Source organism: Bidens hawaiensis, unplaced genomic scaffold (genome assembly GCF_021521415.1).
Source record: "Bidens hawaiensis isolate Kalapana, Puna unplaced genomic scaffold, B.hawaiensis_p1.1 tig00002307_1, whole genome shotgun sequence".
Classification (NCBI taxonomy): Eukaryota; Viridiplantae; Streptophyta; class Magnoliopsida; order Asterales; family Asteraceae; genus Bidens; species Bidens hawaiensis.
The window spans coordinates 2,251,497-2,395,675 of record NW_027491124.1 but is presented as its reverse complement, the minus strand read 5'-3'; the positions used below and the strand labels follow the sequence as shown (position 1 = coordinate 2,395,675).

Genomic DNA, 144,179 nt, shown 5'->3' with positions numbered 1-144,179 from the left:
GGCCATCAGGTGAACAAGGGATCGGCTCGTCGTATTACTACCTTAATAATCACAAAACCGGAATGGTATGAAGCAGAGGGTAAACTCAAACTGGAAGATCAACTTGGATCCTACTCTTCAACCAAGCTGAGTGGAGCTGTTGGTGGTTTTGGGCAGGCCATGTTTGATCAATGACTGGGGAAAATCTAATCACACTACACAACTCTATACAATACATATATTCTTTAATAACGTATATTGTTTTATTTGGTTTCAAGAGGTGGCTTTCAATGGAATGGGCAAGTGATGCTTAACCACACAGTTACAAACAAGATGGTGATAGTAAGCCCTTTTTAATGGTACAGTTTCATCAAATTGTTTTGTGAAACTAATTTTACTAGATCATTATTGTATATCATTTTTGGTTAAACAGACAGTCAAGGAAAGATAGGTTTGTGACGTAGGCTGTCGCGGTCTACTCAAAAACAATTATTTAAAGAATTAAATACCTACAATAAGTACGGGTAAGTAAGGTCGTCTCCACAGGAACTCAAGGAAAGTGCTAATTTAATATTACTAAATTAATTAAAAAACTAAGCCGGGCAGACGATCTCAAGAAATTTTGAGAAAAAGATTTAATTAAAACTAAATGATTACTTAAAAAGGTTTATAAATAATATTAATAAAAAGCATTCATTCTAGGTTTGGGTAATGTGACATTCAGCTTAATTCCAGATTTACTTGTCTTGATTGCGCAGTAATTACTAGACCTATTAGTTTAATTGTGATGACAAACGATACCCTAACCGAACTGTTGACACAATTAAACTTGATCTACACAATTACCAATTAAGTAACATTGATCAATGATTATTAGTTCAATGACACAAGAGCCTAACCCTAAGTGTTGATGAACAAAACCAAACAAGTGATGTACTAATCAATAATTGCAAATATAAATTTAAACAATCAAGCACTCAATTGAACTAGATAAAAGCAATAACTCAAATCAAGTTCATAACATTAAGCATAGTAAATCTGGTCTTAAGAGGAATTACACAAAACCAAGCCTAGAACGAACAAAGGACTTAGCCGAACATCGACATATCGATTAAATGACTTATCTTTGATGACATGCAAACCCAAGATGAACCGGAAGCTTTGGAATGGTGAAAAGTCGCCCTAAGCAGCCCCTTTTGCCTCTGGAAGTCGTGATAATCCGAATAGGGTCTAAAAATCGTTTATATAGTGCAAACCCTAATTTTTGCCGACTTTAAGCATCTTCGTGTATCGCGAAGATGCATGTCCAGCATCTTGGCGTATCGCGAAGATGCAACTGACTACATATTCAGATTTGTCTCGTTGAGAAACATGAAATTCATATATTATGGGTCCCGTAAATCATTTTCTAGGCCGAGATATGCCCTATTTACTAAAAGACACTTTCCTGGTAACCCATCTTGTTCAGTTTTCACTTCGGCTTCAAGTCTCTCATCCAATCCTTTCCTGAATCCTTCTTAACCATCCATATATCTTTCCCTATGCTTTCATCTTCTCGAGGCTTGCTTAATCTTTATCTGAATGGCTCAGAATTAGCTCGTTTAAGCTCCTTAACTTCCAATGTCCTGAAAGCAAATAACAATGCTTGAAGTACCAATGTTCATTCATTTATTTACCTAAATATAACTAATTAATATATAATAATAACTAAATTTTACCAAACCATCACATCCCCACACTTATCTTTTATCGTGCCAAAAAAGACTTTGCAATAGAATCAGAATCAGAATCATTCTCAAAAAACTTCATAGATTATATTAATTAAGCACAAGGAACACAAAAACTGTGATTGCCGATATTGTTGTCCACTTAAAACCATGCCTCAATACTTACCAGGAAAAATAAGATGTGATAGTTTTATTAGTTCATATGATTAAAATGGAACCCACACCTCAAAGCCCTGAAGCCGCCTTACCATGCTTCATTATAGTTTTACCAAATCAGACCACCCCAACTTGAGTTAAACCTTAAAATTAGACGATCAAAATTTTGCACATGTGTACAACTTTTAAGCCCATATGTAATAGCTAAAACAATCTTGGATATTTTATCGAAACCAACCTCTAAACTTAAGCATCAAAGTCTACCAAAATGGCCATTAGATACGATTAAGGTGCAGTTAGATAACCAACTAGTAAATAGCCCCCACTACATGACATACCCCCGTTATCAAGCAATACCCCGAAGTCCATCACCATACGTGAGTAGGCACCAATTCATCTGTAGGGCTTACATGTGACGTGTCCCGTGTGGTCCGTTTCTTAATGGTAATGAGACGCGAGCACGGGGACCCCACATGACTAACAGCGTGGATGATCAAGTCAGTAGTGAATTTGTACTATTAAAGCACTTTTTGTGATCATGTTTAGTGACTTATGAATTGACAGATAAACTGTAGGTTTGCTCTTTTTAATCTTATTTATTATACATAAATCCACTTAGGATTTACGCATACCCAGATGATAAACCGCATACCGACCCATGGTCTTCGAACCCTAGGGCGTCCCACCAATACATGATTTAAGACCATAAAACCATACGCCTATGAAGTGTTAGCCACTTAAACTAGCAGTATTTTCATTTATGTTTATATCACAAGCCATCTAGCATACTCTAATATTAAGCCTATCCAACCATTGTACTATAGACTATTCATATTAAAATATATTTTTGGTGATCAAATCTAATAGAAAGGCTTGAGTATGGCCTAATCTTTCATTCCATTCCTTACACAGGCTTAGCTAAACAAACAAAACCCTGAAGGCGTTTCCCACTAAAAATCAAGTATTTGAAAGTTCAATTAAGTCTACAACCAAATTATCCTTTCATTCTCAAGGCTGAGCCTACCGGCACATCCCAAATTAAGTGCGTTCCCGTTTTTATTATCTCATATTAGATAATAATTTTGAAAAATAACCCCCGATTTTTCTATCATTTTCCATTATTGTGCAAAAATTCTTAATTCAAGGAACATTAAACTTTTCAATTTTCAATTTCTCCCCCCCCCCCCCCCCAACACTTGAGGCAAACATTGTCCTCAATGTTTAAAATTTAAGACATAAAATAGAGACGAGGTTAAAATTCACTTTGACAATTTTCAAACCGGGCCTAATGTAATGGTGGTTTTATTATTATACATTTATACAATTACACTTTTAACACAAAAACTAATAAAACAAATAAGGTTATGAAAACGAAATCAACTGATAGAAAATAAAACTCTCATGTGCAACTCTCATGCCCTCGGTGATGCTCTCGGTGAACTTACCCCTTCAACTCTCAAAATAAAATCTGCAAACTCTCAAACATGTAGAAGCAAGCTTCTCACAAGTGTTAAAAATTTAGGCCTTTTAAACCGTTTGCAAAACCGTTAATTTTAAATTACCAACCGAGCTTAATAAATTCATAACCAAATTTGTTAAATGAGTAAAAATTGTTAAAAAAAACCTAACTCACTTTTGTAGGAATCACAATTGCATTTAGCGTATGCAGCAAGCCCTTTAAACCCCCCGGTAGCCCGGGTAGACGAGTATGGTCTCGTGAGGGTTTATAGTGAACTACACCCACAAAGTTCAAATACAAAATATACACGTACATGAATACAAGGCCGGGTTTCCTCCCGGTTAGCGCTGAGTTTTTGTTAAGGTCTTCAGCAGGACCGTTACCTGATTTGGCGGTTATGGTGGTCTAATGGAGTGCTTACCTTCCTCCACCTCATTCTTCTTACTCCTCCAACATTGTGGTACACTGTCCATGACACACCATCTTGGCCCGAAGCATGCCAATCTTCTTTGTTCATCTTCAAACCCCGGTGGCTTCCTCACCATCTTCTTCTTTGGCGATTTCTCCTAACTTTTCTTACACGTCTCATCATGAACCACCTTTTTTCTTGCATGTTTGAAATCATCAGTTGACTTTGCCACCTCTGCAACACGTATCACTACCGCATTTAGCTCCTCTTTTTCTTTCTCCCACTTCGACCTATCAAACACAAAAGTTTATTCTTTGGTTTCATCCTCACTTATATGAGGAAGACACATGTTAGTAGCACCTGACCTAAGAGATTTAATTTCACACGAATAATCAAATGAATTTGAAAAGATATGCAAAACTAACTTACTGTTGCCAAAGGTCATGCACACTGTTTTGTCTCGGCAATTGATTTGAGCATTTGATGTTGCCAAAAACGGTCTTCCCAATATCCCTCTCGGCTCTTCTTCATTCTCTACCGGCTCATAATCTAGAACAAGCAAATCTTCGGGACAGTAAAAATCACCAACCTTTACTGCAACTCCAACCAACTTCCCTCGGGGCCATCTTCGAGTGAAATCAGCTAACACCAATGTGGTGTCAACTTTTTGTAATGGTCCAAAGTCCAACCGGTCATAAACACTCCCAGTAAAACACATACACTCGCACCATAATCAACTAGTGCCTTGGTGGTCTTGAACTCTCCAATCTGAATGGGAATAAGTGGTGCCCCTATTTGAAATTCTTCAACCGTGTGGTTCACCCCATAATCTTCAATAGTGATTGCACTCACGTGTACGTTTTTACCATTTGATGTACTACTACTCTGATGGCTCAGATTTTTCAATGTGTCACTCGGTAACTTTTTCGGATCTTTCTTCAAGGTGGCCATTTCTTCCGCCAATTGACTCATTTGCTTATCTCTTGCGGCATTCGCTTTTTCTTGAATCTCCATTCTTCTGCCCAAGTCTTTTAATAGTGTTAGGATTTCCGAATCTTGCGAAGAACTTTGACCTTGAGTCACCCCTTGACTTTGCTGACCCTACTAATAACTCTTGTTATAACCCCCCGACTCCTTTTGATTGTACCAACTATGATCGTTACCCCTCTCATTCCCATACTGCCTCTGATTTGACTGATAACCTGCCTTTTGGAAATTACCTTGAAAATTCGGGTTTTGTTGTTTGTTCGGGTTTCCATAGCTGAAATTGGGGTGGTTTCGAAGGCCCAGTATTTGAATTCATGTTACCATTGTTGTTGTACCTCTTATCACCCTTAACAAAGTTCACCTCTTCTTCTTCCTCTTCTTCTTCGTCTTCCATCACAACTCCACACGTCGCCACTACATGGCCTATTCCACCACAACCCTCACAAACTGGATATGCCTTTCCTGACTTGCCTTTCTCCTTCATACCCACACTCATCAACTGATCCAACTTTCTCTCCAACCTAGCCATACGATCATCCGACTCATCACTATCCACGGCTTTCACAACCACCCTTTTTACCATGTGATTTGACTGAGTTTGCCTTTTCAAATTCATTGCATGCCGCTCTAAGTGTTGCCAATCTTCATTTTCATCATTAGTCAAAAATGACCCATTTGTGGTCGACTGAAGATCACGCACATTGTCACTCGACAACTCGTCATGAAACGCTTTGATCAACTCCCACAATGCAATCCCATGATGCGAGCAAGTTCTCAACAACCTCTTGAATCTCGTAAACGCTTCATGAAAAGTCTCACCCGACCCTTGCTGAAAATTTCTGATTGAGGTTCGGGCCTCGGACATTCTTTGTGGTGTGTAGTACTCGTACAAAAACTGCTGAGCCAGATCTTGCCACATGTAAATACTTGCTGACGGTAGAGATAAAAACCACTGTTTTGCTAGATCTTTGAGACTGAACTGAAAAACCACTAGCTTGACTTCATCGGCAGTTAACCCTTGACTTGAGATGGTGGCACAAATCGCATTAAACTCGCTCAAGTGTAGGTATGGCTCTTCTGATGCTTTCCCATGAAAAGTAGGCATCCCGGTCAAGTTGCTTTGTCTCACTGAAAACGTTCTTCCTTCTCTAACCGAGATCACAATGGGGAGCTGGTTCGTGGCCACTTGTGGAATGCAGTAGCTTTAAACTCCCCGAACGGGCAGTGGAACAAATACCCTCGGGATCCCATCATCAAACTCGTACTCGGGAAATTGCGAATCGGGAATCTCTTGTCTTCTTTGCTCTCGACGGTTTCCTGGTGGTTGAGCTGGTCGGTTGCGGGGGTTGTTGTTGTTGTCTTCTATGATACCGACCCCCTCACGCATCTTCCATTTCTTCCTCATCTTCAAAATCCTCAAACTCGTCAAATACCCTTCACCGATTATACTCGAACTCAACCCGGTTAAGTGGCGGTTCGGACCTCATGGAACGATCATCTCTCATTTGATACTGTCTTTGAGCTCTAAGGTTTTGGTTTTGGTGAATATGTTGGTGGAGTGGTGATAGGTCATTGAGTGGTGGGTTTTGTGGAATATGTTATGGAATGTTTTGTGGAATGGGTTGTTCTTGGTGAGGTGGTGGGTTAAGATCGTCGGGTTGAAACACATGTGGAACCGGGTAGGGGTTATTTTCTTGGTGATTAATGTCTTCTTTCAGCCTTAATGATTCACCTCTTCTTTGATTTGCTCGGTTTCTTCTCGTTGTTTTCTCAATCTCTGGATCAAACTGCAACACTCCCTTGTCTTGGGAAAATCTCGTATGCATCAACCTAAAATATTAACTACACACAACAAACAAGCACATCCCGTGTAAAATCAACGAAGAAAAGAAATAAACTAAAAATAAACTAAATTACGCTAATTTAAACTAAACTAAACTAGCACTAAGTGCGTTGAGTCCCCGACAACGCGCCATTTTGACGTAGGCTGTCGAGGTCTACTCAAAAACAATTATTTAAAGACTTAAATACCTATAATAAGTACGGGTAAGTAAGGTCATCTCCACAAGAACTCAAGGAAAGTGCTAATTTAATATTACTAAATTAATTATAAAACTAAGGTGGACAGACGATGTCAAGCAATTTTGAGAAAAAGATTTAATTAAAACTAAATGATTACTTAAAAAGGTTTATAAATAATATTAATAAAAGCATATATTCTAGGTTTGGGTAATGTGACATTCAACTTAATTCCAGATTTACTTGTCTTGATTGCGCAGTGATTACTAGACCTATAAGTTTGATTGTGATGACAAACGATACCCTAACCGAATTGTTGACACAATTGAACTCGATCTACACAATTACCAATTAAGTAACATTGACCGATGATTATTAGTTCAATGACACAAGAGCCTAACCCTAAGTGTTGATGAACAAAACCAAACAAGTGATGTACTAATCAATAATCGCAAATATAAATTTAAACAATCAAGCACTCAATTGAACTAGATAAAAGCAATAACTCAAATCAAGTTCATAACATTAAGCATAGTAAATCTGGTCTTAAACCCTAGCCTAGAACGAACAAAGGACTTAGCCGAACATCGATATATCGATTAAATGACTTATCTTTGATAATATGCAAACCCAAGATGAACTGTAACACCCCGTAACCGCAGCGGAAACGTAAACGGGATGCAACAGACACATCTGATATCACCAGCATTGCTTATAAAGAAAACACCACTACATTAATTTACATCATATTACATTGTTCCGAGTTTAGTTCCCGTCTAGGCGATAGCACATAAGTTTTACCAACATTACATTATCATATTTAATACAAAACGATCACTAAACTTCCACAATTAGCACGCATCAGCAAGCATGTAGCACTTACTCCAGTTTGGGAGTACCTAGAAAGCATGTAAAGAAAACGGGTCAACTACGAATAGTTGGTGAGTTTCACTAATTTAAATAAACAGTGATAAATCATTATGATAATCATATATTAGAGACATCTGGGGACACTGTTAACCCAGTACTGTACCCATTCCGGGGGCAATGTTAACCCAGAAACACTTCTAGAGACATCTGGGGACACTGTTAACCCAGTACTGTACCCATTCCGGGGGCAATGTTAACCCAGAAACACTTTCAGGGACATCTGGGGACACTGTTAACCCAGTACTGTATCCATTCCGGGGGCAATGTTAACCCAGAAACACTTTCAGGGACATCTGGGGACACTGTTAACCCAGTAATGTACCCATTCCATACGATTCCCGTACAATCAAACATTTATAAATACACGCAAATCCATGCGTTCAGTATGTACTTAAACATTTAAATAATAACATGCTTTCCGCCCTGGGAAATATTTAAAAACAATTCAGAAAAAGGGGCTCGTGAAACTCACCTTATCGTAGGCAAATTAGTAATACACACTCCAGCTACTAGTCCAAATCTGTAATACGATCTCTAAGTTCGTTACTATACAATCACTATTAACATAACTTTAACCGTGTTAACCGGTACATCTGGGGAAACACAGTTAACCCAGTACTGTACCCGTTCTGGGGGCAATGTTAACCCAGAAACACTTCACCGGACTCAGATTGTGATATCGTTTAGAGTTCACTAGTCAGATTTACTATTAGTCATTTTTCCTGTTTTGCGTGCCTAGCACGGTTATCCATTTTTATGTTTCAAAAATGAGTTTGGTCACACACGACCCGAAAATAGTTGTTAATTGATAATTTAACTAAGTTGTGAAATTAGGGCTCGGTTTAGATGTCCCGATTGGCCGCGGGACCCGTTTCCGTCATTATCGTACCGGAAACTGTTAAATAGGTTAAAAACACTCAAAATATCCAACTTATTTTCGGATGATTCATTTTTACTTGTTTAACTCAATTATATGAAAATAGTTCATTTTTAGGGTTTTTATACACCAGTCAGCTCGCTTATGCGAACTTTACCGGTTTACGCGTTTTAAGCTTTAAAAGTTTGTTTTAGCACAAATAATTATCCGTTTAGTCTCGGATCTTGAAATTTTGCACAAATCACTTTTTGACAGTGGGGAATTTTATAAAAATATTTCCAGAATTAATTTTTATATTTAACATTTATTTATCTATTTTTAAACACCATTTAAACACTAAATATGTCGTAAATACCAAACGATCTTAGAAAAATCCCAAATTTTTCCTGGATGACCCCTGCCATCTCCATAGTCCCCTGTAATTTTTACATAACTAAAATCCCTTTTTAAATGCCATTTTCACTAAAACCGAGCTAGAAAACCCTAGAACTCGTTTAACCGAAAAGCCTACTTAGACTTCTCCAAATGCCCTCAAATTATTTGTGTGACTTATACATGTTATAAAAAGCTTATCTGAAATTTTCCAGAATTTTTCATGATATTTAACTATTTTTCACCATTTTTGGCCAAAACCGAGCATTAAATTCACCAAATATTCATCCTTTATCCAAAAATTACTAAATATTCACAGAACTCATATTTTCATGTGTATATCATCCCTGTAAAATTTCATGACCCAACTCTACACGAAACACAATCTGTCCAAATCACAACCCTTATACAAAAACCGAACTACCTTGAGTTTCTAGCTTCAAACCGCAAGAATCTCGCTTTCTAGCCCTTGCTAGCAACTAGATACAACACCTACAAGCACAATAACACCACACCAAGCAATTTACACCCACAATCAAGCCATTTCTTTCATGGTTTCGGTTATGATATAAAAACAACGATTTAACCGTAAAAATTCGTTTTTGGTTCGTTTAACTCCTTTCTTGGACCAAGATCCCTTGTATAACCCGTATACATCACTTGATAGTGCAAGAATCGGTTCCATCTCGGGTTGTCACCCTTTTTCACTTGGAAACCTCATTTCCTTGCAAGAACACTCAAGAAACGAACTTAAACACGTACATAACAAGATTTTACCTCGGTTTTTCTTGTTAAAAAGCTTGGTTTTTGGTTCTTGATCTTGAGAGAATATGAATATGTTGAAGTGTGTTGTGAAAAAAAGTAATGAAATGTTGCTTTGGGTGAGGGGGGTCCGATCGGACCTACTTGGAGGGTGGGGTGGGTCCCACAACTTCATTTGTGGCCACATATTCAGATTCTCGTAATCCGGATAATGTTTTGGATAATCTGGTTCAGTTCGTTTTTCGATTAAATGTTTAATTCGGCTTAAAACGAGGCTAAAACGGTCGTTTTTCGGCTTAAAAATGAAATTTATATAAAACCGATTTAAAAACTTAAACCATGACATTTATTAACTTAAAACATCATAGTATTAATAATTGTGCATCTTTTTCGGCTTGATCGATCGTCTCTTGCTCGGTTTGGTATTAAAGGTTTCGTTTAACGTACCGACGTACCATTAAATCGAAATCATTTTTCTGTGCTTTAATTTACTTATCCCGAAGCTTTAATACTTCGCAAACATCACTAAATAATATATATTTCGTCTATAATGCAATCCCCGATCGTTCGGAGCTTCAATAACCGTTAGTCGGTTAATCGTATTTCCAATACGATTAACTGTATAATCGAGTATAATTCGTACTATGAATCATACATACTTGTATAAACGCATCATAATTCACATATTCATTATTAAATAACACATAAATAGTATATACCGGTTAGGGTATACCTGATTTTGCCGGAATCGTTACATTCTCCCCCCGTAAAAGAAATTCCGTCCTCGAAATTTTTGCGCGACGACTACTTCTTTTTGAGGAAATAGATGGGGGTATTTCTTCCGGAATTCGTCCTTTCGCTCCCAAGTATATTCTGGGCCTCGTTGCGAATTCCATCTAACTTTGACCAACGAAATCTTGTTGTGTCTAAGTTGCTTGATTTTTCCGTCTACTATTTCTACGGGTTCCTCTACGAAATTGAGTTTATTATTTATTTGGACACCCTCTAAAGGTAACACCGATGTCTCATCCGCCAGACATCTTTTCAAGTTCGATACGTGAAACACGTTGTGAACTGCACTCAGTTCATCGGGTAGCTCTAATCGGTACGCTACGGGACCGATTTTTGCAGTAATATTGAAGGGTCCCATATATCTCGGGGCTAATTTCCCCGCCTTTCCAAATCTGACTACACCCTTCCAAGGTGATACTTTCAAATACACTTTATCACCTTTCTCAAACGACAACGGTTTTCTACGGGTATCGGCAAAACTCTTTTGCCGATCCCGCGCGGCCTTCAGATTGCTCCTAATTTCAAGGATTTTGCTGGTCGTTTCCTGGACCAGGTCTGATCTAATAACCTGAGTGTCGCCCACTTCAGTCCAACAGAGTGGTGATCGGCACTTCCGACCATACAATGCTTCGTAAGGCGCTGCCTTTATACTGCTATGGTAACTGTTATTATAGGAAAATTCAACGAGTGGGAGATGTTGATCCCAATTTCCCTTGAAATCCAGTACGCATGCACGAAGCAAATCCTCCAGGGTTTGGATGGTCCTCTCAGACTGACCATCGGTCTGAGGGTGGTAAGCTGTGCTTAGATCAATACGCGTTCCCAGCGCTTCTTGCACAGCTTGCCAAAGCTTGGAGGTGAAATGGCTATCCCGATCGGAGATGATTGAGATGGGTATCCCATGACGAGAAACAATTTCATTTATATAAATCTGCGCAAGTCTCTCTGTGTTATAATTATTTCTAATCGGGATAAAATTTGCTGATTTGGTTAATCGAACCACGATTACCCAAATTGCATCATGTCCTCGGGACGTTTTAGGAAGATGAGTCACAAAATCCATCGTGATTTGCTCCCACTTCCATTCGGGAATTTCTGGTTGTTGTAACATCCCCGAGGGTTTCTGGTGCTCCGCCTTAACTCTCGCACAAGTCGTACATTTACCGGCATACGTTGCGATATCCTTTTTCATACCCGGCCACCAGTAGAACTCCTTCACATCCTTGTACATCTTATCCGATCCCGGATGTATGGAATATTTTGATCTATGTGCTTTGTCCATGATTAATTCACGCAGATCATGGAGGGTCGGGATCCAAATCCGACTTTTGAAATAGAAAATTTCGTCCACGCGCTGTTCGAAATTCTTCTCATTGACGTAAAGTCCCTCCTTTTCCAATTGTTCCTCTTTCAACGCCTCACGTTGAGCGACTCGAACCAGGTCCGAAAGGTTCGACTGGACTATCATCCCCAACGCTCGCACTCGCAATGGCTTAACCCGATCTTTCCTACTCAAGGCATCGGCTACAATGTTAGCCTTGCCGGGGTGATAACGGATGTCACAGTCATAATCACTCAACAAGTCGACCCATCTTCGTTGCCTCATATTTAGTTCTTTCTGATCAAATATGTGTTGCAAACTTTTATGATCGGTGAAGATGGTGCACTTTGTACCGTAGAGATAATGTCTCCAGATTTTAAGTGCGAAGATAACCGCTCCCAGTTCTAAGTCATGAGTAGTGTAATTTTTCTCGTGTACTTTTAACTGTCGGGAAGCATAGGCTATAACCTTATTATTCTGCATCAACACGCATCCTAACCCTCTACGAGATGCGTCACAATACGCGACAAAACCATCGTCTCCATCGGGGAGACTTAAAATCGGCGCTTGGCACAATTTTTGCTTTAACGCTTGAAACGCCATCTCCTGCTCTTCTCCCCATTCATACTTTCGATCCTTTTGAGTCAGGAGAGTTAAAGGTTGGGCTATGCTGGAAAATTTCTCTATAAATCGACGATAATATCCAGCTAAGCCTAAGAATTGGCGGATTTCCTTTGGCGTTTTAGGCGCTTGCCAATCCTTAATTGCTTCAATTTTACTCGGATCAACGTGTATTCCTTGATGGTTTACAACGTGACCGAGGAACTGCACTTCCTGTAACCAGAAGTTACACTTGGAGAATTTTGCATACAACTTCTCCTGTTCCAGAAGCTCTAAAATTATTCTTAAGTGTTGCTCGTGCTCTTCTTTACTTCTCGAGTAAATCAAAATATCGTCAATAAACACGATGACGAATTTGTCGAGGTAGGGCTTACAGACTCGATTCATGAGGTCCATGAACACTGCCGGCGCATTTGTTAGCCCGAAAGGCATAACTAAGAACTCGTAATGGCCGTAGCGAGTCTGGAATGCGGTTTTTGGGATATCTTCTTCCTGAATTCTAACCTGATGGTATCCCGATCTAAGATCGATTTTTGAGAAATAGCTCGCACCTTGCAGCTGGTCAAACAGGTCATCAATCCGAGGAAGAGGGTACCTATTTTTAATGGTTAACTTGTTCAACTCCCTGTAATCAATGCACATTCTAAGGCTCCCGTCCTTCTTTTTCACGAATAATACAGGTGCACCCCACGGGGAATAACTAGGACGTATAAATCCTTTATCCAATAATTCCTGCAACTGATTGGATAATTCTTGCATCTCGGACGATGCAAGTCGGTAGGGTGCTTTAGCAACAATGCCAGCTTGAGGTAATAGATCGATTCTGAATTCGACCTGTCGGGTTGGCGGTAATCCAGGAAGTTCTTCTGGGAAAACTTGTGGAAAATCGCGTACCACCGGGATATCATCCACCCGTTTCTTATCAGAATCTGTGGCCGTCAAGCTTGCTAGATACGCCACGCATCCCTGGCGTATATATTTTAACACTTTGAGGTGGGATATAAATGGTATCATTGTGCCTGACTTCTCTCCTTGCACTAACACCTCTCCGTCATCCGACACCCGGATCTTGACGATTTTCTTTTCACAGTTTATTTCCACTTTGTTACGTGCTAACCAATCCATTCCCACTATCACGTTAAAACTACCTAATTCTACCGGTAATAAGTCAATCAGGAAGGATTGATCGTTCAGAATAAAAGGGCAATTCCGAACTATCTGATTAACTATCATGGTTTTACCGTTAGCGACTTCTACGGTGTAAGGTTCTATGGTTTCACTAATCGGGAGGTTCGCTATCGATAGGAATTTAACAGAAACAAAACTTCTATCGGCGCCTGTATCAAATAATACAGAAGCGTAATGATCAGAGACGAGGAATGTACCTGTCACTACGCTGGGGTCCTGGCGTGCTTCGTTCGCCCCCATCACAAAAGCTCGGCCTCTCGCCGGATTGGACGACAATGCCTGACCCATGGTTTGCCTCCCACTTCCTCCCTGGTTCAGTCTCGGACAGTATCTCTTGAAGTGATCAGTGCTGCCGCATTCAAAGCAAGCACGGCTAGTGGTCATCATTTGGTTTCCTTGTGGGTTTTGTTGTCGGGTTGGTTGGGTCCTAAATGGCTGCGCACGGATAGGTTGCGGTTGTTGGTTCAGGTTGTTCAGGTTTGCCCTACAACTCGGTGCGTAGTGTCCAATCCTGCCACACCGGTGGCACACTACCCCCTTGCACTCGCCACCATGCTGGTAACCGCATTTCCCACACTTAGGAAACGTTCCCTTCTCCGGTTCTTGCCTTCCGCCTGAACTAGTCATGGCGTAGTTCTGGGCAGCGGGCCTAGCACGTTTGTCTTGCTGCTTCCTCGGGGTCCTATTATCATACGTACCTCGCTTTCCTCCGGCAGACTCTCCTGCCACCTTCAGTGACCCACTCCTCACGAAATCGTATGTGACAATACCAGCTTGCGTCACCGCACCCTCAAACGTATGGTGTCCCCCAGCGTTGACTATACTCCTTACTACTGGAGTTAGTCCCCATATATAACGCTCCACCCTCTTTGACTCAGGGGTGACCAACCACGGCACCAATCGCGACAATTCATTAAATCGGTTCGTATAACCCAAGTGGTCTGCCCCCTGCATCTCCAAGTTCCACAACTCGTTTTCTAACTTCTGCAGTTCGTTTTTCGGGCAGAAATGTTCCAGTACAAGGGCCTTGAGTTCTGCCCAAGTCATGCGGTTTGTCGCTGCCTGACTGCGAGTTTGCACTATTGTGTTCCACCACGTCAAGGCATGGTCCGTGAACGTGCAGGTAGCATACTTAACAATGTATTCCTCAGGGCAGTTACTGATGTTCACAACCGACTCTATTTTCTCAATCCACTTAACCAACCCATTGGGTCCCTCAGACCCGCTAAATTCTAGGGGCTTGCACAACATAAAATCTTTAATTGAACATCCCCTTGTTGCCGGAGTCTGTTCAGTGCGGTTCGTTTCTACACTGGGTATAGGGCCATTACTGTCTGTAACGACCACCCTAGGCGGCGCGTCATTACTCGGAATTGGGTTACCGCTCGGTGGAGGATTAACATTTTGTTCCCTAGCATTATTGGTGGTCGTTTGATTGCTCGCAGGGTCTGGATTGGTCGTATTGGTAATACTGGCGGCGATGCGCGATACTATATCCGGTATCGCCGCCTCTAACTGTCGAGCAATCAGACGACTCACATCCACTTCTGACATTTGAACTGACCGTTTAGGTGCCATTCTACACAACATTAAGAAAAATATATATAATTAATACAAATTCCAATCTCGATACACAACACATATTCCATTCATTACTAAACATTAGTACATTTTACATAATCATCAGTACACATTACATTAACGTCAGCCCATAGATTAAGTTTTCATACATCAGTCCTACACCGGCATCATTTCGACATAACCCGCTATGGGTCAGTGCTTGAATGATACATCAAAATATCTACAATGGTATCCCCAAAAAAAAGACCCCCTATGGGTTAGTGACTGTACTATAACTACCCAAGATTCACTCTATGTTAGCATCGTCACTAACTGCTAACACAGAGTATCAAAAAGTGGCCCATGACTACTACCACCCTAACATGATCTAAACACGGTGGTATACCAACCACACCAACACTGCCACCATCCCCACTAACACTGCCATCAAACCCCGGATCCGTGTTTCCATCCGGTCAATCATCCACTGGGAGTATGCGTCCTCCCTCCTCAGCTGCGCGATCGCATGCTGGCTGTCCAGTATGCAATCCGCCAAGTGATTCCTCCTCTGAATACCCACTGTCAAGGCGGTGGTGTGCTCATTCATCTGCTCGGTGAGCACTCGGAGCCACGCAGCCTCGGCGGAGGGACGCTCATCCCTCACGGCCTGGGGGTACCCCACACGGGTGGAGGCACAGGCCCGGGCTGGGGGCGGGAGGACTCGCCCCTATAGTAAGTGGATCTGGGTGGGGTAAAGGTAGGTGGGACATATGGGACACTGATCCGCGCCGTGAGGCGGGGACTGGGTCTGGGAGGGGTAAGGGTGACCTGTGGTGCGGGTGGGGTGGGGGATCTGGTAACCCTAGCAGGGGAGGACAAGCTAGCACTCCTATGGCTAGCCTCAGTAGGCTCGGTGCTGGAAGCTATGCGTAAACTCCTAGAGTCCCCGGAACTGGCCTCCTCCGGGTCCTCCTCTACTGATAAACTTCGAGATCTTGACATCCTTACCTGTACACAAGTTAGCAAACATATAGTTCCTTCCATAATGTAAATCATAATTAAATTAATATACACACATTTATACAACCTTGTCACATAAAAATACTATCATATACTTACACATATGTTGCCGATTTTACCTATTAATGTTTCCCGTGACTTCCCCTGAATTCCCTCGTGCGGACAAGTCTGTTATTATGTTCCGGACCATAATAACTCACTTGTCCATCCAAGTTCATCCAGATCTCGTCACTATATATTATTAGTTGATATTCAGATCCTATAATACTTGAGCTACTGGTTATATTTTAGGTATCTTTTAAAGACATCCTAATTCATTTATAACCAATGGCTCTGATACCAAGTTCTGTAACACCCCGTAACCGCAGCGGAAACGTAAACGGGATGCAACAGACACATCTGATATCAACAGCATTGCTTATAAAGAAAACACCACTACATTAATTTACATCATATTACATTGTTCCGAGTTTAGTTCCCGTCTAGGCGATAGCACATAAGTTTTACCAACATTACGTTATCATATTTAATACAAAACGATCACTAAACTTCTACAATTAGCACGCATCAGCAAGCATGTAGCACTTACTCCAGTTTGGGAGTACCTAGAAAGCATGTAAAGAAAAACGGGTCAACTACGAATAGTTGGTGAGTTTCACTAATTTAAATAAACAGTGATAAATCATTATGATAATCATATATTAGAGACATCTGGGGACACTGTTAACCCAGTACTGTACCCATTCCGGGGGCAATGTTAACCCAGAAACACTTCTAGAGACATCTGGGGACACTGTTAACCCAGTACTGTACCCATTCCGGGAGCAATGTTAACCCAGAAACACTTTCAGGGACATCTGGGGACACTGTTAACCCAGTACTGTACCCATTCCGGGGGCAATGTTAACCCAGAAACACTTTCAGGGACATCTGGGGACACTGTTAACCCAGTAATGTACCCATTCCATACGATTCCCGTACAATCAAATATTTATAAATACACGCAAAGCCATGCGTTCAGTATGTACTTAAACATTTAAATAATAACATGCTTTCCGCCCCGGGAAAATATTTAAAAACAATTCAGAAAAAGGGGCTCGTGAAACTCACCTTATCGTAGGCAAATTAGTAATACACACTCCAGCTACTAGTCCAAATCTGTAATACGATCTCTAAGTTCGTTACTATACAATCACTATTAACATAACTTTAACCGTGTTAACCGGTACATCTGGGGACACAGTTAACCCAGTACTGTACCCGTTCTGGGGGCAATGTTAACCCAGAAACACTTCACCGGACTCAGATTGTGATATCGTTTAGAGTTCACTAGTCAGATTTACTATTAGTCATTTTTCCTGTTTTGCGTGCCTAGCACGGTTATCCATTTTTATGTTTCAAAAATGAGTTTGGTCACACACGACCTGAAAATAGTTGTTAATTGATAATTTAACTAGGTTGTGAAATTAGGGCTCGGTTTAGATGTCCCGATTGGCCGCGGGACCCGTTTCCGTCATTATCGTACCGGAAACTGTTAAATAGGTTAAAAACACTCAAATCATCCAACTTATTTTCGGATGATTCATTTTTACTTGTTTAACTCAATTATATGAAAATAGTTCATTTTTAGGGTTTTTATACACCAGTCAGCTCGCTTATGCGAACTTTACCGATTTACGCGTTTTAAGCTTTAAAAGTTTGTTTTAGCACAAATAATTATCCGTTTAGTCTCGGATCTTGAAATTTTGCATAAATCACTTTTTGACAGTGGGGAATTTTATAAAAATATTTCCAGAATTAATTTTTATATTTAACATTTATTTATCTATTTTTAAACACCATTTAAACACTAAATATGTCGTAAATACCAAACGATCTTAGAAAAATCCCAAATTTTTCCTGGATGACCCCTGCCATCTCCATAGTCCCCTGTAATTTTTACAGAACCAAAATCCCTTTTTAAATGCCATTTTCACTAAAACCGAGCTAGAAAACCCTAGAACTCATTTAACCGAAAAGCCTACTTAGACTTCTCCAAATGACCTCAAATTATTTGTGTGACTTATACATGTTATAAAAAGCTTATCTGAAATTTTCCAGAATTTTTCATGATATTTAACTATTTTTCACCATTTTTGGCCAAAACCGAGCATTAAATTCACCAAATATTCATCCTTTATCTAAAAATTACCAAATATTCACAGAACTCATATTTTCATGTGTATATCATCCCTGTAAAATTTCATGACCCAACTCTACACGAAACACAATCTGTCCAAATCACAACCCTTATACAAAAACCGAACTACCTTGAGTTTCTAGCTTCAAACCGCAAGAATCTCGCTTTCTAGCCCTTGCTAGCAACTAGATACAACACCTACAAGCACAATAACACCACACCAAGCAATTTACACCCACAATCAAGCCATTTCTTTCATGGTTTCGGTTATGATATAAAAACAACGATTTAACCGTAAAAATTCGTTTTTGGTTCGTTTAACTCCTTTCTTGGACCAAGATCCCTTGTATAACCCGTATACATCACTTGATCGTGCAAGAATCGGTTCCATCTCGGGTTTTCACCCTTTTTCACTTGGAAACCTCATTTCCTTGCAAGAACACTCAAGAAACGAACTTAAACACGTACATAACAAGATTTTACCTCGGTTTTTCTTGTTAAAAAGCTTGGTTTTTGGTTCTTGATCTTGAGAGAATATGAATATGTTGAAGTGTGTTGTGAAAAAAAGAAATGAAATGTTGCTTTGGGTGAGGGGGGTCCGATCGGACCTACTTGGAGGGTGGGGTGGGTCCCACAACTTCATTTGTGGCCACATATTCAGATTCTCGTAATCCGGATAATGTTTTGGATAATCTGGTTCAGTTCGTTTTTCGATTAAACGTTTAATTCGGCTTAAAACGAGGCTAAAACGGTCGTTTTTCGGCTTAAAAATGAAATTTATATAAAATCGATTTAAAAACTTAAACCATGACATTTATTAACTTAAAACATCATAGTATTAATAATTGTGCATCTTTTTCGGCTTGATCGATCGTCTCTTGCTCGGTTTGGTATTAAAGGTTTCGTTTAACGTACCGACGTACCATTAAATCGAAATCCTTTTTCTGTGCTTTAATTTACTTATCCCGAAGCTTTAATACTTTGCAAACATCACTAAATAATATATATTTCGTCTATAATGCAATCCCCGATCGTTCGGGCTTCAATAACCGTTAGTCGGTTAATCGTATTTCCAATACGATTAACTGTATAATCGAGTATAATTCGTACTATGAATCATACATACTTGTATAAACGCATCATAATTCACATATTCATTATTAAATTACACATAAATAGTATATACCGGTTAGGGTATACCTGATTTTGCCGGAATCGTTACATGAACCGGAAGCTTCGGAATGGTGAAAAGTCTCCCTAAGCAGCCCCTTTTGCCTCTGGAAGTCGTGATAATCCGAATAGGGTCTAAAAATCGTTTATATAGTGCAAACCCTATTTTTTGCCGACTTTAAGCATCTTCGCGTATCGCGAAGATGCATATCCAGCATGTTTGTTCGCGTATCGCAAAGATGCAACTGACTTCATATTCATATTTGTCTCGTCGAGAAACATGAAATTCATATATTATAGGTCCCGTAAATCATTTTCTAGGCCGAGATATGCCCGATTTACTAAAAGACACTTTCCTGGTAACCCATCTTGTTCAGGTTTCACTTCGGCTTCAAGTCTCTCATCCAATCCTTTCCCGAATCCTTCTTAACCATCCCTATATGTTTTCCTATGCTTTCATCTTCCCGAGGCTTGCTTAATCTTTATCTGAATGACTCTGAATTAGCTCGTTTAAGCTCCTTAACTTCCAATGTCCTGAAAGCACATAACAATGCTTGAAGTACCAATGTTCATTCATTTATTTACCTAAATATAACTAATTAATATATAATAATAATTAACTTTTACCCAACCATTAGTTTGCAACTACCATAAGCTACAAGCTCTAGACCTGCATATGCACTATCAGAGGTACTAACTTCTCTTAAACCTATGATTGCATAGGCGGCTATTTCAACCCGTTTAATTTATTGCTCATTTGTCAAAAGAGTATAAAGCATAAAAGAAAAACTTAAATTGAAACGACTACCCTGGTTCGAGAGTTTCTAAATACACCGAGATTTTGAAAGAACCATACTATGCTTATCACCTAAACATAATTCATATTACATCCTTCTCTCTCAAATTGATTTCCTATTTTTTAATGCTTTCTATTTCTTATAGCCTATAACCATATATTATTTCTTTTATTTTTGTCTTTATAGGTTTGGATCACCAGGAGATCCGGTCAAAAACGTAATGCGTAAATTGGATCTTGTAAACTAGACCAAGTTGGATGATGAATCTTGGTCAAAGTTGCTTTGTTTAGCTAAATTTATGCCCATTTTATAGTGGATGTCACTAATTTGCCCTTTAATTTATTTGTGTAGCAAGGAAAAGCAAAAAGAGCATTGGATGTACTTCAAAAACCTAGTGATTCTGTTGATCTTTGGATATATATATATATATATATATATATATGTATATATATATATATATGTATATATGTATATACACACACACCTGCAATGATGTATTATTCATGTGAGCAAACATCAGCATAACATGTCGAGTATGTCTATTTAACTTTAACCGAGCAAACGATCGAACACGAACAATTAAATGAACAAGGTTTCTTGTTCATTCGTTCATTAAGAAAGTGAGTGTGTTTTTTTTAGTTTATGTTCGTTTGTTAATAGTATAAATGGATGATTCACATAAGCTTAAATATGTTGTCCTAAAATAAATATTAAAATTCAAAACTAAACTAAATTTAAGGGGCCGAAAAATTTAATTGAATATGTAAACAAACGAACTTAAACAAATGTAAAATTAACAAGCATAAATGAATACAAATGAGAGAGGATAAATGAACATTCATGAATATAAATGAACGAATGAGTCATATGTTCATGCTTATTCATTTTTTAATTAAACAAGCATAAACAAATATTTTGCCGAACAATTCATGAACGGTTCGCTAAACGTTCGATTCGTTTACAATCCTAGGTGGAACGGGTTGAAAGTCACCTGGATTTGTTAAAATTTATAAAATCCTCCCACATCACTCTAGTAAAAGATTGGACAATTTTTCTTGTAATAATATAGTTTCATATTTTCTTTGTTAGTTTGACTTGCAGGATCGTATAATAGCTAGTCTTTAACAACTATTTCCATTAGAATTCATCATCGTAGATCAAGTTATTGTTAAAAAATGATCCAACTCTACTTTGCTGCACGTGATTCTTTTGTTGGCTGCACTTTTTTCTCTGAACAAGTCTTCTGTTTGCACTTTGTTTATTTTTAAAATAAAGCCGTTTGACTAGTTGTTAGGTTTTACCTAGTCTTAAGAAGTTATTGTTATAGTTTGTTTTCCTTTTGCTTATTTAAAGAGATAATTATATCTCAGTTATGTACGCTCAATTCAATCTCAATAAAAGATAGAATCCTTGCAGCCTTAATTGTTCTTTGTTCATCATAAAATCCAACAGATTCTGGTATTAGAGCCAAGTGCTCTTGAGATTGCAAAAACCCTAGTTATTCATCTAAACCCTAAACCCTTCTCCAATCCGATTCATGGCAGATCATATAGGTGTTCTTCCTACTGCTCCTACCCCAATCCCTGTATTCAAGGGTGAGGGTTATGAGTACTGGAGTATTCGCATGAAAATGATTCTTCGTTCAAGAGATCTCTAGGATCTAGTGGAAGCTGGGCTTGATGACAACGACAAGGATGCAAAAAGAAGAGATGCTCATGCTATGGCCATCATTCAGCAGGCTGTTCATGACACTCTCTTCTCTCGAATTGCAGCAGCCTCCACGTCTAAGGAGACGTGGGAAATTCTAAAAATGGAATTCCAAGGGGATTCCCAAATAAAAGTTATCAAACTCCAAGGGCTCCGCAGAGATTTCAAAAATCTTTGCATGAAAGAAGGTGAACCTATTGGTGAATACTTCTCCATGGTTATGACTATAGTAAATCAGAAAAGATCCTTTGGTGAAGAGGTTGCTGATCAAACTATTGTAGAGAAGATCCTCTGCAGCCTTACTCCAAGGTTTGATTATGTTGTTCCTTCTATAGAGGTATCTCATGATCTCTCCTTACTCACTCCTGTGAAACTCATGGGATCTCTACAATCACATGAGGAAAGGATCAATAGCAGACACCTTGAGAAGACTGGAAAAAATGAAGAGCAAGCTCTTCAAGTAATGCAAGATCGCCCGCAATTTGGTAATAGTTCTAACAAAGGAAGGGGCCTTAATGTGACAAGAGGTCGAGGTGGAGGTAGAAGCTTTAATAGGAGCCGTGTCCCTCAGTTCTCCATATGTAAAAAATATGGTCATATGACAAAAGATTGCTGGTACAATGATGATCAACAAGTCAATGTTGCAGTAGAAGAAGGAGGAATAGAGACTAACGCTGATGAGCAACGTTTGTTTATGACTTATATACATGATTCACAATTCTCATTGATGACTTAGCCAGTTTCAAAAGGTAATAAGTTATGCCTTTGGTTCCTTGACTCTGGTTGCTCTAATCATATGACAGGACTTAAAGAAAGTTTTACACAATTAGATGAGTCTTTCAATTTAATTGTATATCTTGGTGATAAGAAACAAATTGAAGTAAAGGGAAAAGGCACTGTGAAAATTGACACAACTCAAGGGAACTACAGGCTATTGGATGATGTGTATTATGCACCAAAGCTTGAGTATAATCTACTCAGTGTTGGGAAACTGATGAAAAAGGGGTACTCTCTACTATTTGATGATGATAGGTGCACCATCAAGAATAAAAAGAATAACTCAATTCTGATGACGGTGATGGTGTCCAACAACAACATGTTCTTGGTTAACGCCTCAAAGAATGGAAGTCCTGTCAATGCTATACACAAGAAGCCATCTGAAGGTGACGATACTACCAAACTTTGGCACTTAAGGTATTGCCATTACAATACCTATGATTTGAAACACCTACATGATAAACGTATGGTACTTGGTTTACCAAGCATCAAACCTACTAATTCATGTGATGGATGTGTTATTGAAAAGCAAACCTGTAACACATTTGCTTTCAAATCATGGAGAGCAACAAAAAAATTGGAATTAGTCCACACTGATGTGTGTGGACCTATGCAAGTCCCAAGTCTTGGTGGTAGTCTCTATTATGTATTGTTTATTGATGGCCTTACACGCATGTGTTGGGTTTATTTTGTTGCTAACAAATCTGATGCTTTCAGTAAATTAAGCTATCAAAAGTCATGGTAGAGAACCAAAGTGAATGTACCATCAAAGTACTAAGATCTGACCGTGGTGGTGAGTATATGTCCAATGAGTTCAATACTTATTGTGATGCTCATGGAATTAGAAGAGAGCTCACACCTCCATACACACCGGAGCACAATGGTGTTGTGGAAAGAAAAAATAGAACCATCATGGGGCTAACAAGAAGCATGCTAAAACACAAAGACATGCCCAATTATTTTTGGGCAGAAGGGGTTGCTACAGCTGTTCACCTGATCAATCTAGCTCCTACAAAAGTTGTACAAAACAAAACACCTTTACATGCCTGGTCAAACACTAAACCCTCGGTTAGGCATCTAAGGGTGTTTGGTTGTTGTGCCTTTGGTCTAATACCTGCCCAAAAAAGGAAGAAGCTAGACAACAAATCAGAAAAATGTATATTCATTGGTTATTCACAACAAACCAGTGGGTATAGACTATATAATCCAACAACAAAAGAGTTCTTGACAAGAAGAGATGTGGTGTTCCAAGAAGACTCAAAGTGGCACTGGAGGAGTAATGACTCAGCAGATAATAAAGCCTATGATATTAACTACATAGACCCATTCCCAATTGAGCCTATGTCAAGCAATGGAAACCTCACAGAACCTACAACTCCCTCAAATAACACTTCCATAACTATGAACTCGACCCAATCCTCCACACCACCAGATTCAAATTCTCCATTAACTCCGCAAACCTCACAAGTCTCACAAGCCTCTAGTTCAAATACCTACTCCTCATCACCTCCTCCCAAACTTAAAAACCTTGATGATGTCTATGTAAATGCGGGAAAAGTTGATATAGCATGTGATGATGAGTATGCTGATTATGCCACTTGTCATTTTGCTCTCAACATTGTTGATCCTACATCCTACAAGGAAGACTCAATTAAACAAGAATGGCAAGATGCTATGGCTGATGAATTGAAAGCCATAGAGAGGAATAACACTTGGGAGTTGGTAAGTTTACCAGCTGGAAAAAATCCGGTGGCTCTAAAATGGTTATACAAGACAAAAGTTGGTGCTAATGATGAGGTTATAAGGCATAAGGCAAGGCTGGTTACTAAAGGGTATTCTCAGCAACAAGGGACAGATTATCAAGAAACTTTTGCACCAGTGGCCAGGTTTGAAACAATTCGGGTAGTGTTATCAGTTGCTGCTCAACTAGGTTGGTGGGTTCACCAACTTGATGTTAAGTCAGCTTTCCTTAATGGAGACTTAACAGAAGAAATTTACGTACAACAACCTGAGGGCTATGAAGTAACAGGGAATGAAGATAAGGTGCACAAGCTGAAAAAGGCTTTATATGGTCTAAAGCAAGCTCCTAGGGCCTGGTATTCTAAAATAGATAGTTACTTCATCAAGAATGGGTATAAAAGAAGCTGCAATGAACCAACTTTATATGTTAGACATAATGCCAAAAATCAATTCATCTATGTATGCTTGTATGTAGATGACATTATATGCACAAGCCATCGTTCTAACCTCATTGTAGATTTCAAGGAAGGAATGATGAAAGAGTTTGAGATGACTGATCTCGGGTTGCTTAGATATTTCTTGGGGTTGGAAGTTATGCAATCCAAACATGGGATATTCATATCCCAAGAGAAATATGCAAAAAATCTTCTAAACAAGTTTGGTATGCAAGACTGCAACATTGAAGACACCCCTATGAATTCTAGTAAGAAACTGATGGGTGATGATGGTGCTGACAAGGTCAATGAGTTTATGTATAGAAGCTTGATTGGAGGACTGATGTACTTAACTCATACTAAGCCAGACCTGACATATGGCGTAAGTATTGTTTCCAGGTTTATGCAGTCACCTTCGAAATTGCATCTTGGTGCAGCAAAAAGAATTCTGAGGTATGTAGCAGGAACTACTCAGTTTGGAATTTGGTATGATAAAGGAGCAGACATTAAGTTAAGTGGTTACACTGATAGTGATTAGGCAAGTTGTGTTGATGACCGTAAAAGTATCTCAGCTTATGCTTTCTCTCTAGAAAGTGGTGTGGTCAGCTGGAGTTCAAAGAAACAAACAACAGTTGCCTTATCAAGCACTGAGGCTGAGTATATCTTAGCCACAACATCCACTTGTTAGCAATATGGCTAAGAAGAATTCTTGAAGATCTTGGCTTAATTCAAACAAATGCTACTGTCACTCTATGTGATAATATGTCTGCAATCAACCTCAGTAAAAATCCAGTTATGCATAACCGGTCGAAGCATATTGAAATAAAGCATCACGTTATTAGAGAAATGGTGGGACAAGAAGTGGTGGTACTTAATCATTGCATGACTAATGATCAGCTTGCTGATGTTTTAACTAAAGCCCTAGGAAGAGAAAAGTTTGTCTACTTTCGACATCTACTAGGTGTCATGGAGTTTGAATCAAGAGGGGGTGTTAAAAAATGATCCAACTCTACTTTGCTGCACGTGATTCTTTTGTTGGCTGCACTTTTTTCTCTGAACAAGTCTTCTGCTTTGCACATTGTTTATTTTTAAAATAAAGCCGTTTGACTAGTTGTTAGGTTTTACCTAGTCTTAAGGAGTTATTGTTATAGTTTGTTTTCCTTTTGCTTATTTAAAGAGATAATTATATTTCAGTTATGTACGCTTAATTTACTCTCAATAAAAGATAGAATCCTTGCAGCCTTAATTGTTCTTTGTTCATCATAAAATACAGTTATTTCTCTTGATACATGAAAGACGTTTACATTTTATTCTTTGAAATTGTGGGTTATTCATTATCTTTTTTCATGAGATAAACAAAAAGAATTCTCTGAGGAGTGCTACTAACGAATACCGCAATCTCACGGCTTCTGTTTCTGATCAGTGATCACCAACTACAAACTTTAGGAAACCGCCATGGATAAGGAGGGTATGCTTATATAACAGTCTACTTGATAAGAGGTTGAAAAATGAATAGGTTGGGAAATGGTTTTGGACCAAACGGACGGGCCAATCTGGCCCAAAATACTTCTGTTCAAAAGGAAACATTTTTGAGCGATGGCTCCATTTCTTCATTAGTGTTGTATTTTAAACCCCTTATTAGAATGAATAGGTTTGGCTTAATGTGTGATGGTGATATGTAATAATCTGTAATGTGTGTTTGGCAGGTGTTGCTTTCCATCTTAACATACCCAAACCCGGATGACCAGTTAGGGCCAAAAGTTGCTCATATGTACAAGATAGATAAGTCCAAATACTAAGCTACTTCCTGCAACTAGATGAGAAGTATGCAGTTGGCAATTATTCAAAAGTATGTTAGTTTTGTTTTTTATTTGCGTTTAGCTAGAGTAAAAATTTGTTTATAGAACTTGAATAACATTTTGTTAATATTGAACATCTTTGATACAAATTTATAGTTTGATTTGTGTTTGCATATATATATATATGATTATGTAGTATCTGTGTTGTGTGTGTATGTATATATATGGAAATTTTATATTAGTTATTTGGCAAAACAATCGAGTACCCTGTGACCAAAATGTGGTCGCAAAAAGAAACAGTAGTAGCAAGATTTGTGACCGCAGCAGTGGTAGCAAGATTTGCGACGGCAACTGCAGGTGGTCGCAAAGTGTAACATCGGTTGCAAGATGGTCGCAACAAGACAATAGCGACCTGTGTTTTTCCCATCGCATATTCGGTTGAACACCGGTCGCTACAAGGTAATTGCAACCATTTTGCGACCGGAAAGGCCGTCGCAATTGCTTTGTTTTCGAGTAGCATATAAGGATCAAGGGTTTTTCTTAGTACATCGCTGTGTTACTAATATCATTTACTTGTTATTCCGTGTACAATATCAAGCATCCTACCATACATTCAAAGTTTGATTACTTGATTATACTTGTTTTATTTTTAACCAATACAACTCCTGCATTGATTCCTTTGCTAGTAAGTAATGGCCTGTTAAGCTAATTGGTAGTGGTCCACTACCGTTTAACATCCTTAGAAAACCTTTATGGTTTTTTATAGTGATCCGATATCATCAATTTTTTTTTCTTATTTACAAATTGAATCCTACACTTTCATTTTGGTATTATTAGCATTATGTACGAATCTCTCCTACCATTCCCCTCACAAGGAAGCTTTGCTACATACATGGAGGTGGTCCACACATTCAAGTTCAAGTTCACTAACAGATTTAACTATGTGGTTGAGCATGGCATCTTGAGGGTGCGAATCATTATCAGCTGAACATTGATAAATATTCACGGGTCTCTGATGGAGTTGTCACTAGTACTGGATCTCCTTATTGACTTCTCTCTCGTTCAATGCAAAAACAAGTGTACTTTTCTATTCAATTGTACTTCAACGAATCTGCATTTTTCTCCCTTTCCACTTTGTGATTCAAGAACATCTTCACCACATATTTATTAACAAACTTACCGGTCCCCAAGTTACCAAAGTTGTATGAAGATGTTGAGGACTCCATGTTAATTATTATCATCTACACTTTTTTTTTATGTTTCATAGTTGTCATATTAGTTACATTCATTCATATTGTTTCTATCCGACACAAACTTCACGGGTTTGTGTCTAATGCAGATTTTTTTTTTAAAAAATAGGAAAATTGAGGAAGATAAAATGGTTTTTAGGAGAGAGAAAGATTGTTGATTGAAAATAGGAGATCCGCCATTTGAAATGGCGGATGTCAGATTACACATAGGGGTTGTCAGTTTTCGTCCGGTGATGTGGACGAGAACCATGAGTTCCGCCATTTCAAATGGTGGATCTTAAATATTTTATTCGTGTTCCACCATTTCAAATGGTGGATGTCAATTACAGCTGATCACCGGTCACCTAAAATGTGAACAGTAACTCATACTTCCTATGACCAACCTACGTATTTTTTATTATATTTCGGTGACATCCGCCATTTCAAATGGCGGATGTCATTGAAATATAATAAAATATATAGAGTGGTTGTCACGTCAAGCACGAAAAGTCATTGTTCACATTCGCCATTTCAAATGGCTGATGTCATTAAAATATAATTAAATACATGGTAAAAGGTTAAAACTTGCACTTGCATTGTTGATTACTTTGACCATAGCTATGATGACCCTATAAACCGTAAATTTGTTTTTCTAAGGATGTGACCTTTCACCCTATGTTGAGTCTATGTAGCATGCTTTTAAAAAAAGTTGGTAATAATAACTATTTTTAAGTAGAAGTAAATTAATAAGCAAATTTTCATATTGTTCGAAATGATAATAATTACGTAAAAAAGTTATAAATAATAAATAATTAAACTTGTTCAAAAAAATATAGATAAACTAACATTTAAAAAAAATAATTACGTAAAAATTTTCATGTTGTTTCATATGCTGAATTAACAAATGATAATAACTACGTAAAAAACTGATAAAGTAAATAATAAAACTTGTTCAAAAAAAAAAGGAAGATAAACTAACATTTAACGGTGATGATAATTCGGAGTTAGGTGAGTCATGGGCTCATGGCCATGGCAGTTCACTCCATTCAGAAGCTTAATATCTCGGTTGACAGAATCTTGTTGTCATGTCAGTCATTATTCACATTCGCTATTTGAAATGGCGGATGCCATTGAAATATAATAAAATATAGATGGCTACTGTTCACATCTGCCATTTGAAATGGCGGATGTCAATAAAAAATATTTAGGTGACCGGCGGTCAGCTGTAACTGACATCCGCCATTGAAATGGCGAAACACGAATAAAATATTCAAGATCCGCCATTTCAAATGGCGGAACTCATGGTTCTCGTCCACATCACCAGACAAAAACTGACAACCCCTATGTGTAATCTGACATCCGCCATTTCAAATGACGGATCTCCTATTCTCAATCAACAATCTTTCTCTCTCCTAAACACCATTTTATCTTCTTCAATTTTCCTATTTAAAAAAAAAATTCTCGTCTAATGCAAGGATCTACAATAGGGTACCCATCATGATGGGTACATGAAAGAACTTGTGTTATAAATATAAATATAAAATGTAATTAAAAATAGCATACTTCAGTCTAAACCAAGTTTGACAACTGCTTCGGTTCTGCGTTTGCTTTCGTTAGCCCTTGTCCAAACGACTGTGTGAGTCAAGTATCAAATGGCCGTATGAGTAAAGTAATTAGTAGATGAGTCAGCCCTGATCTCCTTTTACGGCGGTTATTTTTTAGGTTAGACGGCTGTTTATAGGTAGTGTGGGATCAAATTACAGATGATTTTTGTAACTCTACCATCCGATATAAAAACACTCTTTTCTTAGTATTATACTATACAGAAAATTAGGAGATTAGTCATTTGTGAATAGTGGTTTTCTATTACAGGTCCACTTGCCTACCCTTTGGTATTTTTTTATTTTTTGTTAATTTTTAGTGTTTTTACTATTTTTTTATTATAATTTAATTTAGGTATACTTTGTTTTTATTTTATAATTTTGAATATAATATATTTTTTATCGAGTATACCGTTGTTGTGTCTTATTTTTATCTACATTTTGACACATCTTTAGTTCCGAATAGAGCACGCTCTAATATTCAAGTCATCTATGTATAGAATAACAAATCATTCAAGCCTTTTCTAGTTTTGTTTTTTTTTTTCATTTCATTAAAACATTTTTACCTGACTTTGTTATCCTTTTCTAGGATAGCATTTTACGTTTCAGTTTAAATTTTCTTTTTGATGTTTAACGTGCCACGACGCGTGAGTTACTGCGTCACAACGTATATCCACGGTTCAAAGTTTTGACGTATTGTTATAGGGTTTAGCGCACTTGACGTAACGCACGGGTTTTAATACCTGGTTATAGTAGATTAACCGGTCAATTTAAACTATTTTTAACAAAAGTAGATTAGGCATTAAGGTTTTTTAACTTGACCATTCTTTGTGCTTTTTTGGAAACTTCTTGGTAGTGAAATTTTCTTAAAATTAATGACGTTTCATTTGACCAACGTGATTCGCAACGCACATATTTTTGTACTATAAGAATGCTTATATATAGCTGTGCATCCATCAGTTATAGGGACTGATTTAGCTTAACTATTTACTAATTAGTATCTCTGAGAATGAGTAGTGACATGAAGAATGAGTTAAAGAAAGGTTCATGGAGTGCTGAAGAAGATCAAAAGTTGATTTCGTACATTGAAAAATATGGCATCTGGAACTGGTCTCAGATGCCTAGATTTGCTGGTAAATGCTACGTTTGTTCTATGTGTCATTGATCGATCTTCAGTTTCTTATAGTATTCATTTGCGTATAGGTTTGTCTCGAAATGGAAAGAGTTGCCGACTCAGATGGATGATTTATTTGAAGCCTAACGTAAAAAGAGGAAATTTTTCAAAGGAAGAAGAAGAAATTATACTCCACTCCCATGCACTTCTTGGCAATAGGTATGCATGCAAGTAAATTAGCTTGCATGATAATTTCAAAGAATTATTGGCGTGAAGTTAAGTATAAAATTTTGCTCCTTTTCTTATATTTTCATAGGTGGTCTGCAATTGCATCAAAACTTCCTGGAAGGACGGATAATGACGTAAAGAATTATTGGCATACCCATCTCAAGAAACGGGCGATTATACATAACCGGGTGCCTCAACAAACGGCCAAAAATGAAACGAATCCATCACCAGAATGTAAAGCAGATAATGCTGAGGAAACAGGCCAGTTTGATAACCATACGGCTTATGCTTCCGAATCCTGGTTTACATTTGATGATTACAGCCCTTCATCTAGCTGCACAACAACCATCAAGGATCACGACGGTCAGTATACAGGTGAGTATCATGAGGCGGGTTCACCAGGAACCATTGATGATCTTCAGTTATTCTGGGTATCAACTTTGCCCGGTTCAAAACTTGGAGATTCCAAACAATCACCTGAATGCTTTTTCAGACCCCGTTTCTCAAGAATCATACAACATTTTTAATGATGATTACAACACTAATATCCTGCCCCATTCTTAGAGAAATTGTTGGATCTTTAGGGGATTTAGCAATACCACCTTGATTACAAGGTTATTTTGTTAATTTCTTGCGGAAATAGGTAAGCCGTAGAGGGATGCAACTTTGGCTCGTAAAGTTGTTCCCCATGCTGCTTCCATGGACTTCTCACCCTCTCACCTCCGACTAACTTACTTCTACAAGTGATTAACAAAAACACCTAGAGAAAAACAAAAGATGTTATTGCTAAACCACCTAAAGATACTCAAAAGGGTGGTATGTTTTGGCCTTCTTGGTTATCTTAAATTTTCCATCTTGACCAATGTCAATGGCATGGTAAGTCAACTGAATAAAGGCAAGTGAATGAGCTTTAACTTGCGTAGGTTAGGAAATAACAGTAGTTCGCATGTGGAATGTGTAATTGTAATAAACATGTATACATGGGATTCAAAACAAATGTAAATTTTTAGCATCAATTATTCATAATTCTTGTATGTGAAAGAAAATGTGCAAACATAATGACAATAAGTATATATGTGACATGTTGGCAACATTTTTGACAGGAATAAAAAGACATAAATGACGACTGATCAAATTATGACTAGAATGAATTGGGATAATGCGTAAAGTCATGACGTATAACTTAAAGGAATGGAAATGCTATGAAAAACCAATGTAGTTTTTGTTTTCCTTTAAAAATCACTTAACAAATGTTTTTTTTTTTTTTTTTTTTTTTACGTTAAAATTCATGTGCATGTCAATTTAAACATAATCATGAAAAAAAAATTCACAAGTTGAAAGATATTTAATTAGTCATCAACCTGCAAAGCTAGTTCAATTAATTTATTTAATTTAGTAATGTCAGTGTTTTTAAAAAAATTAATTATGTAATTCAATTTAAACAATATTAGTTCTAATTTTTGAATCACATGGTTAAAGTCGAGATCCTGTGATACGAAGAATTTTTATGCAAGATCGATAAATAAAGTTGTAGAATTATAAGATCAATATAAGAATTTTAACAACTATGAGTCACATTATTTGCACCAAACTTTTAATTCAATAGAAAGAAAATATTTTAAAAGTAACTTGCGTCTTATTATTTGTAATTTTAAGATCATCTCTTTCATTTATATGATATTAGTGGTTAGTTGTTTAAGTGTTTTAATTTTTCTTTACTTTTTCACGATTATCTATATAGAGTAAAAGTGATTCTTGATGCCATAAACATTAGTTTTTTGTTTTGGGTTATAGATAAATTATTTGGGATGCTAACCATTATGATTTGTTGGTCGGTAGTTGATGTTCTACTTGTAGAAACACTTATGGGTTGGTCACAGTTTCAAATAGGTTTTGGGCTTTTATTTTTTACTTAGTATTACATGTGTCTTTGTTTTGTTATTAGGTATACCTCATTATTATAATTCCTTTATTTATTTTAAAGGAAGATATATACCTGTATGAATATTTTATATTATAGGTTATAATTATTATTAATAATAGTTATAATAGCATCTTATGTCTATGGCTTGGGTTTTATCGATCCGAATAAATGTCTTCTTAAATACTTTAATATTTTATATATTAATCAACCGAACCCACATTAGTACACCACTGCAAAGCGACGGGTATATAAACAAACCCTACCTACTCGACGTGTTATCCAACCTGCCCGGCACAAAGCGTCGGGTGAACACTAGTTATATTTAAAGTTAAAATGTGAACTTTACTATGCACAAAAAATTGTTAAACAGGATTTATGGGAAGAAAACAAAAGATATGTTGGTTTTTTACTATATTTTTGTAACATTCAATTTTAAAGAGTAAGCTATGAAACAATAATTCAAGGCATTTGTTTGTTTAAAAAGTTATGAACTTAATGGGTGATGGGCTTGGTTAAGGGACTAAGAAGGGCCATTAGCATAAATAATAAAGCCCGGGGGTATACTTTAACGCGCAGGACGTTAAAGCCGAGTTAGAAAGGGTTAACGAATGGCACACTACTCCCTTCATGTGTTAAGGGGTGTTAAATGTAAGGTGTGTTAAAATACTAGCAGGCATCTAAATCCTATACACACACACAAAAAAAAAAATTAAGAATCAATTTTACATTAAATAAGAGAGGTAAATGGGGTTAAACAATTTTCTTAGGGTGAGGTGGAGTGAAATGGAATAATGTGGGTTATTTGGTGCCTATGTAGAATTAAGGAGCATGAATATATACCCCATGGCCTAATGCCCATGCTCCGTAAAACCTTCATCGCCATAATTACAACTTAAAACACACACTTAAGCTCTCATCTCTTTCTCTCCTTACAAAACCTAGACATCGCTTTTAGCTTGGATTGAAGAAAGGATTTAAAATATGCTTAGATCCAAAGAAGGAAACATGAAGGGTTCGAGATGTAAATCCAAAATAAATAGCCGGATCTAGATTTGGCTCGTTAAGGTACGTTTTCGTTATAAAGGTTTATTAAGCGAGATTGTTTTCAAACGAAAGTTTGTATCAAAGTAGATGTGGCCATGACAAGCGTTAGTGTAATAGGCTTTGTGTTAAAGAACCTAGGAAAGTAGATATCATAAATCGAGCATAGTTCGATTCACAAAAAGAACTAGTAAATGTAATCGACTCAACCTGAAACTCATGGGTTCGATGGATCGTGTAGGCTAGTTGGATGAATTCACGAACTTGGTTAAAAATGGTATAACTTAATCAAACCCCGTGAATGGACCCATATAGATGATGGGCCCATTCACAATAAAACGTCCATATGCTGATGACCATATCCATCCTCAATAAGAATTTCATATGCTAATGATCAGGCCTATCCGCAATTAGAGGTAGATGCGGATGACCAAATCCATTTGCAGTGTAGAGTTCGCGTTAGGATAACCAAGTACATCTGAAATTGAAGGATCACATGTGATTAGGGTCATTCAATGACCCCAGTCTGTGAGTAGGACCCCATGCTAATGAAGTCCATGCGAATAGACCCTTTTGCAGATAGGGTCCATTTGTGGATAGACACATCTACGGATGGGGTCTTATGTGACTAGGAGTTCGGTTAGTTTAGTTGTTAGCAGTTAATGCTTAATAGGCATTTGAGTTATGTGCTCAAGCAAGGTTTTAGTCAAAGATAAATAACGTAAAAAACGATTCAGGTGAGTTCAAGAACCCTTTCTCTATGTGCATGCACCATGTTATGACCCTTTTGTGCGGGTACCACTTTGCCATCTTTTGCACTGGCATCAATTAGGCCTCTTTGTATATGCACTTGTTTTGGCAGTGCCTTTGTAGCGTGTGTTGTTAATTGCAATTAAATATATTCAGTTCAATATGGTAGTTTGTTAGATTGCTAATTATACATATTTCAGTTATGTTTATGTTTATGCTTCGACACGTCAGTTGTTATTATATTTAACTATAATAGCTATTACTTAGTTAAGCTTGAACTCACTCTGCGTATTGCTGACTTTTATATGCACATCAAATTAATTAGCAGGTTGTAGATTAAAGAATAAACATTGATGTGTGTGATGGCTTATCCAAGCTATTGAGGCATCCATAGTTAGTATTTGTTATGGTTTGACTTTGAATTAGTTTTATCTATGTCAGTTTTATGTAAGTCTTCCTTAGTGTTATGTTATTTTGAAGTTTAAGACCTTATTATGCATGTGCAAATTAACATATGAGATATATCGGGTTATGTGTGTTTCAATTTTCCCTCAAAGAATTCCATCTTGCCATTCATGTTTAAACATTTCTTCTGTCATTTTGCATGTCCTACAGTATTTTTCTATGTTTAGTTGAGGATATTGGTTGCTTTCGGAAAAAAAAAGTTGAGGATGTTGGATCTCATTCAAATTCAAGATTAAGGGCGTTAACATACATGTAAAACTGAAGCTTTTTGTAGTTATTTTGCAGTTATTTAGTAGATAATATAATTCCAGATAGTATATGGACTGTGTGGTAAGCAAATGAAGTTGAAGAGACAATGTAATAAAAGGTTGTTTTGTCAAGAAAAGTGAAGCAATCTAAAAATAGGAAAAGGTGTTTTTGTTTAATATAGGTTAATTTTACTCACGCACGTATGTAAAGGTATAGAGATATATAAAAGATATGAAATTCGTGCTTTTGAATGCATACAAATATTAACCAAACAGTTGCCGTTCAAAGATATGAAAATAAATTTATATGATAGTTCAAATTTGTAGTTAAGTAGTCAAATTTGCCCGCGCAATGTGGTTGTAATTCAGTTTTAGTTGATACGGGTTCGGTTCGTTACGATACCAATCCGATACTGTCAATCAGTGTAACAAAACAAGAAAAAATCTATAATATATATGAACGAAAACCCTAAAATCCTACATGTCGCGATATGATCGCTCCCTCCTTTTATGGAAGTCAGCAGTTTGCTTGATTTTTAAATAGATGCCTCTCATTGATTTAACCAAAATTTATGGGTATGGGTCTTACCAAAATCAGATAGCTCTTAAACGGGTTATAACATCTCATTAAATTAAATATTAATCTTTCCAATTATTTGATATGAAAATCCTATAAAATATGGACATACTAAAATTTAATATCTATTTACAATTAATAAACAATTTTATAGTAAAAAACATAAGCGGGTCATGGGTCTCCAAATCCAGATAGTTTTTAAACGGGTTATAACATGAAACCCTTTCATCATCAAACCCTAAGTATATTATTAACTTTCTTACAATAAAGAAAATTAAAATCCAAAAACTAAATATTAAAAAATGAAAAATGTAAAACAATCATTCTCTCAAGTCATCAGATTGCTTTATTTGTAAATGAAGGCTTAATATAACGTTTATTATTCGTTAATCCCGTGTACATTTATTTAATATTTTATTAGTTTAAGTTCAGTTTTTGTTAAGATTTGTATACTACTAACTTGGTTTTATATTTTAGGTTTCGGGATTTAATTTTGGTGAAAGTAGGGCGAAAACGAGCAAAAAACAAGCCGAACCGGAGAACCGACGAGTCAGGAAACGAACCGGACCGGACCAGCAAGCTCCCCCCAGGGCCGGTGCGCCGCGCGACGAGGGAGGGGGAGCTCTCCGTACGGCGCGACGAGGTGAGGCGGTGCCCAGATTTCCAGAATGTTCTTTCGTAGGCTGACTTAACCTATTTTTGGACCCCTTGTTGCCTATAAAAGACCCCTAAACTCACCATTAATCATACCTCAATCCCACATCCAAATTTGGTGAATCCCGAGGTGACTGAGAAGATTTTTCAGCAGTTTTGGAGTTGAAGAATCAGCTGGTGTTGCGCATGATAGTCAAAGACGAAAAACACGGGTTCTATTTTTTATTTCTTTCGTTTTCATTTATTTTACACCTTGAATTCTTCTTTGTTTGTGTCATTTAATTTTAAGATGCTAGGCTAAACATTATAGACTACCTAGGCTTATGATGAATTTATCTTGATATTTTGATTTGACTTTGGGATTATTTACGTTATGGTTTTTATGATTTAGTAAAAGATTTGCTTATAATTAATTGATGCGTATGAGTGCTTAGGATTGTTTGGTGAGTTTTATTCCATAGTTTTCCTTGATTATTGTTTGTCATCTGATAGGATTGCTATTAGGTCAATTACTTTGTGTTCTTGATTATTTTATGATTTGATTTCACGATAAGATCATAGGAATAATATTGTTAAGTAAACCTAAGTGCGCTGCTAACCTAAAATCTGTAAAGTGCTAGGTTATTGATAAGTCTTTACTATTTAATCTTGATAGATTTAGTTCTTCGTAAGGAGTCCGTCTAGGGTTGATTATTTATTATTATTTATCAAATCAATTAATCATAGTAAATTGCCTTTGATTTCCGCGCTGTAAGGTATGTTTCGTATAAAGGAACTAAATTATAAACAATTGGGTGACCGTAAGTGAACTTGATTTTTAATACTGGTATGCGTTAAAACTTGTTAGAAATCCATAGGTTTTCTCTTGAGAAGGGTCAGGGGTACTATTCGGGTTTTCTTTTAAGTGTCTATTTTACGATCCCAGTCCATAACTAAATATTTTCCCGAATCAAGTCATTACTGAAATTTAAGGGAGTCTAGCCTAGGTAGTTTTCTCATCATCATCATCTTATTTTCACAACAAACTTTGTTTTCGTTTAAATTACTTGTCTTCTTAATTAGTTTTTAGTTATAGTATTAAATTAGTATTTTAAATAAAATCCCCCCAAACAAATATAAATTAATAAGTCGTGTTTATAGTCGAGTCTAATTAGCTAATAAATGTAATTTAAAGAGTCTCGTGGGTTCGATATCCGGACTTACTTAGCTTTAATAGAGTCGATCGGTTCACTTGCCGGTTAGTAGTTTAGTCGAGTTTTAGAGAGTCTAGAGTATTACTTAGTGTTTATTTTTAGTTAATTTAGTTAATAATTATTAAACTACTTTTAGCACATCAAGTTTTTGGTGCCGTTGCCGGGGACTCTTGGCAATTGCGTTATTAGCTTCGATTGGACTTATTTGCTACATACGTGCTATTTGTTTCGTTTTGTTTGAGTCGTAGCAGTCTAAATTAAGTCTAGTTTATTTTTAATTGTTTGTTTATTTATTGTTACTTTTAGAGTCACTGTATTAGAAACTACTTACTCGGTCTTGTGCGTTTTTGTAGGTATATGCCACATCTGCGTTCGCAAGGACCACCGTTGGATTTCTTTGGATCTACTCAGTTGAAGTCTGAGGCAAGTTCAAGTTCATTATCGTCTAAAAAGTAACCAATCACCATAGATACTTCACCAAAATCATCACCCACAAATTCACTTGCCAATTCACCACCATCAGGTTCTAGACCCGTTCCGATGGCCGAGAATAACCGCACCGTGTACCAGCAAGCTTTTGAAGGGTTCCATTGAGATCACTCACCCATTGTCACCCCCGACATTAACAACCCTAACTCGTGGCAGATCCCATCATATGTCATGAACAACATCACCAATCACCACCAGTTCCATGGCCGTGAAGTTGAAGATGCACCGGCACACATCAACCGTCTGACCCGTGTGTTCAAAACGTTCAACCTGCAAGGTGCTACCCGGGATGCGATCTTCCTTCACCTGTTCCCATTTACACTTTCAGATCGTGCCGCCACTTGGCTCGATTCGCAACCTGCTGGAACATTCACCACATGGGAGGCTCTTCGCGATGCATTTATCAAGAAGTATTTTCCACCTGCTAAGGCCTCTCACCTCCGATCAGATCCACTCCTTCCACATGAAACCGGATGAGGCGTATTACCAAGCTTGGGAGCGTTTTCAGAATTTGCTTTCCCATTGTTCACAACATGGGCTCACACCTTGGGCCCTCGTTGAGAATTTTTACAATGGGCTTACTTATGAGGCTCAAGTGAGGTTTGACACAGCCGCTGGGGGAAATCTGATGGATAGAAAGAACGTGATCGAGTGTAACGAGATGTTTGAAAGTTTCGCGCAATTTGAGTACGCGAAGAAGCCACAAGGTGGGAATTCCAATCCCGTCACCAGTACACCATCATTTGCTCGAGGTGTGCACCAGGTTAATCTAGATACTGGTATGGCTTCTGCTTTGGAGAATCTCATCCGAGAGATAAAAGAGTTAAAGACTAAGGTGGATAAGTGTGAGATGTGTAGAGGTGGTCATGGTACGCTGGATTGTCCGTTGATGAATAATCAGGATGTTGATTTTGTGGCTGGTCAGAACAGGTTCCCTAATGCTTACAACAACAACAATCAGAACTGGAACAGGTACAAGAATTAGAATCAGAATCAAGGGCAAGGTAACTCGAACTGGCGTCCGGTCGGTGGGCCACCAGGTTTTCAAGCCCGCTATAACCGAAATCAAAGTCAGTATAACAGTGGAAGTTCTAATGAGAAAAGTTCCGGTAATGGGAAAGATTCGAGTGGTGGTATGGGAAGATTAGAAGACATGATGCAGCAAATCCTCAATAGAGATCAAGTCATTCCTAAAACCCTTGCCGACCATGATTTGCTTTTGAAGAATCAATAATCAGCTATGCTCGACATGCAACGAACCATTGGTGATATTGCTCGACAATTAAATGAAAGACCTCCGGGACAGTTTTCAGGATTTACTCAGCAGTATCCGGCCGCTCAAATAAAGGCGATTACTACTCGTAGCGGTAGGGTTTTGGGTCCCGAGGTGCGAAGGAATGAAGTTGAAGTGGAAGATGAAGAGGTGATGGATGAAGAAATCGAGATGGAAGTACCGGGTAAAGTGCTAAACATCGCACCAGATGCACCGCTAGTAGAGAAGAAGCCGGTTGAAGTTCGGCCATCACCTTTGATTGACCATGCTCGTATCCCATATCCCGCTCGCGCAAAACACCAGAAATATACGCGGAAGTATGGGCACTTTCTTGATATGTTCCGACAGTTGAAGATCAATCTCCCATTCATTGAAGCCCTCCAACACATGCCGAAGTACGCGAAGTTCTTAAAGGACCTGTTGAAGAGGAAAGATAGGTTGGGGGAGGTGTCATCGATTCCACTCATGGGAGATTATTCGGCGGTAGTGTTGAACTGCGTACCCGAGAAGTTGTCAGATTCGGGTGTGTTTACGATTCCAGTTTTGTTTGGTAGTGATGTGATGAGCCATGCATTGGCGGATTTGGGCGCAAGTATTAATTTGATGCCGTATTCTTTATACGAAAAGTTGGAGTTAGGCGAGCTTACACCGACTCGCATGTCCTTGTCGTTGGCCGTCGTTCGATTAAATATCCGCGAGGTATTATCAAAAATTTGCTAGTGAAGGTTGACAAGTTTGTGTTCCCGGTAGATTTTGTGGTGCTTGACATGGAGGCCGACGAGAAGGTTCCCATTATTCTTGGTCGTCCGTTCTTACGTACTGCAAAGGTGCTTATCGATGTGTATGATGGGAAGATCATGCTTCGGGTTGGTGATGAGAATGTTACTTATGATATCGCAAGGTCGATGAAGCACCCGAGTGATCAAGATGATTTTAGTGGTCTATGCCATTCAGTTTATTTTATTAACTCTTTCATTTCAGGTATGGATAAATGCTTTGATTACATTTGTGGTACGGATCTTGTGGGTGGTAACGGTTTAGTCGATTGTGATGATTTGGTTGAGGTTGAGTTGTGTGAGGACGATTCGATTTGTGATGAGTTGGCTGAAATTTCGGGGTTGCCCAAGATGATTGAGGTAAATGAGATTAGTTGTGAGAGTGAGGAAGGTTCTGAGGAAAAACCCGCCCCGTTGGAGTTGAAAGTACTCCCGTCACACTTGGAGTATGCTTATCTTGATGAGGGCTTGAACTTGCCCGTTATTGTGTCCTCCAAATTGACGGAAGAACAAAGGACTAAGTTGATAGACGTATTGAAGTTGCATAAAGGGGCGATTGCATGGAGACTTTCCGATATTCAAGGTATTAGCCCCGCTTATTGCACTCACCAGATTTTAATGGAGAATGAGTACAAACCGGTGGTGCAGCCGCAAAGACGTCTTAATCCGAATATGCAAGAAGTTGTGAAGAAAGAGGTGTTAAAGTTGATGGATGCTGGGATGATCTACCCGATTTCCGACTCTCCATGGGTAAGCCCGACCCAAGTTGTTTCGAAGAAAGGAGGTATGACCGTGGTGATGAATGAGAAAAATGAGCTTATCCCTTCTCGTACGGTTACCGGTTGGAGAGTATATATTGACTATCGGCGGTTGAATGATGCCACCCGGAAGGACCACTTCCCGTTGCCGTTTATTGATCAGATGTTGGAGCGTCTGGCAGGACAGCAATTTTATTGTTTTCTTTACCGTTTTTCGTGTTATTTTCAAATTCCCATTGCACCGGAAGACCAAGAGAAGACAACTTTTACATGTCCATATGGCACGTTTGCATACCGTCGCATGCCGTTTGGCCTATGTAACGCTCCGGCTACTTTTTAGCGTTGTATGGTGGCCATATTTCAGGATATGATAGAGACGTCCATGGAGGTGTTTATGGACGATTTTTCGGTTTACGGTAATTCTTTCGATCAGTGTTTGGCTAATCTTGAGAAGATGTTGAAAAGATGTATTGAGACAAAGTTAATGCTAAATTGAGAAAAGTGTCATTTTATGGTGACAGAAGGGATCGTGTTGGGTCATAATATCTCGAGAGATGGTATTGAGGTGGACCGGGCGAAGATTGATACTATAAGTAGACTTCCTCCACTGACGAATGTGAAGGCGATTAGGAGTTTCTTGGATCATGCGGGGTTTTATCGGCGATTTATCAAAGATTTTTCTAAAATTACCCGCCCGATGACCCGACTCCTCGAGAAAGATGTGTCGTTTGTGTTTGATGATGAGTGTTTAAAGGCGTTCACGTATTTGAAAGAGAAGCTCGTAAGTGCTCCTATTCTTTGTTCTCGCGATTGGAATTTGCCGTTCGAGCTCATGTGCGATGCTAGTGTTGGAGTGGTTTTGGGGCAAAGACGAGATAAACATTTTCACCCCATCTATTATGCTAGTAAGACATTGAACGATGCCCAAGAGAACTACACCACAACCGAGAAGGAGCTCTTAGCCGTTGTTTTCGCATTTGACAAGTTCCGCTCCTATCTCATGCTTTCAAAGACCACCGTTTTTACCGATCATTCATCCTTGCGATTTCTTTTTCAGAAGAAAACGCGAAGCCTCGTCTCATACGGTGGATTCTTCTACTTTCCGAGTTTGACATCGAGATCAAAGATAAGAGGGGTGTAGAAAAAGTAGCGGCCGATCATTTATCCCGTCTAGAGGACCCGAGGAGAGAAGAGTTGCGTGAGGAGGAGATTGGTGATACATTCCCTCACAAGTCAATCGATTTTTTTGCGGCCGAGAAGCATGGTATGCCATGGTTCTCTGATTTTTCTAATTATTTGGCTAATGGTTCTATTTTGGAGGGTATGACTACGCAACAAAAGAAGAAGTTCTTCCGGGATGTGAATAGGTATGTGTAAGATGACCCGTTCTTGTTCAAGATTGGTGGTGATCGGATTCTGAGGAGATGTGTGACAAAGGAAGAAGGTTGGGATATTCTTAAGCATGTTCACGAAGGGTTGACTGGAGGTCATCATGGTGCGCATGCTATTGCGTAGAAGGTGCTTGATAGTGGGTTTTATTGGCCGACAATTGTTAAAGATGCTGAAGAGTTTGTGAAGCTTTGTGATGCGTGCCAAAGAACAGGTAATATTTCATCCAAGAATGAGATGCCTCAAAACCCCATTCAAATTCTTGAAATCTTTGATGTTTGGGGCATCGACTTCATGGGACTATTTCCCACGTGGAATGGTAATAAGTATATTTTGGTGGCGATTGATTATGTGTTGAAGTGGGTGGAAGCCCAAGCGTTGGCCACGAACGATGCATGAGTTGTTGTGAGGTTTCTTAAGAAGTTGTTTACTCGTTTCGGTACTCCAAGAGCTATTGTTAGTGATCGGGCACCCATTTTTGTAATACCGTCATGGAGAAGGCGTTGGCTCGTTATGGGGTTACTCATCGTACCTCTACTTCTTATCACTCTCAAACTAATGGTCAAGTCGAGAATACAAATCGAGGGGTGAAGAGGATTTTGGAGAAGACGGTTGGGGCTAGTTGAAAGGATTGGTCGGAGAAGTTAGATGATGCGTTGTGGGCATTCCGAACCGCATACAAGACTCCGTTGGGTACGGCACCGTTTATGCTTGTTTATGGTAAGTCTTGTCATCTTCCAGTGGAGTTGGAGCATCGTGCTTATTGGGCGTTGAAGACGGTGAATGTCGATCTTACCGAGGCCGCAAGGAAAAGATACTTTCAAATTCATGAAATGGAAGAGCTTCGGGATGCAGCATATTCTCGATCGTTGAACATCAAAGAAAAGACGAAGGCTTTACACGATCAACGTTTAAAAGGCGGAAAAGAGTTCAAGAAAGGCGATAAGGTACTATTATTTAACTCTCATTTAAAGTTGTTTGCAGGTAAGTTGAAGTCAAAGTGGTCGGGACCGTATTTGGTGAAAGAAGTTTTCCCGTATGGAGTGGTGGAGATGGAGAATCCGGATAATGGAATGTCTTGCAAGGTGAACGGTAATCGCTTGAAGCAATATCTTGGAGGACCGAAAGACTCCTCTCGATCTGTCGCACTTAATTGTCACATGAGGTTCTTGAGTGAAAACTCAAGTGTAGAGTTTGTACATTCTTTCTTATTTTTACTTCTATTTTATTTTTATTTTTCCTTGAGTCACTAACGTAGTTTTTTGTAGTTTTTATTTGTTTTTTTTAAGTTTTGAAAGTTTTGAAGGAAGAGAGTGTGAGATTGAAGATCCCCTTGAAGTATAATGAAAAATTCAAGTGTGGGGATGGAGCAGCAGGAGCCGTATACTTTTATAATTATTTATTTGCTGTTTCTATTCATGTTTATTGGTTGGGTTGGTTGGTTTGGTTACATACTTTGAATGATTAATATCTATCAAGTTGATAAGATGAATTTTTAGATATTTTTTTGTATTGTTTCCGCTTCCGTTCGTGTACGGGAATAAAGGAGATACTGGTTGTTGAGCATGTTCGGAGATGGAGGGCATTTTTGGAAGAAGACTTTAAGCATCATACTTCACTCACATATTACCAGCTAAGTCTTTTCCTTTTTACTTTGTTTTTATATATTTTTTTGTTTTTAATTTTTTTTTGGCTTTGTTTTATTCTTATTTATTTTTGTATTTTTAGGTTTTGTTTTTAAATTTTTTGAGTCGTGATTCTGTCTCTGCATTGAGGACAATACTAAATTTTAAGTGTGGGGATAGGAACACATGTTTTTATCTTGTTTTATTTATACTTGTCTACATAAAAAAAAATGAAAAAAAGTTTTGAAAAAAAATGTCCCTTGATTTTGTTCTTTTTGCGTATAAATGGGAGATGAGGATACTTATAGGGAATCGATTTTTCAAACTACTAATAATAAGATATAATTAAAGAGCACGCACTGAACTTGGGATGTGTCGGTAGGCTCAGCCTTGAGAATGAAAGGACAGTTTGATAGTTGGTTTTAAACGATAAAATATGATTTTTAGTGGGAAACATGTTAAGTCTGTATAAAATACGAGATGAAAGGTCTGCCATACTCAAGCCTCATTTTTAGTTTGATTGTAGAAAATTATGAATTTTAAAGAAATATGAATACGCTATCATACGATGCTTGGGTATGTTTAAACGTTAAAGTATACCGTGTAGCATGTGATATAAACTTAAAAACGTGCACTTCTAGTTTTAGTGTTTAACACTTCATAGGCGTATGTTTTATGGCCTTAAATCCTGTATTGATGGGATGCCTCGGGTTCGGAAACCACGGGTCTTTTTACGGTTGTTCATCTGGGTATCTTCAGATATTTAAATAATAAAAGCTTTTAAGCATAAACCCGCAGTTTACTGCCATTACACTCACTTACATCAATTACAGTGAAGTAAAATCTTGATGATCCAGTGATCATCCCGCTGTTAGTCATATGTGGTCCTCTTACTCGCGTCCCATATCAATAAGAACAGGATCAACTAGAGACACGATGTATGTAAACTGACAGATGGAAACTTGTAAAATCACGTGTGGTAATAGGTCCGAGGTATTGCTTGATAACGGGGGTATGTCATGTAGTGAGGAACACTTGCAAGTTAGTTGAATAATTGAACCTTAATCGTATCTAATGGCTGCTTGGTATACTCTGATGTTTAAATTTAGGTGGATAAACAATATCCTTGATCGTCTTAGCTATTTATGAAATGTGTGCAACAAAGTTTTAATCTACTATTATGAGGTTTAAGTCAAGTTGGGGTGGTTTGATCCGGTAAAATCTAAAATAAAGCGGGTCTTGACTGTGGGTTCCACTAGATTATATACAAATAATAATAATAATAATAGTTGGATCTTACTTGTCCCAGTAAAGAGAAAGGCATGGGTTTAAGTGGACAACAATATCGGTGATCGCAGTTTTTGCGTGGTTCTAAAAATTTTTAAGATAATCTATATGTTTGTTAGACTGTATTTCTCCGATTCTGATCCCGTTGCAATAAGACTTTTTCAGGGACGAAAAAAGGTTAAGTGTGAGGATATTTGATATAACGTTTATTATTCGTTAATCCCGTGTACATTTATTTAATATTTTATTAGTTTAACTTCGGTTTTTGTTAAGATTTGTATATTACTAACTTGGTTTTATATTTTAGGTTTCAGGATTTAATTTTGGTGAAAGTAAGGTGAAAAACGAACCGAACCGGAGAACCGACGCATCAGGAAACGAACCGGACCGAACCAGGAGTGAACCGGACCAGCATAGTGGACCAGACCCCCCTAGGACCGGTGCGCCGCGCGACGAGGGAGGGAAAGCTCGCCGCGCGGCGCGGCGAGGTGAGGCGGTGCCCAGATTTCCAGAATGTTCTTTCGTAGGCCGACTTAACCTATTTTTGGACCCCTTGTTGCCTATAAAAAGACCACTAAACTCACCATTAATCATACCTCAATCCCACATCCGAATTTCGTGAATCCCGAGGTGACCGAGAAGAGTTTTCAGCAGTTTTGGAGTTGAAGAATCAGCTGGTGTTGCGCGTGATAGTCGAAGACGAAGAACACGGGTTCTATCTTTTATTTCTTTTGTTTTCGTTTATTTTACACCATGAATTCTTCTTTGTTTGTGTCGTTTAATTTTAAGATGCTAGGTTAAACATTATAGACTACCTAGGCTTGTGATGAATTTATCTTGATGTTTTGATTTGATTATTTATTATTGTTTATCAATCAATTAATCATAGTAAATTGTCTTTGATTTCCGCGCTGTATGGTAGGATTTCGTATAAAGGAACTGAATTATAAACAATTGGGTGACCGTAAGTGAACTTGATTTTTAATACTGGTATGCGTTAAAACTTGTTAGAAATCCATAGGTTTTCTCTTGAGAAGGGTCAGGGGTACTATTCGGGTCTTCTTTTAAGTGTCTATTTTACGATCCCAGTCCATTACTAAATATTTACCTGAGTCAAGTCGTTACTGGAATTTAAGGGAGTCTAGCCTAGGTAGTTTTCTCATCATCATCATCTTATTTTCACAACAAACTTTGTTTTCGTTTAAATTACTTGTCTTCTTAATTAGTTTTTAGTTATAGTATTAAATTAGTATTTTAAATCATCATCTTATTTCCACAACAAACTTTGTTTTCGTTTAAATTACTTGTCTTCTTAATTAGTTTTTAGTTATAGTATTAAATTAGTATTTTACGATCCCAGTCCATAACTAAATATTTTCCTGAGTCAAGTCGTTACTGGAATTTAAGGGAGTCTAGCCTAGGTAGTTTTCTCATCATCATCATCTTATTTTCCCAACAAACTTTGTTTTCGTTTAAATTACTTGTCTTCTTAATTAGTTTTTAGTTATAGTATTAAATTAGTATTTTAAATAAAATCCCCCCAAACAAGTATAAATTAATAAGTCGTGTTTATAGTCGAGTCTAATTAGCTAATAAACGTAATTTAGAGAGTCTCGTGGGTTCGATATCCGGACTTACTTAGCTTTAATAGAGTCGATCGGTTCACTTGCCGGTTAGTAGTTTAGTCAAGTTTTAGAGAGTCTAGAGTATTACTTAGTGTTTATTTTTAGTTAATGTAGTTAATAATTATTAAACTACTTTTAGCACATCAAGGCTTCTCAAGCATTTAACCCTAATTCAAGGTTAAAGATCTCACCAAACCAAGATAACTCTTAAACTGGTTATAACATCTAATTATATTAAAAATTAAACTCATCAAATAGTTGATATGAAAATCCTATAAAATAGGGATATACTAAAAATTAATATCCTATTTTATTTAAAAAAAGATATTATTTATAATTAAGAAACAGTTTTATAATAAAGAAAATACGCGGGTAATGAGTATCACCAAACCCAGATAACTTTTAAACCGGATTATAACATATCATTTATTTGTGAAACCATTTCATCATCAAAGCTCAAATATATTAAATATTAACTTTCTTACAATAAATAAAATTAAAATCCAAATATACATAATAAATATTAAAAATGAATAATGTAAAACAACCCCCGTAATACGGGTGATAAAATCTAGTTAAGAAATATAGTTTGTAGTTTTAATATGCTCAAAAGAATATCTACACGTTTTTACATCGATCGATCAAAACAATTGGTGATATCATGTATTGATCTAAACTTTCAACCTTGTCCATTTAGAACGTTTAATTCTTGGTTAACGAATGAAGAATTGGAAGTGGTGGTTAAGACCAACTGTAGTGGATGGAGCTTCTATGGGGATGTTGTACACCGTGTAATGCTCTCTTATCATATAGGCTTTATACAAAAAATGTGTGTACTGGATAAGCACCTCCCAATCATTACCTCGTTACTATTTTTTTTTTCATATTTTAATAAAAAATAGGTGTATTGGTTTTTATTAATTTTATCAATTATCTTTTAGTCAATGTCGGTCTCAACTAACGAATTGGCTGATAACAATCCAACATTTTATCATATTTCTTTCCAACGGTCCGTGATTAACAAAATTTTTAACGCAGTTAGTTACAGGTCACCGGAAAAAATATTTAGCCGGAAAACTCATATTTTTTTGGGAAAACTCAACATTTTCTCCCCAAACATTTTTGTAATCTTGAATCGAACATTTAGAAATCTTTACTAGGAGAAGCCCCAATTATTGAAGTCGTCGGATTTCTAGAATCATTGTTGGAATCAGTTGATGGTGCTCAAGTGGTGGTGATTGGTTAGTGGTGATGGCAGGGTTTAGGTGGAGTTTTCTGATAAAAATGTGATTTTTCCAGCCAAAAGTGTTTTTCCAGCTACCTGAAAGTAATGACATTAGGATTTTGTTGGTCGCGAACCGTTAGGAACAAATGCGTTAAAATGGGGTGGTCTTTACTTTACTCGGCTGCTTCATCATCATTTTTGCCTACTACGTTTCAATCCTTGTTTGGAATGATCCGAACTGACCAAGCATGTTGGACCAAATCCGCCATAAGCGAATTATGTATCTCATTAGAATGCATCTCAGACGCATTCGCAGTCTCTCCTTCATAGTCGCTTGAGTTAATTGTTGAACGTCCCCCAGTATATGATGCTGATATATTTCTTTCCCATCGTCTTCAATAATCATATTATGCAATATGATACGCGTATACATAGCATCTCTCATTTTTTTCTAATGTGCCTTAATGACAGGGAGTTCTCACTAAATGGCAACGTTGTTGAAAAACCTCAAAACACCTCTTGATGTCCTTTCGTGAAGACTCTTGTATTTTCTTAAAATATTCTCTCTTTTCATCGATCTGGTCTCTAAACGTTTTTACGATAATCGAATATTCCGGATATATCTTGTTACCTAGATTGTATCAGTGGGGGAAGTCGTTAGCCCAAATCAATGCGATTGGTATCATAGCGGATATGTAATCTTCTACCATGGGCGACGCCTCTAAAACGCTTATGTTGTTGTTGGACTAAGGGCTGCCAAAGTAGGTCGACTAAATCCAAAGGCCGACAAAATCCAAAGGTCGTATGAAGCAATCCCGCTTACATGAGTATTGACCGTGCCATGTGGTTGGGCAAACAGACCACTTCCAGTGCATAAAATCTATACTCCCGATCATGCCAGGTAACCATGTTCCCTTTCATGTACCGAGTAAATATGTTGTAGGTCGTTCCAAGTGGGTCTTCTCAGATAACGTGCGCCATATAAATTTATTATTCCTATATAAAATAATTAATGGTAAAAAACTCAAATAAACACAACCAAAATAATTATTTTGAAAAGTCAATATATACCTTAGCAAAAATGCTCCAATGTGTCTCATGTCATTTTTTTCCGTCATTTTTTAGTACTCGTCATTGATATCGGCCGTGCTTCCATAGGAGAGCACACGCAACACTGAAATAACCTTTTGGATATGGGTGAATCCTAATAACCCTCGTGCGTCCTATTTTTGCATAAAGTATTCAAACTAACGTTCCAAATATTTTGCAATGCGCAAAACTAAATGTTTATACATTGACAAGTGATGTCTGAAAATAATCAGGTTCCTGTATCTCGGCGGTTCATTAAAGTAATCTTTCATCAAACGATCGTTCGCGCTCTCACGCTCTCGTTCAATATTATCTCTTCTCAAGACCGGGCGAGGAGAAGAATGGATTGCATATACTTTTCCATGAGCGTAATTGCACTTGTCACCACCTCCTTTGCCTCGTCCTCGGCCAAGTGCTTGTTACTCATCAAATATCGGTTGAATATCTTAGAGGAAGAGGGAGAATCCATTATTTGTTGTTGTTTTGTGTATAGATATTTTTTATGATTTGTAGAAAGAATTTATAAAATTGTGTGAGAGGTTATGGTTTATATATTAAAAATATTGATTTTTTTAAAATTGTGATGTTTGACAATGGTGAGTTTGACTTTTCCAGACCTCACCAGCGCTATGTGACGGGGTACCGGGGGGAGGGGGCAACACTTTGGAGGCGCTTTTGAGCACAGTCCAAAAAGGCAATAGAAAAGAGTCACATATGGGGGAATCCATATTTTATCTTGGCACATTATTTAAAAAATTGTGAAGTTGCAATTAAATGTTGGAGCAACAGAATCAAGGTAAAATTTAGACTTGGATAACCGTAACTTGGAAGATAAATATTTATTAGCTTGTAAGCCAAGTTAACATAATTGTAAAAATTCAAACTTATGATCACAAACAAAGGGCATGAATTAATTGGGAGGCAAAAGGAGATGAACAAGATTAATGGACTTATGTTCCGATGGGAATTAAGTGACGGAAGAGGCATCGAAACAGAAGATCAAGGACCTTTTTGAACAAAAGTTGTCTGGAACAGAACGAGAAAAACCTATATTTTACAACGAAGGCTTCTCAGCACTTTCTTTAATGGTGGCGGAATGGTTAATCACACCGTTCATTAAAGAGAAAAAAATTAAAATACCCACGTGCGAATGCTACAAAGAGAAGGTACCGGGACTAAGGAGTTTTCATTCGGTTTTATAAAAGGATTTTGGATCTATGTGAGAACGATTTTATAGAGATATGACACTTTTTATAACCATCGCAAAATTAGTAGCACTGTTTCCGAAAGTTGCAGATCCACAAGTAGTTATCAATTTTGACTAGAGGTGGCAAATGGGTTGGGTTGGGTCGAACGAGTCATGGGTCAAAATGGGTTTGGGTCAGAATGGGTTAGGGTCAGAATGGATCAACTAAAAAAGGTTGTTTTGGTTTGGGTCATAATACGTCAGGGTTGGAACGAGTCAGAAAGGTTTTTTTTTTTTTTTTTTTTTTTTTTTTTTTTTTTTTTTTAACGAGAATAGCGGCGGAAACATTTTAGTATTTTTAGATTTTTTGTTTTTTATTTATATTTTGAGTTATGATTTTTTTATTATTTTTTTTGAATTTTTTTCTAAGGGGTTTCCTATTAAGAACAAAAACCCCTCAAAAAAATATTCAAAAATAAAAAAAAAATCATAACTCAAATTATAAATCAAAAACAAAAAAAAGTAAAAAAAACTAAAATGTTTCCTTCGTTGTCCTCGTTCCATTAAAAATAAAAAAAAAACTAAGAAATCGAATCGAAACCGAAAAGTTGACGGAAATGAAACAAAAAGCCAAAACCGAACCAAATCAATCGAAATCAAAAAATCGATAAAAACGAAACAAAAAAACTGAAACCGAACAAAAACGGACACGAACGAAACAAAAAAACCAAAAACGAGTCCGGAATTGACCAAAAAGAAACCAAAACCCAACCCGTCCTGTGTGAAAATTCGTGTTGGCTTGAAACCTGAACCGAATCCGTTCCAATCTCAAACTCATTTCGTGCCGAAACCTATCTCGTGCGGAAACCCGTTCCGATCCAAAACCTACCACATTTCCTTAGTACACTAACCCACATCGACCTATTTCTTTGAATATGGTGACCCAATTTGACCCGAAAATTACAAGATGAAATTTCAAATGACACATTTTGACCAATTTAGTTAAAATTCTTGACCCAAATCAACTCATTTAATTTTTAAAACAACCCATATTGACCCATTTGAAATGGTTTGGGTCAAGATTGCCACCCCTAATTTTGACCTATTAACTTAATTGGTTATGTTCTGAAAGTGATTTATAAGATTCTGGCTATTCGTATGAAACGGCTATTGGCTTAAGGAACCCGTAAATGAAGTCCAATTCAAATGGTTTCATGGCTTAAGAAATCCGATAAGCAAGTGAGCATTTTTATGATAGATATTGAAATTGCTTTTGATTCCATTAACTGGAGATGTATGGATTCAATTATGCCTAAAAGTGATGATTTCTGGAAATTGACCGGTTTAGTTAAGTCAACATGGCTGATTGAGTTGTGACCCGTGAGAGCTACACCTTGGGTAATGAACGTAAAACTGTAAAAACGTTATTACGAGCCAAGATCTAGTCACAATACCGATACGTAACATCGTGTTCATACATTAACGAAATACTTTATGGATCATGAATCATGAATACATTAGGTGAATACATTATGGAGAGAATCCGGCAACATAACATTACAATGGATAAATATGGCACAAAAATCTATGCAAGTGTACTACGGAAGGCCTATTTATAAGCATGCCTCATTCGTTAGAACTATAGTAACGAATGAGCTCTCATTTGTTAACTGGACTAACGAATGAGATCTTTCCGTAGCCCATTCGCTAAACATGCTTAGCGTATGGATATACATTAACAAATGAGCCTCCATTCATTACTGTAGCAATGAATGGGCTCTTACATTAATGGATGAGTTTAATCTTTAAAGAATGAGGCCTCATTCGCTAAACATCCTTAGCGAATGAGCCTTTATACATTAATTGTAAAGACTAAGCTACCCCTATCCTATTCGAACAGCTGCGGACACCAAATCTGTGCACTAACAAAAACCCGCTTAAGTTAGTTAACCAGGATTGACAAATTAACGAGATGGAAATAGATGGGCTGGGCTTCGGAGTTAGAGAGGGGCTTGGTGGCGCGTTGAGTTTAACTAATTATATTAGTTAAACCTAATCATATTTTAAATAACAAGAATGGTTTTTAACAATTAAGAAAACCCTAGCCACCACAAGTTCTCTCCCTCTCTTTCTTCACCCACCCACCCGCTTGCCCACTGAAGCCCACCGCCGGCCTCATAACCGCCGCCGCTGCCTCGCAACCCTTGCACCGCCGCCGCTGATGCACCATCCCGCACCACCTAGCGAAGCTCATTATCCCTTGTGTCTCAACTGGTTAATTATTAACCGGGGTAAAATTAAAATTGTCATTTAGATTTATATTTAATTTGGGTGGTTTCGTATCATACTCGTATTGATTGTAACCGCATCCTGTATGGTTCCATAAGTGATGATTACTCGTTCGTTTATTCCGCTACGTTCATAATAATTTTAATGAGATTAATAATTATGAAACTATAATTAAAACCGGGTTTAAATGTAAACCATTGACTGATCACCACTGGAACCCAACAATGGTACCAGAGCCTTGGTTACAACATACAGGTTGAATCTGGTACTTTGACCAGTTCTGTGTAAGGCCCCGAACCCCGGGAACCCCACAATTGGTAATCATTCAAACACAAATTCACAAAAATTTAAAACCCAACGATTCTTTGTATTTAAAATAAGTTCAGAGTAAATAACAGCGGAAAAGTTTAAGTATTAAAAATCCCAAAACACGGGTACAGGTATCCAAAATCAATTGTAAATAAAATATTCGTTTTATTTGAAATCTTCATCTCATTAAAATCGTTTCAGAGTAGTAAACAGCGGAATAGATAACATCAAAATTCCCAAAACCCGGGAAAGTAACCAAAATCAAAATTTAAATACTTATGGTAATAATTTAAAAGAAACAGTTTACGTTATTAATTCTTCGACTAGATATGCCTTCAACCGTCCGAGTAGTCTCTAGCACGTCCAAGCGGAAATCTCAAATCCTCAACCTGAAAGTCAATCTAACATACACACAAAGTCAGCTTGAGCTGAGTGAGTTCAAGTTTTCATAAACAATAATTCATACTTTATTTCAAAGCTATAGTTATAAACAATAGAGAAGGTATAAATAAAATAAATTATATATAATTCACCAAGTAATACAATCATCGTCGAACACATGTACACGGGCCTCTCCACCACGAGTAAAGACTCGAGTAATATATTTGACCCGGACGCGGTAAGACCTAAGCATGTGACATGAGCCTCTCCACCACGAGTCAAACCCGAGTAATATATTTGACTCGGTCACAGCTTATACATCCGAGCACGAGATACGGGCCTCCTCACCCCGGGTCTTCCCCAAGTAATATATTTGACCCGATCCCGGCTCATACATCCAAGCACATGATCCGAGCCTCCTCACCCCGGGTCTTCCCCAAGTAATATATTTGACCCGATCATGGCTCAACATCAACGGGCCTCTTCACCACGGGATTTTAAAACCCATGTAATATATTTGACCCGCCAAAATGATGATCACGTCACACGGGCCTCTCCACCACGGGTACAACCCGAGTAATATATTTGACCCGGCCGTGAATCACCATGCACACACACATCAATAAGCCTACATACATCATTTTTAGTCACGAGGAACTAAATATCATTACACAATCGTAGGCTATAAGGTAATACATCCTTATACGTACATACATACCTCCATATATACATACATATATATTCCTACATATATATATATATATATATATCATCCCATACGGGAACTAAGTAGATAGGTCTACTCATATTCAATTACTACCAAGTTTACTAACGTCCTCGAGTCTAGACCATCAATAGTGTATGTAACCTTAAGGACACAAGACCATGAACGAGTCTAAAATATCCTAAGGCATATAAAATAATTCAAATATAGCTTTCAAAATGCACCATCACGAGTGAGACCATGTAAAACTATTCAAATCATTGTAACGAGTAAAATCGTTTAAAATTGTATTTCGGTGTGTATGCTAGCCCAAAACGTAAAAGAGTAAAAAGGGCATCATGAACTCACCTGAATCAACCGAACACCTGCAATGAGCTAGGAAATCCCTAAGTGCACAATCACAAGCAAGGGTCTGTAAATTATACACAACGCGTTACTAAACTAGAATGTTACAACACTCTAGCCTAATGGGCCGTTTAGGCCCAACACTCCGGCCCAAGGCCCAACAACTTGGCCCAAGGCCCAACACTTGGCCCGAGGCCCAACCACTTGGCCCGAGGCCCAACACTTGGCCCAAAGCCCAACCACTTGGCCCAAGGCCCAACACTTGGCCCGAGGCCCCTAAAATTTTTCAACTAACCAAAACCACCAGTTAAGCCTAAAACGAACTTGTTGATTAATAACGAGTAAAACGTGCAGATTTTAGCATGTGAAGATGCATTTAATTACATAGGATAACCTTTGAATTAAATTATTAAATTTTTACCAGACTTTAATAAATGTCTTAGATTTATAAAAATATTTTTATTATATTTTTATATTGGACACAAAAAACATAAAAATTCTTCCAACACAGAAAGGTATGTGCAGCTATTTTAGCGCGCAACAAAATGGTTTTGTTTTTATAAAATTCATTACCAAACCAAATTAAACGATTCCAATGGGGTTTAGTTCCTAACTCAAAACACTAACTTCCAGAAGTGGAACCAACCAATTTGGACTTGTTGAAAAAAGGTTATGACATCGGGAAGACAGACCAGAATCTGTCATCCCGCATCAACTTTGACACTCGATTTTATAAATTCATAAAAACTATTCAAATCTCGTCCAAAAATTACGTATTATACCTTTCTGGAAACTAGACTCAAAGTAGAACATCATGGAATCAAGAATCGATCAAAAAAAGTGGATTAACATCGCGTTACAGACCCTACAATAAACGTATACGAATCTGTCAGCAAGCTGTTATCATCAAAACTCAATCTTAACGACCAATAAGCGCGCCATAAGGATGAATTAAGGTGAAAAAGAGTTGTATACGTATAATACCAACCTGGAATTGAAGTTTGGACGGCCGGACGGTGGCTGATTGCACGCAAAACGAGGTGGAAAGGGGGGTGGGGGTGCCGGTCGGCTGCTTGGTTTAGGTTTAGGGTTTATTATTATTTTTATATAAAATATAATAACAATAAAACACTTTGGCCCCTCCACTTTATTAAGAGTTGAACTTGCACGAAAAGTTAAGCAATATACGTTTACGGGGTGGAAAGGAGCTCTCGGAAGAATGCCGGGTCAAGCCCGAAGGTGTACGCAACTACTACAAGGCTAAATCTTTTGTCGGCATTCACGGACGTTACATTCTGCATCACTAACTTCAAGGTTGTTGAAGTTTTTCATATAGCTAAAATTTTAGGGCAACATAGGTTGGTCAAAATTTTGTTTATTTTTATTTGACCAAAAGGATTGCCTGATTTTTATTTTTGTTGAATATGTAAATCTGGCTCGACCTTGTTTGTTTGGATGATTGTTTTTTTTTTTTTGGTTTAGGCCATATGGATGGTTCAAAATTGTATTACTTCCAGTTTTTTAATTTTATGGTTTTTTGCCATTTTTATGGTTCAAAATTGTAATAGGTATGGTTTTTGTATTTCATTATGTATTGGTTGAATATTGTAATGAAGAAGACCCGAAGGAAAACCCGAGGGCGAGGACATGGAGTTCTTGAAGTCAGTGGGAGATACTAAAGATGACGGGATGCACCAAGAGCGCATCACTGTGGTTGTTTTGCGTTGTGACCCGTTGACCTGATTGATCTTGCTATAGGCTCTAGTAAGATCAATCATTAATATTGGCCATTTAAGATATATATATTCTTATTTGCTATTGTGGTTGCTTGCTTTTCATAATTAGTTATATCACCATCAACCTAATACCAAATATTTTAAAATAAACTTATTAACCAATTATGTTTTGCAAACCAAAGTTGAATTTTCAAAACTAATAACTTAATAGTTTAACAATTAACTTAAAATTGGTTGATTATATCGCAAAAAACTTAGTTTTTATATGTTATATATAACTAAGTGTCCTGAGAGATGAAAGGGTTTAACAAGTTGTCCTAATTAATACAGTAAAATTGGACTTTTACTCTATTCGGTATATTTTATAATTAATCCTAATTTTATGTAACACCCGTTAATTTACGGTTTAAAGATTTTAAGCATGTAGAGTATGTATATTTCTCGGGAGTTATCTGGCATCTTTCGTTGACCCGACCATCTTCCCGGTATGTTAAGTTATCTAATATTTCCTTTTAAGTTGCCAAATCTTTCAAATTTGAGGGGCTTGGATGAAACATTTTTACATTATAACAATAAACAAACAAAAAAACCTAACCCTAGCCACTTTTGTCCGATCGGCAGCTTCAAGGCCCCCCCCCTGCGATTATCCTTTTCCCGGCCAATTCGTGAGCGTAAAAGATCAATTAAAGGTTAGTCTAACGTCCATGCAAGTCTTTTTCACCATTAAACCTGTTATTGAACACGTTAGGACTGAGTTTTGATGATAACAGTTTGCTGACAGATTCGTATACGTTTATTGTAGGGTCTGTAACGCGATGATAATCCATTGGTTTTGATCGATTCTTAATTCCATGATGTTCTACTTTGAGTCTAGTTTCCAGAAAGGTATAATATGTAATTTTTGGACAAGATTTGAATGGTTTTTATGAATTTATAAAATCGAGTGTCAAAGCTGATGCGGGATGACGGACTTTGGTCTGTCTTCCCGACATCATAACTCTTTTTAAACAAGTCCAAATTAGTTGGTTCCACTTCTGGAACTTAATATTTTGAGTTAAGAATCAAACCCAATTGGAATCGTTTAATTTGGTTTGGTAATGAATTTTATAAAAATAAAACCATTTTGTTGCGCACTAAAATAGTTGCACGTATCTTGTTGTGTTGGAGGAATTTTATATTTTTTGTGTCCACTAGAAAAATATAATAAAAATATTTTTATAAACCTAAGACATTTATTAAAGTCTGGTAAAAATTGAATAATTTATTTCAAAGGTTATCCTATGTAATTAAATGCATATTCACATGCTAAATGTGCACGTTTTACTTGTTATTGATCAATAGGTTCGTTTTAGGCTTAACCGGTGGATGTTCAATTGTGTTCTTGTCGAGGCTGTTTGAAGTGAGTTTTTGCACCACAATCTTCCTAGGTATGTCCCGTATATCATACCAAAAAATCATATTCATTGGTGTTCATTAGATTGGTCAACTAGTTGTAATTTGATTGTTAGTGTTCAGTTGACTAGAATTGTAGTTTGTTGCGTTTAACGTGAGGGTGGAAGTGATTAATGAACATTTAGCTCGGGGTAACTTGGTTTGATGTACGGACTGTTGAAAAATCATTTTTATAAGTTATGGGGCTGAATTAGTTGTCGGTTACTCCAACGGGTCGGTACAACGTGCAATTGCGTTTATTGAGTAGTTGGTGCGTTGTACTTGCGAGTTACCGACCCATTTGACTCGTGTAGCGTCGTGTGGACTTGTTGGCTGTGATTTTATCATAATGGGTCCACACGGGGCTGAGTTGGATGTTAACGGCCTAAACGACTCTTAAACGCGTATTGGTATCACCTAGTGCTTCCGGGGGTAATTTGGGAATTCTTTATTCCCGGGAGTATCTAAGGGTCGTATTGGTGAATGTGAGGCCTCGGGGGCTGTTGTTATTTAGTTTTATGAGGTCGAGGCTATAGGTGACCCGAATCCCATTAGAACATCTAATAGGATAAACGAGTCATCTTGATGTCATTAGTATTGATTGAATGTAAACCGGCAGGTGTTTGAGTCTTGGGATTACTTAGGGATTCTCTAGCTCGTGGTGAATCCGTGTCTCGTGTGAGGTGAGTTAATGATGCCCCCGTTTTACTCTTTTAAGATTTTGGGCTAGCATGCACACCTAAGTGATTTTACTTGATGAAACATTTAAACTACTTTATATAGGCTTGCTAGTATATGGTAGGCCTTGGGATGCTATAGTATGTATATATATATATTATTGTATGGCCTATATTTGGCGATGTTGTAGTCGTATCGACTACGGATGTTACGTATGCCTACTTTGTGTTAGCATACGTTGATGAGATGTTACGTGTTTGGGTTGTACGTTTGCTCGACCCTGATGTTCTTACTTGGATGTTATATATTTATATATATATAGGGATACACTTAAAGATGTTTATATGTAGGTTTGTATATATATATATATACACACACACATAAGGATGATTATTTATCGAAGATGATGGCCTAACTGATGTATCCCTTTTATAGTTAAAACCTTTGGGAACGACTATTATGATTATTATTGATTTTATTTATTAAAACTTGAACTCACTCAGCTCAAGCTGACTTTGTGTGCATATTAGTGTGAGTTTCAGGTTAGGAGGTGGATGCATTACCGCTTGGACGTGCACGAAGCTACTTGGACGGTGGAGAGCATGCTTAGTCGGATGTTCCAATATTAATAAACATTTTATTTTTAACATTTATTTAAATACATTTAAATTTCTTTTGGGCATAATTCCCGGGTTTTGGGAACTTATTTTATTATTTATGTTTTTCGCTGAATTATACTCTGAAGTGGTTGTTTTAATGGAATAAACTATTTTCAAGTTTAAATATTTTTACAAGTGTTTTGAATGAATACCAACTGTCGGGTTCCAGGGGTTCGGGGCCTTACAAGTTGGTATCAGAGCCATGGTTCGAGGGATCTGAGCATCCCCGAATGCTTGGACTCGAACTGTAAGAAAAGAGACCAGTATGCCCACCGCGAGTAGCTGCATGCCAAGAGGTAACTTGGACTCGAACTAATATGCTTGGATTGTAAGAAAAGAGACCAGTATGCTTGGACTCGAACTAATAACACTTGATCAACGTTATTGGCAGTTTACCCTTACCTTCCATGTTCTAAATACCACTTGTCTCTGACTATGTTAGGGTTCCGTATTTGTAGGGATAGGATTTGGCTAACTCTCGAGTCGTTAGCGTTAAAGTTCATCTTATTCCCTAAATTCTCCTGTTCGTTTCCCATCCTCTCGAACGCTTTGTGCATAATTGTTTAGCTGAGGCGTAGCATGCTGTCACTCTGGGTTCCTTGGTACTTGACCGCTTAAATTCCTCGCTCCTTTAAGAATGTATGTGCAACTGTTTAGCTAAGTAGGAGCGTAATGTTATCCTAGATACCATTTTACTTGATGGATTACAAGCTTCGGTCTTATTTGATTCGGGTGCCAGTAGAAGTTTTGTATCTACCGCTTTCTGTTCCTCGTTGAATAAATCACCCGAGCGCGTAGTGGATGTGTTTGAGGTTGAGGTCGCCGTAGGAAAGTCCGTTTTCGTGTCTAGGGCTATTCAGGTTTGTTCCAATGAGTTGTCTGGGTATAGATTTCCGGTGCGGTTATACTTGATGACGCTTGGCGGTTTTGATGTGGTGCTTGGGATGGATTGGCTCGCAAGTGTTGATGCTTAGATCGTTTGTGGTCAGAAACTTGTACGTCTAAGGGCCTCGGATGGGACCCAAATTACGGTCTTCGGTGATCGGAATGGTGCGATGCCACATATCATATCTATGTTTAAGGCGGGAAAACTGATGCAGCGGGGGTGCGGGGCGTATCTGGCGTATGCTATAAACGTGAAAACCGCGGTGGCTACTGTCGGTGATGTTCCCATTGTTCGGGATTTCCTAGATGTATTTCCAGATGATTTGTCAGATGTGCACCAGATCACGAGGTCGAGTTCCAGATAGACCTTGTACCGGGCGCATAACCCGTTGCTCGAGCCCCTTACCATCAAGCACCGAATGAAATGAAAGAACTTATGGCTCAATTGGAAGACTTGCTCAACAAGGGTTTCATTCGACTGAGCATCACACCTTGGGGTGCCTCGGTCCTGTTCGTTAGGAAGAAGGACGGTAGCGTGCGGATGTGCATTGACTACCGTGAATTGAATAAACTCACTGTTAAAAATCGGTACCCTCTCCCAAGGATCGACGACTTATTTGATCAGCTCCAAGGAGCTAGTTGGTTCTTGCAGATCGACCTTAGGCCCGGGTATCATCAGTTGAAGATTCGGGAGTAAGATATTCCTAAGACTGCCTTCCGCACTCGTTTTGGGCACTACGAATTTCTCGTGATGTCTTTCGGTTTGACCAATGCACCGGCTGCGTTCATGGATCTTATGAACCGGGTGTGTAGGCCGATGCTCGATCGTTCGGTTATTGTGTTCATCGACGACATTCTTGTGAATTCCAAAAGCAAATCTGATCACGCCGGTCATCTCTTGGAAGTTTTGGAAGCTCTGTGAAAGAACAAGTTGTATGCGAAGTTTTCTAAGTGTTCTTTTTGGTTGTGCGAGGTTCAGTTCTTGGGTCATGTTATCAACCCGAGTGGTATTTTGGTTGACCCTGCAAAGGTGGAAGCCGTAAACGAATGGGAATCTCCTAAGTCTCCATCCGAAATCGTAGCTTTCTAGGCTTGGCGGGGTATTACCGTCGCTTCATTCCCGACTTTTCGAAAATTGCTTCGTCATTGACCAAATTGACCAAGAAGAATGTTAAGTTTGTTTGGGGTACTGAGCAGGAGGAGGCTTTTCTCGAATTAAAGAACAGGTTGACGAATGCCTCGATTTTAGCTTTACCCGATGGGACTAATGATCTGGTTTTTATTCTGATGCCTCTTACTAGGGGCTTGGGTGTTCTGATGCAGCGGGGCCGAGTTTTGGCTTATGCCTCGTGGCAGTTCAAGCCTCACGAGGTGAATTATCCTACTCACGATTTGGAGCTGGCGGCGGTTGTGTTTGCACTTAAGTTGTAGCGACATTATCTGTACGGTGTCCCTTGTGTTATCTATACAGATCATAAGAGCTTAAAGGATTTCTTCGAACAAAAGGAACTGAATATGCGTCAGCGTCGATGGTTTGAGTTGATTAAAGATTATGATCTGGAGATTATGTACCATCCCAGTAAGGCTAACGTGGTAGCCGACGCGTTGAGCCGGAAGGAGAGACCGAAACCGGTTCGTGTGAAATCTTATCAGCTTATTCTTAAACCCGATCTTTTGAAACAAATAGCCAACGTCCAGAATGAAGCTTTGCAGGTGGAATGGATTATGTCAGAACGTATTTGAGGGGTCAGGAAAAGTTGTTGGAAAACGTCGGTGATGGGGTGAAGTATAAGGATGGGCGTTTATGGGTACTGAGTTACGGGGGATTCAGAGGTAAAATTTTGGATGAAGCACACAAGTAGCGCTATTCCATTCACCCGGGCACGACCAAGATGTACCAAGACCTGAAAAAGAATTATTGGTGGCCTGCGATAAAGTTGGAGGTGGCTCAGTATGTGAGTAAGTGTTTGGCGTGTCCCATTAGAGGAAATGTTTAGCTGACGAAGAGGCCCATGTGCCTCTTGATGATATTGAGCCCGATAGCAAGTTGAACTACGTTGAAGAACCGGTCGCTATAATCGACCGTCAGGTAAGGCGTTTGAGGAATAAAGTGGTTAGGCAGGTGAAGGTGTAGTGGAGGCACTGTTGGTGCATTTTGTGACCGTCGCTATGCAATTCTGATCAGCGGATACGATGTACGAAGTTAGGACAACTTCGCCATAGGCGAAGTTAGAACAACTTCGCCATAGGCGAAGTTGTAACAACTTCTGCCATAGGCGAAGTTAGAACAACTTCGCCTTAGGCGAAGTTGTAACAACTTCGCCTACAGGCCCAAGCCCGTGAAGTTGTTTATATATATATATATATATATATGTGTGTGTCTTGGTTAGGTTTGGGTATCCAGAAAAGTTAGAGTTTTGAGTGATCAGTTTATTTGTCTAGAGAGAAACCGAGAGGGAGAGTCGTGTGGGACGGCCCGAGGTAGAGCTCACCTCGGTTCGGCCGTGTTTCTGTTTATGTTGGTATGTAACGTGTTTGGTTATTATATAAAAGATCTGCAGATGTGTTTATCCCATTCGTGTGTTTGTATGTGTGTAATCGTGTTCTTCGTCTTCTACACCATTAAACGAGTCTAGGAGGATTCCGCACTCCTAGACCTCGTGCGGATCTCGTATCGATCGGCGACGCCCCGGGGGGACCTACAAGTGGTATCAGAGCCTTAGGCTCTTATGCTATGGTTCTTTATCTGCGTTTTGGTGTTTCTGGCACGTTTCTGATGCGTTTCTGGCCGAACAGCCGCCGCAGGCGAAGTTATGGGGTTCAGGCGAAGTTGTCGCTTAAATTTTAGGGTTTAGGCGAAGATATAAGTTTAAGCGAAGTTATTCACAACTTCGCCTACCTCACAAGTTCGCTTATCTCAGGCGAAGTTATCTGTCAGGCGAAGTTTTGGACAGGCGAAGTTATGGACGGGCGAAGTTGACTTTTAGGCGAAGTTAAAAAAAAAAAAAAAAAAAAAAAAGTGTTTGGAGTTTTCGTCTGTATGGCCAGGTGTACACGATTATTGTGAGACCGAAGACGTTGTTCCGTCAACGAGTGAAACTTGTTATCTCTTGGTCTTACGTGTGAACAAATACGTGTCAACTCTGGATATGGAGTTGAGTTTGTGAATGGGATATTGATTGAAACTGGATATTGACACATATTTGGGTGTTTGTGGGCAATGAAATTGTTGTTGTTCGAGGTTGACCAACTGATGAAAGTCAAATTGAACTGAAGGTTTTCGTCATTACTGGATTGCGGTCAGAGCATATTATTTATGTTATTTTCAAGGCGTTCGAGAATTGGATCCTGAAACGTGATGCTTATTTATTAAAGTGAAAATTCTGGAACAAGTTGGATTTAATCGGTAATTAAAGTGTTATATGTTCTTGATCGTTATCCCTGGTGATTGAAGATGCTTCGGATTAATTAATGGTCATGTGTGTTAGATTCCGTCAAGGTGGTTTTGTGATGAAATTGATCACTTGATGTTGATTAGTTGAAGATTAAACCTTATCGTATGCCGACGTGTTGGTGAAGTTGTGGAGGGAGCCCAACTTCACGTGTTGTGAAGTCAGAAGGACTCACGTGATTGGTTGAGATGATTAATTAGGCACGGGGATGCATGCATTTCAAAGACTTCAACCTATATAGTCGGAGAAGCTTACACTGAAGGGGAGATCTGATATGGAAGACGCTGGGTGATTGGTAGATTTGTGAAGCTACAAGACAGTTTCAGACACTGCTGGTTGAAGAGCAAACAGAAGATCATCAGTTAAGAGGGAGTCTGTTGGTGCATGTTTTGTAACAGATGATCTTTTGTGTTTGTTAGAATTGAGAGCAACGGTCAAAGGGGAGTCTGTTGGTGCATTTTGTGACCGTCGCTATGCAATTCTGATCAGCGGATACGATGTACGAAGTTAGGACAACTTCGCCATAGGCGAAGTTAGAACAACTTCGCCATAGGCGAAGTTGTAACAACTTCTGCCATAGGCGAAGTTAGAACAACTTCGCCTTAGGCGAAGTTGTAACAACTTCGCCTACAGGCCCAAGCCCGTGAAGTTGTTTATATATATATATATGTGTCTTGGTTAGGTTTGGGTATCCAGAAAAGTTAGAGTTTTGAGTGATCAGTTTATTTGTCTAGTGAGAAACCGAGAGGGAGAGTCGTGTGGGACGGCCCGAGGTAGAGCTCACCTCGGGTCGGCCGTGTTTCTGTTTATGTTGGTATGTAACGTGTTTGGTTATTATATAAAAGATCTGCAGATGTGTTTATCCCATTCGTGTGTTTGTTCATGTGTTTGTATGTGTGTAATCGTGTTCTTCGTCTTATACACCATTAAACGAGTCTAGGAGGATTCCGCACTCCTAGACCTCGTGCGGATCTCGTATCGATCGGCGACGCCCCGGGGGGACCTACAGGCACCGTAGGGGTTCCGAGGCTACTTGGGAGTCCGAAGATGAGATGATAAAACTCCACCCGCAGTTGTTCCTGTCGCGTCAGGATACGGGGACGAATCCCATTGTAAGAGGGTGGACTTGTAACACCCGTTAATTTCCGGTTTAAAGATTTTAAGCATGTAGAGTATGTATATTTCTTGGGAGTTATCTGGCATCTTTCGTTGACCCGACCATCTTCCCAGTACGTTAATTTATCTAATATTTCCTTTCAAGTTGCCAAATCTTTCAAATTTGAGGGGCTTGGATGAAACATTTTTACATTATACCAATAAACAAACAAAAAAACCTAACCCTAGCCACTCTTCTCCAATCGGCAGCTTCAAGGCCCCCCCCTGCGATTTTCCTTTTTCCGGCCAAGTCGTGAGCGTAAACCATCAATTAAAGGTTAGTATAACGTCCATGCAAGTCATTTTCACCATTAAACCCGTTATCGAACACGTTATGGTTGAGTTTTGATGATAACAGTTTGCTGACAGATTCGTATATGTTTATTGTAGGGTCTGTAACGCGATGATAATCCATAGTTTTTGATCAATTCTTGATTTCATTATGTTCTAATTTGAGTCTAGTTTCTAGAAAGGTATAATATGTAATTTTTGGACGATATTTGAATGGTTTTTATGAATTTATAAAATCAAGTGTCAAAGCTGATGCGGGATGACGGACTCTGGTCTGTCTTCCCGACATCATAACTATTTTTCAACAAGTCCAAATTAGTTGGTTCCACTTCTGGAACTTAATATTTTGAGTTAAGAATCAAACTCAATTGGAATCGTTTAATTTGGTTTGGTAATGAAATTTATAAAAATAAAACCACATTGTTGCGCACTGAAATAGCAGCACGTATCTTGCTGTGTTGGAGGAATTTTTATAATTTTTTTGTCCACTATAAAAATATTTTTATAAACCTAAGACATTTATTAAAGTCTGATAAAAATTTAATAATTTATTTCAAAGGTTATCCTATGTAATTAAATGCATATTCGCATGCTAAAATCTGCACGTTTTACTTGTTATTGATCGATAGGTTCGTTTTAGGCTTAACCGGTGGAAGTTCAATTGTGTTCGTGTCGAGGCTGTTTTAAGTGATTTTTTGCATCACAATCTTCCTAGGTATGTCCAGTATATCATACCTAAAATTCATGTTCATTGGTGTTCGTTAGATTGATCAACTAGTTGTAGCTTGATTGCTAGTGTTCGGTTGACTAGAATTGTAGTTTGTTGCGTTTAACGCGAGGGTGGAAGTGATTAACGACCAGTTCAGCTCGGGGGAACTTGGTTTGATGTACGGACTGTTGAAAAATCATTTTTATAAGTTATAGGGCTGAATTGGTTGTCGGTTACTCCAACGGGTCGGTACAACGCGTAATTGCGTTTATTGAGTAGTTGGTGCGTTGTACTTGATTTCTAGCATATCCCTTCAAGGTGAAAGGGTTTCGTTGACACATCCGGCCCTTTCCAAGTGACTGTACTAGGGCGAGTTATACTCTGAAGTGGGAACTTATTTTATTATTTATGTTTTACGCTGAGTTATACTCTGAAGTGGTTGTTTTAATGGAATAAACTATTTTCATGTTTAAATATTTTTACAAGTGTTTTGAATGAATACCAACTGTCGGGTTCCCGGGGTTCGGGGTCTTACATTTTACAATCAATAGTCTATGCCATCCTACTATAAGTCACACTTGAGGCATATTGCGAAACTTTGAGTGTTTTGAGCTACAGCACCGCACTTGATTTCTAGCATATCCCTTCAAGGTGAATGGGTTTCGTTGACACATCCGGCCCTTTCCAAGTGACTGTACTAGGGCGACTATTACTTTACTCTCATGTCATGTGCTACAGCTGTCTGGAGGCTAAGGTTCCTATATGAGGCTAAACGTATCTATTTAGGCAAGTTTTGTCTTAATATGCCTCATAACCAAGAGTTGTGCTTTATTCACACTTGACAATCGTTATCAGTCTGCCTAACCATTTATAAATGTTGTGTGGCACAGCTGCCATTAGTAACTGGAAGCCAAATTCTCAAGTTCCTATTTTATTAATGTTATTGAATCATTGATAAAAGGATTATAACACCAAAAATACTAATTAAATTACTTTTTCTTATTTAATAGACGTCAACTGAAAATAATTCCTCATACACCCTCAAGCCCATTCTTGAGAAAGAAAAGCTGAATGACACCAACTTTCTTGAATAGCAGCGCAACCTGAGACTTGTTCTCATAATGGTAAAGAAGCACTATGTTCTCAATGGACTAGTTCCAACCGAGCCTAAAAACAATACTCCTTCTACCAGAAAAGTTCTTAATAAGCATAAATACGACTCTACTGAAGTCACCTGCATTATGTTAGACACCATGTCCTCCAAGATTGCTAAAGGCTTGGAAGATCTTAGTGAATATGAGATGCTTGAGCAACTCAAGGGTATGTTCCAGAACAAACCTGTCAAGAACGTTTCGACACCATGAAGCAACTAATTAGCTACAGAAAGGAACATGGATCCTCTGTTAGTGTGCATGTCATCAAAATGAAAGGGTACATCTTGAAAGAAACTTGATTATCCCCTGTCGTATGAAATGGTAGCGGATTTCATCTTGAAATCTCTCCCCAACACTTACGACCAGTTCGTAATGAATTTTTATATGAATACCTGGGTGAAGACAGTGTCGGAGCTTCATGGTATGCTCAAACCGGCTGAGATGAATATTCCAGCTAAAACTAATCAAGTTCTAATGGTTTGATCCGCTTGAGTCAAGAGGCCTAATCCCAAGAACCGGGGTTATAATGGTAAAGGCAAGAAGAAGGTTATTGTTGCTGCCAAGCATGCCACCAACACTAACAAGGGTGTTGCAAAGGTACCACCGCTGCCTCCTGAGGGGCGCCAATGCTACAAGTGTAACAAAACGGGATACTGGAAACACAACTATCATACCGAGCTGAAGAAACAGATGAGAAATGGCGAAAGCTCCTTTAAAGGTATTTCCATTTACGTTATTGAACTTTTCACTGTTTCTAGCAACACATGGGTATTTGATACTGGATGTTGTTACCGCATCGTTAATGTCTTGCAGGTGCCTAAAAACTGGAAGAAGCTGAAACAACGCATCATGGAAGTCATCGCTGGTGATGGGAAGAGAGTCCTAGTTCTTGCAACTGGCACATATCGTTTTGCTTGTCCAGCTGGCCTTGTAGTTACTTTGAATAACTATTTGTTTGCACCTGGTTTGACCAGAAACATTATTTTAGTTTCTTTACTTTTTAAACAAGGATTTAAGTACGCTTTTAATGGTATTGCTAATTCTGCATACTTGAATGATGCCTTTTATTTTGAGGCTAAACCTCGAAATGGTATTTATGAGATTGATGTTCAAATAAACAATAATGTATATAATCTTTCTAAATGTATTAGATATGGAATCATTGATACATTTCTATGGAATTTCCGACTTGGTCACATAAGCAAGGCACGAGTTAAGAGACTCAAATCCGAAGGGATTCTTGAATCCACAAGACCAGACTCTTTTGATGACTGCAAGTCTTGCTTAGCTGGAAAACTCGCCAAAGACTCCTTCACTCATAAATGTGAATGAGCAAAGGATCTATTAGTTCTCATACATAGTGATGTATGTGGCTCTTTTAGAACCATGCCTAGAAATCATGAAAGGTACTTCGTTTCGTTTATTGACAATTACAGTCATTATGCTTATGTGTATCTTATGAAACACAAGCATGAAGCTTTTGAAAAGTTTAAAGAGTTTCAAAACAAAGTGGAAAACCAACTTGGGAAAACTATTAAGATGCTTCGATCAGATCGAGGTGGAGAGTATCTCGGCACAAAATTCATGAAACATCTAAAAGAACGTAGAATTGTTTCACAACTCACTCTGCCCGGCACACCCCAACATAATGATGTGAGCGAAAGGAGAAATCGAACCTTGCTAAACATGGTCCGATTGATGATGTGTAGAACTAACTTGTCTCACTCCTTTTGGAGCTTTGTCCTTATGACCGTCGCCCACATTGTCAATCTGGCTCCAACTAAAAAGGTAAACAAAACCCTATATGAGATATGGCATGGGCATAACCCAATTTGTCTATCCTTATAGTATGGGGATGTGATGCGTATGTCACCAGTGATTCTAATGACAAGCTCGATCCTCGCAGGGCAAAAGTAGTTTTCATCGGATACTATAACCAAAGCGGATATTATTTCTACCATCCTGATACAAATTTGATTTCTATCAAAAGGAAGGTTCACTTCCTCGATAAGGAAATTCTCAATCGAGGAACTGGAAATAATACTGTCGATCTTGAAGAAATTCAAGAACCACAATCAACCGCTGAGGAAGTTGGAATGTCTAATCAACAAGATGTTGTTGCTGATACATCAGACATAAACACAAGCGTTCGCAGAAGTAGTAGGAATCACGTACCAAATTCTAAATACCTATGGCATCTAGATGGTCCTAAAGTCCTATTAGTAGCTGAGTCAAATGAGTAACCTATTAACTACAAATCTGCTGTCTTAGATCCGAAATATGAGAAATGGCAAGAGGCCATGAACGCTGAGGTGCAATCTATGCATGACAACCAAGTCTGGAACTTGGCTGAGCTAGCACCCGAAGGTCAGGCAGTAGGGAGCAAGTGGATTTTCAAAAGGAAAACCGACATGCATGGAAATGTTTAGACTTATAAAGCACGGTTAGTCGCTAAAGGTGTTACTCAAACTCAGGGTATTGATTATGATGAAACCTTCTCACCCATTTCTATGACTAAGTCGATAAGGATATTACTTGTCATAGCCGTGCATTATGACTACGAGATATGGCAAATGGATGCCAAAATTGCTTTTCTTAATGGACACATTTCTGAAGATATCTATATGGTTCAGCCTAAAGGTTTTGTCGATCCTAAATATCCTAACAGGGTGTGCAAACTGAATAAGTCCATTTATGGACTTAAATAGGTATCTCACAGCTAGAATCTTCATTTTGATGAGAAAATCAAAGATTTTGGTTTTATTAAAAATGAAGATGAGCCTTGTGTTTACAGAAAGCCTAGTGGGAGCACTATATCATTCCTCATCCTGTATGTGGATGATATACTGATCATTGGAAACAACATTCATATGTTTAAGGAAGTTAAGAACTGGTTGGGATCTTGTTTCGCAATGAAAGATCTTGGTGAAGCTGCCTATATTCTAGGAATCAAGATCTACCGAGATAGGTCTAAGTGGCTTCTAGGGCTAGGCCAAAGTACATACATAAATAATGTAATGGCACGCTTCTCAATGGATAACTCCAAGAAGGAGGTGTTCCCATTGCTAAAGGAACTGTGTTGAACAAATCGCAATCTCTGAATACGGACATCGAAACTAAGCACTTGCAAGCAATTCCATATGCTTCAACGATTGGTCTATCAGGTATGCTATGCTATATACTAGACGTTACATATCGTACGCTTTGAGCATAACCAGTCGTTATCATCAAAGTCCTGGCATTGCCCATTGGACTACAGTAAAGAACACTTTATGGTACCTGAAAAGGACGAAGGACATATTCTTAGTGTTTGGAGGAATGGAGGAAGAGCTCACTATAATGTGTTACACGGATGCTAGCTTCCAGAAAGAACAAGATAATTCTCACTCATAATCAGGATTCGTATTCACTCTCAATGGAGGATGTAACAACTCGGGTTTTTCAAACGAACGAACTTAAATCCGTAACCCGACTCGTTTTATGATTCGGGAAATTTTTACACTAAAAAGGTATCACGTTTATCGATGAATTTCTATACAAATTTTATTTATTATATTTATTTAAAATATATTTAGCTTTCAAAAGTGTACGTTTTTTTAACCCGAATATAAACTTTAATCCATTATTGTTCCCATCTCATATCCCCAAGGACTAAAATGCAACTTTCATATATCATCTTTATAACCCAATTAACCCAAACCCGTAACCCATGGATAAAGACCCGTTTAAACCAAACCGTGAACCCGTTTAGTTGCTTGAACCATAATCTTTGTTCTATAACCTAAGTTGATCATCCTATATCGTTTTTATGACTTAAACCGTCCTAAACCCTAATATAATTGGGTGTAAATATCATAAACAAATCTAATCCCAAATTAAACGGATCCGCCATACTCTTTTCACGGGATTTGATATCTAAACATAATAATAATTCAATTAAACGTGTATGAATCATCTATATAACCAGACGACCAAAACCCCTAAGCTTAATTGTATTAACATGGCCGCTACCCTCTGTTCGAGTTCCTTCTCACCGACGGCGAAGTGGGTGTTTTTTCTCCCTGCTCCCGTCGTCTTTCCAGGTAATTGAAATACCTATAATGCTCGTCGATCATCAATAATCAAAAGCCCTAACGTTAATTTAACAAACACTGACTGGATTGATCGATTGAGAAGCTTGGGTTCATAATCAATTTAGTTTTAAATAACTTCTGTATATATATTTGTTTCCATATCTTTACCAGCTACACACCAGCTCGCATGGCTGGTGTGTGCGTGCATGTATTTTTGATACTTTTTTTATTTGATGTTTTTAATTGGTTTTAATTATTTATAATATACTATTATTAATATTAAATAGTAAATAAACGATATTTTGTTAACCCAATATACTAAAGCTAACGTTTTGTGTCAATTAGTTTCGTTAGAAGTTTCGTGTATATGTATAATAGTAATATACATACATACATATATATATATATGTATGTATGTATATATTATTAATAGTAAGCCATTATTATTTTATTAAAACTCGACACTAATATTGGATTTCTCGTTGTTAAAATTTTTCGTCAACTTATTCGTATTTATTATAAACATATGAAATACGTGTATATATATATATGCATTATTTTTAAAACCAAACTATAGTGAACGTATTAACGTATTAAAAGTGTTAATTATATATTTTAAACAGTTATTATTATAATAGGTCTGAACTCATATTTATTCAAAAACTAATTATTTGTAAGTTCGATTTTATGATAAACAATGATTTTATAATTAAACGATAACAATAATCCATAGAGATCAATCGTTCATTCCATAACATAAAATCATAATTGTTACTCAAATCGCATCGAAATCTTAAATTCGTTATACATATTATATCATTATAATTCCCTCATAATTTCATTTAATTAGGGTTCTTGTCGGTAATTCTCGAAGGGCGTGATTATCGTTCTTGTCGCAAATATTCCCGTTTGGCTTAAGCGATCAGGTGAGTTTGATCATTCCCCTTTTTATACACTGTTTTTCTGATGTTTTGGAGACATATGCGTACTTACTCATATTTTCTATTCAATATATATACTAAATTCGCAAACATAATTATTGTGTGAATATCAGTTGAATGCTATTTGCTAATTGCTACATGCTTAATTGTTTACTTGATAACATTTCGGAGAGGTCCACCATATCCCCTTTTGTATAGGGTTCTCATTAGTATGATCATAGACCGTCTTAGTAACCGGAGCCCGATTCGCTTTGCAAAGGTAAACCGACAATTAAGTCATTGCAATCACTGTCGATTCGCTTGGCAACGATTCATTGGCACACGAATATACTTGATTTTGGTTTGTTAAGGTTTGATTGATTATTACCATATAGATTGGTTTGCGCATTTATCATTTATCAACTGTATACATATATATGCTATTATTTAATGATTCAAAATTGGTGATCATCTCACTCAACATGTGTTGTTGATCAAACTCCATTTTCTACGCATATGCAGGTTGATTGAAGACTAAAGTTTGGACACTTAGAAAGACCTTAGGGTTATATTGAAGACAAACTTAAATTTAATTGATTCTATTTGCTTATTTGAATTGTATAGTTGTATTTGAATATTGTGTATTATTTGAATTAAATAATTACTTATATATTGTCACATTTTATATATGATAGTATCTTCGAGCTGTGAGCAATCGGATCACGCCCCGGCATTTCCACCTTAGGTTGGGGTGTGACAGATTGGTATCAGAGCTGAAGGTTATAAGATAGGTCGTTAGAAATGGTCCTAGACATATGTTAGGAACCCTATACGTGCTTATCTGATTTGCCTTATGTGCTATTTAAACAACTGTTTACAGTTTGCCTAAATTAATAATTTAATGTGTATTTATCTTGTTTATTTGTTGCACACACACCCAAATTCCGAGGTTATGCCTCAACTTTCAAAATATTTTTAAATCCTCTAAATTTTTGGTAGATTATATTTTATTGTGGGATACTTAAGAATTCCCGTGTTTTGTTTTGTTTTCTTCACCTTGAAGCATGGGAGTACGACAAATCTTGTACAACCATAACTTCAAGTGATACCCGTAATCGGCTAAACGGTTGCATGGTAAACATAACCGACTAAACGGTTATACTTCCAAATTTTTATTTGGGATCTCGAGCTATCATGGGAAGCCCAACCCAATAACATTTTAGTTTTGAATTTTTGTAAGAATTATTTATTAAATTAAATATCTCAAGAAAAGTATTCGCATTATTTTGAATTTCCGACTTTTCCGCGAGTCTTCACTAGTACTAATACATATACATACGCATCCCCATTATTTCATATCAACTCATTCCTACAACTCACCTCATCTTACACACTTCCATTAGTGCTCCTCATAGAATGTCTTTCTTGAGAATCATCGTTATAATCAACGTCGTTCACTTGTTTCCCGTAATTGCCAGTCGACTACCAAAACCGCTAAGGAGTTTGCTGCTGTATTCCGTTAACCAAACAACCGCAAATCTCGAAAAAAAATTAAAATACGCCGAACAAGAATCTTATACTAACTCATATCCGTTAAAATATTATTTAAATTATATTTTCTTAATTATATTCATATCCTCGAACTATGAAATTCTAAGTATATTTAAATCCCTATCCTCAACTCTAAACTATAAATATTTTATTATCTCTTGTTTTCCTCAATATCATGATGGTTTTCACTACTTATTTTCTACTTTATAAATCTTTATAATTAAGACTCAATTATTTTAAATTTTATTATTATTAATTAAACTAAATTATGTATTCTCTAAATTTAATTTCTATTTAAAAAAAATTCCATTAATTAATTTAACTTTTATTATTAAATTGACTTTTTTATTTAACCTTCATCCTAAATATTTTCACAACCTACTTTGATTTTCTGAAAGTGTTGATAAATTCGTAATTGTTAGAATAGTCATGGTGGTTCATGCATCTCTAGCCTCGTATTTATCTCAATTTATTATAAGCTTCACTTTAATTTAGAATTATTATTTACTCAAATTTCCATTATTGATAATTCAAATTACTTACTTCCTAATATTTATAACGATTTTATGCAAAAGGAAAAATTCATGAATTCTCAATATAATCTAATTTAACTACATTATATTTTATCAAATTTTAACGATTTAATTGGAATAGGACTATCTCGGTGATTTGGGAATATCCGCTTCCCAGTTTAATCTATTAAACAACTTAATTCACATAAGTATATTTTCGCATTATCATTAATATTTAAATTATTAACTATTATAATATTTTAGAATATCTTAAACGAATTAATCTCATCTCAAAATCACTAACTTGAAGGCCTACAACTTTATATTAAGTTCTCCTTAAATCTCATAGGTTTTCCACTAACTAAACTCGACTCGCCAAATAAATTTATACTCTCGATCTTAAGAATTGTTATAAACTAAATTTTTGGCATATCATTTCATTAATAAAGTTTCCTTTATCGAAGTTAATCGATTAGGATCTTGTATCCCATCTCATTTCCCTTAATCTCGATTATCATAATAACATCTGTTTAACCAAATCTATTTTCTCCAATTTTCAAAATTTTACTTTTAAAAGCAAAAGAGGTTTCCGAAATCTCACGGTTTATTTAATTTAACTAGAACACTTATAATTTGAAATTACATTAAGAATTATCAAAACAATTGTTTTCTCTTAAAAAAATTTATTTAATACGTTTTATAACCCACATGATGAAACGAATTATGCGGACCATCTGACGATAAGAGTAATTATGGATGCATACATAATTATCCAAGTCCTCGCATGGAAATCATAATATGTACAATTGTGTGTCATGATCTTGAACCTAAGGTAGCTAGGGTAACGGTACGAATGATGAGATGATAAGGACATGGTGGATACGCCGCTGGTACATCCTATATGTAAGTGCCCTTATCAGATTGCCATTTGAAGCGTTGCTTCGGTTATTGGAAGTTCTATGTTATGAAATTTTCGTTAAAAGTTTAATTGTTTTCAGAACGATAATGTTGTGGCTTTCCTTAATTTCGGGACGAAATTCCCTAAAGTAGGGGAGACTGTAACAACTCGGGTTTTTCAAACGAACGAACTTATATCCGTAACCCGACTCGTTTTATGATTCGGGAAATTTTTACACTAAAAAGGTATCACGTTTATCGATGAATTTCTATACAAATTTTATTTATTATATTTATTTAAAATATATTTAGCTTTCAACAGTGTACGTTTTTTTAACCCGAATATAAACTTTAATCCATTATTCTTCCCATCTCAAATCCTCAAGGACTAAAATGCAACTTTCATATATCATCTTTTTAACCCAATTAACCCAAACCCGTAACCCATGGATAAAGACCCGTTTAAACCAAACCGTGAACCCGTTTAGTTGCTTGAACCATAATCTTCGTTCTATAACCTAAATTGGTCATCCTATATCGTTTTTATGACTTAAACCGTCCTAACCCCTAATATAATTGGGTGTAAATATCATAAACTAATCTAATCCCAAATTAAACGAATCTGCCATACACTTTTCACGGGATTTGATATCTAAACATAATAACATATCAATTAAACGCGTATGAATCATCTATATAACCAGACGACCAAAACCCCTAAGCTTAATTGTATTAACATGGCCGCTACCCGCCGTTCAAGTTCCTTCTCACCGCCGGCGAAGTGGGTGGTTGTTCTCCCTGCTCCTGTCGTCTTTCTAGGTAATTGAAATACCTATAATGCTCGTCGATCATCGATAATCAAAAGCCCTAACGTTAATTTAACAAACACTGACTGGATTGATCGATTGAGAAGCTAGGGTTCATAATCAATTTAGTTTTAAATAACTTCTGTATATATATATATCTGTTTCCATATCTTTACCAGCTGACACACCAGCTCACATGGCTGGTGTGTGTGTTCTCAATTCTGGTCCGGCCTGAGGTCGCGGGTTCGAGTCCGGCTGGCCATGTATTTTTGGTATTTTTTTTATTTGATGTTTTTAATTGGTTTTAATTATTTATAATATACTATAATTAATATTAAATATTAAATAAAATATATTTTGTTAACCCAACATCCTAAAGCTAACGTTTTGTGTCAATTAGTCTCGTTACAAGTTTCGTGTATATATATAATATATATTATTAATAGTAAACCATTATTATTTTGTTAAAACTCGACACTGATATTGGATTCCTTGTTGTTAAAATGTTTTCGTCAACTTGTTCGCATTTATTATAAACATATGAAATACATGTATATATATATGTGTGTGTGTGTGTGTGTGTGTTATTTCTAAAACCAAACTATAGTGAACGTATTAACGTATTAAGAGTGTTAATTATATAGTTTAAACAGTTACAATTATAATATGTCTCAACTCATATTTATTCAAAAACTAATTATTTGTAACTTCGATTTTATGATAAACAATGATTTTATAATTAAACGATAACAATAATCCGTAGAGATCAATCGTTCAATCCATAACATACCAATCATAATTGTAACTCAAATCGCATCAAAATCTTAAATTCGTTATACATATTATATCATTATAATTCCCTCATAATTTCATTTAATTAGGGATCTTGTCGGTAATTCTCGAAGAGCGTGATTATCGTTCTTGTCGCAAATATTCCCGTTTGGCTTATTCGATCAGGTGAGTTTGATCATTCCCCTTTTTATATACGGTTTTCTAATGTTTTGGGGACATATGCGTACTTACTTGTATTTCATATTCTATATATATACTAAAATTCACAAACATAATTATTGTGTGAATATCAGTTGAATGCTATTTGATAATTGCTACATGCTTAATTGTTTACTTGATAACGTTTCGGAGAGTTCCACCATATCCCCTTTTGTACAAGGTTCTCATTAGTATGATCATACGACCGTCTTAGTAACCGAAGCCCGATTCGCTTGGCAAAGGTAAACTGACAATTAAGTCATTCTAATCAATGCCCGATTCGCTTGGCAACGATTCATTGGCACACGAATATACTTGATTTTGGTTTTTTAAGGTTTGATTGATTATTACCACATAGATTGGTTTGCGCATTTATCATTTCTTATTTATCAACTGTATACATATATATGCTATTATTTAATGATTCAAAATTGGTGATCATCTCACTCAACATGTGTTGTTGATCAAACTCCATTTTCTACGCATATGCAAGTTGATTGAAGATTGAAGTTAAGACACTTAGAAAGACCTTAGGGTTATATTGAAGACAAACTTAAATTTAATTGATTGTATTTGTTTATTTGAATTGTATTGTTGTATTTGAATATTGTGTATTATTTGAATTAAATAATTATCGGATCACGCCCTGGCATTTCCGCCTTAGGTTGGGGTGTGACAGATTGGTATTAAAGCCGAAGGTTATAAGATAGGTCGTTAGAAATGGTCCTAGACATATGTTAGGAACCTTATACGTGCTTATCTGATTTGTCTTATGTGCTATTTAAATAAATTCTTTACAGCTTGCTTAGATTAATTATTTAAATTTTATTTATCTTGTTTATTTGTTGCACACACACACAAATTCCGAGGTTATGCCTCAACATTCAAAGTATTTTTAAATCCTCTAAATTTTTGGTAGATTATATTTTTTTGTGGGAAATTCCTTAAGAATTCCCGTGTTTTGTTTTGTTTTCTTCACCTTGAAGCATGGGAGTATGACAAATATCGTACAACCATTACTTCAAGTGGTACCCGTAATCGGCTAAACGGTTGCGTGGTAAACGTAACCGGCTAAACGGTTATACTTCCAAATTATTGTTTTAAATTATTTTAAATGCTTAGTTAGGTGAAAAATCCATGGAAATCCATGGGCACTCCAACTATTCATTTCTTAAACCATTTTGGATTTGATTTATGGTTGGAACGTGTCGTCCGGGGTGGTTCACGAGATACACCAACTACTTATATTTGATTCGTTGATTCGATATTTAGTTGAGTCGGTTAAATGCCATGTAACGCTCATGGTCTGAATAACTCAATTGATTCGATAATTTGTTAATTAGTTGGGTCAGTTAAATGCCATGAACACGCTCATGGACTGAACAAATCAATTGTTTATTACACATTATTTGAATTGGGCCAACAAATTACCACAGAACGCTCATAGGAGGCCAATTCACAAACTTTATGTTGCTTATTTAGTTGGGCCATTCAAATTGCCATGGAAATCTCATAGGAGGCCAACCAATTTAACATGTTTCGTTATTTTATTTGGGATCTCGAGTTACCATGGGAAGCCCATGGATAGCCCAACCCAATAACATTTTACTTTTGAATTTTTGTAAGCATTATTTATTAAATTAAATATCTCAAGAAAATTATTCGCATTATTTTTAATTTCCGACTCGTCCTCAAGTCTTCACTAGTACTAATACATATACATACGCATCCCCATTATTTCATATCAACTTATTCCTACAACTCACCTCATCTTACACACTTCCATTAGTGGTCCTCATAGAATGTCTTTCTTGAGAATCATCGTCATAATCAACGTCGTTCACCTGTTCCCGTAATTGCCAGTCGACTACCAAAATCGTTAAGGAGTTTGCTGCTGTATTCCGTTAACCAAACAACCGCAAATCTTGAAAAAAATTAAAATACGCCGAACAAGAAATCTTATACTAACTCATATCCGTTAAAATATTATTTAAATTATATTTTCCTAATTATATTCATATCCTCGAACTATGAAATTCTAAGTATATTTAAATCCCTATCCTCAGCTCTAAACTATAAATATTTTATTATCTCTTGTTTTCCTCAATATCATGATGGTTTTCACAACTTATTTTTCACTTTATAAATCTTTATTATTAAGATTCAATTATTGTAAATTTTATTATTATTAATTAAACTAAATTATGTATTCTCTAAATTTAATTTCTATTTTAAAAAAAAATTCCGTTAATTAATTTAACTTTTATTATTAAATTGACTTTTTGATTTAACATTCATCATAAATATTTAAACTCCCTACTTCGATTTTTTGAAAGTGTTGATAAATTCGTAGTTGTTAGAATAGTCATGGTGGTTCGTACATCTCTAGCCTCGCATTTAAATCAATTTATTATATGCTTCACTTTAATTTAGAATTTATTATTTCCTCAAATTTCCATTATTGATAATTCAAATTACTTACTTCCTAATATTTATAACGATTTTATGCAAAAGGAAAAATTCATGAATTCTCAATTTAATCTAATTTAATTACATACTTTATATTTTATCAAATTTTAACGATTTAATGGAATAGGACTATCTCGGTGATTCGGGAATCCGCTTCCCAGTTTAATCTATTAAACAACTTAATTAACATAAGTATATTTTCGCATTATCATTAATATTTAAATTATTAACTATTATAATATTTTAGAATATCTTAAGCGAATTAATCTCATCTCAAAATCACAAACTTGAAGGCCTATAACTTTATATTAACTTCTCCTTAAATCTCATAGGTTTTCCACTAACTAAACTTGACTCGCCAAATAAATTTATACTCTCGATCTTAAGAATTGTTATTAACTAAACTTTTGGCATATCATTTCATTAATAAAGTTTCCTTTATCGAAGTTAATCTATTAGGATCTTGTATCCCGTCTCATTTCCCTTAATCTCGATTATCACAATAACATCTGTTTCACAAAATCTATTTTCTCCAATTTTCAAAATTTTACTTTTAAAAGCAGAAGAGGTTTCCGAAATCTCACGGTTTATTTAATTCAACTAGAACACTTATAATTTGAAATTACATTAAGAATTATCAAAAAAATTGTTTTCTCTTAAAAAATTTTATTAAAAACGTTTTATTACCCACATGATGGAACGAATTATGCGGACCATCCGACGATAAGAGTAATTATGGATGCATTCATAATTATCCAAGTCCTCGCATGGAAATCATAATATGTACAATTTTGTGTCATGATCTTGAACCTAAGGTAGCTAGGGTAACGGTACGAATGATGAGATGATAAGGACATGGTGGATACGCCGCTAGTACATCCTATATATAAGTGCCCTTACCGGATTGCCATTTCAAGCGTTGCTTCGGTTATTGAAAGTTCTATGTTATGAAATTTTCGTTAAAAGTTTAACTATTTTCAGAATGATGATGTTGTAGTTTTCCTTAATTTCGGGACGAAATTCCTTAAAGTAGGGGAGACTGTAACAACTCGGGTTTTTCAAACGAACGAACTTATATCCATAACCCGACTCGTTTTATGATTCGGGAAATTTTTACACTAAAAAGGTATCATGTTTATCGATGAATTTCTATACAAATTTTATTTATTATATTTATTTAAAATATATTTAGCTTTCAAAAGTGTACGTTTTTTTAACCCGAATATAAACTTTAATCCATTATTGTTCCCATCTTAGATCCTCAAGGACTAAAATGCAACTTTCATATATCATATTTATAACCAAATTAACCCAAACCCGTAACCCATGGATAAAGACCCGTTTAAACTAAACCGTGAATCCGTTTAGTTGCTTGAACCATAATCTTCGTTCTATAACCTAAATTAATCATCCTATATCGTTTTTATGATTTAAACCGTCCTAACCCATAATATAATTTGTTGTAAATATCATAATCTAATCTAATCCCTAATTAAACGGATCCGCCATACTATTTTCTCGTGATTTGATATCTAAACATAATAATATATCAATTAAACGCGTATGAATCATCTATATAACCAGACGACCAAAACCCCTAAGCTTAATTGTATTAACATGGCCGCTACCCGCCGTTCAAGTTCCTTCTCACCGCCGGCAAAGTGGGTGGTTGTTCTCCCTGCTCCCGTCGTCTTTCTAGGTAATTGAAATACCTATAATGTTCGTCGATCATCAATAATCAAAAGCCCTAACGTTAATTTAACAAACACTGACTTGATTGATCGATTGAGAAGCTAGGGTTCATAATCAATTTAGTTTTAAATGACTTCTGTATATATATATCTTTTTCAATATCTTTACCAGCTGACACACCAGCTCGCATGGCTGTTGTGTGCGTGCTCAATTCTGGTCCGGCCTGAGGTCGCGGGTTCGAGTCCAGCCAGCCATGTATTTTTGGTATCTTTTTTGTTTGATGTTTTTAATTGGTTTTAATTATTTATAATATACTATAATTAATATTAAATATTAAATAAAAGATATTTTGTTAACCCGACATTCTAATGCTAACATTTTGTGTCAATTAGTCTCGTTACAAGTTTCGTGTATATATATAATAATAATATACATATATATATATATATATATGTATATATTATTAATAGTAAGCCATTATTATTTTATTAAAACTCGACACTAATATTGGATTCCTCGTTGTTAAAATGTTTTCGTCAACTTGTTCGTATTTATTATAAACATATGAAATACGTGTATATATATATATTATTTTTAAAACCAAACTATGGTGAACGTATTAACGTATTAAGAGTGTTAATTATATATTTTAAACAGTTATTATTATAATAGGTCTGAACTCATATTTTTTCAAAAACTAATTATTTGTAAGTTCGATTTTATGATAAACAATGATTTTATAATTAAACGATAACAATAATCCGTAGAGATCAATCGTTCAATACATAACATTCCAATCATAATTGTAACTCAAATCGCATAGAAATCTTAAATTCATTATACATATTATATCATTATAATTCCCTCATAATTTCATTAATTAGCGTTTTTGTCGGTAATTCTCAAAGAGCTGATTATCGTTCTTGTCGCAAATATTCCCGTTTGGCTTATTCGATCAGGTGAGTTTGATCTTTCCCCTTTTTATACACTGTTTTCTAATGTTTTGGGGACGTATGCGTACTTATTCGTATTTTCTATTCTATATATATACTAAAATTCGCAAACATAATTATTGTGTGAATATCAGTTGAATGCTATTTGCTAATTTCTACATGCTTAATTGTTTACTTGATAACGTTTCGGAGAGGTCCACCATATCCCCTTTTGTATATGGTTCTCATTAGTATGATCATACGACCGTCTTAGTAACCGGAGCCCGATTCGCTTGGCAAAGGTAAACCGACGATTAAGTCATTGTAATTAATGCCCGATTCGCTTGGCAACGATTCATCGGTACACGAATATACTTGATTTTGGTTTTTTAAGGTTTGATTGATTATTACCACATAGATTGGTTTGCGCATTTATCATTTATTATTTATCAACTGTATACATATATATGCTATTATTTAATGATTCAAAATTGGTGATCATCTCACTCAACATGTGTTGTTGATCAAACTCCATTTTCTACGCATATGTAGGTTGATTGAAGATTGAAGTTTGGACACTTAGAAAGACCTTAGGGTTATATTGAAGACAAACTTTTTTAATTGATTGTATTTGTTTTTTTTGAATTGTTTTGTTGTATTTGAATATTGTGTATTATTTGAATTAAATAATTAATTAGATATTATCACATTTTATGTATGATACTATCTTCGAGCTGTGAGCAATCGGATCACGCCCCAGCTTTTCCGCCTTAGGTTGGGGTGTGAAAGATTGGTATCAGAGCCGAAGGTTATACGATAGGTCGTTAGAAATGGTCCTAGACATATGTTAGGAACCCTATACGTGCTTATCTGATTTGCCTTATGTGCTATTTAAATAAATTGTTTACAGCTTGATTAGATTAATTATTTAAATTGTATTTATTTTGTTTATTTGTTGCACACACACACAAATTCCGAGGTTATGCCTCAACGTTCAAAATATTTTTAAATCCTCTAAATTTTTGGTAGATTATATTTTTCCCGTTTTTTGTTTTGTTTTCTTCTCCTTAAAGCATGGGAGTATGACAAATCTCGTACAACCATAACTTCAAGTGGTACCAGTAATCGGCTAAACGGTTGCATGGTAAACATAACCGGCTAAACATTTATAGTTCCAAATTTTTGTTTTAAATTATTTTAAATGCTTAGTTGGGTTAAAAATCTATGGAAATCCATGGGCACTCCAACTATTCATTTCTTAAACCAGACTACCGAGCATGGAGAATTTGCGATGAAACAGCCTGATAAGTCAGACACTGTGATTGATGAACAGCGTCAAGGAGTGAAAAAGAAGTGGAGTGAATACTCCAGTGAACAAAGCAATTGTATCTGTGGAGGCTCTAAGTCATCAAAGGGGAAGAAGAAGAAAAGAACAAATAAGAAGAAAAGTGACAAAATTCCTCTTCTTCCACCTATGACATCACAGGTAAGAAAGCACCATGAAAGAATGAGAAGAGAGCATGTTCCATTTGATATATGTGCTAGACCACAGCCAGTCATCAAGAAGAGAACAGAACAACCAAGGAAATCTTCTTATGATCAGAGTCATCCACCAATCTACCCAGTCTTTTCTAATCATGAATTGTTTGATGTTGGTGATGTGGATTATGCTCCAAGAAGAAGACATTCAAAAGAAGAAGAGGGAAGTTCTTCAAGATTGCCATCCAAGCTGAAGAAAATTGTTTTTGTCAAAGAAAAATATCTACAAGCACTGGATCTCAGCAAGCCAATCAAGATGGATTTTTCCAACACTTTGAATCCAAAGATTGGGAATCAAGTTAACCAGAATCAGTTCTATCAGAATCAGAACTAAAACTTTCAGCAGCAAAGGAATCAAATGTCCAACCAAAATTCCTATCAAAATCAGAATAGAACCCAGCAACAAACATTTCAACCTCAGAGAAATAATCAGATGCAGGTTCACACAAATCAAAACAGACAATCTCAAAATGGTGCGAACCAGCAAAGGGATCAAGGGAATGTAGCTGTTGCAAGGGTGGCTCAGGATGGAGAGTTTCACTGGAGTAATCATGATGCTGAGATGGAAAGGGAAAATGTTGCATTCATGGCCAAAATTAATGAGAAGGCCGAATCTTCCAACACTCAGGTAAATTCTGACACTTCTATTTCTGATCTTCTTGCTAAAATTGATGAATTAAATCATGAGGTTGGAAAATGGAAAACTGAAAGTGGAAGGAAAGGATGTCTTTCTGAATGTGTATGCGGATAGTGAAGCTACATATGAAAGTCAAATCAAGGGATTGGAGGATGATTGCATGGTATCATATCAAGTTCAATCCAGAATGAGAATTGAGATAGCGGGACTAAAGAAGATGTTTGCTGATGAAAAACTCAAGAATGCAGAATTATTGATTGAAATGGAGTTTTTGAAAAATCTTGTCTCTATAGGAAACATTATTGGTCATGTTGACAAAATGACAGAAGAAGAGAAGTACAAGAAGGTACCACCACCTTTTTATGACAGTTATCCTTTGAAAGTTGATAAAGAGAGCAGAAATGAGTATCCCAAACAGTTCAAAATTGTGTTTGATGATAAGCCTGAATTTATCAAGCGGTATGATGATGTGACTGTAGATCAGGATGGAGAATTTGTGATGAAACAGCATGATAAGTCAGACACTGTGATTGATGAACAGCGTCAAGGAGTGAAAAAGAAGTTGAGTGAACACTCCAGTGAAGAAAGCAATTGTAGCTGTGGAGGCTCTAAGTCATCAAAAGGGAAGAAGAAGAAAAGAACAAATAAGAAGAAAAGTGACAAAATTCCTCTTCTTCCACCTATGACATCACAGGTAAGAAAGCACCATGAAAGAATGAGAAGAGAGCATGTTCCATTTGATATATGTGCTAGACCACAGCCAGTCATTAAGAAGAGAACATAACAACCAAGGAAATCTTCTTATGATCAGAGTCATCCACCAATCTACCCAGTCTTTTCTAATCATGAATTGTGTGATGTTGGTGATGTGGATTATGCTCCAAGAAGAAGACATTCAAAAGAAGAAGAGGGAAGTTCTTCAAGATTGCCATCCAAGCTGAAGAAAATTGTTTTTGTCAAAGAAAAATATCTACAAGCACTGGATCTCAGCAAGCCAATCAAGATGGATTTTTCCAACACTTTGAATCCAAAGACATCTTTAGGATTTGACTTCCCTAAACCAAGTGACAAGATCAAGGATAAGAAAATCCTTGAAGACTTGGAAAGCTTTGCTAAAGTGTATAGCAAGAAATGTGATGAATATGGGCATCACACTGACTCTTGCTGGGTTCTTGAGGATATTTTTGAAATTCCAGATGTGGTTAGTGGTTATGACATGAAAAGCTACAAAGAAATGTATGAGAGATACTTGAATGGAAATAAAAACCCATCTGAAGACAAGAACCATCAGCCTATGTTGGAACAAAGGCTCAACACAATTTTGAAAAATCAAAGAAGATGATCAAATCCTGACAATAACAAACAAGAACAAAAGGTCACCAAATGAAGAAAAAGCAAAGAGGAGACCAGGTGTTCTAAATGGTGATGAGAAGTTTCTATTGAAACAAGGATTTGAACCAAGAGGATTCAAGTGGAAGGCAATGAAGGAAGTAGAAGAAGGGAAGGATAAGGTGATTGAGGAAGTTGATGGCTGCACTAAAGTGTCTGCAGAACATGTTGAACCAAGTGAACCCATCATTCAAGTGACCAAATCTGAGCAAAGGAGAATCAAGATCTGAAGAACATGTTGAACCAAGTGAACCCATCAAGAGTTCACTGAAGAAACTAAAGAAACTAATAGAAATGAAGATGTTATTGAAGAATCTGAGTCTGTGGATGAGGAGATAATTATTGAAGAACCAAAAACAGAAGTGGAGCAGCCCGATACATCCACTCCAACTCAATCAAGTTTAAAAAGGAAAGACACAACTGATATTGAAACACCAAAATCCAAAAGACAAAAATCTGTGAAGAAATTGGTGTATAAGATAAGGAGAGACAAGCTAGAAGAAAGAAGAAGAGCTCAATCCAAACAAAATGATGAACCAATGATTGAGGCTCTTCATAACCTTGAAGAAATGGTGGATTTGGATGGTGAAAGTGAAAATGAAGAAGTGAAGCAAGCTGAAAAGATAAATGAAGATGTTGAATATTTGATCAGTTTGGGCTATGATCCTCTGTATGTTCAAAGACTATCAAAAGAGGATGTGGCAAAAGAAGTTGAGGGTTGGAGAGTAAGGAAAGGAAAAAGAGAAGTATTGATAAAGGCTGGTCACAAGCCTGCTTTCCTGAACTTACAACCATTTGACAAGATTGATAGTTTGTACAAAAGGGCTGTCATGGAGAATCTGTCTGACTATGTGAGAAGGGTGTCTGAAAGGAAGAAAGAGAAAGAAAAAGAATTCAAAGAATCAGGCAGTAGCAAGAAAAGGACTGAAAAGAAACAAAAGGATGAAGAAGCATATGAATCCTTAAAGTCAAAACATTAGGATATCAAATTTCTTCAGCTGTATGGCTACAGCTACAACTTCTTAATAAATCTCTCTCCTGAAGAACTGAAAAGAAGAATTCAACAGATTAAAGACTCTCACAAAGATCAAGAAAGTCGAGAAAAGTTTGAAAGAGAGCAGGAGTTAAATCTGAGATTATAGAAGGAAAGGGAGGAAAAAGAAAAGAAAGATCAAGAAGCAAAGAGGTGGTTTGAGGACCCTCAGAGGGTAGAGATGTTAAAGAAAGTTGTGATGGAGAAAGGGATATCAGAAGAACAGTTTCAGAACATGCCTCTTGCTAAACTAATGGAGATATATCATAGAGAGCAGAGGATGTATTTTGAAACAAAGAGGAAACTGCAAGAAGACAGAAGGAGGGCAGAACAAGAAGTTCATGCAGAAATGATGAATGCCCTCCACAAAAAGGGAGTAAAAATGTCAGGACTGTTAATGCAAACAGAAGATACAATAAAAAGATGGTATGTTGAAGAGGGTCTTGACAGAAGATCGAAGACCTTAAGGGTTGTGACTGAAGATGAAGCAGAACATCTCATCATCTTCAGAGATGATTTGAGAAACTTTACAACAGAACAACTGACCAAGATGGCTGAGCTGACTTTATATGACAATCAAGTAAGAAGTCAACCATCTGGTCAACTGAGGAATGATCTCTCAATGTTTTTGAAGGAACAAGCAGAAAAGGGATTCCCATTTCTGCAGCAGAAGAAGAGAGAGATCAGGAGCCAAGCAGAAAAGGAGAAGAGAAGGAAGAGAATTAGTGAAGTTCACATATCCGAGCTTTCCCTATCTGAATCAAAGAAACAAAGAACTCTAGCAAGCAGCTCTCATCAGAAAAGGAAGACCTTAAAAGAGTGCTTGGCTACGAAAGAAGTGATGAAGGAACCCAACTCAAGAGTGCAACAATTTGGAAGAATCACATACATAACGTACAATCAAAATGATGATTCAAACACTTTGAGAAATGAGTCAGGGATACCTATTGCAGTCATAAGGGAGGATGGTGATCTGCATTATATGCATCCACAAGATTTACAAGATTTGATTAATGCAAGATTCCCAAGTGATGCCTTTGACTCATCTGAACTTGACATGCTGAATCAAAGAGCTGCATATGTGAAGAAACTAAAAGAAAAGGCTGAAGCCAAGAACAGAGGAAGAAGATAACATAATGGAGCTAATGGATGATTGATTTTTATTTCTGTTTATCTTTGTATTTTGTTTAAGTTGTAAAAAATTTAGTTTGTAATGCCCATGTGGTAGAATTCCAATTATGTAATGAAATGACATGTTATTAAATGATTTATCTAGAAATCTGATACATGTGTAACTCTATGCAGGTATGTTTTGGTGCATCTGAGCTTGTTCCAATCTAGGGGGAGATTGTTGGGTCGGATTTTTGATAAGGAAGATTGGAATCTTCTCAACCTCCTCAGAAAACGGCTAAGTATGGAATTCGAGCAAGCCCAGACGATCGAGCATAGTTTTTACTACTTCGAGCAAGGTTCTGAACCTTAAATGGTTGATTTTTCTAAGTGTTGAAGGCTTCGAGCAAGCTACACTTCAACGAGCAAGAGTATTCTTCTATCGAGCATGGATTGCCAATCAAGCAAACAGCTTGATCATACAAGTTCCAGCCAAGTGTTACGAGCACAGGATGATCGAGCACATGGGGACGAGCATGGATACAATAAGAGGATGTCACGTGACCAAGCAAAGACTTCGAGCACAGTTCAGTTACCGAGCAAGATTTACATCCGAGCATGCTAAAGATTGCTGAATAAGAAAAGCTGAAGACATCAAGAAGAATGAGCTTGCTCGATGGACTTATTCGAGCAAAGTTTGGACAAGTCAAGAGGAATGAAGCTTACTCGAAGGGAATATGTATTCTTCAAAAGAGAATATATTCGAAGTAAAGTCTGCTCGAAGACACTCATCGAGCACACCTGGTATAGGAAGTTTGCTCGAGCAAGGTATGTACCTTGCTCGAGGACTGAAACACTTGTATTAGATTTATCTTTCATTATGTAATGACTAGGACTTATAGAAGGAAAGTCAGAGTCTATAAATAGAGGTCCTAGGGTACTTTTAGAGAGATTTCGAGACGGAATTGGCAGGCACTCACTGATTACGAAAAACGGCCGCCGTCACACAAAACCCTAGACATTCCATTAACTGTACCTTTGACGTATCATTAAATATAGTGAATCTTTGTCTCTGAATAAGCCTTTACTGATTATCATTTACTGTTTTGTGTTTGATATCTGTTCACAATTCCTCATTCTCAATCTTTGGATATCCTGATTCCGCCGGGATATTCAATCGGTCTTTTGAGTATTCGAGTCGGTGTGTTCTTGTCAAACCTTTGCTAAGGTTTCACCCGACGGACGGTACTGACAAGTGGTATCAGAGCTTGAGTAAGCTCACTGAGGGCTGAGGGTTTGTGAAGAAGCTTGAAGATACACTGTGATTTGCTGCTGTAAAACTCAGATCTGGTGAAATGGAAGACCAGGAAGTGTCAACCAACAAGATTCCAAGGTTGCTTGGACAAGAGAACTTCATAAAATGGAAGGTGCTATTTGAAGCTGCAGTGAACTACAACGATCCAAAACTTTGGATGGCTATCACTGAAGGGAACTATACCCCTTCAGCAGCTCCAAACAACAATCCTGCGGTTGATTTGAGAATGAAAAAGAGGGATGATAAAGCACTGTCAATGCTAAAGTTGGGGCTTTTGTGGGAAATGTTTGAAGGAAACACTGAGTTGAGAGACATTAAGAAAGACCGACTGAAACAGCAGTTGGACAAATTTAAGTTTAAAGAAGGAGAAAGGTTGAAGTCAGTGTTACAAAGGTTCATGACCATTGTAAATGAAATCAGGACCACTGATTTGCAGATTTCCGATTTTGAGCTTAACAAGAAGCTTTTGTCATCTCTATCTGGCGAGTGGTATACTGCCAGCAAGTTCATCAAATAGAAGGCCAATTTTCCTAACTTCAAGTTAGATGATGTGATAGTTTTCCTCAAGGCTGCTGAACATGAAATGATTGAAAACAATATGATTCGAGAGGACAAGTCAAGCTTTCAAATGAACAATGCTCTTGTGGCACCCATGGGCAATCTCTCAGCCAAGAATCAACAGCCTATCATTGAGGAACCTTCATAAGCAAACTCATCTTGTAACAGTCAGTCAAGATTCAAGGTGCAGCTGATTGAAGATGAAAATCAATCTACTGGAAATGGGCAGTCTACTTTCACACAACATAATCCAACTCAAGGAACAGATTACAAGGCATTATTCTTAATGTTCACTGAGTCTTACCATGCCTTTGTGGCCAAGAATCTGATAAACACAAGCATCGTGCGAGAAGACTTAGAACAGATAGATGCTGATGATTTAGAAGATATGGACATCAAATGGCAAGCTGCTATGTTGGCAGTTAAAAGCAAAAGGTTGTATAACAGAACTAGCAGAACCAGTTTCAATGGACCAAATGAAAGGATTGGATTTGACAAATCCAAAGCCATCTGTTATAACTGTAAACAACCGGTACACCTTGCAAGGGAATGCAACATGCCAAGGCAGTCTGGGAATCAAGTTAACCAGAATCAGTTCTATCAGAATCAGAACTAAAACTTTCAGTAGCAAAGGAATCAAATGTCCCACCAAAATTCCTATCAAAATCAGAATAGAACCTAGCAACAAACATTTCAACCTCAGAGAAATAATCAGATGCAGGTTCACACAAATCAAAACAGACAATCTCAAAATGGTGCGAACCAGCAAAGGGATCAAGGGAATGTAGCTGTTGCAAGGGTGGCTCAGGATGGAGAGTTTCACTGGAGTAATCATGATGCTGAGATGGAAAGGGCAAATGTTGAATTCATGGCCAAAATTAATGAGAAGGCCGAATCTTCCAACACTCAGGTAAATTCTGACACTTCTATTTCTGATCTTCTTGCTAAAATTGATGAATTAAATCAGGAGGTTGGAAAATGGAAAACTGAAAGTGGAAGGAAAGGATGTCTTTCTGAATGTGTATACGGATAGTGAAGCTACATATGAAAGTCAAATCAAGGGATTGGAGGATGATTGCATGGTATTATATCAAGTTCAATCCAGAATGAGAAATGAGATAGAGGGACTAAAGAAGATGTTTGCTGATGAAAAACTCAAGAATGCAGAATTATTGATTGAAATGGAGTTTTTGAAAAATCTTGTCTCTATAGGAAACATTATTTGTCATGTTGACAAAATGACAGAAGAAGAGAAGTACAAGAAGGTACCACCACCTTTTTATGACAGTTATCCTTTGAAAGTTGATAAAGAGAGCAGAAATGAGTATCCCAAACAGTTCAAAATTGTGTTTGATGATAAGCCTGAATTTATCAAGCGGTATGATGATGTGACTGTAGATCAGGATGGAGAATTTGTGATGAAACAGCATGATAAGTCAGACACTGTGATTGATGAACAGCGTCAAGGAGTGAAAAGAAGTTGAGTGAATACTCCAGTGAAGAAAGCAATTGTAGCTATGGAGGCTCTAAGTCATCAAAGGGGAAGAAGAAGAAAAGAACAAATAAGAAGAAAAGTGACAAAATTCCTCTTCTTCCACCTATGACATCACAGGTAAGAAAGCACCATGAAAGAATTAGAAGAGAGCATGTTCCATTTGATATATGTGCTAGACCACAGCCAGTCATCAAGAAGAGAACAGAACAACCAAGGAAATCTTCTTATGATCAGAGTCATCCACCAATCTACCCAATCTTTTCTAATCATGAATTGTGTGATGTTGGTGATGTGGATTATGCTCCAAGAAGAAGACATTCAAAAGAAGAAGAGGGAAGTTCTTCAAGATTGTCATCCAAGCTGAAGAAAATTGTTTTTGTCAAAGAAAAATATCCACAAGCACTGGATCTCAGCAAGCCAATCAAGATCGATTTTTCCAACACTTTGAATCCAAAGACATCTTTAGGATTTGACTTCCCTAAACCAAGTGACAAGATCAAGGACAAGAAAATCCTTGAAGACTTGGAAAGCTTTGCTAAAGTGTATAGCAAGAAATGTGATGAATATGGGCATCACACTGACTCTTACTGGGTTCTTGAGGATATTTTTGAAATTCCAGATGTGGTTAGTGGTTATGACATGAAAAGCTACAAAGAAATGTATGAGAGATACTTGAATTGAAATAATAACCCATCTGAAGACAAGAACCATCAGCCTATGTTGGAACAAAGGCTCAGCACAATTTTGAAAATCAAAGAAGATGATCAAATCCTGACAATAACAAACAAGAACAAAAGGTCACCAAATGAAGAAAAAGCAAAGAGGAGACCAGGTGTTCTAAATGGTGATGAGAAGTTTCTATTGAAACAAGGATTTGAACCAAGAGGATTCAAGTGGATGGCAAAGAAGGAAGTTGAAGAAGGGAAAGATAAGGTGATTGAGGAAGTTGATGGCTGCACTAAAGTGTCTGCAGTTCACATTGTATTAGAATACGACACTGATGAAGATTGTGAGGTCGTATATGAAGGTCCACCACTAGTTCCAATCCAAACTTCTGATGCCTCCTCCACTATCTCTGAACTATAAACTGATGAAGTTTGTAACTCAGAATCAAACTAATTCCTTTTGTGTATGTGCAGGAACAGTCCATGAGCAACAATGATTTATGGTACATGGATAGTGGATGTTCAAGGCACATGACATGTGACAAGTCTGCATTGATAAATTATGTGAAGAAATATGAGGGACCAGTTGCATTTGGGAGTGATGAAAATGGAGGAAAGGGAACACTCACAAATCGCAAAGTATCCTTTGAGAATGTTCTACATATTGAAGGACTAAAGTACAACTTGCTGAGCATTTCTCAAGTGTGTGACAAGGGATACAAGGTTGCCTTCAATGATGAACATTGCCTGATTTTGAAGCCAGATTTTGTGATTCCAACTAAAATGATTATGATGATGGCTCCAAGAAATGGCAACCTCTATGAACTAAGAATGAATACTGCAACCTCAAGAGGTGGTTCATGCTTTGTATCAAAGGCAACTAAGAATGAAACTCTGCTATGGCATAGGAAGATGTGTCATGTAAATTTGAAGAACATGAACAAACTAGTGAAAGGTGAACATGTTGTTGGCCTTCCCACAAGAGAGTTCAAGCTAGAAGAAAAGTGCACATCTTGCCTAAAAGGAAAACAACACAAATCCTCTCACAAGAGCAAACTGATAAACACAATAGATGAGGTCTTGGAATTACTTCACATGGACTTGTTTGGTCCAGTGAGTGTTCCAAGTGTTGGGAAAAAGAGATACTGCCTTGTGATAACTGATGATTTTTCAAGATTCACTTGGGTATATTTCATGGGCACCAAGGATGAAACCCCAAATTGATCAAATCCTATGTATTCAAGATGAAAAATCAACTTGACAGTAAAGTGAAGGTAATTAGAAGTGACAACGGGTCAGAATTCAAGAATGACACTATGAGTGAATTCTGCACTTCTAAGGGTATCTTCCAGCAGTACAGTGCTCCAAGAACCCCAGAACAAAATGGTGTTGCAGAAAGGAGAAATAGAACTTTAATTGAAGCTGCAAGAACCATGATTGCTGATGCCAACCTTCCTGTTACATTCCGGGCAGAAGCAATAAACACTGCATGTTATGTGCAGAATAGGGTTCTACTTAACAAGACTCAAAACAAGACACCATATGAAATTCTCTACAAGAGAAAGCCTTATGTGAAGTTCTTGAAGCCTTTTGGATGTAAATGCTCACTATTGAACACAAAGGACTACTTGAACAAATTCCAGTCCAAATCTCTGGAATGTTTCTTTGTGGGCTATTCATCTCATTCAAAAGCTTATAGAGTTTATGTGAAAGAGCACATGGTGGTCATTGAATCATCTGACATCACCTTCAATGAAAACCAATTCAACAATACTGATGGTCCAAAATGGCTATTTGATCTTGAGAAAATGATCAGATTTCATATCAACTCATTCCTACAACTCACCTCATCTTACACACTTCCATTAGTGGTCCTCATAGAATGTCTTTCTTGAGAATCATCGTCATAATCAACGTCGTTCACCTGTTTCCCGTAATTGCCAGTCGACTACCAAAATCGCAAATCTCGAAAAAAATTAAAATACGCCGAACAAGAAATCTTATACTAACTCATATCCGTTAAAATATTATTTAAATTATATTTTCTTAATTATATTAATATCCTCGAACTATGAAATTCTAAGTATATTTAAATCCCTATCATCAACTCTAAACTATAAATGTTTTATTATCTCTTGTTTTCCTCAATATCATGATGTCTTCACAACTTATTTTTCACTTTATAAATCTTTATTATTAAGATTCAATTATTGTCAATTTTATTATTATAAATTAAACTAAATTATGTATTCTCTAAATTTAATTTCCATTTAAAAAATATTTCCATTAATTAATTTAACTTTTATTATTAAATTGACTTTTTGATTTAACCTTCATCATAAATATTTCCACTCCCTACTTTGATTTTTTGAAAGTGTTGATAAATTCGTAGTTGTTAGAATAGTCATGGTGGTTCATGCATCTCTAGCCTCGCATTTATCTCAATTTATTATATGCTTCACTTTAATTTAGAATTTATTATTTCCTCAAATTTCCATTTTTGATAATTCAAATTACTTACTTCCTAATATTTATAACAATTTTATGCAAAAGGAAAATTCATGAATTCTCAATTTAATCTAATTTAATTACATACTTTATATTTTATCAAATTTTAACGATTTAATGGAATATGACTATCTCGGTGATTCGGGAATATCCGCTTCCCAGTTTAATCAATTAAACAACTTAATTCACATAAGTATATTTTCGCATTATCATTAATATTTAAATTATTAACTATTATAATATTTTAGAATATCTTAAGCGAATTAATCTCATCTCAAAATCACAAACTTGAAGGCCTACAACTTTATATTAACTTCTCCTTAAATCTCATAGGTTTTCCACTAACTAAACTCGAGTCGTCAAATAAATTTATACTCTAGATCTTAAGAATTATTATAAACTAAACTTTTGGCATATCATTTCATTAATAAAGTTTCCTTTATCGAAGTTAATATATTAGGATCTTGTATCCCATCTCATTTCCGTTAATCTCGATTATCACAATAACATCTGCTTCACTAAATCTATTTTCTCCACTTTTCAAAATTTTACTTTTAAAAGCAAAAGAGGTTATCGAAATCTCACGGTTTATTTATTTCAACTAGAACACTTGTAATTTGAAATTACATTAAGAATTATCAAAACAATTGTTTTCTCTTAAAAAATTTTATTTAAAACGTTTTATAACCCACATGATGGAACGAATTATGTGGACCATCCGACGATAAGAGTAATTATGGATGCATACATAATTATCAAAGTCCTCGCATGAAAATCATAATATGTAATTTTCGTTAAAAGTATAATTGTTTTCAGAACGATGATGTTGTGGTTTTTCTTAATTTCGGGACGAAATTCCCTAAAGTAGGAGAGACTGTAACAACTCGGGTTTTTCAAACAAACGAACTTATATCCATAACCCGACTCGTTTTACGATTCGTGAAATTTTTACACTAAAAAGGTATCACGTTTATCGATGAATTTCTATACAAATTTTATTTATTATATTTATTTAAAATACATTTAGCTTTCAAAAGTGTACGTTTTTTTAACCCGAATATAAACTTTAATCCATTATTGTTCCCATCTCATATCCTCAAGGACTAAAATGCAACTTTCATATATCATCTTTATAACCCAATTAACCCAAACCCGTAACCCATGGATAAAGACCCGTTTAAACCAAACCGTTAACCCGTTTAGTTGCTTGAACCATAATCTTCGTCCTATAACCTAAATTGATCATCCTATGTCGTTTTTATGACTTAAACCATCCTAAACCCTAATATAATTGGGTGTAAATATCATAAACTAATCTAATCCCAAATTAAACGGATCCACCATACTCTTTTCACGGGATTTGATATCTAAACATAATAATAATTCAATTAAACGCGTATGAATCATCTATATAACCAGACGACCAAAACCCCTAAGCTTAATTGTATTAACATGGCCTCTACACTATGTTCGAGTTCCTTCTCACTGCCGGCGAAGTGGGTGGTTGTTCTCCCCGCTCCCGTCGTCTTTCTAGGTAATTGAAATACCTATAATGCTCGTCGATCATCAATAATCAAAAGCCCTAACGTTAATTTAACAAACACTGACTGGATTGATCGATTGAGAAGCTAGGGTTCATAATCAATTTAGTTTTAAATAACATATGTATATATATATATATATATATATATATATGTTTCCATATCTTTACCAGCTGACGCACCAGCTCGCAAGGTTGGTGTGTGTGTGCTCAATTCTGATCCGGCCTGAGGTCGCGGGTTCGAGTCCGGCCGGCCATGTATTTTTGGTATTTTTGTTATTTGATGTTTTTAATTGGTTTTAATTATTTATAATATACTATAATTAATATTAAATATTAAATAAACGATATTTTGTTAGCCCAACATCCAAAAGTTAACGTTTTGTGTCCATTAGTCTCGTTACAAGTTTCGTGTATATATAATATATATATATATATGTATGTATGTATATATATATATGTATATATTATTAATAGTAAACCATTATTATTTTATTAAAACTCGACACTAATATTGGATTCCTCATTGTTAAAATGTTTTCGTCTTCTTGTTCACATTTATTATAAACATATGAAATACGTGTATATATATATGTGTGTGTGTGCGTGTGTGTGTGTTATTTTTAAAACCAAACTATAGTGAACGTATTAACGTATTAAGAGTGTTAATTATATATTTTAAACAATTATTATTATAATAGGTCTCAACTCATATTTATTCAAAAACTAATTATTTGTAAGTTCGATTTTATGATAAACAATGATTTTATAATTAAACGATAACAATAATCCATAGAGATCAACCGTTCAATCCATAACATACCAATCATAATTGTAACTCATATCGCATCGAAATCATAAATTCGTTATACATATTATATCATTATAATTCCCTCATAATTTCATTTAATTAGGGTTCTTGTCGGTAATTCTCGAAGAGCTTGATTATCGTTCTTGTCGCAAATATTCCCGTTTGGCTTATTCGATCAGGTGAGTTTGATCATTCCCATTTTTATACACTGTTTTCTAATGTTTTGGGGACATATGCGTACTTACTTATATTTTCTATTCTATATATATACTAAAATTCGCAAACATAATTATTGTGTGAATATCAGTTGAATGCTATTTGCTAATTGCTACATGCTTAATTGTTTACTTGATAACGATTCGGAGAGTTCCACCATATCCCCTTTTGTATAGAGTTCTCATTAGTATGATCATACGACCATCTTAGTAACCGGAGCCCGATTCGCTTGGTAAAGTTAAACTGACAATTAAGTCATTGTAATCAATGCCCGATTTGCTTGGCAACGATTCATTGGCACACAAATATACTTGATTTTTGGTTTGTTAAGGTTTGATTGATTATTACCACATAGATTGGTTTGCGCATTTATCATTTATTATTTGTCAACTGTATACATATATATGCTATTATTTAATGATTCAAAATTGGTAATCATCTCACTCAACATGTGTTGTTGATCAAACTCCATTTTCTACACATATGCAGGTTGATTGAAGATTGAAGTTTGGACACTTAGAAAGACGTTAGGGTTATATTGAAGACAAACTTAAATTAAATTGATTGTATTTGTTTATTTGAATTGTATTGTTGTATTTGAATATTGTGTATTATTTGAATTAAATAATTAATTAGATATTGTCACATTTTATGTATGATACTATCTTCGAGCGTTGAGCAATCGGATCACGCCCCGGCATTTCCGCCTTAGGTTGGGGTGTGACAGATTGGTATCAGAGCCAAAGGTTATAAGAGAGGTCGTTAGAAATGGTCCTAGACATATGTTAGGAACCCTATACGTGCTTATCTGATTTGCCTTATGTGCTATTTAAATAAATTGTTTACAGCTTGCTTAGATTAATTATTTAAATTGTTTTTATCTAGTTTATTTGTTTCACACACACACAAATTCCGAGGTTATGCCTCAACGTTCAAAATATTTTTAAATCCTCTAAATTTTTGGTAGATTATATTTTATTGTGGAAAATTCCTTAAGAATTCCCGTGTTTTGTTTTGTTTTCTTGTAACACCCGTTAATTCCCGGTTCAAAGATTTAAAGCTTGTAGAGTATGTATTATTCTCGGGATTTAACCGACGTTTCTCGGAAGCTTTTGCGGCATCCCGGTACGTTAAACCATCTAACTTTTCTTCCATAATGACTTCTTTTATTATAATTATAAAACAAAACAATCCTAACCCTAACCCTAACCAGCGCCGATCGGACTCAAGACCCCCCCTGCTCGAAAATCTTATGTCCAGCCTTGTTTCAACCGTAAAAACTTCAATTCAAGGTCGGTTTTATGATTCCCCATGTCTTTTACACCTTAATTGATCATATTAACGCACTTATTGGTCGTTAAGGTCGAGTTTTGATGATAACAGTTTGCTAACTGATTCGTATACATTTATTGTAGGGTCTGTAACGTGATGATAATCCATTGTTTTTGATCGATTCTTAACTCCATGATGTTCTATTTTGAGTCTAGTTTCCAGAAAGGTATAATACGTAATTTTTGGACGAGATTTGAATGGTTTTTATGAATTTATAAGATCAAGTGTCAAAGCTGATGCGGGATGACGAATTCTGGTTTGCCTTCCCGACGTCATAACCTTTTTTTGACTGGTCCAAAATGGATGGTTCCACTTCTGGAAGTTATTATTTTGAGTTAGGAACCAAACCCAATTGGAATCGTTTAATTTGGTTCGGTAATGAATTTTATAAAAATAAAATAATTTTGTTGCGCACTGAAATAGCTGCACGTACCTTGCTGTGTTGGAGGAATTTTTATAATTTTTTTGTCCAATAGAAAAATATAATAAAAATATATTTATAAACCTAAGACATTTATTAAAGTCTGGAAAAATTTAATAATTTATTTCAAAGGTTATCCTATGTAATTAAACGCATCTTCGCATGCTAAAATCTACACGTTTTACTCGTTATTGATCGATAAGTTCGTTTTAGGCTTAACCGGTGGATGTTCAATTGTGTACTTGTCGGGGCTGTTTGAAGTGAGTTTTTGCACCAGAATCTTCCTAGGTATGTCCCGTATATCATACTTAAAGATCATGTTCATAGGTGTTCGTTAAGTTGATCAACTAGTTGTAGTTTGATTGTTATGTTCGGTTGTCTAGAATTATAGTTTGGCGCGTTTAACGCGAGGGTTGACGTGATTAATGACCAATTCAGCTTGGGGACACTTGGTTCGATGTACGGACTGTTCAAAATTCATTTTTATAAGTTATGGGGCTGAATTGGTTGTCGGTTACTCCAATGGGTCGGTACAACGCGTAATTGTGTTTATTGAATAGTTGGTGCATTGTACTTGCGGGTTACCGACCCATTTGACTCGTGTGGCGTCATGTGGACTTGTTGGCTGTGATTTTATCATAATGGGTCCACACGGGGCTGAGTTGGATGTTAAGGGCCTAAATGACTCCTAAACGTGCGTGTTAGTGTCACCTAGTGCTCCCGGGGGCAAATTGGGAATTCTTTATTCCCGGGAGTACCTAAGGGTCGTTTTGGTGAATGTGAAACCTCGGGGGCTGTTGTGATTAAGTTTGATGAGGTCGAGGCTTTAGGTAACTCGAACCATGTTAGAACGTCTCATAGGATAAACAAGTCATCTTGATATCATTAGTATTGATTGAATGTAAACCGACAGGTGTTTGAGTTTTGGGATTTCTTAGGGATTCTCTAGCTCGTAGTGAATCTGCGTCTTGTGTCAGGTGAGTTCTTGATGCCCCGTTTAACTCTTTTTAAGTTTTGGGCTAGCATGCACACCTAAACGATGTTGCTTGATGAAATGTTTTAAACTATTTTGCATAGGCTTCCTAGTATTGGTAGGCCTTGGAATGTTATAGAATGTGTGTATGTGTATATATATATATTAGAATGTGCAATATATGGCGAATGTTGTAGTCGTCTCGACTACTGAATGTTGCGTATGCCTACTTTGTGTTTGCATGCGCTGAATGTTACGTGTTTGGGTCGTACGTTTTCTCGGCTCTGAATTTTATTATTGAATGTTATATATATATATATATATAGGAATGTACGTATAGAGATGTTCATACGTAAGGATGATTATTTATTGAATGTGATGACCTAACTGATGTAATTCCGTTTACAGTTTTAAAACCGTTGGAATGATTAAAAAGACTTTTGTTACTTATTTAAAACTTGAACTCACTCATCTTAAGCTGACTTTGTGTGCATATTAGTGTGAGTTTCAGGTTAAGAAGAGGATGCCTTATCGCTTGGACGTGCACGAAGCTACTTGACGGTGAAGGGCATACGGGATTTGAAGATTTTATTATTAAACATTTATTTTTAAAATTTTTTTTTATTAAAGATAATTATGTTGGTTTTGGGCAAAATTCCCCAGTTTTGGGAACTTATTTTGTTATTTACATTTTCCGCGTAATTATACTCTGTTATGCTTATTTTAATGAAAAGAATTGTTTTTAAGTTTAATTATTTTTACGAGTGTTTGGATGATTACCAACTGTGGGGTTCCCGGGGTTCGGGGCCTTACAAGTTGGTATCAGAGCCATAGTTCGAGGGATCCAAGCATCCCCAAATTCGTGGACTCGAACTGTAAAGGTAAAGACTAGTATGCCCACCGCGAGAAGCTGCACGCCAAGAGGTAACTTTAATTGTTAGTCATTCCCTTGAATTTTAAAGTTCCAGTATGCGATTAATTGTTTAAGTGTTAGATAGAGTGCTAATGTGGTTAGGGGCAGGGGGTGCTTAGGACGGGCCGGTGAAGTAAACGACTAATAACACTTGATCAACGTTATTGGCAGTTTACACTTACCTTCCATGTTTTAAATACCACTTGTGTCTGACTATGTTAGGGTTCTGTCTTTGTAGGGATAGGATTTGGCTAACTCTCGAGTCGTTAGCGGTAAAGTTCATCTTATTCCCTAAATTCTCCTATTCGTTTCCCATCCTCTCGAACGCTTTGCGCCTAATTGTTTAGCTGAGGCATAGCATGCTGTCACTCGGGGTTTCTTGGTACTTGACCGCTTAAATTCCTTGCTCCTTCAAGAATGTATGTACAACTGTTTAGCTAAGTAGGAGCGTAATGTTATCCCATATACCTTTTTACTTGATGAATTACAGGCATCGGTCTTATTTGATTCGGGTGCCAGTAGAAGTTTGTGTCTTCCGCTTTCTGTTCCTCATTGAATAAATCACCCGAGCGCATAGTCGATGTGTTTGAGGTTGAGGTCGCCGTAGGAAAGTCTGTTTCTATGTCTAGGGCTATTCAGGATTGTTCTATCGAGTTGTCTGGGTATAGATTTCCGGTGCGGTTGTACTTGATGCTGCTTGGCTGTTTCGATGTGGAGCTTAGGATGGATTGGCTCGCAAGTGTTGATGCTCAAATAATTTGTGGTCAGAAACTTGTTCGTCTGAGGGCCCCGGATGGGACCCAAATCACTGTCTTCGGTGATCGAATGATGCGACGCCACATCTCATATCTATGCTTAAAGCGGGGAGATTGATGCAGCGGGGTTGCGGAGCGTATCTGGCGTATGCTATAAATATGAAAACCGGTGGCTACCGTCAGTGATGTTCCTATTGTTCGGGATTTCCCGGATGTATTTCCAGGTGATTTGTCAGATGTGCCGCCGGACAGCGAGGTCGAATTCCCGATAGACCTTGTGCCGGGCGCAAAACCCATTGCTCGAGCCCCTTATCGTCTAGCACCGAATGAAATGAAAGAACTGATGGCCCAGTTGGAAGACTTGCTCAACAAGGGCTTCATTCGACCGAGCATCTCACCTTGGGGTACCCCGGTCCTATTCGTTAAGAAGAAGGACGGTAGCATGCGAATGTGCATTGACTACCGTGAATTGAATATGCTCACTGTTAAGAATCGGTACCCTCTCCCGAGGATCGACGACTTATTAGATCAGCTCCAAGGAGCTAGTTGGTTCTCGAAGATCGACCTTAGGTCCGGGTATCATCAGCTGAAAATTCGTGAGGAAGATATCCCTAAGACTGCCTTCCACACTCGATATGGGCATTATGAATTCCTCGTGATGTCTTTCAGTTTGACCAACGCACCAGCTGCGTTCATGTATCTTATGAACCGAGTATGTAGGCCGATGCTCGATCGTTCGGTTAGTGTGATCATCGACGACATTCTTGTGTATTCCAAAAGCGAATCCGATCACGTCGGTCATCTCTCGAAAGTTTTGGAAGCTCTGCGAAAGAACAAATTGTATGCATAATATTCTAAGTGCTCATTCTGGTTACGCGAGGTTCAGTTCTTGGGTCATGTTATTAACCCGAATGGCATTTTGGTTGACCCTGCAAAGGTGGAAGCCATAAACGAATGGGAATCTCCTAAGTCTCCATCCGAAATTCGTAGCTTTCTGGGCTTGGCGGGTTATTACCGTCGCTTTATTCCCGATTTTTCGAAAATCGCTTCGTCACTGACCAAGTTGACTAAGAAGAGTGTTAAGTTCGTTTGGGGTACTGAGCAAGAGGAGGCTTTTCTTGACTTGAAGAACAGGTTGACGCATGCACCGATTTTAGCTTTACCTGATGGCACCGATGATTTGGTATTGTATTCTGATGCCTCTTACTAGGGGCTTGGGTGTGTTCTATTGCAGCGAGGCCGATTCATCGTTTATGCCTCACGGCAGTTGAAGCCTTTTGAGGCGAATTATCCTACACACGATTTGGAGCTGGCGGCGGTTGTGCTCGTACTTAAGTTGTGGAGGCATTATTTGTACGGTGTTCCTTATGTTATCTATACCGATCCTAAGAGCCTAAAGTATTTCTTTGAACAAAAGGAACTGAATATGCGACAGCGTCGATGGTTGGAGATGATTAAGGATTATGACCTGGAGATTAGGTACCATCCCGATAACGCTAACGTGGTAGCTGAGGCGTTGAGCCGGAAGGAGAGACGGAAACCTATTCGTGTGAAATCTTATCAGCTTATTCTTAAACCCGATGTTTTATTCGTGAAATTGTTTCTAGGCACTGGGTGCCTGTGTCTATTGTTTCAGATAGGGTTACGCGTTTTACCTCTAAGTTTTGGAAGATGTTTCATAAGGGGATGGGTACCAAACTCCTCATTAGTACCGCTTATCTCCCGCAGACGGATGGTCAGTCCGAGAGGACCATTCAGACTCTCGAGGATATGTTGCGGGCTTGTGTTATCGATTGTAGTGGTAGTTGGGATCGTCATTTACCGTTAGTCGAGTTCTCTTATTATAACAGTTATCACGCCACGATTGGGATGCCACCGTTTGAGATGTTGTATGGTAGGAGGTGTAGGACTCCAGTCTGTTGGGGTTCCATTGGTCAGAAACAGTTGGCTAGTTTGGAGGTGGTTGAGGCTACGACCGAGAAGCTCGGTAAGATACAGGCATTTATGAAGGCCGCTCAGGATCGTCAAAAGTCCTATGCGGATAAAAGACGAAGACCTGTTGTGTTTAAGGGTGGGGATCGGGTTATGTTGAAAGTTTCTCCATGGAAGGGTATTATTCGTTTTCGTAAGAAGGGGAAGCTTAGTCCGAGGTTCATAGGTCCGTTCCGTATTTTGTCCCGTGTTGGTGAGGTAGCGTATAGACTGGAGCTGCCTGATGAGCTCTTGGGGATTCATCCTACGTTCCACGTGTCCCATCTAAGGAAATGTTTGTCTGATGAGGAGGCCCATGTGCCTCTTGATGATATTGAGCTGGATAGTAAGCTGAACTATGTTGAGAAGCCTGTTGCTATACTTGACCGTCAGGAAAGGTGTTTGAGGAATAAAGTGGTTAGATAGGTGAAGGTGCAGTGGAGGCATCGTAGGGGTTCCGAGGCTACTTGGGAGTCCGAAGGTGAGATGATAAAACTCTATCCACAGATGTTCCTGTCACATCGGGATTCGGGGACGAACCCCACTGTAAGGGGGGTGGACTTGTAACACCCGTTAATTCCCGGTTCAAAGATTTAAAGCTTGTATAGTATGTATTATTCTCGGGATTTAACCGAGGTTTCTCGGAAGCCTTTGCGTCATCCCGGTACGTTAAACCATCTAACTTTTCTTCCATAATGCCTTATACTTCAAATTGGAGGGGCTTGGTTGTAACTTCTTTTATTATAATTATAAAACAAAACAACCCTAACCTTAACCCTAACCCTAACCAGCGCCGATCGGACTCAATACCCCCCCCTGCTCGAAAATCTTCTGTCCAGCCATGTTTCAACCGTAAAAACTTCAATTCAAGGTCGGTTTTATGATTCCCCATGTCTTTTACACCTTAATTGACCATATTAACGCGCTTATTGGTCGTTAAGATCGAGTTTTGATGATAACAGTTTGCTGACAGATTCGTATACGTTTATTGTAGGATCTGTAACACGATGATAATCCAATTTTTTTGATCGATTCTTGACTCCATGAAGGTATAATACGTAATTTTTCCAAAAAGGTATAATACGTAATTTTTGGACGAGATTTGAATGGTTTATATGAATTTATAAAATCGAGTGTCAAAGCTGATGCGGGATGACGGATTCTGGTCTGCCTTCCCGACGTCATAACCTTTTTTTGACAGGTCCAAATTGGATGGTTCCACTTTTGGAAGTTAGTATTTTGAGTTACGAACCAAACCCAATTGGAATCGTTTAATTTGGTTTGGTAATGAATTTTATAAAAATAAAATAATTTTGTTGCGCACTGAAATAGCTGCACGTACCTTGCTGTGTTGGAGGAATTTTTATAATTTTTTTGTCCAATAGAAAAATATAATAAAAATATATTTATAAACCTAAGACATTTATTAAAGTCTGAAAAAAATTAATAATTTATTTCAAAGGTTATCCTATGTAATTAAACGCATCTTCGCATGCTAAAATCTACACGTTTTACTCGTTATTGATCGATAAGTTCGTTTTAGGCTTAACCGGTGGATGTTCAATTGTGTACTTGTCGGGGCTGTTTGAAGTGAGTTTTTGCACCAGAATCTTCCTAGGTATGTCCCGTATATCATACTTAAAGATCATGTTCATAGGTGTTCGTTAAGTTGATCAACTAGTTGTAGTTTGATTGTTATGTTCGGTTGTCTAGAATTGTAGTTTGGCGCGTTTAACGCGAGGGTTGACGTGATTAACGACCAATTCAGCTCAGGGACACTTGGTTCGATGTACGTACTGTTCAAAATTCATTTTATAAGTTATGGGGCTGAATTGGTTGTAGGTTACTCCAACGGGTCGGTACAACGCACAATTGTGTTTATTGAATAGTTGGTGCGTTGTACTTGCGGGTTACCGACCCATTTGACTCGTGTGGCGTCGTGTGGACTTGTTGGCTATGATTTTATCATAATGGGTCCACACAGGGCTGAGTTGGATGTTAACGGCCTAAACGACTCCTAAACGCGCGTGTTTCCCCGGGGCAAATTGGGAATTCTTTATTCCCGGGAGTACCTAAGGGTCGTTTTGGTGAATGTGAGACCTCGGGGGCTGTTGTGATTAAGTTTGATGAGGTCGAGGGTTTAGGTAACTCGAACCATGTTAGAACGTCTCGTAGGATAAACAATCATCTTGATGTCATCAGTATTGATTGAATGTAAACCGACAGGTGTTTGAGTTTTGGGATTTCTTAGGGATTCTCTAGCTCGTGGTGAATCCGCGTCTTGTGTCAAGTGAGTTCTTGATGCCCCGTTTAACTCTTTTTAAGTTTTGGGCTAGCATGCACACCTAAACGATGTTGCTTGATGAAATGTTTTAAACTATTTTGCACAGGCTTGCTAGTATTGGTAGGCCTTGGAATGTTATAGAATGTGTGTATGTATATATATATATTTTAGAATGGCCAATATTTTGCGAATGTTGTAGTCGTCTCGACTACTGAATGTTGCGTATGCCTACTTTGTGTTTGCATGCGCTGAATGTTACTTGTTTGGGTCGTACGTTTTCTCGGCCCTAAATGTTATTATTGAATGTTATATATATATATATATATATATAGGAATGTACGTATAGAGATGTCATACGTAAGGATGATTATTTATTGAATGTGATGACCTAACTGATGTAATTCCGTTTACAATTTTAAAACCGTTAGAATTATTATTAAGACTTTTGTTACTTATTTAAAACATGAACTCACTCAGCTTAAGCTGACTTTGTGTGCATGTTAGTGTGAGTTTCAGGTTAAGAAGAGGATGCCTTATCGCTTGGACGTGCACGAAGCTACTTGGACGGTGAAGGGTATACGGGATTTGAAGATTTTATTATTAAACATTTATTTTTAAAATTTTTTTTATTAAAGATAATTATGTTGGTTTTGGGTAAAATTCCCGGGTTTTGGGAACTTATTTTGTTATTTACGTTTTCCGCCGAATTATACTCTGTGATGCTTATTTTAATGAAAAGAATTGTTTTTAAGTTTAATTATTTTTACGAGTGTTTTGAATGATTACCAACTGGTGGGATCCCGGGGTTCGGGGCCTTACATTTCTTCACCTTGAAGCATGGGAGTATGACAAATCTCGTACAACCATAACTTCAAGTGGTACCCATAATCGGCTAAACGGTTGCGTGGTAAATATAACCAGCTAAACGGTTATACTTCCAAATTTTTGTTTTAAATTATTTTAAATGCTTGTTGGGTGAAAAATCCATGGAAATCCATGGGCACTCCGACTATTCATTTCTTAAACCATTTTCGATTTGATTTTTGGTTGGAACGTGTCGTCCGGGGTGGTTCACGAGATACACCAACTACTTATATTTGATTCATTGATTCGATATATAGTTGAGTCGGTTAAATGCCATGTAACGCTCATGGTCCGAACAACTCCATTGATTCGATAATTCGTTAATTAGTTGGGTCAGTTAAATGCCATGTACACGCTCATGGACTGAACAACTCAATTGTTTATTACACGTTATTTGAATTGGGCCAACAAACTACCATAGAACGCTCATGGGAGGCCAATTCACAAACGTTATGTTGCTTATTTAGTTGGGCCATTCAAATTGCCATGGAAAGCTCATGGGAGGCGAACTCATTTAACATGTTTCGTTATTTTATTTGGGATCTCGATCTACCATGAGAAGCCCATGGAAAGCCCAACCCAATAACATTTTACTTCTGAATTTTTGAAAGCATTATTTATTAAATTAAATATCTCAAGAAAATTATTCGCATTATTTTGAATTTCCGACTCGTCCTCGAGTCTTCACTATTACCAATACATATACATACGCATCCCCATTATTTCATATCAACTCATTCCTACAACTCACCTCATCTTACACACTTCCATTAGTGGTCCTCATAGAATGTCTTTCTTGAGAATCATCGTCATAATCAACGTCGTTCACCTGTTTCCCGTAATTGCCAGTCGACTACCAAAATCGCTAAGAGTTTGCTACTGTATTCCATTAATCAAACAAACGCAAATCTCGAAAAAAATTAAAATACGCCAAACAAGAAATCTTATACTAACTCATATCCGTTAAAATATTATTTAAATTATATTTTCTTAATTATATTCATATCCTCGAACTATGAAATTCTAAGTATATTTAAATCCCTATCCTCAACTCTAAACTATAAATTTTTTATTATCTCTTGTTTTCCTCAATATCATGATGTTTCACAACTTATTTTCCACTTTATAAATCTTTATTATTAAGATTCAATTATTGTCAATTTTATTATTATAAATTAAACTAAATTATGTATACTCTAAATTTAATTTCCATTTAAAAAATTCCATTATTTAATTTAAATTTTATTATTAAATTGACTTTTTGATTTAACCTTCATCATAAATATTTCCACCCCCTACTTTGATTTTTTGAAAGTGTTGATAAATTCGTAGTTTTTAGAATAGTCATGGTGATTCATGCATCTCTAGCCTCGTATTTATCTCAATTTATTATATGCTTCACTTTAATTTAGAATTTATTATTTCCTCAAATTTCCATTATTGATAATTCAAATTACTTACTTCCTAATATTTATAACGATTTTATGCAAAAGGAAAAATTCATGAATTCTCAATTTAATCTAATTTAATTACATACTTTATATTTTATCAAATTTTAACGATTTAATGGAATAGGACTATCTCGGTGATTCGGGAATATCCGCTTCCCAGTTTAATCAATTAAACAACTTAATTCACATAAGTATATTTTCGCATTATCATTAATATTTAAATTATTAACTATTATAATATTTTAGAATATCTTAAGCGAATTAATCTCATCTCAAAATAACAAACTTGAAGGCCTATAACTTTATATTAACTTCTCCTTATATCTCATAGGTTTTCCACTAACTAAACTTGACTCGTCAAATAAATTTATACTCTAGATCTTAAGAATTGTTATAAACTAAACTTTTGGCATATCATTTCATTAATAAAGTTTCCTTTATCGAAGTTAATCTATTAGGATCTTGTATCCCATCTCATTTCCCTTAATCTCGATTATCACAATAACATTTGTTTCACCAAATCTATTTTCTCCACTTTTCAAAATTTTACTTTTAAAAGCAAAAGAAGTTTCCAAAATCTCACGGTTTATTTAATTCAACTAGAACACTTATAATTGAAATTACATTATGAATTATCAAAACAATTATTTTCTCTTAAAAAATTTAATTTAAAACGTTTTATAACCCACATGATGGAACGAATTATGCGGACCAATCGACGATACAAGTAATTATGGATGCATACATAATTATCCAAGTCCTCGCATGAAAATCATAATATGTACAATTGTGTGTCATGATCTAGAACCTAAGGTAGCTAGGGTAATGATACGAATGATGAGATGATAAGGACATGGTGGATACGCCGCTGGTACATCCTATATATAAGTGCCCTTATCGGATTGCCATTTGAAGCGTTGCTTCGGTTATTAGAAGTTCTATGTTATGAAATTTTCGTTAAAAGTTTAATTGTTTTCAGAACGATGATGTTGTGGTTTTTCTTAATTTCGGGACGAAATTCCCTAAATTAGGGGAGACTGTAACAACTCGGGTTTTTCAAACGAACGAACTTATATCCGTAACCCGACTCGTTTTATGATTCGGGAAATTTTTACACTAAAAAGGTATCACGTTTATCGATGAATTTCTATACAAATTTTATTTATTATATTTATTTAAAATATATTTAGCTTTCAAAAGTGTATGTTTTCTTAACCCGAATATAAACTTTAATCCATTATTGTTCCCATCTCAGATCCTCAAGGACTAAAATGCAACTTTCATATATCATCTTTATAACCCAATTAACCCAAACTCGTAACCCATGGATAAAGACCCGTTTAAACCAAACCGTGAACCCGTTTAGTTGCTTGAACCATAATCTTCGTTCTATAACCTAAATTGATCATCCTATATCGTTTTTATGACTTAAACCATCCTAAACCCTAATATAATTGGATGTAAATATCATAAACTAATCTAATCCCAAATTAAACTGATCCGCCATACTCTTTTCACGGGATTTGATATCTAAACATAATAATAATTCAATTAAACGCGTATGAATCATCTATATAACTAGACGACCAAAACCCCTAAGCTTAATTGTATTAACATGGCCGCTACCCTCTGTTCGAGTTCCTTCTCACCGCCGGCGAAGTGGGTGGTTGTTCTCCCCGCTCCCGTCGTCTTTCTAGGTAATAGAAATACCTATAATGCCCGTCGATCATCTATAATCAAAAGCCCTAACGTTAAATTAACAAACACTGACTGGATTGATCGATTGAGCAGCTAGGGTTCATAATCAATTTAGTTTTAAATAACTTATGTATATATATATATATATATATATATATATATATATATATATTTCCATATCTTTACCAGCTGACACAGCAGCTCACATGGTTGGTGTGTGTGTGCTCAATTCTGGTCCGGCCTGAGGTCGCGGGTTCGAGTCCGGCCAGCCATGTATTTTTGGTATTTTTTTTATTTGATGTTTTTAATTGGTTTTAATTATTTATAATATACTATAATTAATATTAAATATTAAATAAAAGATATTTTGTTAACCTGACATCCTAAAGCTAACGTTTTGTCTCAATTAGTCTCGTTACAAGTTTCGTGTATATATATAATAATAATAATAATATACATATATATATATATATATGTATGTATATATTATTAATAGTAAGCCATTATTATTTTATTAAAACTCGACACTAATATTGGATTCGTCGTTGTTAAAATGTTTTCGTCAACTTGTTCATATTTATTATAAACATATGAAATACGTGTGTATATATATATATATATATGTAATATTTTTAAAACAAAACTATGGTGAACGTATTAACGTATTAAGAGTGTTAATTATATATTTTAAACAGTTATTATTATAATAGGTCTCAATTCATATTTATTCAAAAACTAATTATTTGTAAGTTCGATTTTATGATAAACAATGATTTTATAATTAAACGATAACAATAATCCGTAGATATCAATCGTTCAATAAATAACATACCAATCATAATTGTAACTCAAATCACATCGAAATCTTAAATTCGTTATACATATTATATCATCATAATTCCCTCATAATTTCTTTTAATTAGGGTTCTTGTCGGTAATTCTCGAAGATCGTGATTATCGTTCTTGTTGTAAATATTCCCGTTTGGCTTATTCGATCAGGTGAGTTTGATCATTCCCCTTTTTATACACTGTTTTCTAATATTTTGGGGACTTATGCGTACATATTCATATTTTCTATTCTATATATATACTAAAATTCGCAAACATAATTATTGTGTGAATATCAGTTGAATGCTATTTGCTAATTGCTACATACTTAATTGTTTACTTGATAACGTTTCGGAGAGGTCCACCATATCCCCTTTTGTATAGGGTTCTCATTAGTATGATCATACGACCGTCTTAGTAACCGGAGCCCGATTCGCTTAGCAATGGTAAACCGACAATTAAGTCATTGTAATCAATGCCCGATTCGCTTGGCAACGATTCATTGGCACACGAATATACTTGATTTGTGTTTGTTAAGGTTTGATTGATTATTACCACATATATTGGTTTGCGCATTTATCATTTATTATTTATCAACTGTATACATATATATGCTATTATTTAATGATTCAAAATTTGTAATCATCTCACTCAACATGTGTTGTTGATCAAACACCATTTTCTACGCATATGCAGGTTGATTGAAGATTGAAGTTTGGACATTTAGAAAGACCTTAGGGTTATATTGAACACAAACTTAAATTTAATTGATTGTATTAGTTTATTTGAATTGTATTGTTGTATTTGAATATTGTGTATTATTTGAATTAAATAATTAATTAGATATTGTCACATTTTATATATGATAGTATCTTCGAGCTGTGAGCGGATCATGCCCCGACATTTCCGCCTTAGGTTGGGGTGTGACAGATTGGTATCAGAGCCAAAAGTTATAAAATAGGTCATTAGAAATGGTCCTAGACATATGTTAGGAACCCTATACATGCTTATCTGATTTGCCTTATGTGTTATTTAAATAAGTTGTTTACAGCTTGCTTAAATTAATTATTTAAATTGTATTTATCTTGTTTATTTGTTGCACACACACAAAAATTCCGAGGTTATGCCTCAACTTTCAAAATATTTTTAAATCCTCTAAATTTTTGGTAGATTATATTTTATTGTGGGAAATTCCTTAAGAATTCCCGTGTTTTGTTTTGTTTTCTTCACCTTGAAGCATGGGAGTATGACAAATCTCGTACAACCATAACTTCAAGTGGTATCCGTAATCGGCTAAACGGTTGCGTGGTAAACATAACCGGCTAAACGGTTATACTTCCAAATTTTTGTTTTAAATTATTTTAAATGCTTAGTTGGGTGAAAAATCCATGGAAATCCATGGGCACTCCAACAATTCATTTCTTAAACCATTTTCGATTTGATTTTTGGTTGGAACGTGTCGTCTGGGGTGGTTCACAAGATACACCAACTACTTATATTTGATTCGTTGATTCGATATTTAGTTGAGTCGGTTAAATGCCATGTAACGCTTCTGGTCCAAATTGATTCAATAATTCGTTAATTAGTTGGGTCAGTTAAATGCCATGTATACGCTGTAACAACCGTTAATTTCCGGTTTAAACAATTAAAACATGTAAAGTATGTATGTTTCTCGGGAGTTATCCGGCATATTTCGTCAGCCTTCTCATCAACCCGGTACGTTAAAATATGTAACTTTTCCACCAAGATGTTAACACTTTAAAACTTGAAGGGCTGAAGGTGAAAATTGTTTATATCATAAACCCTAACCCCATTCCCCTTTGCTATTTCCGATCGGCGCAGCAGCCCCCCCCCCCTTCTTGTTCTTCGACTTTTGAGAAATTCCAAGGCAATTAGAAGTGGTTCAAGATGTGTACTACAATCCCCAACACTCCCTTCATTCAATCCAAATCGTATTGATGCTCAATTTTGCCGATTCTTTTTGTAGGGTAGATTTTGGCCAAGGAGCAATTGACCCGCTTCCCGTGGATAAAAATTAGAGCTTCTGGTGTAGAAAGATTCCCAGGTATGGCATTTACATCATATTAAAATTTCAGGGTCATTGAAGGTGTGTTTAGGTCGGTCAATTGATTTTAGTTCGAAAACTAGGATTTATCGGGTGTAGAATCGTCAATTGTTGAGTTTGTTGCGTTAATCGATTGAGTTACCAACAGAATCAGTTTTCATAGCCCTAGAGGGATTTAAGGGCTGTGTAAAATTATTTTTTTAGTACACGGGGCTGATTTGGTTGGTGATTAGTCAATCGAGTCGGTTGTGCGCGAATTGTTGTTTAAACGTTAAATTGAGTGTTGTAAAAAGGAACCGCCAACCCTATCAACTCGGGTGACATAATTATGATGCATGAAAAGGTTAAGATGGGAATTTGGTCCATTTGGGGCTGATTTTCTTGGCAATTGGTTTTAAGATGTATTACGCGCGTATTCGACTTGATTTGCATACCAACGGGTGATTTGTGCATCATGGTTAGCCCCGACCATGATCGTAGGGTGGATTTGGTTAATTGAAAAGTTTTAGGGCTGAGATGAAGTAAATGAGTATGGGTTACGCCTCGGGCCAAACTGTTGGGTTTGGACGGTCCTTTAGGCGAGTGTGTTATTACGGTCTAGTTTAGTAATGCGTTGTGTACAATTTACAGGCTCTTACTTGTGAGTGTGCACTTAGAGATTTCCTAGCTCGTTGCTGGTGTTTGGTTGATTTCTGGTGAGTTCATGATGCCCTTGCCTAACGGGTTAGGAAATCTCTAAGTGCACACTCACAAGTAAGGGCCTGTAAATTGTACACAACGCATTACTAAACTAGACCGTAAGAACACACTTGCCTAACGGGCCGTTTAAGCCCAACAATTTGGCCCGAGGTCCAACCCATACTCTTTTATTTTACCTCAGCCCCTAAAGCCTTTTAATTAACCAAATCCACCCTACGATCAAGGTCGGGGCTAACCATGATGCACAACTCACCCGTCGGTATGCAAATCGAGTCGAATACGCGCGTACTAAATCTTAAAAACCAATTGTCAAACAAATCAGCCCCAAATGGACCAAATTCCCATCTTAACCCTTTCATACATCATAATTATGTCACCCGAGTTGATAGGGTTGACGGTTCCTCTTTACAACACTCACTTTAATGTTTAAACGACAATTTGCGCACAACCGACATCGATTAACTAATCACCAACCAAAACAGCCCCGAGTTCCAAAAAAAATAATTTTCTCACAGCCCTTAAACCCCCCCTAGGGCCATGCAAAATGATTCGGTTGGTCATTCAATCGATTAACTCATCAAACTCAACAATTGACAATTCTACACCCGATAAACCCTAGTTTTCGAACTAAAATCGATTGACCGACCTAAACACCTCCAATGGCAAAGAAATTTTAATATGATGTACTACACATACCTAGGAGGATTTTGATGAAAAAACCTCACTCAAAACAGTCCCGGAAAAGCTCAATTGGACAGCCACCCGGTTAACCTACAACAAGTCGTTTTTCGATCAATACGCGTAATTCAAAGGTCATTTAACGTGTAAGAGACATGGGGAATCACAAAACCGACCTGGAATTGAAGTTTTTACGGATCAAAGCTGGCTGGACAGAAGAATTTCGAGCAGGGGGGGTCTCTCTTCCGATCGGCGCTGCAAGGGGGGGTTTAGGGTTTTGTTAATTATTTAATATAAAAATTTTACATCTAGGCCCCTCCCAATTGAAGTGTAAGGCAAAATGGAACGAAAAGTTAAGTTGTTTAACGTACCAGGATGACGTAAAGGCTTCCGAGAAATGTCGGTCATGTCCCGAGAGTTATACATACTTTACACGCGCTAAATCATTAAACCGGAAGTTGACGGGTGTTACAAGTCCACCCCCTTACAATGGGATTCGTCCCCGAATCCCGATGCGACAGGAACAACTGCGGATACAGTTTCATCATCTAATCTTCGGATTCCCAAGTAGCCTCAGAACCTCTACGGTGCCTCCACCGCACCTTCACCTGCTTAACCACCTTGTTCCGCAACCGCCTTTCCTGACGGTCAAGTAGAGCAATAGGCTCCTCCACGTAGTTCAGCTTACTATCAAGCTCAATATCATCAAGAGGCACATGGGCCTCCTCATCCGTTAAACACTTTCTTAAGTGGGACACATGAAAGGTAGGATGAATCCCCGCGAGCTCATCAGGCAATTCCAGCCTATACGCTACCACACCAACACGGGACAATTTACGGAACGGACCAATGAACCTCGGACTAAGCTTCCCCCTCTTACGAAAATGAATAATGCCCTTCCAAGGAGAAACTTTCAACATAACCCGATCCCCAGCCTCGAACACAATAGGTCTTCGCCTTTTATCCGCATAAGACTTTTGTCGGTCCTGGGCGGCCTTCATAAACGCTTTAATCTTGTCGAGTTTCTCAGTCGTAGCCTCGACCACCTCCAAACTACCCAACTGCTTCTGACCAATGGAACCCCAACAGACTGGAGTCCTTCACCTCCTACCACACAACATCTCAAATGGTGGCATCCCAATCGTGGCGTGATAACTGTTATTATACGAGAACTCTACCAACGGTAAGTGACGATCCCAACTACCACCAAAATCGATAACCCAAGCCCGTAACATATCCTCAAGAGTTTGAATGGTCCTCTCGGACTGACCATCCGTCTGCGGGTGATAAGCGGTATTGATGAGGTGTTTGGTGCCCGTCTCCTCATGAAACTTCTTCCAGAACCTGGAGGTAAAACGCGTATCCCTATCCGAAACAATAGATACCGGCACCCCTTGCCTAGAAACGATCTCATGAATAAACACATCGGCCAACTGCTCGGAATTAAAAGTCTCTCGGATCGGCAAGAAATGAGCGCTCTTGGTCAATCTATCAACAATTACCCAAATTGTGTCAAAACTACCCTTAGGAGTACGAGGCAATTTAGTCACAAAATCCATAGTGAGATGCTCCCACTTCCACTCAGGTATTTCTAAAGGTTGAAGCTTCCCGAACGGATTTTGATGCTCGGCCTTAACTTGTAGACACGTCAAACACTTACTCACGTACTGAGCCACCTCAAACTTCATCGCAGGCCACCAATAATTTTTCTTCAAGTCTTGGTACATCTTGGTCGCGCCCGGGTGAATAGAATAGCGCGACTTGTGTGCCTCATCCAAAATTTTATCTCTGAATCCCCCATACTTCGGTACCCATAAACGACTATCCTTATACTTCACCCCATCACCGACGTCTTCCAACAATTTCCCCTGACCCCAAACACGTTCTGACATAATCCATTCCACCTGCAAAGCCTCATTCTGAACGCTGGCTATTTGCTTCAAAATATCGGGTTTAAGGATGAGCTGGTAAGATTTTACACGAATAGGTTTTGGTCTCTCCTTCTGGCTTAACGCGTCGGCTACCACGTTAGCCTTACCGGGATGGTACATAATCTCCAGATCGTAGTCCTTAATCAACTCCAACCATCGACGCTGTCGCATATTCAGTTCCTTTTGCTCAAAGAAATACTTTAAGCTCTTATGATCGGTATAGATAACGCAATGAACACCGTCCAATTAATGCCTCCACAACTTAAGCGCAAACACAACCGCCGCCAGCTCTAAATCGTGTGTAGGATAATTCGCCTCATGAGGCTTCAACTGCCGTGAGGCATAAGCGATGACTCGGCCTGGCTGCATCAAAACACAACCAAGCCCTTGATAAGAGGCATCAGAATAAACTACCAGATCGTCGGTGCCATCAGGTAGAGCTAAAATCGGGGCATGCGTCAACCTGTTCTTCAACTCGAGAAAAGCCTCCTCCTGCTCAGTACCCTAAATGAACTTAACACTCTTCTTAGTCAACCTGGTCAGTGAAGAAGCAATTTTCGAAAAATCGGGAATAAAGCGGCGGTAATACCCCGCCAAACCCAGAAAGCTATGGATTTCAGATGGAGACTTAGGAGACTCCCAATCATTCATGGCTTCTACCTTTGCAGGATCAACCAAAATACCACTCGGGTTAATAACATGACCCAAGAACTGAACCTCGCGCAACCAAAAAGAACACTTAGAAAACTTCGCATACAACTTGTTCTTTCGTAGAGCTTCCAAGCTTCCAAGAGATGACCGGCGTGATCGGATTCACTTTTGGAATATACCAAAATGTCATCCATGAATACAATAACTGATCGGTTGAGCATCGGCCTACACACCCAGTTCATAAGATCCATGAACGCGGCAGGTGCGTTGGTCAAACCGAAAGACATCACGAGGAACTCGTAATGTCCGTAATGAGTGCGGAAAGTGGTCTTAGGAATATCTTCCTCCCGAATTTTCAACTGATGATACCCGGACCTAAGGTCGATCTTCGAGAACCAAATAGCTCCTTCGAGCTGATCAAATAAGTCGTTGATTCTCGGGAGCGGGTACCGATTTTTAACAGTGAGCTTATTCAACTCACGGTAGTCAATGCACATCCGCATGCTACCGTCCTTCTTCTTAACAAACAAGACCGAGGCACCCCAAGGCGAGATGCTCAGTCGAATGAAGCCCTTATCGAGCAAGTCTTCCAACTGAGCCATAAGTTCCTTCATTTCATTCGGCGCTAGGCGGTAAGGAGCTCGGGCAACGGGTTTGGCGCCCGGTAAAAGGTCTATCTGGAACTCGACCTCGCGATCCGACGGCACATCTGACAAATCATCTGGAAATACATCCGAGAAATCCCGAACAATAGGAACATCACCGACGGTAGCCACCTCGGTATTTACGTTGATAGCATACGCCAGATATGCCCCGCACCCCCGCTGCATCAACCTTCCCGCCTTAAGAATGGATATAATATGTGGCGTCGCAACATTCCGATCACCGGAGACCGTAATTTGAGTCCCATCCGGGGCCCTTAGACGAACGAGTTTCTGACCACAAATGATCTGAGCGTCAACACTCGCGAGCCAATCCATCCCGAGCACCACATCGAAACAGCCAAGCGACATCAAATACAACCGCACCGGAAATCTATACCCAGAAAACTCGATGGAACAACCCTGAATAGCCTTAGACATGGACATGGATTTTCCTATGGCGACCTCAACCTCAAACACATCGACTACGTGCTCGGGTGATTTATTCAACGAGGAACAGAAAGCGGTAGACACAAAACTTTTACTGGCACCCGAATCAAAAAAACTGACGCCTGTAACTCATCAAGTAGAAAAGTACCTGGGACGATATTATACTACTGCTTAGCTACACGGTCAACACATACGATTTCAAAGGAATAAGAAATTATAACGGTGGAATGAAAGCTAAATAAGGAAAAGTACCTGAAACGACATCCGCATCATCCTTCGCCTCCTTCTTGGAGATGTTGAAGGCCCTTGCCCTGGCCTTCGGCTTCTCTTCTATCTTCCCTCTTGAGGAAGTCCCCTGACCGGATCCCCCCACCTTACTGGTAGGACAGTTTGATGACAAGTGACCGGAACCCTTACAGCGGAAACAAGTCAGAGTCGGACACTTGTAATGGGGGTGCCCAACCTTATCGCAACGAAAACATGTGTCGGACCCACTCTTACACTCCCCCTTGTGTAGTTTGCCGCACTTCTTGCAATTACTGAATGCAGCATCCCTCCTAAACTCAGAAGTCTCAGTCTTCACCCTTTTCCCAGACGAACTAAAATTGTTTCCCCCGGGCCGCTTACCATACGAATTAGTGTTCCAAGTCTTCCTAGCCTCGGTCGGCGGTAAGTTCTCCCTCTGATCATACAATGTACCGACCAAGGTAACCATTGAGAGAAAGGAGTTCATGTTGGTGGTCACCACACCCCTACGAATATCCACCGGAAGGCCCTTCACAAACTTCTTAATCCTTTTTGCCTCAGGGGTAACCAGGTCGGGACATAAGCGAGCCATCTTGTTGAACTGTAACGCCCGTTAATTCCGGTTTCAAGAATTAAAGCTTGTAGAGTATGTATAATTCTCGGGATTTATCCGACGTTTCTCAGAAGCCTTTGCGTCATCTCGATACGTTAAACCATTTAACATTCCTTCCATTTTGCCTTACACTTCAATTTGTAGGGACTTGGATGTAACTTTTGTTTTTATATCATAAAACAAAACAAACCATAACCCTAACTCCTACCAGCTGCGATCGGCCGAAGAACAGCCCCATCTGGCGATTTTCTTCTGTGCAGCCGTGTTTCAATCGTAAAAACTTCAACTCAAGGTCGGTTTTATGATTCCCCATGTCTTTTACCCCTTAATTGATCATATTAACGCGCTTATTGGTCGTTAAGATTGAGTTTTGATGATATCAGTTTGCTGACAGATTCGTATACGTTTATTGTAGGGTCTGTAACGCAATGTTAATCCATTGTTTTTGATCGATTCTTGATTCCATGATGTTCTACTTTGAGTCTAGTTTCCAGAAAGGTATAATACGTAATTTTTAGACGAGATTTGAAAAGTTTTTATGAATTTATAAAATCGAGTGTCAAAGCTGATGCGGGATGGCGGATTCTGGTCTGTCTTACCGACGTCATAACCTTTTTTCGACAGGTCCAAATTGGTTGGTTCCACTTCTGGAAGTTAGTATTTTGAGTTAGGAATCAAACCCAACTGGAATCGTTTAATTTGGTTTGGTAATGAATTTTATAAAAATAAAACCATTTTGTTGCACACTGAAATAGCTGCACGTACCTTGCTGTGTTGGAGGAGTTTTTATAATTTTGGTGTCCAATATAAAAATATAATAAAAATATTTTTATAAACCTAAGACATTTATTAAAGTCTGGTAAAAATTTAATAATTTATTTCAAATGTTATCCTATCTAATTAAACGCATCTTCGCATGCTAAAATCTACACGTTTTACTCGTTATTGATCGATAAGTTCGTTTTAGGCTTAACCGGTTGATGTTCAATTGTGTTCTTGTCGGGGCTGTTTGAAGTGAGTTTTTACACCACAATCTTCCTAGTTATGTCCCATTTATCATACTTAAAGATCATGTACATAGGTGTTCGTTAAGTTGATCAACTAGTTGTAGTTTGATTGTTATGTTCGGTTGTCTAGAATTGTAATTTGGCGCGTTTAACGCGAGGGTTGAAATGATTAACGACCAATTCAGCTCGGGGACACTTGGTTTGATGTACGGGCTGTTCAAAATTAATTTTTATAAGTTATGGGGCTTAATTGGTTGTCGGTTACTCCAACGGGTCGGTACAACGCGCAATTATGTTTATTGAATAGTTGGCGCGTTGTACTTGCGGGTTACCGACCCATTTGACTCGTGTGTCGTCGTGTGGACTTGTTGGCTGTGATTTTATCATAATGGGTCCACACGGGGCTGAGTTGGATGTTAGTGTCACCTAGTGCTCCCAGGGGTAAATTGGGAATTCTTTATTCCCGGGAGTACCTAAGGGTCGTTTTGGTGAATGTGAGACCTCGGGGGCTGTTGTGATTAAGTTTGATGAGGTCGAGGGTTTAGGAAACTCGAACCATGTTAGAACGTCTCGTAGGATAAACGAGTCATCTCGACGTCATTAGAATTGATTGTATGTAAACCGACAAGTGTTTGAGTTTTGGGATGTCTTTGGGATTCTCCAGCTCGTGATGAATCCGCATCTTGTGTCAGGTGAGTTCATGATGCCCCCTTTTAACTCTTTTTAAATTTTGAGCTAGCATGCACACCTAAGTGTTTTCTTACTTGATGGAATGTTTTAAACAATTTTATATAGGCTTGCTAGTATATGGTAGGCCTTGGGATGTTAAATATTTAAATATATATATATTATTGCTTGGCCTATATTTGGCGATGTTGTAGTCGTTTCGACTACTGATGTTGCGTATGCCTACTTTGTGTTTGCGTTCGTTGATGTTACGTATTTGGGTTGTACGTTTGCTCGACCCTGATGTTATACGTGGATGTTATATATATATATATATATATATATATATATATATATATATATATATATATATATAGGGATGTACATGAAAGGATGTTTATATATATATTTTGTATATGTATGTATGAGAATGTTTAGTTTTCGGTAATGATGATTTAATGGATGCACTCTTTTATTTTTTAAACTTTTGGTATGACTATCATAATTGTTACTACTGATATTATTTACTTAAAACTTGAACTCACTCAGTTCAAGCTGACTTTGTGTGCATGTTAGTGTGAGTTTCAGGTTAGGAAGAGGATTCCTTATCGTTTGGACATGCACGAAGCTACTTGGACGGTGAAGGGCATACGTGGATGGAAGAATGTAATTTCAACAATTTTATTTTAAATGGTTTTATGAATTATATTTAAAAATTTGTTTTGGGCAAAATTCTCGGGTTTTAGGGAACTTACTTCACTATTTATGTTTTCCGTTGAATTTACACTCTGAGATGTTTGTTTTAATGGAAGAATCCGTTTTCAAGTTTTAATTATTTTAATAAGTACTGTGTATGAATACCAACTGTGGGGCTCCCAAGGTTCGGGGCCTTACAAGTTGGTATCAGAGCCATGGTTCGAGTGATCTGAGCATCCCCGAATGCTTGGACTCGAACTGTAAGAAAAGAGACCAGTATGCCCACCGCTAGTAGCTGCACGCCAAGAGGTAACTTTAAATTATTTAGTCATTACTTTAAATTTTAGATTTCCAGTATGTGATTAATTGTTAAGCGTTAGATAGAATGCTAATGTGGTTAGGGGCAGGGGGTGCCTAGAACGGACCGGTGAAGTAAACGACTAACAACACTTGATCAACGTTATTAGCAGTTTACCCTTACCTTCCATGTTTTAAATACCACTTGTGTCTGACTATGTTAGGGTTCCGTCTTTGTAGGGATCGGATTTGGCTAACTCTCGAGTCGTTAGCGTTAAATTTTATCTTATTCCCTAAATTATCCTGTTCGTTTCCCATCCTCTCGAACGCTTTGCGCATAATGGTTTCGCTGAGGCGTAGCATACCGTCACTCTGGGTTCCTTGGTACTTTACCGCTTAAATTCCTCTCTCCTTCAAGAATGTATAAGCAATTGTTTAGCTAAGTAGGAGCGTGATGTTATCCCATATACCTTTCTACTTGATGAATTACAGGCGTCAGTTTTTTTTGATTCGGGTGCCAGTAGAAGTTTTGTGTCTACCGCTTTCTGTTCCTCGTTGAATAAATCACCCAAGCGCATAGTCAATGTGTTTGAGGTTGAGGTTGCCATAGGAAAATCCGTGTCCGTGTCTAGGGCTATTCAGGGTTGTTCCATCGAGTTGTCTGGGTATACATTTCCGGTGCGGTTGTATTTGATGCCGCTTGACTGTTTCGATGTGTTGCTCGAGATGGATTGGCTCGCGAGTGTTGATGCTCAAATCGTTTGTGGTCAGAAACTTGTTCGTCTGTGGGCCCCGGATGGGACCCAAATCACTGTCTTCGGTGATCGGAGTGGTGCGACGCCACATATCATATCTATGCTTAAAGCGAGGAGATTGATGCAGCGGGGTTGCGGGGCGTATCTGGTGTATGCTATAAATATGAAAACCGAGGTGGCTACCGTCGATGATGTTCCCATTGTTCGGGATTTCCCGGATGTATTTCCAGATGATTTGTCAGATGTCCCGCCGGACCGCGAGGTCGAATTCCATATAGACCTTGTGTCGGGCGCAAAACCTGTTGCGCGGGCCCCTTATCGACTAGCACCGAATGAAATGAAAGAACTTATGGCTCAGTTAAAAGACTTGCTCGATAAGGGCTTTATTCGACCGAGCATCTCACCTTGGGGTGCCCCGGCCCTATTCGTTAAAAAGAAGGACGATAGCATGCGAATGTGCATTGACTACCCTGAATTAAACAAGCTCACTGTTAAAAATCGGTACCCTCTTCCAAGGATCGACGAGTTATTTGATCAGCTCCAAGGAGCTAGTTGGTTCTCGAAGATCAACCTTAGGCCCGGGTATCATCAGTTGAAGATTCGGGAAGATGATATTCCTAAGACCGCTTTCCGTACTCGTTACGGACATTACGAGTTTCTCGTGATGTCTTTCGGTTTGACCAACGCACTAGCCGCATTCATGGATCTTATGAACCGGGTGTGTAGGCCGATGCTCGACCGATCAGTTATTGTATTCATCGATGACATTCTGGTATATTCCAAAAGTGAATCCGATCACGCCGGTCATCTCTTGGAAGTCTTGGAAGCTTTGCGAAAGAACAAGTTGTATGCGAAGTTTTCTAAGTGTTCTTTTTGGTTGCGCGAGATTCAGTTCTTGGGTCATGTTATTAACCCGAGCGGTATTTTGGTTGATCCTGCAAAGGTGAAAGCCGTGAATGATTGGGAGTCTCCTAAGTCTCCATCTAAAATTCGTAGCTATCTGGGCTTGGCGGGGTATTACCGCCGCTTTATTCCCGACTTTTCTAAAATTGCTTCGTCATTGACCAAGTTGACTAAGAAGAGTGTCAAGTTCGTTTGGGGCACTGAGCAAGAGGAGGCATTTCTCGAGCTGAAGAACCGGTTGATGCATGCCTTGATTTTAGCTTTACCTGATGGCACCGATGATTTGGTAGTGTATTCTGATGCCTCTTATCAGGGGCTTGGGTGTGTTTTGATGCAGCGAGGTCGAGTCATCGCTTATGCCTCACGGCAGTTGAAGCCTCTTGAGGCGAATTATCCTACTCACGACTTGGAGCTGGCGGCGGTGGTGTTTGCGCTCAAGTTGTGGAGACATTATTTGTACGGTGTTCCTTGCGTTATCTATACCGATCATAAGAGCTTAAAATATTTCTTCGAGTAAAAGGAACTGAATATGCGACAGCGTCGATGGTTGGAGTTGATTAAGGACTACGATCTGGAGATTATGTACCATCCGGGTAAGGCTAACGTGGTGGCCGACGCGTTAAATCGAAAGGAGAGACCAAAACCTATTCGGGTAAATCCTATCAACTTATTCTCAAACCCAACATTTTGAAACAAATAGCCAACGTCCAGAATGTAGCACTACAGGTGAAATGTATTATGTCAGAACGTATTTGGGGTCAGGAAAAGTGGTTGGAGGACGTCGGTGAAGGGGTAAAGTATAAGGATGGGCGTTTATAGGTACCGAGGTATGGAGGATTCAGAGGTAAAATTTTATATGAGGCGCACAAGTCGCGCTATTCCATTCATCCGGGCGCGACCAAGATGTACCAAGACCTGAAAAAGAATTATTGGTGTCCTGCGATGAAGTTTGAGGTGGCTCAGTATGTGAGTAAATGTTTGACGTGTCTACAAGTTAAGGCCGAGAATCAGAAACCGTTTGGGAAACTTCAGCCGTTGGAAATACCTGAGTGGAAATGGAAGCATCTTACTATGGATTTTGCGACTAAATTGTCTCGTACTCCTATGGGTAGTTATGACACCATTTTGGTAATTGTTGATAGGTTGACCAAGAGCGCTCATTTCTTGCCGATCCGAGAGACTTTTAATTCCGAGCAGTTGGCCGATGTGTTTATTCGTGAGATCGTTTCTAGGCACGAGGTGCCGGTATCTATTGTTTCGGATAGGGATACGCGTTTTACCTCCAGATTTTGGAATAAGTTTCACGAGGAGATGGGTACCAAACTCCTCATCAGTACCGCTTATCACCCGCAGACGGATGGTCAGTCCGAGAGGACCATTCAAACTCTCGAGGATATGTTACGGGCTTGCGTTATCGATTTTGATGGTAGTTGGGACCGTCACTTACCATTGGTAGAGTTCTTGTGTAATAACAGTTATCACGCCACGAATGGAATGCCACCGTTTGAGATGTTGTACGGTAAGAGGTGTAGGACTCCAGTCTGTTGGGGGTTCCATTATTCAGAAGCAGTTGGGTAGTTTGGAGGTGGTCGAGGCTACGATCGAGAAACTCGACAAGATTAAAGCGTTCATGAAGGCCGCCCAGGACCGACAAAAGTCTTATGCGGATAGAAGGCGAAGACCTATTGTGTTCGAGGCTGGGGATCGAGTTATGTTGAAGGTTTCTCCTTGGAAGGGCATTATTCGTTTTCGTAAGAGGGGGAATGTCACACCCTCAAAATCCACTCACGGAGTTTTACCGTCAGAGGGTGTGAACTGGCAGAATCAGAATCATCAGTTATAATCAAACCATAAAAAAGTTTAAATGCAAATAAGTGCGGAAGTGTAAAAACCTTAATTCAAAAGTTGCGTCACGCAGGACGACTTAAAACCAAAGATAACTGTTAAAAATAAGTTTGCAGAATAAAAGTGTTTTCATTTAATGCATGCTCCTAAACCGCGCGCCCGCCTCGGCTACCTGAGAATAACATACTAAAAGTGTCAACACAAGGTTGGTGAGTTCACAGGTTATATAAGATAAATCGTTTAGCGTTTGCATTCAGCGTTTACGTTAAGTGTTTTGCGTAACCTGGTTACGGCGTTTAAGCGTTTTGCGTAACCACGTTACGGCGTTTTGCGTTTTGCGTAACCACGTTACGGTGTTTTGCGTTACCAGATAATGTTATGTCAAATTATATATCGATAGGTAGCTAATCTATACAACAAGTATTACTAAGTGGTTCGACACCGAAGCTGACTGTTTATCAAGTGCCCGTCACCAGGTCAATCCAGACCATGGTAAGTGTTAGCCAAAATTACACCCACTCAACCTCCAGTTGAGCTTAGCGTCGGGTGGGGTTTGTCAAACCCAGTAGTACTACTCAACAGTGACTCGCTATTCTAAATATTAACCGGTTCGATGTGTGGGACTTCAAATGTTACGTTTGCCGCTTAGTCTTTACAAGTGATATATAATTTATAACAAAATCTTAAATATGCGTTTATCTCAAAAATGCGTTTATCGGAGTATGTTATCTCCCCCAAGTGAAAAACGTTTGAAAACAGTTTAAGAGTGGGGTAAGTGAACTCACTGTTTGCGAAGAATATCCCGAATTAGATCACCAAGTGATGCGCGTCGTAGAAACTCTCTAGCGTTCTAAATAACAAAGAGATTTTTTAAGTATCGGTATGTTTAACGAGTCTCTAGACTAGGCACATAATACCTATGCACGTAACATGTTTCGTGTTTCGTTTGTGAATCGTGTGTGACTTAAACAAGTACAATTGTGATACGATACGTGAGTGAACAATTACTTTTGTGTCATGTATTAATAACATACTTTACTAGCAATTATCCCCGTAAGGGCATTTTGGTCAACAAATAACAATTACTAGCCATTATTCCCCATAAGGGCAATTTGGTCAAATCATGGCAATCAATTTGCAACTATTCCCCGCAAGGGTATTTTGGTCAAAACATAACAATTATATAAGAAATATCATATTTCATGCATTTATACACAACTCAGCAGCTAGTTTCACTGTGACAGAATTTCTACTTGAAAGATTGTACTATTTCACCGATCATATCATCTCAATTAATTCACCAAAAATCACCACTGAAACATACATGTCTTAGGTTTCCAGAACATATTTTATCTTATTTTTATTCCATATAGATTTCTCATAATGATCAAAACACTACAGTAAACTCATATCAGTCAGATTCATGCGCAACAGAATGTTATTTGCAATTCCCATTAAACAAAAAATCCAATAAATGCAAGACCACTTGGGTTTGGTTCCTAACTCAATAAGTCAACTTCCAGAAGTGGAACCAACCCAATTGGTCTCGTAGTTCATGAGATATAACATTTACAACATAACCTAACAGCAGGTCTAACAGCTCAGCTTTGCACAATGTTTTTGTAAAATCATAAAAGTAAACTTCTACTTGTCCAAAAATTACAAACTTATACTTTATAGAAACTAGACTCAACCTAGTTTACTGCAGTACCCACAATCTCAACCAATTTTCATGTTTACACTTCGTTACAGTCACTTAAACATCGTATACACATTCTCTCCAGAATCTGTTCACATCAAAACTCAACAATTTAACTATCTATGGACCATAAATCAATCATATAACATGCTAGACACTACAACCACTATCCATGCATATCAATTACACCATACATACAAGATTAGGGTTTGTGTTTTAACTCAAATCAAAGAAAACAATCAATCAAGCAACAACATCAATACTAGTTATCAATCATCATGAATTCAACAACCATCATGTTAACTCATACATACATATAAAAATCGGCTGCCTAGGGTTCTTAATTAACCCATTAAACATCAAAATTAAACAACAAGAAGGTAAAGGATGATCAATTATACCTTCCTAGCACCTAGTTCTTGGATTAAACACTTGATTAGGGCTTGTATGTGTGTGTGCTTGTGGACGGCAGCCAAGAGGGAGCAAGGGAGGGGCCGATCGGAGCTTGTAGGTTTATAATAATAAGTTAGGGTTAAGTGTTAAGGTTATATTTATAGATATACAAGTTACACTCTAGTCCCTCTACTTTCAAGTGTTGTTTTTCTAGCCTAACTAGCTTGTTTTCGTCTTGAGTTAACGTTTATAATCATGTTATCACATAACACATAAGTCTAACACATAATTATCACATAATTATTGTTTTGACGTTTTTCGTTTATTTATCAATCGTTTGCGTCAACTCGTTTGCGTTTCGGTGCAAATCCCGAAAGACTACACATGTACTAAGTGTTAAGCGTCATTTAAACCCTAGTTTAAATGTAATGATGTGTGCGTTATAGATTCAATGATCTTAAAGTTTGAATTGACGGAGTTGAGTTAACGGAGTTAACCTGAAATTGACGATTGTCACAGGGAAGCTTAGTCCGAGGTTCATAGGTCCGTTCCGTATTTTGTCCCGCGTTGGTGAGGTAGCATATAGACTGGAGCTGCTCGTTGAGCTCACGGGGATTCATCCTACTTTTCACGTGTCCCATCTGAGGAAATGCTTAGCAGATGAAGAGGCCCATGTGCCTCTTGATGATATTGAGCTCAACAGTAAGCTGAACTACGTTGAGCAACCGATTGCTATTCTTGACCGTCAGGAAAGGCGCTTGAGGGATAAGGTGGTTAGGCAGGTGAAGGTGCAGTGGAGACACCGTAGGGGTTCCGAGGCTACTTGGGAGTCCGACGATGAGATGATGAAGCACTATCCGCAGTTGTTCCTGTCGCATCGGGATTCGGGGACGAATCCCATTGTAAGGGGGGTGGACTTGTAACGCCCGTTAATTCCGGTTTCAAGAATTAAAGCTTGTAGAGTATATATAATTCTCGGGATTTATCCGACGTTTCTCGGAAGCCTTTGCGTCATCTCGGTACGTTAAACCATTTAACTTTCCTTCCAATTTGCCTTACACTTCAATTTGGAGGGACTTTGATGTAACTTTTGTTTTTATATCATAAAACAAAACAAACCCTAACCATATCTCCTACCAGCTGCGATCGGCCGAAGAACAGCCCCCCCTGGCGATTTTCTTCTGTGCAGCCGTGTTTCAACCGTAAAAACATCAATTCAAGGTCGGTTTTATGATTCCCCATGTCTTTTACCCCTTAATTGATCACATTAACGCACTTATTGGTCGTTAAGATTGAGTTTTGATGATAACAGTTTGCTGATAGATTCGTATACGTTTATTGTAGGATCTGTAACGGGATATTAATCCATTGATTTTGATCGATTCTTCATTCCATGATGTTCTACTTTGAGTCTAGTTTCCAGAAATGTATAATACGTAATTTTTGGACGAGATTTGAATGGTTTTTATGAATTTATAAAATCGAGTGTCAAAGCTGATGCGGGATGGCGGATTCTGGTCTGTCTTCCCGACGTCATAACCTTTTTTCGACTGGTCCAAATTGGTTGGTTCTACTTCTGGAAGTTAGTATTTTGAGTTAGGAATCAAACCCAATTGGAATCATTTAATTTGGTTAGGTAATGAATTTTATAAAACTAAAACCATTTTGTTGCGCACTGAAATAGCTGCACGTACCTTGTTGTGTTGGAGGAATTTTTATAATTTTGGTGTCCAATAGAAAAATATAATAAAACTATTTTTATAAACCTAAGACATTTATTAAAGTCTGGTAAAAATTTAATAATTTATTTCAAATGTTATCCTATCTAATTAAACGCATCTTCGCCTGCTAAAATCTACACGTTTTACTCGTTATTGATCGATAAGTTCGTTTTAGGCTTAACCGGTGGATGTTCAATTTTTGTACTTGTCGGGGCTGTTTGAAGTGAGTTTTTACACCAGAATCTTCCTAGGTATGTCCCGTATATCATACTTAAAGATCATGTTCATAGGTGTTCGTTAAGTTGATCAACTAGTTGTAGTTTGATTGTTATGTTCGGTTGTCTAGAATTGTAGTTTGGCACGTTTAACGCGAGGGTTGACGTGATTAACGACCAATTCAGCTCGGGGAAACTTGGTTCGATGTACGGACTGTTCAAAATCATTTTTATAAGTTATGGGGCTGAATTGGTTGTCGGTTACTCCAACGGGTCGGTACAACGCCCAATTATGTTTATTGAATTGTTGGTGTGTTGTACTTGCGGGTTACCGACCCATTTGACTCGTGTGGCGTCGTGTGGACTTGTTGGCTGTGATTTTATCATAATGGGTCCACACGGGGCTGAGTTGGATGTTAACGGCCTAAACGACTCCTAAACGCGCTTGTTAGTGTCACCTAGTGCTCCCGGGGGCAAATTGGGAATTCTTTATTCCCGGGAGTACCTAAGGGTCGTTTTGGTGAATGTGAGACCTCGGGGGCTGTTGTGATTAAGCTTGATGAGGTCGAGGGTTTAGGTAACTCGAACCATGTTAGAACATCTTGTAGGATAAACGAGTCATCTCGACGTCATTAGTATTGATTGTATGTAAACCGACAGGTGTTTGAGTTTTGGGATTTCTTAGGGATTCTCTAGCTCGTGATGAATCCACGTCTTGTGTCAGGTGAGTTCATGATGTCCCCTTTTAACTGTTTTTAAATTTTGGGCTAGCATGCACACCTAAGTGTTTTCTTACTTGATGAAATGTTTTAAACGATATTATATAAGCTTGCTTGTATATGGTAGGCCTTGGGATGTTAAAAAAAAAATATATATATATATATAGACATTATTGTTAGGCCTATATTTGGCGATCTTGTAGTCGTTTCGACTACTGATGTTGCGTACGCCTACTTTGTGTTTGCTTGCGTTGATGTTACGTGTTTTGGTTGTACGTTTGCTCGACCCTGATGTTATACGTGGACGTTATATATATATATATATATATATATATATATATATATATATATATATATATATATATATATATATATATATATATATATATATATATATATATATATATATTGTTATATATATAGAGATGTACTTGAAAGGATGTTTATATATACATTTTGTATATGTATGTATGAGAATGTTTAGTTTTCGGCAATGATGATTTAATGGATGAACACTTTTATTTTTTAAACTTTTGGTATGACTATCATAATTGTTACTACTGATATTATTTACTTAAAACTTGAACTCACTCTGCTCAAGCTGACTTTGTCTGCATGTTAGTGTGAGTTTCAGGTTAGGAAGAGGATTCCTTATAGCTTGGACGTGCACGAAGCTACTTGGACGGTGAAGGGCATACGTGGATGGAAGAATGTAATTTGAACAATTTTATTTTAAATGGTTTTATGAATTATATTTAAAAATTTGTTTTGGGCAAAATTCTCGGGTTTTAGGGAACTTACTTCACTATTTATGTTTTTCGCTGAATTTACACTCTGAGATGTTTGTTTTAATGGAAGAAACCGTTTTCAAGTTTTAATTATTTTAATAAGTCTTTTGTATGAATACCAACTGTGGGGCTCCCAGGGTTCGAGGCCTTACATGAACTTTGTGGTGTATTCCCGATGTGTCATACTGCCCGCCTCCAAGGTCAAGCATTCCTGTTCAATTTTATCCATTTGGTGCGGAGGACAGAACTGATCGAGAACCAACTTCTTCAATCCATCCCATGTCATCCTCCTAATCGATCGATCACCCATAGCCTGCACCAGATTATCCCACCAACATAATGCCTCGAAACGAAACGAGGCGGTAGAATAAGTGACCATGTCATCTCCCTTGCACTTACTAACCCTCAGAACGGCCTCCATCTCTCTCACCCACTGATGAGCTGCCAAAGCATCTTTAGTACCATCGAAAGAAGGAGGGTCACACTTTTTGAAGTCCCCATACGAACAACACCGAGTAGATACACTAATAGTTCGAGCCTCGTCCTCATCCCCACTCGGTACATACACCTCTTCCTCTTCCTCGACCAGTGTCTCCTTACCCTTCTTCCCTTTATCCGAACCTTCACCAACCAATGACTCTTCCATGGCCCTAACGGCCTCAGCAACGATCTCGGGAATGGAGCTATGGAGCACCTGGTAAACCTCGTCGGCGATAGCCGCGCGCATAGCAGGATCTAAGGCGGGGTTATCCCCCTCCTCATGAATCGGGGTCTCCTTCCGCTGGGGAGTAGGAATCTCTCTCTCGGCTTCGGCACGTGGCTTACGACCACGGCCGCGAACACTAGGAACACCTCTTTTAACAGCTCGAGTATTAACCATGACTTATCCCTACAAAGAAAGAATTTTAACACGGTGTAAGGCCCAGAACCCCGGGAACCCCACAGTTGGTAATCATTCAAACCCTCGTAAAATTAAATAAACTTAAAAACCGTTTCTTCCATTAAAACAAACGTATCAGAGTATCAATTTTGCGGAAAACATGAAAAATGAAATAAGTTCCCAAAACCCGGGAATTTTGCCCAAAATCCAAAGTAAATATAACTTTTATAAGTTTCCTTGAAATAAAATATTCATAACAATTCTTCCTTCCAGTATGCCCTTCACCATACAAGTAGTTCCGTGCACGTCCAAGCGATAAGGCATCCTCTTCCAAATCCTGAAACTTATACTAACATGCACACAAAGTCAGCTTGAGCTGAGTGAGTTCAAGTTTTAAGTAAAAGATATCAGTAGTAAAATCATGATAGTCATATCAAAGGTTTTCTAAAAGTAAAAGGGTACATCCATCTAATCATCATTACCGAACTTAAACATCCTCATACATACATACACAAAATGTATATGTAAACATCCATTCAATAACATCCCTATATACATAACAGTATATATATATATCATCCACGTATAACATCAGGGTCGAGCAAACGTACAGCCCAAACACGTAACATCAGTGTATGCAAACACAAAGTAGGCATACACAACATCAGTAGTCGAAACGACTACAACATCGTCAAATAGTGGCCAAGAAATAATGTATATACACATATATATATTTAACATCCCAAGGCTTACCATATACTAGCAAGCCTATATAAAATCATTTTAAAAACCTTTCATCAAGTAAGAAAACATTTAGGTGCGCATGCTAGCCCAAAAGTATAATGACTAAAAAGGGCATCATGAACTCACCTGAATCAACCGAACACCTGCAATGAGCTAGGAAATCCCTAAGTGCACAATCACAAGCAATGGCCTGTAAAGTATATACAACGCGTTACTAAACTAGACTGTAAGAACACTCTAGTTTTCGATCGTTTAACGCATCAAACTCAACAATTGCCAATCCTACACCCGATAAACCCTAGTTTTCGAACTAAAATCGATTGACCGACCTAAACACCTCCATTGGCCATGGAATTTTAGTATATTGTAAGTGACATACCTAAGAATATGACGGAGTACGAACTTCAATTATAACAGCCCCGAAAGATGCGAGAAAGGGCGGCTACCGGTTAAGCCTAAAACGAACTTATTGATCAATACGAATATAACATGCAGATTTTAGCATGCAAAGATGTATTTTATTACATAGGAAAACCATGGAATTAAATTATTAAATTTTTACCAGTGTTACATAAATATCTTAATTTTATAAAAATATTTTTATTATATTTTTCTAGTGGATAAAAAAATCATAAAAATTCTTCTAACACAGAAATGTATATGCAGCTATTTCAGCTGTGCAACAAAATGGTTTTATTTTTATAAAATTCATTAACCAGCCAAATTAAACGATTCCAATTTGGTTTGGTTCTTAACTCAAAATATTAACTTAGAGAAGTGGAACCAACCAATTTAGACTTGTCTAAAAAAGGTTATGATGTCCGGAAGACGGACCAGAATCCGTCATCCCGCATCAGGTTTGACACTCGATTTTATAAAATCATAAAAACTATTCAAATGTCGTCCAAAAATTACGTATTATACCTTTCTGGACACTAGACTCAAAGGAGAACATCATGGAATCAAGAATAGATCAAAAACAGTAGATTAACATCGCGTTACAGACCATACAATAAACGTATACGAATCTGTCAGTAAGCTGTTATCATCAAAACTCAATCTTAACGACCAATAAGCGCGTTCATATGATCAATTAAGGTGTAAAAGACATGGGGAATCATAAAACCGACCTTAAATTGAAGTTTTCATGGCGGAAACATGGCGGGGCAGAAGAAAAACGAGCAGGGGGGGTTCTTAGCTGCGATCGGCTGCACCTAGGGTTATGAGTTAGGGTTTTTCATTCTTTTATGATATAAAATAAGAAGTTTCATTCTAGCCCCTCAAGTATAAAGTGTGTAGCAAATTGGGTGGAAAGTTACATAATTTTAACGTACCGGGATGACGTAAAGCCTCTGAGGAAAGTCGGATAAATCCCGAGAGATGTACATACTTTACATGCTTTAAATCACTTATCTGAAATTTACAGGCGTTACAAGTCCACCCTCCTTAAAATGGGATTCGTCCCCGAATCCCGATGCGACAGGAACAATTGCGGGTAGAGTTTCATTATCTCGCATTCGGATTCCCAAGTAGCCTCTGAACCCCTACGGTGCCTCCATTGCACATTCACCTTCCTAACAACTTTATTTCTCAAACGCCTTTCCTGACGGTCAAGAATTGCGATAGGTTATTCAACGTAGTTCAGTTTACTATCAAGCTCAATGTCATCAAGAGGCACATGGGCATCTTCATCTGCTAAACATTTCCTCAAATGGGACACGTGGATAGTAGCATGAATCCCCGCGAGCTCATCGAGCAATTTCAGTCTATACGATACCTCACCAACACGGGACAATATACGGGACGGACCAATGAACCTCGGACTAAGCTTCCCCCACTTACGAAAACGAATGATGCCCTTCCAAGGAGAAACTTTTAGCATAACTCTATCACCAGCCCCAAAAACAATAGGCCTCCGCTTTTTATCCATGTAGGACTTTTGACGTTCCTGAGCGGCCTTCATAAAAGCCTTAATCTTATCGAGCTTCTCAGTCGTTGCCTCAACCACATTCAAACTACCCAACTATTTCTGACCAATGGAACCCTAACATACTGGATTCCTACACCTCCTACCATACAATATCTCAAACGGTGGCATCCCAATCGTGGCGCGATAACTGTTATTATACGAAAACTCCACCAACAGTAAGTGACGGTCCCAACTACCACCAAAGTCGATAACATAAGCCCGCAACATATCCTCGAGAGTCTGAATGGTCCTCTCGGACTAACCATCCGTCTGCGGGTGATAGGCAGTACTGATGAGGAGTTTGGTACCCATCTCCTCGTGAAACCTTTCCAAAATCTGGAGGTGAAACGCGTATCCCTATCCAAAACAATAGATACCGGCACCCCGTGCCTAGAGACGATCTCACGAATAAACTCATCGGCTAGCTGCTCCGAATTAAAAGTCTCTCGAATCGGCAAGAAATGAGCGCTCTTGGTCAGTCTATCCCCGGTTACCCAAATGGTGTCCTAATTACCCCTAGGAGTACGAGGCAGTTTAGTCACGAAATATATAGTAAGATGCTCCCATTTCCACTCAGGTATTTCCAATGGCTGAAGTTTCCCAAACGGCTTCTGATGCTCGGCCTTAACCTGAAGACACGTCAAACACTTACTCACATACTGAGCCACCTCAAACTTCATCGCAGGCCACCAATAATTCTTCCTCAGGTCTTGGTACATCTTGGTCGCGCCCGGGTGAATAGAATAGCGCGACTTGTGCGCCTCATCTAAAATTTTACCTCTGAAACCTCCATACCTCGGTACCCCTAAACGCCCATCCTTATACTTCTCCCCATCACCGACGTCTTCCAACAACTTTTCCTGACCCCAAACACCTTCTGACATAATCCATTCCACCTGCAAGGCCTCATTTTGAACGCTGGTTATTTGCTTCAAAATATCGGGTTTAAGGATGAGTTGGTAAGATTTTACACGAATCGGCTTCGGTCTCTCCTTCCGACTCAACGCGTCAGCCACCATGTTAGCCTTACTTGGTGGTACATAATTTCAAAATCATAATCCTTAATCAACTCCAACCATCGACGCTGGCGCATATTAAATTCCTTTTGTTCGAAGAAATACTTTAAACTCTTATGATTGGTATAGATAACGCAGGGAACACCGTACAAATAATGCCGCCACAACTTAAGCGCAAACACAACGGCCGCAAGCTCCAAATCGTGAGTAGGATAATTCTCCTCGTGAGGCTTCAACTTCCGTGAGGCATAAGCGATGACTTGACCTCGCTGCATCAAAACACACCCAAGCCCCTGATAAGAGGCATCAGAATACACTACCAAATCATCGGTGCCATCAGGTAAAGCTAAAATCGGGGCATGTGTTAACCTGTTCTTCAACTCGAGAAAAGCCTCCTCCTGCTCAGTACCCCAAACGAACTTAACACTCTTCTTAGTCAACTTGGTCAGCGAAGAAGCAATTTTCAAAAAGTCGGGAATAAAGCGGCGGTAATACCCCGCCAAGCCCAGAAAGCTACGGATTTCAGATGAAGACTTAGGAGACTCCCAATCATTCCCGACTTCCACCTTTGCAGGATCAACCAAAATACCCCTCGGGTTAATAACATGACCCAAGAACTGAACCTCACGCAATCAGAAGGAACTCTTAGAAAATTTTGCATACAACTTGCTCTTTCGCAGAGCTTCCAAAACTTCCGAGAGATGACCGGCGTGATCGGATTCGCTTTTGGAATACACAAGGATGTCGTCGATGAATACAATAACAGAGCGATCGAGCATCGGTCTACACACCCGGTTCATAAGATCCATGAACGCAGCCGGTGCGTTGGTCAAACCGAAAGTCATCACGAGGAATTCATAGTGCCCATAACGAGTGCGGAATGCAGTCTTAGGAATATCTTCCTCCCGAATCTTCAACTGATGATACCCGGACCTAAGTTCGATCTTCGAGAGCCAACTAGCTCCTTGGAGCTGATCAAATAAGTCGTCGATCCTCGGGAGCGGGTACCGATTTTTAACGGTGAGCTTATTCAACTCAAGGTAGTCAATGCACATCCGCATGCTACCGTCCTTCTTCTTAACGAACCAGACCGAGGCACCCCAAGGCGAGATGCTCGGTCGAATGAAGCCCTTGTCGAGCAAGTCTTCCAACTGGGCCATAAGTTCTTTCATCTCATTCGGTGCTAGACAATAAGGGTTCGAGCAACGGGTTTTGCGCCCGCACAAGATCTATCTGGAACTCGACCTCGCGGTCTGGCGGCACATCTGACCAATCATCTGGAATTACATCCGGGAAATCCCGAACGATAGGAACATCACCGACGGTAGCCCTAGACACGAAAACAGATTTTCCTACGGCGACCTCAACCTCAAACACATCGACTACGCGCTTGGGTGATTTATTCAACGAGGAACAGAAAGCGGTAGACACAAAACTTTTACTGGCGCCCGAATCAAATAAGACTGATGCTGGTAATTCATCAAGTAGAAAGGTATCTGGGATAACATCACGCTCCTACTTAGCTAAACAGTTGCTCATACATTCTTGAAGGAGCGAGGAATTTAAGCGATCAAGTACCAAGGAACCCAGAGTGACAGTATGCTACGCCTCAGCTAAACAATTACACGCAAAGCGTTCGAGAGGATGGGAAACGAACAGGAGAATTTAGGGAATAAGATAAACTTTAACGCTAACTACTCGGGAGTTAGCCAAATCCTATCCCTACAAAGACGGAACCCTAACATAGTCAGACACAAGTGGTATTTAAAACATGGAAGGTAAGGGTAAACTGCTAATAACGTTGATCAAGTGTTATTAGTCGTTTACTTCATCGGCCCGTTCTAAGCACCCCCTGCCCCTACCCACATTAGCATTCTATCTAACACTTTACAATTAATCACATACTGGAAACTTTCAAATTCAAAGGAATGACTAAATAATTTAAAGTTACCTCTTGGCGTGCAGCTACTCGTGGCGGGCATACTGGTCTCTTTTCTTACAGTTCGAGTCCAAGCATTCGGGGATGCTCGGATCCCTCGAACCAAGGCTCTGATACCAACTTGTAAGGCCCAGAACCCCGGGAACCCCACAGTTGGTAATCATTCAAACCCTCGTAAAATTAAATAAACTTAAAAACCGTTTCTTCCATTAAAACAAACGTATCAGAGTATCAATTTTGCGGAAAACATGAAAAATGAAATAAGTTCCCGAAACCCGGGAATTTTGCCCAAAATCCAAAGTAAATATAACTTTTATAAGTTTCCTTGAAATAAAATATTCATAACAATTCTTCCTTCCAGTATGCCCTTCACCATCCAAGTAGCTCCGTGCACGTCCAAGCGATAAGGCATCCTCTTCCAAATCCTGAAACTTACACTAACATGCACACAAAGTCAGCTTGAGCTGAGTGAGTTCAAGTTTTAAGTAAAAGATATCAGTAGTAAAATCATGATAGTCATATCAAAGGTTTTCTAAAAGTAAAAGGGTTCATCCATCTAATCATCATTACCGAACTTAAACATCCTCATACATACATACACAAAATGTATATGTAAACATCCATTCAATAACATCCCTATATACATAACAGTATATATATATATATCATCCACGTATAACATCAGGGTCGAGCAAACGTACAGCCCAAACACGTAACATCAGTGTATGCAAACACAAAGTAGGCATACACAACATCAGTAGTCGAAACGACTACAACATCGCCAAAGAGGCCAAGAAATAATGTATATACACATATATATATATATTTAACATCCCAAGGTTTACCATATACTAGCAAGCCTATATAAAATCATTTTAAAAACCTTTCATCAAGTAAGAAAACATTTAGGTGTGCATGCTAGCCCAAAAGTAAAATGAGTAAAAAGGGCATCATGAACTCACCTGAATCAACCGAACACCTGCAATGAGCTAGGAAATCCCTAAGTGCACAATCACAAGCAATGGCCTGTAAATTATACACAACGCGTTACTAAACTAGGCTGTAAGAACACTCTAGCCTAATGGGCCGTTCAAGCCCAACAACTTGGCCCAAGGCCCAACACTTTGGCCCAAGGCCCAACAACTTGGCCCAAGGCCCAACCACTTGACCCAAAGCCCAATACTTTGGCCCAAGGCCCAACAACTTGGCCCAAGGCCCAACACTTTGGCCCAAGGCCTAATACTTTGGCCCAAGGCCCAACAACTTGGCCCAAGGCCCAACACTTTGGCCCAAGGCCCAACAACTTGGCCCAAGGCCCAACACTTTGGTCCAAGGACCAACACTTTGGCCCAAGGCCCAACACTTTGGCCCAAGGCCCAACACTTTGCCCAAGGCCCAACAACTTGGCCTAAGGCCCAACGATAATCAAATCAGGTCGAATGCGCGCGAAATAAACCTTAAAACCGTTTGTTAAACGAATCAGCCCCGAATGGACCAAATTCCATTTTAAATCTTTTCATTCATCAAGATTATGTCACCCGAGTTGATAGGGTTGACGGTTCCTTTTTACAACTCTTACTTTAACGTTTAAACGAAAATTCACGCACCGTTGACTCGATTGACGAAGCACTAACCCCAACAGCCCCGTGCATCAAAAATATAATTTTCCCATACCCCTTAAACCCCCTAGGTCTTTACAAACTGATTCGGTCAGTCATCCGATCGTTTAACGCATCAAACTCAACAATTGCCAATCCTACACCCGATAAACCCTAGTTTTCGAACTAAAATCGATTGACCGACCTAAACACCTCCATTGGCCATGAAATTTTAGTATATTGTAAGTGACATACCTAAGAATATGACGGAGTACGAACTTCAATTATAACAGCCCCGAAAGATGCGAGAAAGGGCGGCCACCGGTTAAGCCTAAAACGAACTTATTGATCAATACGAATATAACATGCAGATTTTAGCATGCAAAGATGTATTTTATTACATAGGAAAATCATGGAATTAAATTATTAAATTTTTACCAGTGTTACATAAATATCTTAAGTTTATAAAAATATTTTTATTATATTTTTCTAGTGGACAAAAAAATCATAAAAATTCTTCTAACACAGAAAGGTATGTGCAGCTATTTCAGCTGCGCAACAAAATGGTTTTATTTTTATAAAATTCATTACCCAGCCAAATTAAACGATTTCAATTGGGTTTGGTTCCTAACTCAAAATATTAACATAGAGAAGTGGAACCAACAAATTTAGACTTGTCGAAAAAAGGTTATGATGTCGGGAAGACGGACCAGAATCCGTCGTCCCGCATCAGGTTTGTCACTCAATTTTATAAAATCATAAAAACTATTCAAATCTCGTCCAAAAATTACGTATTATACATTTCTGGAAACTAGACTCAAAGTAGAACATCATGGAATCAAGAATCGATCAAAAAAAGTGGATTAACATCGCGTTACAGACCCTACAATAAACGTATACGAATCTGTCAGCAAGCTGTTATCATCAAAACTCAATCTTAACGACCAATAAGCGCGTTCATATGATCAATTAAGGTGTAAAAGACATGAGGAATCATAAAACCGACCTTAAATTGAAGTTTTCATGGCGGAAACATGGCGGGGCAGAAGAAAAACGAGCAGGGGGGGTTCTTAGCTGCGATCGGCTGCACCTAGGGTTATGAGTTAGGGTTTTTCATTCTTTTATGAGATAAAATAAGAAGTTTCATTCTAGCCCCTCAAGTATAAAGTGTGTAGCAACTTGGGTGGAAAGTTACATAATTTTAACGTACCGGGATGACGTAAAGCCTCCGAGAAAAGTCGGATAAATCCCGAGAGATGTACATACTTTACATGCTTTAAATCACTTATCTGAAATTAACGGGCGTTACACACGGTCAAGTACAATAGGTAATTAGAACATGTAAGGTAAAGGTAAACTGCTAATGACGTTGATCAAGTGTAATTAGTCGTTTACTTTACCCGCCCGTCCTAACCACCCCCTGCCCCTAATCACGTTAGCCTTCTATCTAACACTTAAACAGTTAATCACATACTGGGAACTTTTAAATTTAAACGAATGACTAAATAATTAAAAGTTACCTCTTGGCGTGCAGCTACTCGCGGTGGGCATACGTATCTCTTTGCTTACAGTTCGAGTCATAGCATTCGGCGATACTCGGATCCCTCGAACCAAGGCTCTGATACCAACTTGTAAGGTCCCGAACCCCGGGGACCCCACAGTTGGTAATCATACAAAACACTTATAAAATATTTAAACTAAAAAAATCAATCGTTCCATTAAGCAACCAATTTCAGAGTAAAATTCAGCGGAAAACGTAAATAATGAAATAAGTTCCCAAACTCGGGAATTTTGCCCAAAACCAACTTAATTATCTTTAATAAAAAAATTTAAAAGGAAATGTTTAATAATAAAGTCTTCAAATCCCGTATGCCCTTCACCGTCCAAGTAGCTTCGTGCACGTCCAAGCGATAAGGCATCCTCTTCCTAACCTGAAACTCACACTAACATGCACACAAAGTCAGCTTAAGCTGAGTGAGTTCAAGTTTTAAATAAGTAACAAAATTCTTAATAATCATTCCAACGGTTTTAAAACTGTAAACGGAAATACATCAGTTAGGTCATCACATTTAATAAATAATCATCCTTACGTATGAACATCTCTATACGTGCATTCCTATGTATATAAATATATATATATATATATATAACATTCAATAATAACATTCAGGGCCGAGAAAACGTACAACCCCAACACGTAACATTCCATTCAACGCATGCAAACACGAAGTAGGCATACGTAACATTCCGTAGTCCATAACGACTACAACATTCACCAAATATTGGCCATACAATAATATATATACATACACACATTCTATAACATTCCAAGGCCTACCAATAGTCGCAAGCCTATGCAAAATAGTTTAAAACATTTCATCAAGCAACATCGCTTAGGTGTGCATGCTAGCCCAAAACTTAAAAAGAGTTAAACGGGGCATCAAGAACCACCTGAGATCAACCAAACACCAGCAACGAGCTAGGAAATCTTTAAGTGCACACTCACAAGTAAGGGCCAGTAAGTTGTACACAACGCATTACTAAACTAGACCGTAAGAACACACTTGCCTAACGGGCCGTTTAAGCCCAACAATTTGGCCCGAGGCCCAACCCATACTCTTTTATTTTACCTCAGCCCCTAAAGCCTTTTAATTAACCAAATCCACCCTACGATCATGGTCGGGGCTAACCATGATGCACAACTCACCCGTCGGTATGCAAATCGAGTCGAATACGCGCGTACTAAATCTTAAAAACCAATTGTCAAACAAATCAGCCCCAAATGGACCAAATTCCCATCTTAACCCTTTCATACATCATAATTATGTCACCCGAGTTGATAGGGTTGACGGTTCCTTTTTACAACACTCACTTTAATGTTTAAACGACAATTTGCGCACAACCGACATCGATTAACTAATCACCAACCTAAACAGCCCCGAGTTCCAAAAATAAATAATTTTCCCACAGCCCTTAAACCCCCCTAGGGCCATGCAAACTGATTCGGTTGGTCATTCAATCGATTAACGCATCAAACTCAACAATTGACAATTCTATACCCGATAAACCCTAGTTTTCGAACAAAAATCGATTGACCGACCTAAACACCTCCAATGGCCACGAAATTTTAATATGATGTACTACACATACCTAGGAGGATTTTAATGCAAAAACCTCACTCAAAACAGTCCCGGAAAAGCTTAATTGGATAGCCACCCGGTTAGCCTACAACAAGTCATTTTTCGATCAATACGCGTAATTCAAAGGTCAATTAACGTGTAAGAGACATGGGGAATCATAAAACCGACCTGGAATTGAAGTTTTTACAGATCAAACCTGGCTGGACAGAAGAATTTCGAGCAGGGGGGTCTCTCTTTCGATCGGCGCTGCAAGGGGGGCTTTAGGGTTTTGTTAATTATTATAATATAAAAATTTTACATCCAGACCCCTCCCAATTGAAGTGTAAGGAAAAATGGAAGGAAAAGTTAAGTTGTTTAACGTACCGGGATGACGTAAAGGCTTCCGAGAAACGTCGGTTAAGTCCCGAGAGTTATACATACTTTACAAGCGCTAAATCATTAAACCGGAAGTTGACGGGTGTTACAATTGATCATCCTATATCGTTTTTATGACTTAAACCGTCCAAACCCCTAATATAATTGGGTATAAATATCATAAACTAATCTAATCCCAAATTAAACGGATCCGCCATACTCTTTTCACGGGATTTGATATCTAAACATAATAATAATTCAATTAAACGCGTATGATCATCTTTATAACCAGACGACCTAAACCCCTAAGCTCAATTGTATTAACATGGCCGCTACCCTCTATTCGAGTTCCTTCTCACCACCGGCGAAGTGGGTGGTTGTTCTCCCTGCTCCCGTCGTCTTTCCAGGTAATTGAAATACCTATAATGCTCGTCGATCATCAATAATCAAAAGCCCTAACGTTAATTTAACAAACACTGACTGGATTGATCGATTGAGAAGCTAGGGTTCATAATCAATTTAGTTTTAAATAACTTCTGTATATATATTTATCTATTTCCATATCTTTACCAGCTGACACACCAGCTCGCATGGCTGGTGTGTGTGTGCTCAATTCGGGTCCGGTCTGAGGTCACGAGTTCGAGTCCGGCCGACCATGTATTTTTGGTATTTTTTTTATTTGATGTTTTTAATTGGTTTTAATTATTTATAATATACAATAATTAATATTAAATATTAAATAAACGATATTTTGTTAACTCAACATCCTAAAGCTAACGTTTTGTGTCAATTAGCCTCGTAACAAGTTTCGTATATATATATATAATAATATGTGTATATATATATGTATATATTATTAATAGTAAGCCATTATTATTTTATTAAAACTCGACACTAATATTGGATTCCTCGTTGTTAAAATGTTTTCGTCAACTTGTTCGCATTTATTATAAACACATGAAATACGTGTATATAAAAATATATATATATGTATTATTTTTAAAACCAAATTATAATGAACGTATTAACGTATTAAGAGTGTTAATTATATATTTTAAACAGTTATTATTACAATAGGTCTCAACTCATATTTATTCAAATACTAATTATTTGTAAGTTCGATTTTATGATAAACAATGATTTTATAATTAAACGATAACAATAATCCGTAGAGATCAATCATTCAATACATAACATACCAATCATAATTGTAACTCAAATCGCATCGAAATCATAAATTTGTTATACATATTATATCATTATAATTCCCTCATAATTTCATTTAATTAGGGTTCTTGTCGGTAATTCTCGAAGAGCGTGATTATCGTTCTTGTCGCAAATATTTCCGTTTGGCTTATTCGATCAGGTGAGTTTGATCATTCCCCTTTTTATACACTGTTTTCTAATGTTTTGGGGACATATGCGTACTTACATACATTTTCTATTCTATATATATACTAAAATTTGCAAACATAATTATTGTGTGAATATCAGTTGAACGCTATTTGCTAATTGCTACATGCTTAATTGTTTACTTGATAATGTTTCGGAGAGGTCCACTATATCCCCTTTTATATAGGGTTCTTATTAGTATGATCATACGACCGTCTTAGTAACCGGAGCCCGATTCGCTTGGCAAAGGTAAACCGACAATTAAGTCATTCTAATTAATGCCCGATTCGCTTGGCAACGATTCATTGGCACACGAATATACTTGATTTTGGTTTGTTAAGGTTTGATTGATTATTACCACATAGATTGGTTTGCGCATTTATCATTTATCAACTGTATACATATATATGCTATTATTTAATGATTCAAAATTGGTGATCATCTCACTCAACATGTGTTGTTGATCAAACTCCATTTTCTATGCATATGCAGGTTGATTGAAGACTAAAGTTTGGACACTTAGAAAGACCTTAGGGTTATATTGAAGACAAACTTAAATTTAATTGATTGTATTTGTTTATTTGAATTGTATTGTTGTATTTGAATATTGTGTATTATTTGAATTAGATATTGTCACATTTTATATATGATAGTATGTTCGAGCTGTGAGCAATCAGATCACGCCCCGACATTTCCGCCTTTGGTTGGGGTGTGACAGATTGGTATCAGAGCCGAATGTTATAAGATAGGTCGTTAGAAATAGTCCTAGACATATGTTAGGAACCCTATACGTGCTTATCTGATTTGCCTTATGTGCTATTTAAATAAATTGTTTACAGCTTGCTTAGATTAATTATTTAAATTGTATTTATCTTGTTTATTTGTTGCACACACACACAAATTCCGAGGTTATGCCTCAACTTTCAAAATATTTTTAAATCCTCTAAATTTTTGGTAGATTATATTTTATTGTGGGAAATTCCTTAAGAATTCCCGTGTTTTGTTTTGTTTTGTTTTGTTTTCTTCACCTTGAAGCATGGGAGTATGACAAATCTCGTTCAACCATAACTTCAAGTGGTACCCGTAATCGGCTAAACGGTTACGCGGTTAACATAACCGGCTAAACGGTTGTACTTCCAAATTTTTGTTTTAAATTATTTTAAATGCTTAGTTGGATGAAAAATCCATGGAAATCAAGGGCACTCCAACTATTCATTACTTAAACCATTTTGGATTTGATTTTTGGTTGGAACGTGTCGTCCGGGGTGGTTCACGAGATACACCAACTACTTATATTTGATTCGTTGATTCGATATTTAGTTGACTCAGTTAAATGCCATGTAACGCTCATGGTCCGAACAACTCCATTGGTTCGATAATTCGTAATTAGTTGGGTCAGTTAAATGTCATGTACACGCTCATGGACTGAACAACTCAATTGTTTATTACACGTTATTTGAATTGGGCCAACAAATTACCATGGAACGCTCATGGGAGGCCAATTCACAAACTTTATGTTGCTTATTTAGTTGGGCCATTCAAATTGCCATGGAAAGCTCATGGGAGGCCAACTCATTTAACATGTTTCGTTATTT

General features: G+C 37.7%; 1 pseudogene; it reads left to right on the top strand.

The window, feature by feature from the left end:
- Positions 1 to 30,427: 30,427 nt before the first annotated feature.
- On the top strand, positions 30,428 to 31,518 carry LOC143617098 (transcription factor MYB15 pseudogene; annotated as a pseudogene).
- Positions 31,519 to 144,179: the final 112,661 nt, after the last annotated feature.